The sequence below is a fragment of the Chiloscyllium punctatum genome, chromosome 40 (assembly GCF_047496795.1).
Source record: "Chiloscyllium punctatum isolate Juve2018m chromosome 40, sChiPun1.3, whole genome shotgun sequence".
NCBI lineage: Eukaryota > Metazoa > Chordata > Chondrichthyes > Orectolobiformes > Hemiscylliidae > Chiloscyllium > Chiloscyllium punctatum.
In genome coordinates this window covers 5,691,685-5,835,863 of record NC_092778.1, presented here as the reverse complement: position 1 = coordinate 5,835,863, position 144,179 = coordinate 5,691,685, and the positions used below count along the sequence as shown (strand labels likewise).

General features: G+C 43.6%; 1 protein-coding gene across 2 annotated transcripts; it reads right to left on the bottom strand.

Annotated features, from left to right (window-relative positions):
- Positions 1-46,471: 46,471 nt before the first annotated feature.
- On the bottom strand, positions 46,472-138,358 carry micall2a (mical-like 2a). 2 transcript variants are annotated; one of them, XM_072559253.1, is made up of 15 exons: positions 137,688-138,358; positions 115,328-115,376; positions 99,091-99,232; positions 91,907-92,052; positions 90,650-90,792; positions 86,814-87,781; positions 80,081-80,180; positions 66,464-66,960; positions 62,672-62,769; positions 61,473-61,599; positions 57,787-57,877; positions 55,632-55,705; positions 54,858-54,969; positions 49,535-49,581; positions 46,472-49,057 (listed from the first exon to the last, which is right to left on the bottom strand). In XM_072559253.1, the coding sequence occupies exons 1-15, from the start codon at positions 137,828-137,830 to the stop codon at positions 48,960-48,962; spliced, it is 2,835 nt and encodes a 944-aa protein (XP_072415354.1). In that variant the 5' UTR covers positions 137,831-138,358; the 3' UTR covers positions 46,472-48,959. The 2 variants fall into 2 exon arrangements, with proteins under 2 accessions (XP_072415354.1, XP_072415352.1); XM_072559251.1 differs by having other exon boundaries at positions 54,858-54,972; positions 137,688-138,357.
- Between the last annotated feature and the right edge of the window lie 5,821 nt (positions 138,359-144,179).

Genomic DNA, 144,179 nt, shown 5'->3' with positions numbered 1-144,179 from the left:
GGTGCTGGCAGGTGGGACTAGATTGGGTTGGGATATCTGGTCGGCATGGACAGGTTGGACCGAAGGGTCTGTTTCCATGCTGTACATCTCTATGATTCTATGACTAGAGTTTTGTACAGCTGTAGCATAACCTTATAGTTCCGGAACTCACTCCCTGTATTAATAAAAGCTAAAACACTGTATGCCTTCTTAACAGCCCTGTCAACCTGGGTGGCAACTTTCAAGGATCTGTGTAACTGGACACCGAGATCTCTCTGCTCATCTACACTACTAAGAATCTTACCATTAGCCTAATACTTTGCATTCTGGTTACTCCGACCAAAGGGAATCACCTCACACTTGTCCGCCTTAAACTCCATTTTCCACCACTCAGCCCAGTTCTGCAGCTTACCTATGTCTCTCTGTAACCTACAACATCCTTCATCACTATCCACAGCTCCACCGACCTTAGTGTCATCTGCAAATTTACAAACCCACCCTTCTACACCCTCATCCAGGTCGTTGATAAAAATGACGAACAGCAGTGGACCCAACACCAACCCTTGCGGTACACCACTGGTAACTGGACTCCAGATGAACATCTCAAAGAACTCAATAAGGTTTGTGAGGCAAGATCTACCCTTCACAAAACCGTGCTGACTATCCCTAATCAAATTATTATTTTCTAGATGATTATAAATCCTATCTCTTATAACCTTTTCCAACACTTTACCAACAACTGAAGTGAGGCTCACTGGTCTAGAATTACCAGGATTGTCTCTACTCCCCTTCTTGAACAGGGGAACCACATTTGCTATCCTCCAGTCTTCTGGCACTATTCCTGTAGATAATGACGATTTAAACGATCAATGCCAAAGGCTCGGCAATCTCCTCCCTGGCTTCCCAAAGGATCCTAGGATAAATCCCATCCGGCCCAGGGGACTTATCTATTTTCACACTCTGCAGGATTTCTAATACCTCTTCCTTGTGAACCTCAATCCCACCTAGTCTAGTAGCCTGTATCTCAGTAGTCTCCTCAACAAAATTGTCGTTTCTAGAGTGAATACTGTTGAAAAGTATTCATTTAGTGCTTCCCCCATCTCCTCTGACTCCACACACAACTTCCCACTACGATCCTTGATTGGCGCTAATCTTACTCTTGTCGTTCTTTTATTCCTTAAATACCTATAGAAAGCCTTAGGGTTTACCCTGAGCCTATCCGCCAACAACTTCTCATGTCTCTTCCTGGTTCTTCTGAGCTCTCTCTCTCAAGGTCTTTCCTGGCTACCTAGTAACCCTCAAGCACCCTAACTGAGCCTTCACATCTCCTCCTAACATAAGCCTTCTTCTTCCTCTTGACCAGAGATTCCACTTTCTTCGTAAACCACGGCTCTCACGCTCTACAGCTTCCTCCCTGCCTGACAGGTACATACTTATCTAGGACACACAGTAGCTTTTCCTTGAATAAGCTCCACATTTCTAATGTGCCTATCCCCTGCAGTTTCTTCCCCATCCTATGCTTCCTAAAACTTGCCTAATGGTATCGTAATTGCCTTTCCCCCAGCTGTAACTCTTGCCCAGTGGTAAACACCTATCCCAGTGGTAAACATAACAGAATTGTGATCGCTATCACCAAAGTGCTCACCTACTTCCAAGTCTAACACATGGCCGGGCTCATTACCCAGTACCAAATCCAACTTGGCTTTGCCCCTTGTTGGCCTGTCCACATACTGTGTCAGGAAGCCCTCCTGCACACACTGGACAAAAACTGACCCATCTATAGTACTCGTACTATAGTGTTCCCAGTCAGTATTTGGAAAGTTGAAATCCCCCATGAAACTACCCTGTCTCTCTCACTCCTATCGAGAATCGTTTTTGCTATCCTTTCCTCTACATCTCTGGAACTATTCGGAGGCCAATAGAAAACTCCCAACAGGGTGACCTCTCCTTTCCTGTTTCTAACTTCAGCCCATCTTACCTCAGTTGACGAGTCCCCAAACATCCTTTCCTTGAACAACAATGCCACACCTCCCCCTCTCATACCATCTTCTCTGTTCTTACTGAAATATCTAAATCCTGGAACCTGCAACATGTCTCCGAAATGGTCACAACATCGAAGTCCCAGGTACCAACCCATGCTGCAAGTTCACCCACCTTATTCCGGATGCTCCTGGCGTTGAAGTAGACACACTTCAAACCAACGTCTTGCTTGCTGGTGCCATCTTGCGTTCCTGAAACTTGATTTTGGACCTCCCTACTCTCAACATTTTCTATACTCGAACTACAATTTTGGCTCCCATCCCCTTGCTGGATAAGTTTAAACCCATTCCAATAGACTTAGCGAATTCCCCCCCCCCCCAGGATATTGTTGGTACCCCTCTGGTTCAGGTGAAGACCATCCTGCTTTGTAGAGGTCCCACCTACCCCAGAAAGAGCCCCAATTATCCAAGAATCCAAAACCCTCCCTCCTGCACCATCCCTGTAGCCATGTGTTCAACTCCTCTCTCTCCCTATTCCTCACCTCACTAGCACGTGGCACGGGCAACAAACCAGAGATAACAACTCTGTTCATCCTAGCTCTAAGCTTCCATCCTAGCTCCCTGAATTTCTCCCTTAAATCCCCATCTCTCTTCCTACCTATGTCGTTGGTGCCTATGTGGACCACAACTTGGGGCTGCTCCCCCACCCCCTTAAGGATCTCAAAAACACGATCAGAGACATCACGAACCCTGGAACCTGGGAGGCAACACACCAACTATGAGTCTCTTTCGTCCCCACAGAACCTCCTATCTGTCCCCCTAACTATGGAGTCCCCAATGACCACTACTGCTCTGCTCCTTTTCCCCTTTCCCTTCTGAGCAGCAGAGACAGACTCTGTGCCAGAGCCCTGTTCCCCACTGCTTCCCCCTGGTATAATTACAGCATTTAAAAGGCATTTGGATGGGTGCATTAATGTGGCAGATAAAGTTTAACGTGGATAAGTGTGAGGTCATGCATTTTGGTCAAAAAAATGGGAAGGCAACTATTATCTAAATGGGGTGAGACTTCAGGATGCTCTTACATTTAACAGTCGTTACATTTAACAGTAACTTTTACTGTCATTGAGACATCCTGAGGTTACAAAAGTGGAAGTGAAATCCAAGTCTCAAGACCCCATCATGCCTAAATGCCTAATTCTTTTGTGGTTACAATTCCACCTGTTTTAGACAACTTTCACCCAGGCAGTCCCCTGTATTATACAGCTACAGACACACATTACAGTTCAAGGAGCTGGCATTACACAAATGTCAACCAAGAAACTGGAGGCAGACTACTGTTCCAACATTAAACATTTCAAGAAATGCTTTGCTTATTGGCAGTGCTTGAAGTCCTCACAGAGCAATGATGCAAGGAAGGTCAGAAGATGAATGATGCACATCAGGAGACAGAATGCTGAAGTGAACGAGGGACTGTACTTCTCATTGGAGAGACAGGTATCTGAGAGACCTTTGAACAAAGGTAACCAGGAGGTCAAAGAAAGTGATTTTATGGAGAGACCTGAAAAGAACAGAAAACTAGGGGCTGAAAGGAGGATTGAGCAAGGAGGAAGCCAGTGATCCAGGGCTGGATGGGTGTAACCTATGAATTAATCAGAGGATTCCTGATTGCACAGGGGAAGCATAGGAGCATTGGGGAAAAGGAGTAGGGCCTGGGGGAGCCAGTAGAGCTGAGCTTGGATTGGAGCAGTTCGCACATTAAGGTGGTGTTTGTGGGAGATTTTGTGCCACAAAAGCTTCAGAGCCTGGAGCTGAGATTTACTGAAGCTTGCTACATGGCGGTATCGGCAAGAAGAGATTTGAAGTAATCACCCTGTGGGGCAGTACCTTACAATCACCTGACACCGGGTTTAAAAAGAAGGCCAACTGCTACCATTTGAAGGACAACAAAAACATTAGACTACAAGAAATAGGAAGAGGAGTAGGCCATTCGACTCCTCAATAGGATCCGACATTCCTCATTTCTGCCCTTTCCCCATAACCCTGGATTTCCTGACTGATCCAGAATCTATATTTTTTAATCAGAGATGTTCTCATCCAGAGAACAAAACCTTTAAGACACTATATTTGGAGGGAATTTGAAAATGAAGAGAGGGAACCATGGAATGAAAAAAAGGATGAACAGAAGGAGGAAGAGCAGAGCCAAGTATTTAAGTTTTGGATCAGAGGACATCCCAATCCCCTGAAATTCTTTTGAATTGGAGTTTCTTTGGGAACATCTGAAGATGATTTTTAGGTGATAATTCTAAACAATTTAAACTTGTGGGAAGCTTGTGGTATCAAATGGAATGCTAGTTTTACAACCCATTCAATATTATTCATCCATCTCAGTGGAGTTTAAAAATCAGACAAAGTTACATTGCACCCAAACGTGCCAGTATTTCAACTGGGTTAAATCTGTGCCTACTGGGAAATGTTGAAAATCAGGGTTCAACCTGACCCTGCAGGTTTCCCAACCGGTGAACTGGAATAAAACAACACTATTAACGTCAATCTCAGGATGTCACAGTGAGGCCTGGAATTTGGTTACTGAGGCAGATAACTCCAGTCAGACTTACTGGATCCACCGCAGTAAAAATTACCCTGAACCGTGTGATTTTCACTCTGTCAAGGTGAGAGTATATTTGACTAGAGTTTAGTCCTGCATGCCGACACTGGAAGCAGAGGATATATAGCCATGGAAGCAGCAGTTGTTTTAGAAGTTGTTAGAACATCTCTCCCTTATCCCCTCCACCCTCACCTGCATGGCCCTTTATTCCCAAGGCAATTCATGCCCCACATTTTACCCCATCCAACCCATGACCTCTTATACCCTCCATGCTAATTCATCACTCACCCCCACAACCACTTATACTCTCCATGCAATGTCCATAGCCACTAACTCAGTCTCCATCATAGCCAGGCTTCAGGAGTCATGTGTAGATGAGAAAACAACTTCTAACAATCTGTTACAGCTCCCACTCCTGCACACACTTTAATGAAAAGAGATCCCCTTCATCACATTGATGCAAGGCTAATAATGCTCATGGGATTACTCGTTATAAAACAAACCTCGATTAAGACTCATATCAAAGACAACTTTCCTTTATCTGCCCCTTTTACCTGATTGGAAAAATATATGGTTCTTTTCATGGACTATGTAAAAATATTGGAAGATGTAGAACAGTTTAGATTAGATTCCCTACAGCGTGGAAACAGACCCTTCAGCCCAACAAGTCCACCCTGACCCTCTGAAGAGTAACCCACCCAGAACCATTTCCTCTCTGACTAAAGCACCTAACACTGAGCAATTTAGCATGGCCAATTCACCTGACTTACACAGCTTTGGACTGTGGGAGGAAACCGGAGCACCCGGAGGAAATCCACACAGACACGGTGAGAATGTGCAATCTCCACACAGACAGTCACCTGAGGCTGGAATTGAACCTGGGACCCTGGTGCTATGAGGCAGCAGTGCTAACCACTGAGCCATTGTGCCGCCCATCTGAATTCAAAACATAGTTTTCCATGCAGCTTCTTGGAAATTTTGTCAACAGTTTAATGTGTATGGGGAATGGTTTACCTGCTGATGACAGAAAGTCAAGTGACTTTGGAGAAAAGGCAAACAAAGCTTTTAAGGTTATAAGATATATAACCTTTCGTTGTTGGAAAACCTGACTTTGAAGAGACTGAGGGCCTCTATGTTGATGTAACAACCTAGCAACCCTCTCTGGACTCAGATTTTGGTTTTCTGTTAAATGAATGCTGACCTTTGCTGGGTGTCTTCACTTCCATAATCTGTCAAATTGATCAGAAGTTTTCTGGTGCTGCTTCAAACTAGTTCTCACCTAAGATGGCAGTTGGGATCATAACCACATCGCAGAACTAATGACTTTCATATTAGAGTAGGTCTTAGCATCAGTAATGGGGGAAAAGCTGGAGTCTATTATAAAAGACATGGTAACAGAATACTTGGTAGCATTAATCAGATAGTCAGCATGGGTTTATGAAAAGGAAAACATGCTTAACTAAACAGCTGTATTTTTGAGGGTATAACTAGTGATAAAGGAGAACTGGTGGATGTGGTGTATTTGGATATCAAAGTGACTTTTGATAAGATTTTATATGAGAGGCTAGTGGGCAAAATTAAAGCCCACAGGATTGGGGATTGGATTGATGCTTGGTTGTTAGGCTGGAAACAGAATAAATGGGTCTTTTTCCAGGTCAAAGGCCATGCATACCACAACCAGTGTTCCCTAAAATTTTCTTTCTGGCTGCACTGGCCTCCAAGGTCAGTGTGCGATAGCGATTTCCAGAACTGGAAGTCAACACTAATTGTTGCACACAGATCCTTGGAGTAACCTCTTACAGGTATCACACCCATATCTCACAACCCCATAATATCCCACCTGCTCTGCCATATCCCCCTTTCCTGCTCAGAACAAGTTCAAAGTCAACAGATCTGAAGGATCGCGTTCCAAAAGGAAAGAAAATCAGATTTAAAGCATTTCTGTAAAGTACTGACACCTACCACAACTACATGAAGCAGTGTGGTCTATTCCCAATCTAGGAGAGTGATTAATTCCGTTTGTACGTGTTAACCTAGAAGGGCTGAGAATATATTCTGAACTAATGTTCCCTTCCCCCATCTGTCTCCCTGTCATGTGACCTGTCACCTGGTGAACGATATGACTCAGCCTGCAGCTGCCAGTCCCAAAAATAATGACAAAAACAATTAGCAATCCAAGCAGTAGCCTCTTCTTAATTATCTCCTTAGAGTTTAATTAACTAGCTAAATTATCAGCAGTAATGTAGGCATTAATTATGTCAAATTACAGTGTAAAAATCATGAAGTGTGGAAAATGTCAATTCAGCTGTGTTCACCTGCAGAGTGCAGGTGGTGACGTAACAAATAAAAAAAAACCTAGGAACAAGAAAAGACCATTCTTTTTACTGTAATTAAACATTGTGGAGAAGTGGGGGACAGGGGGAAATCTTGTTACCTGTGGCGAGAGCACTTGCTGACATAGATGAAATGGATAGAGCAAGGGCAGAAAAGTTTTCAGAGACAGGCCAAGCCTGATCTCACCGGGGATGGGATACACGCAGGAACTAAAACAGGCTCCAAAGAAAGGGTGAGATGTGAAAGGTATAAGCATTCCCTCACCAGATGGACTCAGATACTGAATTATTAAATTATGAAGACTAATACAAATCAGACAAGAACGAGGTAATAATTTTGCTGCCCTACAGAAATAATTATCATAATTTTGATAAATTACATGATGGGAGCCTCTCAAAATTGAGGTAGATTTATCTTAATTAATATCTTGGACCTGTTCAAAAGGTAAATTGTTCCACTGGGGCTAGTGCTGGCTTTGTACACTTCTGTCAGAGAAATTCAGACCTTTTTCTGTGTTTTTGTTAGACAGCAACACTCTGAGCAAAGAGTCAGGAGTTTTCAAAATACACAATTAATTCCCCCACCCCCAACCCCCCCAAAACAGCCCGAGCCACCAGACAACGGGAGACTCTTCAACTTCAAACAGGTGGAATCTTACTCAGGTGTATGCTACATTTTGTTCTTCACCCCACCTCCCTGCGCACCCCAAACGTCAAAATATTCCAGGCCAATATCCCTCCCTCAAAATCTGCAGTAAAAACGAAAGACCAGATTAACTTGAATTCAGTTTACCTGCTACTGGGTATAATTTTTCTTGTCTGAAGCTTAGCCACTGCATTTGGCTAACAGTGACCACATGTTTGACCAGTTAATGGTTTTCATCTGATCTATACTCAGCATTTAGAGTTTGTTTAAATTTCAATGCAGATGAACATAACCGCAGTTCACCTTCAACTGAAGCCCCTGACCCCTAGTATGTTGAAGGTACGTAGCACATTCTCAATGAAGCATCTAATTGGAAAACCAGAGAAATAGAACATATTTCAATTTTATAGCAATCATCACAATTTCATCCCAAAGTACTTTATAGCCAATGAAGCACTATAAAGTGTAGGGACTTTTGGAATGAATAAATGCAGCAACCAAATTACAAATGGCATGATTCCACAAAAACAAAATATGCAATAATAACCAGATAATCTAATGTTGCTTGAGGGCTAAATATTGGCAATGGATACTGGCAAGAAGCTTCCCTGCTTCCAGAATCTTTTCTTCCACTTGAAGAGGCCTTGGTTTAATGTATGAACTGAAAGATGATTGAATCACCCTTGAATCAGGAAATATTTGATACAAAGTGTTCCATATTCTCCCACCTCCTAAACCTAGCTTGAATGGAACACTAAATGAGACCAAGTGGATATGTGCCTATTTCTGTGGTTAAAGCAATATATATTATTAACAAACCGCACTGTCAAGAATCTCAAATTTCTTTCAGCCAAGACTTTTCTGTCCCAGTGAGAAGAATCCCAACTCGTCAAGACTGAACTGCTCCTTTTGACTTCCAGTAATGAGCAAAGTTGGCTTGTTAATGATCAACAGCACCCTGATTTGCCAACTTGGCTGTGGTATGAGATTGCCCAGTCTGCCAGAAGGGATTGACTTGGTGCTAATCATCCATCTCCAGGCATGTCACCCTGGAGCAACCTTAGCCCAAGACAGATTCATTGTGGTGTTTGATTGCACATTGATACTAGAATCTAATATCTCACACCTGGATTACAGCTTAATTCCAGTTCATCAGTGAAAGATTCTAAGCAAAACTACAGGGTGGATCAATCGCCAGGTCATTCATGGATAGACCAAGTAAGACAGTACCTGCGCTGTCTCACTGCTATCTGGAATAGTTATCTTTTACCCATTCGAAAGGCAAGAGGAAGCTATCCTGTTCCATATTTTGGAACATTGAGGAATTTAACATGTCTGACTCACAGACTAACTCTGACCTCATCTGTCAGCACAACAGCAACCATTTATCCACTGCCTTTAATGGGATCGGAGCCTGCCTGTTTAATCTCTGGAGCTCTTGCCAAAATAGAAAGCTCCTTGTTGCTGTGTGTAAGCTTCCATCCTTGTTGATTGCGTTTCAAGTGTTTGGTCCCTGAGATGCTAAAATAATTAAATTTGTAAACGTTTTGGGAAGACCACTATTCAATGAAATCACATTCATCTGTGTGCAAACTTCATTCACCTACCTCTAACACCTTTGCCTCACACCTAGCAATCTCAGATTTGGAATTTTCAATGGTCTTCAGCCTCAACAAAGAATCGTAAAATAGTTCAGAACAAAAGAAGGCCATTTGACTTGGGGAGTCTGGAAGAGGAATCATGTTTGTCCTAGTGCCCACCCTTTCCTATATTTCTGTAACCTTTTCACCTTCATACATCCCTTTCAGGCATTCCAAATCTGAATCACTTGTTGCATAAAATAAGCTTTTCTTCATATTTCCTCAAGTGCTTTTGCTAGTCATTTTAAATCTTGGCTCCTGAAACTGTCTGTGTGTTCAGAATGGCTTCCTGCATCTCTCCTGAACTATCAAGCTCCAATTTTACAACAGTCCCCCCCACCTCACCCTAGTTCTAAACTTCCAGCTCAGCACTGTCCCAATGACTTGTCCAGACTTGTCCGACCTGCCTATCTCCTTTTCCATCTATCCACTCCACCCTCTCCTCCCTGACCTATCACCTTCATCCTCTCCCCCACTCACCCATTGTACTCTATGCTACTTTCTCCCCACCCCCACCCTCCTCTAGCTTATCTCTCCACATTTCAGGCTCACTGCCTTTATTCCTGATGAAGGGCTTTTGCCCGAAACATCAATTTCAAAGCTCCTTGGAAGCTGCCTGAACTGCTGTGCTCTTCCAGCACCACTAATCCAGAATCTGGTTTCCAGCATCTGCAGTCATTGTTTTTACCTCGTTGATTTTAACCCTAGTGCGAATCCTCTTGCAAGGATGCCTGCCTTGAAGAAGTTTTCCTCCTCTCTCTACAAGAATCTCAGGGAGTCCCTCTCGCACTGCAACTCCCAGGTCATTTCCTCTGCCCTGAAGCTCTTCAACCATGTCCTGAAACAAACTCGGTACCACAGCCACATTTGCTTCCTCAGTGCCTGCCACCATAACCAACTCATCCCACACGGACTCTGGATCACCTTTAAACCAGCAGAGTTCAGACCCAAACAGGACAAACAGTACAGACTACAGATTCAAAAACACCAGCAACAGTTCTCCTTCAAGATCCTCCGCTCCACGCTTGCAGCAATGCGCCAGCACCTAACCTCTCTACGGTCAGCCCTGCCTCAGCTGAGGGCCACACTCTCTCAGAATTGCAAAGGACCCACTCTGTACTACATCCTCAGGAGAGTTCATACTCTCAACAAACAGTATTTCAATTCCATCTCAAACATCAAAAACAAACTTTTATCTACCCACCTCCATAACCACCGCTCCTCAAACATTCCAGAAGATTCCCCTGGCCTCGGAATCTATTCCACCATTAGCAATGTGGCTGATGCAGCTGCCACCCCCACACTGATTGATGATGTCACTTCCACCCCCATCATGGCCACTCCCACAACCACTTCCACCTCTCACAATTCCTCATGCATCACACGTGATATCACTTCCGCCCCTCACATCATCGCTGATGCCACATGCTCAGTGACTTCTGACACCCCTACTGCTGTGTCTGCCACCACTTCCCCCCCACCAACGCCATTCATCTGCATTCTGCTGACATGCCCCCCACAGACCCCACTGTCACTATCCCCACCCCCCAGAACCCCGAGGGGAACACTACCCCTGCTCATGACTCCACCCCCATGCCCCCCACCATCACACCCACTCCAGTTACAGATTCTGCCCCCACTCCCAGTTCTACATCCACACCAGATCCCAGCTCCCAGCCCTGCTGAGTTTTCACCATCCCCCCAGACCTCCCCCTCACTGAGAATGAATGATCAGTCCTCAGCAAAGGACTCGCCTTCATCCCCCTTCGTCCACGTATCAATGAATTTAATACACGCCGTGACGTCGAAAAATTCTTTCGTCGCCTCCGCCTCTGAGCTCACTTTCACAATCAGGATTCCCGCCCACCTTCCGAGGACCCCTTCACCCACCTCCAACACACTGCATCCACCTGGACACCCCGCGCTGGCCTATTACCTGCCCTCGACCTCTTCATTTCCAACTGCCGCCGGGACATTAACCGCCTCAACCTGTCTACCTCCCTCCCCCACTCCAACCTCTCACCCTCACAACACACAACCCTCCAATCCCTCTGCTCCAATCCCAACCTCACTATCAAGCCAGCAGATAAAGGGGGCACAGTGGTAGTCTAGCGCACTGACCTCTACACCGCTGAAGCCAAACGCCAACTCAAGGACACCTCTTCCGACTGCCCCCTTGACCATGACCCCACCCCCCATCACCAAACCATCATCTCCCAGACCATACAGAACCTCATCACCTCAGGAGATCTCCCACCCACAGCTTCCAACCTCATAGTCCGGGAACCCCGCACTGCCCGGTTCTACTTCCTTCCAAAGATCCACAAGCCTGACCACCCTGGCCGACTCATTGTCTCAGCATGCTCCTGCCCCACTGAACTCATCCCTACCCACCTGGACACTGTCCTATCCCCCCTAGTCCAGGAACTCCCCACATACATTCGAGACACCACCCACGCCCTCCACCTCCTCCAAGACTTCCGTTTCCCCGGTCCCCAACGCTTCATCTTCACCATGGATATCCAATCCCTTTACATCTCCATCCGCCATGACCAGGGCCTCCAAGCCCTCCGTTTTTTCCTCTCCAGACGTCCCCAACAGTACCCTTCCACCAACACTCTCATTCATTTGGCCGAACTGGTCCTCACCCTTAACAATTTCTCCTTTGAATCCTCCCATTTCCTCCAGACCAAAGGGGTAGCCATGGGCACACGTATGGGCCCCAGCTATGCCTGTCTCTTTGTTGGCTACGTAGAGCAGTTGATCTTCCGTAATTACACCGGCACCACTCCCCACCTCTTCCTCCGCTCCATTGATGACTGCATTGGAGCCACCTCGTGCTCCCACGAGGAGGTTGAGCAATTCATCAACTTCACCAACACATTCCACTCTGACTTTAAATTTACCTGGACCATCTCTGACACCTCCCTCCCCTTCCTGGACCTCTCCATCGCTATTAATGACGACCAACTTGACACTGACATTTTTTACAAACCCACCGACTCCCACAGCTACCTGGGTTACACCTCTTCCCACCCTACCTCTTGCAAAAATGCCATCCCATATTCCCAATTCCTCCGCCGGATCTGCTCCCAGGAGGACAAGTTCCACCACAGAACACACCAGATGGCCTCCCTCTTTAGAGACCGCAATTTCCCTTCCCACGTGGTTAAAGATGCCCTCCAACGCATCTCATCCACATCCTGCACCTCTGCCCTCAGAACCCACCCCTCCAACTGTAACAAGGACAGAACGCCCCTGGTGCTCACCTTCCACCCTACCAACCTTCGCATAAACCAAATCATCCACCGACATTTCCGCCACCTCCAAAAAGACCCCACCACCAGGGATATATTTCCCTCCCCACCCCTTTCCGCCTTCCGCAAAGACCGTTCCCTCCGTGACCTGGTCAGGTCCACGCCCCCCTACAACCCACCCTCCCATCCTGGCACCTTTCCCTGCCACCGCAGGAACTGTAAAACCTGCGCCCACACCTCCTCCCTCACCTCTATCCAAGGCCCTAAAGGAGCCTTCCACATCCATCAAAGTTTTACTTGCACATCCACTAATATCATTTATTGTATCCGTTGCTCCCGATGCGGTCTCCTCTACGTTGGGGAGACTGGGCGCCTCCTAGCAGAGCGCTTTAGGGAACATCTCCGGGACACCCTCACCAATCAACCACACCGCCCTGTGGCCCAACATTTCAACTCCCCCTCCCACTCTGTCGAGGACATGGAGGTCCTGGGCCTCCTTCACCGCCGCTCCCTCACCACCAGACGCCTGGAGGAAGAACGCCTCATCTTCCGCCTCGGAACACTTCAACCCCAGGGCATCAATGTGGACTTCAACAGTTTCCTCATTTCTCCTTCCCCACCTCACTCTAGTTCCAAACTTCCAGCTCAGCACTGTCCCCATTACTTGTCCGCACTTGTCCTTCCTGCCTATCTCCTTTTCCACCTATCCACTCCACCCTCTCCTCCCTGACCTATCACCTTCATCCCCTCCCTCATTCATCCATTGTACTCTATGCTACTTTCTCCCCACCCCCACCCTCCTCTAGCTTATCTCTGCACGCTTCAGGCTCACTGCCTTTATTCCTGATGAAGGGCTTTTGCCCAAACGTCGACTTTGAAGCTCCTTGGATGCTGCCTGAACTGCTGTGCTCTTCCAGCACCACTAATCCTGTACTGTAGCCTGTCCACCAGAGGATCTCTGTAGCCACCCTTCCCAGCATCCCCCAATCAAACTAATTTCTCATCTTAAGCACCTCCAATGAAATCACCCCTTAAACCTAAAGAATACAATGTGTGCTGGGAGTTGGACTAAAAGCAGCAAATGCTGGAAGCATACAGCAGACCAGGCTGAATGTGGAAGGAAAAGAGAGGTATCATTTTGAACTCAGTACAACTGTTCTGAAGACAAATGTTCCATAGAGTCATATTCAACAGAAAACAAACTGTTTCACTCTCCTTACAAATGCTGCTGGTTTTGTTCCAGAATCCTCTGTTTTTTAATACCCTTCAATCACCTTGAGGGAAAACAGACTAAAGGAGGTCAGGTCGAAAGGTCTGACAGCTTCTCTGAAGTTTTATTCAGCACAGCGATGCAGTGCTCTGAGACTGCTGGATACTTATGGAGTCGATGGTGAAGGAGATGGTCCTCCTTGGCAGGGATTTTGTGGAGCTGGTCAGAGTGTCAGTCGTAGGTTGGAGAGCCGATGGGGCCCCAATACCGTCACATTTTGGGATAACCCACCAACTGGGTACTTAACATGACTTCCCAGGCATAAGCCTATAAGATCCGACAGTCAGGAAAAGGCTGGCTGCTCTTATAAACTCAGCCATGCCACTGTGGAGTCAGGGTCAGCCACGGGTGTGACCCTTGCTTAAGGCTTTGAATCAAGAAGGGACCCAGGCACTTGCCCCCTCCATCGGCCAGTGAGTGTCTCCCAAACCCCTCCCTTGGGAGGCCACTTGCATTTGCTTGTTGTGCTCCCAGCATGGTGTGTCCCCTGCCCATCACTGGGCTACTATCACAGAGAGGATCTTAAAATGGGCAAGAGTTGTCCAACTGAATTGGTGTGGACATGGGAAGGTTGTGAGGTTGCTGCCTAATGTATCCTGTCACCAACAGGTTTTTGCCACCCGATTATGCCCCTGCCACTCCTCTGCTCAATCGCTACTCCTCACGTGAGTCCTTCTCTCTCCTTTGCTAGTTCGGCACCACATTTACAGGCACGGTTACGTTCATTCGGCTGAACAGTACTGCAGCGGATCATCAGGAAGAAACAGCATTTATCTCTGCCAATCTGAGTTGATCAAACCTAACTCCGAGTCAGGGGCAGAGGGGGGAGGTCAGGGGGAAGAAGAGGAGACAGGTTGCTAACCAAGCATGCCATCCAGGCCCCCAGTCAGTGATGCTGTCTCTTACTCATCTTTGCCTGTGACAATTTAAGTGTTAATTAAAAATAATTTCTCCCTAATGCATAGGCAGCCGGACAACAGACAAGTGGGACGATGTTCTAAATTGGTAACATTGATAGAACGTTACAATTATTTCACTGGTACAGCACTCCAGGGAAATATACTTGGTGCAGAAGGTACAGTACTCACAGTACCTTAACGCCAGCCATTCAGTCAAGTAGAATTTTTAATAATACCGCAATTCTAGACTACCTGAGTCATAAATGTTGTCTCTCCTTGTGGGTAGGAAAATGATAATGATAGCATAGCTTAATTGTAAAGACCGTCAGTTATAATTATTAAACAAACCTTACCCACCCCTGCACTCCCTTTCTGTGCCCCTAATCCCTGACCACAAAAAAGGTAGTCAGGGTTCTCATCCCACTGAGAAACATATTGTTCTAAACAACACAGTAACCCAAAAGCAAGGTACTGGAGTGACAAAGAACAAAAATGATCTCCATTATATTCCAACTCCACTGCAATCTTCTTTCACATCTCTTTTGACAAGAACATTTTCTCAACTAAAAAGGAACTAGTACTTCTACTGCATCTTTCACAACCTCAACACTTTGCAACCATATAAGCATTTTTGAAATGTCAGCGCTGTCATAAAAAAAGTGGTATCCAGTTTGCATAGAGCATTTTCCCCAATGCCGTAATGAGTAGATAATCCGTTTTTAGTGATGTTGGTTGATGAATATTTTTCAGGATACAAGGAAGATCTCCCCTGTTCACTGTTGAAGTAGTGCCGTGCCGTGACAGGCACTGAGAGGACAGATGGCCAGGTCATTGAGGATATTCAAGACTGAGGTAGATAGGTTCTTGAGGATCAAGGGTCATGGAGACAAAGTGGGAGAATGGGGTTGAGAAGCTTAGCAGCCATGCGGAGCAGACTCAATGGGCTGAATGGCTTAATTTCTGCTCTGATGTTTTATGGTCTTATGACGCCTCAGTTTAACATTTTATTAGAAGGACAGTTCATTAAGAGTACAGCATTCCTTCAGAACATCTATTGAGGTTTCAACCTGGATTACTTGCTGAAATTTCTGGCATAGGTCTTTAATTCCTACCCGTCTTTTACTTAGGTTTTAACTGTTGAGTTTAATGATTCCAGACCATAAACATTGCCCCAGTTTTCAGATAGCAGTTATTGGTTTTAACATTTTAAACTCCCCTTCATTGTTTCATTTCTTGTCCCATTGCAACTCTCTTTGGCTGCCATCATTGCCCCTTCTACTAATAAATAACTTCTGCCCTCCACATCTTCACAGAGCTTCCCTTTTGTTCTTTCTTGCCCTATGCCTTTTCCTAGCTTCCATGCTTAAAACCTGTTACATTTCCAATGTTTTCTTTCTATGTTTTGATGAAAGGCCATGGATCAGAAATGTTAGCTGTTTTCTCTCAACAGACGCTGCCTAACCTGTTGTGTAATTTCAGAGTCTTCACTTTATATATCTCATGCACCAAGTGTTGGGTGTGTTGATCTCAATCTCAAAGTTGCACCCAAGAGAACTTTCAACCTTTTCACATCAACTAAAATGGGACCCAAGAGGTCTGTATTAGACAAAACATTGTAGATAAATAAGTTTGATCATGTTAACTCCATTACCAATCATTAATACCTCATCTATTCCATTACCCCAAGGTAGTTTATGGAGTTAATGACTCGGAGTTAATGATATTGACAAATTTTGGCCTAATTACCCTGACAGGGAAAGCAAATACTCAAATGGATAAGTGTTAAATAATATATTATTCCATTCTATTGGTTCAGTTCCAGAGGTGCTCAAAGGAAGAACCACAATCCGTAATACAGGACCGTAAAGGAGAAATGGAGCAGGAGTGAGATAAATCAATCGTCCTTTTATACGACATTAACTAGAAGAAAATTCATGCATTTTGTAGCTGTCTCACAAGTAGTATTTGGAGCTCTAGTCCATAAAACAATACTAAATACTCTTGCTAGCATCTTTTAATGCAAGATTTAAATCCCTAAATTATATTTGAATTAATCTTGTAGAGCTGTTGGCATATAATTGCCTATATTAACTGCCTTCCAAAAGTGAGATTGAAATACATGGTCACCCTACACGAGTATTTGCTCTTGATTCTGCTCTTTTTGGTGATCAAGTATATTAACCAAAAAAAGTGAAATCTCGTGAATGTTCTGGTAAGCACAGTTGGCTGAGGGATGAGGGAAGAGTGAATCAGCTTGGTCAACGGTGAGTCAGACTTTAGCCATTATATGCAAAGACCAGTTTTGAGAAGGGGCAGAGTATAGAATTGTACAACACAGAAGGAAGGCATTTGGTCCATCATACCTGTGTCAATTCTTTGAAAGGGCTATACGATTAGACCTGCTCCCTGTCCTTTTCATAAAGTGCTGCCACTTTCTTCGACTTCAAGTATGATTCCAACTTCCTTTTGAAAGATAAAATTCAATCCTCTTTCACTATCCTTTCAATTGGTGCATTCTAGATTATATTAACTCACTGCACAAAGGAATTGTTTGTCATGTGTCTCTCTAGAATGCAATCCATGCTGAAGATTTTAATGTTTCATACCAACATGAGAACAAATGAATTAGCAACAGGAGTGAACCATTCAGCCTTCAGCTGCTGAACCATTTAATAAGATGATTAATGATCTGATTATGGCCTCACCTCTACAGTCCCATCAATCTCCAATATCTTTAGGGTCCCCTGATAGTCACAATTCTACCCATGTCTGCCTTAAATATATTTAATGACTCTGCCCCACTGTTGTCTGGGAAAAGAATTCCAAAGACATATGACCCTCTAAATGAAGAAAATTTTCCTCACCTATGTATTAAATGGAAGACCTCTTATTTTTAAACTGCCTCCTCTGGTTCTAAGCTCTTCCAAAAGGGGAAAACATCCTTTACATATCCAGGCAAGTCCTCACATGATCTTATGTCTCAGTAAGATCACCTTTTATTTTTCTAAATACTAATATAGGCCCAGCCTGTCTAGCTGTTGAGTGAACTTTCTCTGAATTCTCACCATGCTTCAGATTGGTCTTACCAATGCCCTGAATAACTATAGCAATATATCCGTACTTTCATACTCCATTCCTCTCACAATAAACAACAACATTCCATTTTCCTTCCTAATGACTTGCTTCATCTTCATACTAACCTGCTGTGATTCATTGACTAGGATAGCCAGATCCTTCTGTTCCTCAGAACTGTGCAATCTCTGTCCATTTAAGCGATCTACTGGTTTTCTATTCTTCTTTCGAAACTGGTCAATTCACGTTGTTCTATATCTGCCAAATTGTTGTCCACTCACTTAACTAATCTATATTCCTTTTGACCCTCCAGATGAACTTTTTACAACATAGTTTCCTAGCTTCGTGGTGTCACCTGTAAATTTAGCAACCATTCCTCTGCTCCCCAAATCCAAGTCCTTGCTATAAAATTTACATCTCATGGTGAGTTAGGAAAAAGAGGGGAGAATATGTAATGGGAGGACTGGTACTATGTATGAAGGCAATAAATTTGAGATGTTGGGAAAGATTTCATTCCTTGTACATGAACATTCAGAGAAATGAATTGTTTCAGAATATATCTTAAGGTCAATCTTAAGTTTGTACAAGAAAATCAATGTTAAAGGAAAATTTGGTGTCAGGGATGAGAAAAATGTGGTGGCCTTTGGATGATTATCTCAAAGAATTAAGTAATAATTAAAGACGCTGGGGTAAGGGTATATTAATATTAGATAGACCAATACTGGAATGAATTCAGGTTGTGAAGAGTATCAGCTGATGTCTTAAAAAGAAGTAACAATGCAGGACCATTTCCAATTGGTCCAGGGTCACAGTGTCAAATAACACCAAGGGGATTGACTCCACCAACCGTGGTTTTGGGAAGGTAAGCCAGTTAAACATTACTATTTTTGGAAGAATGATACCAAAAGTGTGGGGATGTGGACTTGGGTTGGGAACTGGGTACATTCTATTTGAATATTGTGAAGCTGAGGGGAGTAGAGAAAAAGAAATTAAAGGATACTTGTTAATGTTAACACCTTGCTAGCCCACAGCTTATAGCACCAAATCCCAACTGTTCTTTTCGGTGTCGAAGAGCCTTAAACTTCCATTGACTTGTGCCAATAATCTAGACTGATGCTCCAAAGCAGTACTGAGGGAGTGCAGCACTGTCATGGGTGTTACAATTCTGATGCCCACAAAATTGCACATTAAAAATAAAGCAAGAGATTTCTCCCCAGTGCTCTGTCCAATGTTATTCCTCAATTAACAGCATACAAAAAATTAAATGACCAAGAATTGTTGTTTTTGTATGCTTGGTGTGAGCATGTTCACTGACGCATTACAATAGTGATCACATTTTGAAAGTATTTCATTAGCTATAAAGTCCTTTGCGATATCCCAAAACCAGGAAACTCAATTGTTATGGTGCATAATTGGACTATTTGGTCCATCATGTGTGCATCAGCTCCTTGACCATTTTGACTTAGGGCTAATGTTTTGGCTTTTCCCCCTCAACCCTGAACATGTTTCTATTTAAATAATCACCCACACACTCTTGAATGCTTTAATTAGACCTGCCTTCACCAAACTTCCAGGCAGTGCATTCCAGATCCTAACTGAGCTGAGAAATATTTTTATTGCCTCACATTTGCGTTTTTTACAACATATTTGAAATTTGTGCTGTCTGGTTTTTGATCCCCATATGAGTGGGATGTTTCTCCCTATCTGGCCTCGTGATCTCAAAAGCTTCCAGAAGTTTTTGATCTCCCCTTAGCTTTCTCTTATTCAAGGAAAATAGTCCCAACTTCTCCAACGTACCCTCATTACTCATGTTTCCATCCTTGGAACCAATCTCACAAACCACTTGTGCACTTTCACCACTGTGCTCATATCCATCTTAAGTTATGGCTCCCAAGTTTTACACAATACTACAGTTGATGTCGAACTAGTGCTCTATATAACTTCAGCATAAACTGCCCACTCATGTACCCTGTGCCCCTATTAGTAAAGTCTGGAATACGTACGTTTAATCAGCTCCGTCTAACTGTCCTGCCATCTTTAATGAGATAATACACACATTCTTCCAGGTCTCTTTGCTCATGCACACCCTTTAGAATTGTACCCTTTGTTTTATACTGTTTCTCCAAGTACTTTGTACTAAGATCTATTGACTCACATTTCGACACATCATCTGCCACCTATTCCACCCACTCCGACTTGTCAATGTCCTTCTGAAGCTGAACATCTCTTCCTCACAGCTTTCAATTTTTGTATCATTCTCAAACTTTGAACTTGTTCCCCAAATACCAAGAGAGATATTATGAGAAAGGTGGTCTCTAAATGCTAATCCATTCTACTGAAACAGATTTTAGATCTCTAGTTAGCGTTTAGCAACAGTAACATAGTGATAATGTTACTGGAGTAGTAATCAGAAGCACAGACTAATCTCTTAGAGAAATGGGGTTCAAATCCTACCAGTGCAACTGATGAAACTTGATCTTTATTGATAATGGAATAAAATAAATAGTCGTAATAATAGGTATTAAAGAAACTACTGGATTGTTGTAAAATATCTTTGAGACATTAATATTCTTCAGTTATGGAAATCAGCCACCTTTATCTGGTTTGGCCAGCATATGAAATCAGACTTGCCAAAACTTTGTTGCCACTGGCATGGTTGAGCAAGTCACTCAGTACATCAAGTCTATGCAGCAATTCAAATCAGAATAAAGTCAGTAGAGCCTGCAACAGCAATCCAGACCACACTTAGTCCATCATAGATAATGCATCCCTACTCTTCCACACTGAAGATCACTCTGAAGAAGCATTGAGGGTGTGCCAGGGCAAAATGTAATCCCGCGTGAGGTAACATCAATGTGTTGGCAGAGAGGACTTACCAAGTTGGCTGAGTACCAGAGAATGTATCTGGTGGACTGGGCCTGCAGCAGGTAGTCAGAGAACAAATTGAGAAATAAACATAGTTAACCTCATTGCCTCCAAACTATCTGCCGCAGATGCATCTGTCCATGATAGTATCAGTTAGAATGATCACTGAATGATCCTTGTAAAGGCAAGGTCCTATCTTCCCATTGAGGATATCCTTCATCCACTCTACTTCATAAATTCAGAACAGAATTAGTAACTCAAAACTGGATATCCATGAGTACTATAGGTTAGCACTAGCGAAATTGCATTCAACCAGAATTTGGAACCTCATGATCTATTATATTCCCACTCTGCCATTATCACCAAGGTAGGAGATTAATCCTGGTTCAAAGAGAAGTGCATAAGGGCACCAATCATAACTAAAAATGATGGGTTAACCTGTTGAAGCTTCAGCATAGGACAACTTGAGTGCCAAACAGCGGAAGCAACATATAGTTGTCAAGCTAAGCAATCCCACAACCAACAGATCAGATCTCAGCTTTGCAGTCCTGCCACACCAGACATGAAAGGTTATGGACAATTGAGCAACTTACTGGAGGAGGAGATTCTACAAATATCCCCATCTTCAATGGTGGAGGACACTAGCACAGCAATGCAATGGATAAGGTTAGAATACTTGCCAGTATCTTCAGCCAGAAGTGCTGAATGAATGATTTGCCTCATTCACCCCTTCAGGACCCCAGCATCACAGGTGCCAGATTTCAGCCAATTCGTATCACTCCAAGCGATATCAAGAAATAACTCACAGCACTGGATCCTGAAAGGCTATGGGCTCTTGACAACAGTTTGGTAGTGTTATTGAATACTTTGCTCCAGCTGTAGCAATACCAGAACTAGACATACTGTTCTACTATAACATAATCTACCTGACAATGTAGAAAATTACCTAGCTATGTCCTGTCTACCAAAAGCAGGACAAATCCAACCCGCCCCATCAGTCAGCTCTTGATCATGAGTAATATGATAGAAAACATCAACAAGACAATGAGTGACATCTACTCAACAACAACCTGCCTATCAATGCACAGTTTTGGTTCTGTAATGGCTACTCAAGTCAATACCTTGTAACAGCCTTAATCTAGTCATGGACTGAAGAGCTAAATTTCAGGGTGAGGTGAGAGTGACTGTTGTTGATTAAAAGTAAGGATGTTATGCTTCAGTTATACAGGGCTTGATGAGATCACATCTCAAGTATTATGTGCATTTTTGGTCTGCCTTTTTTAAGGAATAATACAAAAGCTTTGGCATTCCAGGGAAGTTTACTAAATTGATACCTGGAATCAATAGGTTGTCTAATAAGGAAAGATTAGACAGGCTTGTTTCACTGGAATTTAGAAGGGAAAGGGGTGAATTCATTGAAGTGAATAAGATCCTTAATTGTCTTGACAAGGTAGATGTGGAAAGGTTGTTATTCTTATGGGTGAGTCCAGAGCTGGAATATTGTCTTTAAATTAGAAGTTACCCTTTCAGGACAGGGATGAAGAGTTTTTTTTTCTTGGATGGTTGTAAGACATTGGAATTCTCTGCCTTAGAATGTAGTGGAGGTGCAGGTCATTTAAACAGTTATGTTAAAACTTACCCTTTCAAAAGTTTAGATCGTTCTCAGATTAAAGTAATTGTCCAAAGCTTAAAAAATATTTTCAAAAGTATTTGTACCTTCTTTACATTTTGGTGATTTATAACATCATCGCTGTAGGCCCTATTGAATACTTGTTCAGCTTCCAATTTACCTTCTAATTTTGAAGCAAATCTATATCTTAAGAATTGTTTTACCCAAGATGTCCAATTCTGTGTTCTGTTTGGTCCATTTCTGACATTATATCAACAAGGCAGTATTATTTCTCCTGCCATATCATTTTTTTCTGTGATTTTTATTCTTCTCCCTCCAAAAAAATCCATAGTGTGTCAACGCTGTTTGTAATCTGATTGATTTGATGCAAGATCGAAGCTTAAAAACAACCTTGCCGTGTGTCTGCGCCCACAGAATTTGATAATTCGACACTTTAGCAATGCTAATCCTTACTTTACATGCTTCCAAACTCTATTATAATAATACGATTTATTCCTGTTTATGTATTATAGCAATGCTGAAGTAATCTACCTCTTTTAATATTTTAAGTTCTGTTGAATAGCAAAACTGTTATACTCCTTGATATGGGTTTCCCAACTTAAGTTCAAAATGATAGTTTCCTAGTTCCTAGGAGAGAAAAGTAGAGATTCTTCCATACAGTCAAGGTGGAGGTGTCCAATATCTTTACAAGCAAACTAGAAGCTTTTTCACCTTCATAACATAATATACAATGCAAATCTTTTTCCCTGATAATCAAATTTAATTCTGTGACTGTGGCTTGATTAAATATTCCCACTAAATCCGCAATTTAATTTATGTGCCTCCTAGTTTTATTACAGTCTTAAAATTCTTCCTTCTTCTTCTGTCAAACTCTATCTTCTAAATCTTTTAAATTCCCCTTTTATTGCCTTATGTCTGTTCCAAGACACACCTGATGCTTCAATCTCAGTATTAGTTAATTCAACAGCTCTTGATTTCACAAATGAAGCCATACCTCATGGCAACTTCTCACAATGGTGGTGAGACCCATTCTCCTTCTTCACTTCCCAGCATGGTACTTCCTGCTATTCACTTAACTCTTTTTCCTCTTTGCCTATCAGGAACTTTTATATTTACTCTCAGAGCTCTGAATGGGTTACTTCCCAGACAAACCTTGAATCAGTAATGTCCTTACAGATCCTTCTGCACTGAAAACTTTGTAAATGCCAAACATGACTAGTTCTTTTTAACTCTTTTACCAGCCTGCATGGTTTCTCCTGCACTTATTAGCCCTGAGGTGATGGTTTCACCTGGAATACCGCCATGATCCTGCAATTCCCTCTCAGGTTTTGTTGGCTGCTAGTTTGTTTTAGCACTTGCAGCTACTGACTGACAGACTGAGTATTTTCAAAATACCAGTGTCTTTAAATAGGTGAACAAATTTGTGATCTGAAACCTTTATCTCCTGGAACAATTGGATGTTTACTACAATTTAACTTTTGGTATTTAAGTAACTTTCTGACCGCTGATCACCCTGTTGTATGAGCTGCAGAACCAAACACTACCAGGTACTGGTTGGTGGTAGACTGCAGCCACCAATCCTAATTTCCATACTGGGTAATGTTTGGTTAACAGTGGTAGAGAATGAACCACTTGTGTTAACAATAAAATGTAGTTTATTGGATGATAACAATAGACACAAATTATATCGCCATGTCAAACATAATTATTAAGCCTGTCAAGGTGACACATATATTCCCATCAAGATCTCAAACTAGATTGCTCATTCTCCACCCAAGGCGATATGACATCATCAGATTGGATGGAGCTTAATGCAGCTTCCAACATTTGTGACAATGATCTTGAGATCAAAGCAGTATTGACCAGGAGCCCAAGTAAAGTTAAAGTCAATGGTGATCAAGGGTAAAACTCTCCATTGGTTGGAGAGTTCCAGCACAAAGAAAAATTGTGGTTGTTTCTTTTTTTATTGGCATGTTGTGGGCAACATTGGCTATTGCCCATCCCTAGTTGCCCTTGAGGAGGTTGTGGTGAGGTGCCACTTGAACTGCTGCAGTCTATGTGCAGTGGGTAACCCATAATGCCCTTAGGGAGAGAATTCCAGAATATGGATCCAGCAACACTGAAGGAACAGCACTTTGTTTCCATGTCAGAATGGTAAGTGACTTAGGGGAGAACCTGCAACTGGTAATGTTCCTATGGATCTGCTGCCCTTGTCCTTCTTGATGCTAATGGTTTTGAAGATGCTATCTAAGGATATTTGATGAATTTCTGGAATTCATCTTGTAGATAGTACATACTACTACTACTGAGTGTCAGTAGTGGAGGGAGTGGATATTTGTGGATCTGGTGCCAATCAAGCGGCTGCTTTGTCCTGGATGGTGTCAAGCATCTTTAGCATTGTTGGAACTGCACTCATCCAGGCAAGAAGGGAATATTCCATCACACTCCTGACTTGTGCCTTGTAGATGGGGGACAGGCATTGGGGAGTTAAGAGGTGAGTTACTTGCCAAAGTATTCCTAATCTCTGAAATAAACTTAGAAATTGTTGGAAAAACTCAGCAGGTCTGGCAGCATCCGTGGAGAGAAATCTGAGTTAACATTTTGAGCCTACTGACCCTTCCTCGGAACAGTTCACTGAACCTGAAACATTAACTCTGATTTCTCTCCACAGATATTGCCAGACCTGCTGAAATTTTCCACACTTTCTGCTTTTGTTTCTGATTTCCAGCATCCACAGTTCTTTTAGTTTGTTCCAAGTCTCCTAGTCCAGTTGATTTTCTGGTCAATGGTAACACCCAAGATGTTGATAGTGGGGGATTCAATGATGGTAACACAAGTGAATGTCAAAGGGCCGTGGTTAGGCTGTTTCATATTGCAGATGGTTATTTCCTGTTATTTGTATGGTGTGAATGTTAAGTGCCACATCCCTACCACCAACCGGATTCATTCCTCCCATTGACCAACCAGGTCATGCCCTCTACATGTCTTCACCACTCCCCACTTCATCACTCTTCCCCCACCACTCCATTTAGCTGTAGCTACCCCCACACCCACACCCAGTTCAGAAGAAGGGTTACACTCAAAATGTTGATTTCTCCACTTCCTGATGCTGCCTGGCTTGCTGTGTTCTTCCAGCCTCCTGCTTGTCCTACTTTGGATTCCAACATCTGCAGTTTTTTTTGTTTCTAATCAAGGGGAAGGTGAGGACTGCAATGTGTGGTGTTGGAAAAGCACAGTCAGTCAGACAGCGTCCTGCTCCTGCTCCTCGGATGCTGCCTGACCGGCTGTGCTTTTCCAGCACCACACTTTTTGACTTGTTAGCCCAATCCTGGGTATTATTTAGATCTTGTTGCATTTGAACATGGACTACTTCAGTATCTGAGGAGTGGTGAATGGTGTTGCGCATTATACAATAATAGGTGAACACCCCACTTTCTGACCTTATGAAGGAGGGAAGGTCATTGATGAAGCAGCTGAAGATGGTAGGACCTGAGACATTACCCTGAAGAACTCCTGCAGAGATGTTCTGGAGCTGAGATGACTGACGTTCAACAACCATAACCATCTTCCTATGTGCCAGGTGTGACTCCAACCAGCAGAGACTTTGCCTCTAATACCCAATGCTCCCAGTTTTGCCAAGGCTCCTTGATGCCACACTTGGTTGACTCAGCCTTGATGTCAAGGACTGACACTCTCACATTCCCTCTGCAGTTCAGCTTTTTTGTCTGTCTTTGAACCAAGACTGTAATGAGGTCAGGAGCTGAGTGGCCCTGGTGGAACCCAAACTGGGCATCACTGAGCCAGTTATTAACAGCACTGTTGATGACACCTTCCATGACTTTACTTTGATCGAGAGTAGATTGATGGGGCAGTAATTGGCCGAGTTGGATTTGTCCTGCTTTTTGTGTACAGGACATACCTGGACATTTTTCCACGTTGGGTAGATGCCAGTGTTGTAGCTGTACTGGAAGAGCTTAGCTAGGGGAACATGTCGTCAATACTATTGTCGGAATGTGTCAAGGCCCATAGCCTTTGCAGTATGCTAGCTTTACCTCTGGGTTAACCAAGAAACACAGGTAGTCTGATGCCTGCCTAAGGAGGTCACCTGCAACTCCAGGAATTGTTCACAAGCAATGTGTCTTCAGACGTATCCTGTGTGTCCTCAGTTTGCAGAGCAGAGCTCCAGGAAATTGATTAACATAAAACACGGTGGACGCTTGAAATCTGAAACAAGCACAGAATGTTGGAGCAACTCAGCAGGCCTGGCAGCATCAATGGAGGGAAATAGTTAACATTTCGAATCCGATATGTCTCTTTCTGATAAGAAGACTAGACTGAAAAATTAACTCTATTTCTGATGCTGCCAGACCTGCTGAGTTTCTCCAGCATCCTCTGTGTTTGTTCCAGAAAATTGATTATCTGTTGTCCCAGCATTCCAACCTAATTCTGAGCATAACAAGGGTCAATTTCTATTACTTTATATGAAACTCTGATACATAGCAGTGTCAAGCAAACAGGTCAGCCAGTGAACAGCAGTTGACTCTAATACCTTTACTGTTCAAATCCAGTCAACGTAATGGAATAATTAAGAGCTGCAAATTGGTTTTCAGTAATCCATAATGAAATACTATTATCTCAAATGTCATTCATTGGGAAGCGATCTACTTTAAAAAAAACTTCTGATTTCAGAAGATTAACAATGTCTTTAAATAGCCAACAGCTATTTTTTAATGCATCTGGTGACAGCATCAAGTGCTGACAGGTCAGGAATAGAATTAGGAAGAGGGCGAGAAATGGGGTAGCAGGGAAAGGGGTTATGGAGAAGATCCTACAGTTAGAACAGTTAGAAAATTTTCCTTGCTCCAAATGTGCATGTACTAATCAGTTTCTGCCCCACTGCACACAAAAATGATTAAAGTTCAATATTCTACTGTAGTCGGACAAATTTGGAGCTGTAAAAAATACCTATTTGCGCTCAGGTCTGAAGATTACAGCAATGTGTATAAATGCAATAATTGTATACTCCTTAGCAGATGATGCCTGAGAGGAGCCGATGGTGCTGTCACAAACTGGGCTTTAGTTTTGTTATGTTCAGCATTCTGAAAGCCCTAATAAAACCAAGATTTCCGATTCCCAATGGTATTCGTGGTTAGGAGGCTGCAAACATTGTAATGTTCAATGAGCTATGATTGTATTAAATGGCACAGCAGGTGTGATGAGCCTGAATGGACAACTCCTGGTCCTACACTCCTAAACATTATGCAATAGGGTTAGAGTTATGCTAGATAACTCTAGATTTTGCCTGATGAGGGTGAATGGGTTGGTTTGGATTAATTAAGGTACGGAAGAATGGGATCATTCACAGGGATCATAACTGAGAATGAAAAGACAGGGTTTTAAACAGGAGTGTTATATTTCAGTCTATGTATGCCTGTATAAGGTGTTATAACTCAATTCCTTGTGTGCATTCTTGCATACAGTGTTGCACCTCAGCCATGTGTATGTTTGCCTGTGATATACCTCAGCTGTTAAAATCCGAGCTCTGTATTTTTGAGCTCTGTACACTACAAAACTCTGCATCCATCACAGAACAGTTTGCAGGGTGGTGTTTACAGCTCAACTATTAGAAGCAGCACACAGAGGGAGCTGTGCATCAGACTCCCATGGACTGCTCCTTTCAGCAGGCATTTCCAAATTGAAATATTTAATCTTCATTTTTTTTTGCTGTGCCTTTTTTTAAATATTGTTTTCTTTCCCTGGCAGACTCCTGTTGACACCAATTTCATTCACCCCCACCACCATCCCCCCTCCCCCTCCCCCACCACCACTATGTGCACAACATGATGCTGTAGATTGTTGGAGTACTGCATCTTATGCCTGGCTAGTCAATAATTAAAACCAGGCAGCTTGTTTACCAGACAGGTGTTAATGAGCATACAGAATTACTACTGGGATCATAATTACAGTAAGTGACTGTCACAGTTGTTCGACATTCGGACTGGAAACTGAGGTCATTCCTGCCCATTTACCTCACGGCCCAGAATAAAACCGTTGACATCAAAATAAGCATTAAAGAAGGAAAATCAGAAAGGTGAAATAAAGGCTAGTTGTCTTACAGCCCAGGTTAGAGCTTCACACATTGTGTGGCATTGGGAGAACAAACTGCAGCATATTCAGTAGACAGACACTTCTGCTTTTTATCCTCTGCATCCCATTCAACAGGAGATATGTAATTCCTCTTGCCCCACCTTCCCAATATTATTTGCTTCATGTATTTCCCTATATTTTAAAAGGGAACCTCAATCAGACTGTTTTTACAAATCTGCTCAATTTAAAACAAACTTGATAAACGCGCCTTATCTTGCACATAACCCTGTCTCTGAGCTTATTCTTCTCCCTAAACTGCCTCGTGCAGTTTCAAGACATTGGCTCCCTCTAGTGCTGACAAATCAATGCTTCACATTGAAGAGATGCCAGTGAAACAGCAAGAAAGAAAGTGCCCAAGATGCATATAAAGCCTAACCAGTGAATGCACCACAGTCTTTTGTTATAACCAACCCGTCAAAATCAAGGGCTTCCCAATAATCATTCCTGAGTAAAAACTGAAAGAGCTGCGGATGCTGGAAATCAGAATCAAAAACAGAAATTGCTGCAAAAGTTCAGCAGGTCTGGCAGCATCTGTGGAGAGAAATCAGATTTGACATTTCAGGTCGGTGACTGAAGGGGATAATCATTCCTGAGTATTAATCATAAAAGATAGAGTTATACAGTACAGAAGAGGGCCTTTGACCCATCAAATCTGCTCTGACAAAAACTACTCAAAATCTACACCAGTCCCACTTACCAGTACAGGGGAATGACACGGGCGGGGAGTATTTTGTTCAGATAATCGAATGTTTGGTTAATCGAATGCTGGATAACACAGTTCAGCCAGGCATCAGGACCTTGAGATCTTGTTTGGATAATCGAAAATTCGGATAATCGAATGCCGGATAATCAAGGTTCCTCTGTACTTGGTCCACAGCCTTGAATATAATGAGTATTGAAGTGCTCATCCAAGTACTTTTTAAACGTTGAGATAGGGATCTTGGGAACCAAAGTCAAGGTAGCTCCGGTGTCCCTACTCCTGGGTCTGCTGAATCTGCCTTCTTTAGATGAGCACAGGAAGAAACTGTTTAATATTCTTAAATATTGTGTGAGGCAGAACATTCTGATGAACTGGAACTCAGAACGTTCTCCAGACCTGTCAGAATGGCACAGTTTAGTTATGGAACATGTCCCCCTTACAAGTATGGTGCACCAGAAAATGGAACTTTTTTATAAGATGTGGCAGCCCTTTTTGAACTTTATTGTTGGCTATATTGATTAGGGCCTTTGTTTAGCCACGAGGACTGAGTCTGGTGGGCCAGGGGAGCCCGAGAAGCAGAATCTCAAATCAATACAGGTATGTCAACTGATGCTCCTGATGATGGGCATCTTTGATGGAGTTGCGCTGAGAGGTGTAATTTAATTTAATTTAACCTAATTTAATTTAACTTATTTTGTTTAATTATTTATTGAATTGTAGTATGGGTACTCCCCGCCCGTGTCCTTTTTTGGGGTTTTTTTTAAATCTGTTTTGTTAAGTAGAGTAGTGGTTCGTTTATTGTTATTGTTGTTATACGATAAGATTGTTATACTATTTTGTTGTAATTTTATAATTTTAAAAAAATTTAAAATCTTTTTCAATTAAAAATAAGGTTCAGATAGGAATTCAGCAAATAAATTCCATGCTGACTAACTGATGGAGTTGCAATACAAACAGAGTCATGAAGTTGAAAAGCAGGACACTGCGAATGCTGAAAATCTGAAACACAAACAGAAAATTCTGGAAATTCTCGGCAGGTCAGGCAGCATTTCTGGAGAGAAGAAACGCAGTTATTGACCAGATCTTCCGGTCTCTGGAGGACAAACACACAACCCAAGATGTCACCTAGCTCTCTGCCTGACCTGTTAACCTCTCCTGACGTCACCAAGTTACCCACCTCACCCATCTGCCACCTCTATGGGCACTGACTTACCAATCTGTCTACCTACCCTCCGAGCCACTTACAGCACCCACCTTCCACCATCCTAAGTGACTACCAGTAGACAATGTGTTTTGCATGTAAGGAGGAGTCAGGCTCAGAGGATCCAATCAGAAATGTACAGCACTGTCCAGGCAGAGAAACATCAGGAGTAGAGCAGAAATCCAAAGCTGATGTCGCTCCATATAAGATTCAGGCTAATGTCTTCAGCTAATAAACTGGGAAAAGTTAGAGAAGGATCAGAGGATTTGAGCAAGGAGTCAATGAAACAAAGAGAGGCCTGTGATAGGGTGGATGAATTGAATGACACAAGAAGAGAATGATGTTTGCAAACAACACATGTGGCTAGAACAGGTCACTACTGTCTGGAAGTGAAAACCAAAACATGTCAAGACAAGGGAAACAAAATGTGGGCACCAGAAATTGACGGTCTGAAATTGATTCACTCAATGTTGAGTCCGGAAGACTGTAAAATGCCAAATCGATTAAAAGGGCTGTTCTTCAAGCTTCATTAGAACAGTACAGCAGGCCAAGTACAGAGATGTCAGTGTGAGGGTTAAAATGCTAGGCCACTGGAAGGTCAGGCTCATGTTTGTGGACAGGGGTGAGCAGAAAATGGTCACCCAACCAGTGGCTTGATCTACCCAGTGAAAAGGGCAACTATACTGAGAGCAGTGAATCCGTGAGAAACTTATGTAATTTGTTGCTTCACTTGAAAAGCGTGTTTGGGGCCATAGGCAGTAAGTAGGGAAGAGGCAAATGGATAATCATTACATCTTGTGTATGTCAACAGAAAGGTGTCAGGGGAAAGGGGCAGGGTATTGGGTCTGATTGAGGAGTGAACCAGCACAAAATGGACGTATTGGTCCTTTCAGAAGATGTGTTTGACAGTGGCATCATGCTAGAGGTGACAGAAATAGTGGAAATTGATTGAATATGGAGACTGGTGGGGTGAAACAGTGAGGATATGGCTCACCAGCAGAGGGCGGTTGCTAACAGAAAACTGGATAATCACCAATCAAGGATGAAGCGGTAAGCCCTCAGATCTGTTCCGGATGGGGATGGAGGTGTGAAGGGATTAAGCACCCCCCGCTCACCTCCGCCCCCCCACCTGTCCCCACCCCAGAGAAGAAGAGACAGTCAGGGCCAGGAATTTGGAACTTCTAAAGTGACAGAGCATGTCAGAAGACAAGAAACTGGACAAAGGAAGAAAATATTGGAGTAAAGGAGGGAAGCAACCCTTTTCAATGGGTTAGGAGCAGTCTGAAATAATTAGACTACCTGGGCAATCTGGCTTACAGATCTTGAGAAGGAGGTGGAAACAAGCTGTATGGGGATTGAGAACTTATGAGCCGCATTTCTCAAACTTCTGCTTTCACCCCTTCCCTCCTCAGGTTACTATCAGAGATGAACTGATCAAGAAATGATAGCTTTATGTTTGATACTGGAGTCATGGTGAAGAGGAAGGGTCAAAGAGTGACGATGAAGTTCCTTGGTGGGACTTCATTTCTCTTTGCAACCTCCCTTAGTCCTACATCCCACCAAGAACTCTGCACTCTTCAATTCTGACGCCATGCTCCAACAATATTTTTCATTCCACAATCAGTGGATGCACTGATTCTAGAATTTGACCACTGACTTCAGCTACTGAGACACTAACCTCTGAAATCCCTCCCCTCCCCTTTCTTGCACTCTCGTTCTTCCTGATATGTGTTCCTTAAACCTAGACCTTTGCACCAACTTTTTGGCCATGTGGAATAATATGTTTATCTGGCCTGTAATTCTATTGTGACTGCTAATTACTCCTGTGAAGCATTTAGGGAAGTTTTCGTGCATTAAAGGTGTAACTTGAAATGGTGAATAAAGGGGAATCAATGGATGTACTGTACTTGGACTTCCAGATGGCATTTAAGAAGGTACCACATCAGACATTGTTGTCGACATAAAAGCTCATGATTGAGGGTAGCAATTATAATTGGGTCGTCTTTGGTTTAGCAAATGTAAAATATGGAATGCCACAGGGAATGCTAGGACCTTAATTGTTTTCAAATTATATGAATGAGTTAGATGTAGAGACAGAAGATATAGTTACTGAATTTGTTGACAGCACAAAGATAGAAGAGTAAGAGACAACTTGATTGAAACACATAAGTTGTGAAAAGGATGCAAGGAGGTTACAAAACACATAGGTAAGACACATGGGGCAGCACAATGGCTCAGTGGTTAGCACTGCTGCCTCACAGCACCAGGATCCCAGATTCGATTGCAGCCTCAGGAGACTATCTGTGTGGAGTTTTTACATTCTCCCTGTGTCTGCGTAGGTTTCCTCCAGCTTCTCCAGTTTCCTCCCACAGTCCAAGGATTTGCAGGTTAGGGGAATTGGCTGTGCTAAATTGCCCATAGTGTCCAGGGTATGTAGGTTAGGTGGGTTAGCCATGGGAAATGCAGGGTTATAGGGTAATGGGGTGGGTCTCATGGGGAATGCTCTTCGATACACTGACTAGGCGAATAGTAAAATACAGGAATGGTGAAATTGTCAATTTTGGTAAGAAGAATTTAAAAATAGCATATTATTTAAATAATGACTAATAAAGAGCTCTAAGATGCAAAGAGATCTGGTAGTTCTTGTACATAAATCGCAAAAAGGTTAGTATGCAGGGAGAGCAAATATTCAGTAAAGCGAACAGAATTTTATTATTTATTGTGAGGGGAACTGAATACAAAATTAGGGAGGTAGTGCTTCAATTATACTGGGCACTGATGAGACTGCATCGATGGTACTATGTGGCCACTTTATTTAAGAAGTGATATAAAAACTGATATAAAAGCAGTTCAGAGAAGACGTACTAGACTAATACCTAAAATGGGAGGGTTGTTTATGAGGAAAGGTCAGACAAGAGTCAGACACATCTGCTGGTGTGTAGAAGAGTAAGAGACAACTTGATTGAAGCAGATAAAACCCTGAGAAACCTTGAAAGGGTTGATGTGAAGAGAATGTTTCCCCTTATGGGAGAACTTGTGGTGGATGTGCGTACAGTTACAATGTTTAAAAGACATTTAGATAAGTTCATGAATAAGAAAAGTTCAGAGTGATATGGCCCAAGTGGAGGCAGGTGGGACTTGTTTGGTTGGGATTATGGTCGGCATGGACTGGTTGGACCAAAGGGTCTGTTTCCGTAGCTGTATGACTCTGTGAGTCTATAATTTAGATCTAAGAGGGTCACTGTTTAAATATCAGGTGTAACTTATTTAAAACCAAGATTAGGCCAAATATTTTCTCCTGATAGCCTCTGAGATATCCTATTCTTGTGCTACAACACTAAACTGTTTCATTCCAAAATCTACCAGCAATTTGGTGCTCTGTAATCTCAGGGTTTAATTTGGCCTATAGCTGTGTCTATACACACATTGTTGATGTAACCACTCCAATTCATATTTCTGAAGATTAGGCCAGTGACTGCTCCTGTCCCTGTTCTCCTGGTGCATTTGGTCCTGGGCATCTTCCTCAGGGCAAGATTCCATCCTCCTTCCATTCTCACACCAGCTTTTCACAAACGTGATATTGTCTTGTTGCAGCAGTTATTTGGCGAGTTGTGTGACCATGTTTTAAATTCATTTGCATCTTTACAGTACAGTTCATATCACTTGTTTGATCCGACACACCGACTTCCAGAATAAGGTAAGTAAACATGCATTTTTGAGGTGAAACAAAGAGGCCAGCTACTGCTGTGAGTATAGTGTAGCATTTTGTAATTCTAAAGGGGTGTCAAATATATCACAAAGTATATTAAGAAACATGATCCCAAAAAATAGAATAATCATATAAGCACATTCAATTCTCCCAGTGTCTGCGTGGGTTTCCTCCGGATTCCTCCTACAGTCCAAAAATGTGCAGGTTAGGTGAATTGACCATGCTAAATTGCCTGTAGTGTTAGGTGAAGGGGTAAATGTAGGGGTATGGGTGGGTTGCGCTTCGGCGGGTCGATGTGGACTTGTTGGGCCAAAGGGCCTGTTTCCACATTGTAAGTAATTTAATAAGGGGCACTGGTTAGCACTTCTGCCTCACAGCGCCAGAGACCCGGGTTCAATTCCCATCTCAGGCAACCGTCTGTGTGGAGTTTGCACATTCTCCCCGTGTCTGCGCAGGTTTCCTCCGGGTGCTCCGGTTTCCTCCCACAATGGAAAGATGTGTAGGTCAGGTGAATTGCCCGTAGTGTTAGGTGAAGGGGTAAATGTAGGGGTATGGGTGGGTTGCTCTTCGGAGGATCGGTGTGGACTTGTTGGGCCGAAGGGCCTGTTTCCACACTGTATCTAATCTAATCTAAACTTGTACATTATGATCTATAGGAAGGATCATTATGATCCTTCTTCCATGTTCTAGAATTCTATAATAAGGTTTGCCTCTTTGTTTTGAAGGTAAGTAACATCCCTTTAAGTGAATTAGTGAACATGAGTGGGATTTGAATAATTAGTTATCAATCGATCTTTCTTACCATTAGAAGAGAAACTGGAACATGATTTTAATCTGTGTCTGCAGCTCAAATATTACTCCATTGTCCCTTTTGTTATTAATTTGCACAGAGAGAATCAGGGATGTGTAATGTTGGCAGGCAGATGGGGGAGGGCAATTAGTGACCATGGGAGGGTTAACATCGCAAATTTAATTTCAGTGTTAATTAGCTGCTGCAGATAGTTAGCTTAAAGGGATGGGGGGGGAGTCTGCTTTCACTGCCTCCAGCTGGGCTAACTCTTTAATTTTTATGAGTCACTGCAATGTCCCTTTAACAGGATGATAATCTGTCAGAGTTACACAGTAATGTACTTGCTGTTAAAAGTAATGGAGGCCTGGGAAAGGTAGGAAATTGGACATAGGGTTAGGGGTTGTTGGAAGGCAGTTAAGAATAAAGGGGAAGGAAAGGGTCTCCATACCAATTGTCAATTTGATACACAGCGCCCAGGGCTCAACAAAAGTGACAAAAATTGGTGCTTGTTCTGTGTATGACTTGCCTGAGGTACATGAATTAAATCAGCAAGTTCTGCACTCCTTTCCATGATCCCAGCCAAAACTGCAACTTGTGCCATCATCATTGGTCTCAGTTCTCCAAGTAATGAGAAAGAAAAGGTCCTTGGGAAATAAATCAGGTATATCATCGTCGTCTACCCATCCCATAACCATTACTACTGCTGCTTCATTCTCTCACTGACAACTGGCCCAGGCAAGGGAAGGAAGATGCTTGGTTGTGATGCAGCCATAAAGGCAGGAGGCATGGAGCCTGCAAATGCCTATAGAACATTTCCCCGCGTAAAGAGGCTGCTTTTTGAAGCGAGGTAGTGAGAGCGGGAGAGTTGGGGTTAAGGAGTTAGGAGGTAATTTGAGGAGAATCTCCTATGGTATTGTTTGGGAACTCCTTCCTCCATCTCCAAAGAGATTGCTGAGAATCAGCTGAGCTTCATAAAGATATAATGAGATATGGAGCCAAAAGGGATAAATACAGTTGAGGTACAGACCAGCTTTCATATAAGAGCAGCACAGCCAGTTTGACAGGCTGAATGGTCTACTTCTTTTCCTCTATTGTCATAATTGGAAAGTCAGAAATCAATTTTCAATATTTAATTATTTTAGCAATGTTTTATAGCAGGTGCCTGCTCCAATCTGTATGTTTTACAGTGGCAAATACAAGTATCTTAATTCACAAGGGCTGTGATTTTTTTTCCCTTAATATTGACAATTAATTTCTAACCTATTTAAAACCTTTGAGAACTGAGAAATTAATTAGTGCTTTAATTTAGAATGGAACAACAAACTGTCCGGATCTCTAAACAAAACCTTTTTTATAAATAGTGACTTTAGACTGCAATTGTTTTGAAGTAACCACAGTAGGCTTACACTGACGGACAATCAGAGCAGCCAATTAAGCTGTTTAAAAGCAACGTCGGAGGGAGTGAAATGGTTGCCATAATGATGCAGGTGTCCTGCTCATCACCCGGGGTCTGATGAGCCCGCTGCAAACTCCTCACTTTTAACCAAACCATTCCTGCTACATCCGCCAATCAAAATTCAAGCACACCCCTGTTTGTATTAGTATTTAAGTGCAAACAAACACTTGCATTATTAGCCATTGTCTGCAAAATAGCATTGCTCTTTCTCTCTTTCCTCCTACCACAGTGCTCTCTATTCAAAACCCACTCCACTTCCCATTGCTTCACCCCCACACTCCTCATATTCCTTACTGGACAATAGGTTCACAGGCATGAAGCTGGAGCAGAATATTCATTATCGTTGGTCCTCAATGACAAACAGCCACAAGTCAACCAACCATGGGGGGTCATTATAGAGATGATACTCTCCCTGTCTAGCTAATGGCAGGAATACCTTCTGGTAGGAGGAACAGAGCATGGGCTCCACAGAAAGATTTGGAGAGGAGTGAATTCTTCCCTTCCCTAAACCAGAACAGTTCAGGCAGATTCCATTACCAGTGCTGGAGCTTTGGCACGGGACAGCTCATAGCCTCCCTCTCTCCAATCCTGCTAGTTCAAACTTAATTGTACCTTTGATGCATCAAAATTTCTTTTAAGTCTGGTCTTGCTGAATAAACAGGAAGTCCTGACAGTTACCAACACAGATGTGAGGAGAACTTCTAACACTAAATAAACAGGAACTAGGTATCATTACTCTAATAACTAATGTGACAAGTGATTATCCTTTCTCCAGCTGAACAAACATTAACATCCCTACAGTTAACCAGCAGCATGTACCAAGATTAGGAACAGGACTGATGAGGGTTAGCGAGTATTACCAGACTGGCATATTTTCTGTTTGTCACTTCCCACTTTTCGACATTCAATAGCAATACTGAATAATCTCAGATTTGTTGCAACGCTAATCAGAAGTGACATGTGCTCTGCTCCATCAATACCAGGCCTGACCATCACAGATCAGCTCCCTTTGCTCTTATATGGTCCAGTGGGGCACATTCTTTCCCTAAACCAGAGGTTCAAGTCCCACTCCTGATAATATATCATTATCTATGCTGACAGCAGTGTAGCACTGAGGGAGTGCTGGAGAAGGTGCGTTTTGAATGAGATGGTACATCAAAGCTATGCCTGCCTTCTCAGGACATTTTTAAAAAAGTGAATGTGTCTTCACAGGAGACCCACAGTGATTTATCTCTCTTCCCACCAACACCCATTGAAGCCAAGTGATCAACCAATGTTCACTGCCTTGGCATAAACGTAAAGATTACTTTTCGGGCAAGGCATTTTAGGGGCAACCTCTCACATGCCCTTTCTCAAGGGTGATTAATGATGAACAACAAATGATGGTCTTGTCAGCAACGCTCTCACTTGTTAGAAGGATTAGTAAAAAAGAAGCTGCTGACAGTGGAGGGAAAAAGAAGGATTTTTGGCGAAGCAGTCTACACAGTGAAAACCCTCTTCACATAGCATAAAATTTAAGATAATGTTGCATATTTTAAACGCAATTCAAACTTTCTCTCCTCTCTGTTAGTACACACCTCAATTTTTGAAATATCTTTCATGGGATGTGGCTAGGCCAATGTTTATTGCCCATCCCTATTTGCCCTTAGTTTCTTGAACTGCTACAGTATATTAGAAGTAGGTATATCGACCATGCTAGGTTAGGAAAGAATTCCAGGATTTGAACCCCAGTGACTGAACAGTGACGTGTTTCCAAGGCAAGATTAGATTAGATTAGATTAGATTACTTACAGTGTGGAAACAGGCCCTTCGGCCCAACAAGTCCACACCGCCCCGCCGAAGCGTAACCCACCCATACCCCTACATCTACTTCTACATCTACCCCTTACCTAACACTACGGGCAATTTAGCATGGCCAATTCACCTGACCTGCACATCTTTGGACTGTGGGAGGAAACCGGAGCACCCGGAGGAAACCCACGCAGACACGGGGAGAACGTGCAAACTCCACACAGTCAGTCGCCTGAGGCGGGATGGTGAGTGGCTTGGAGGGTAGTAATCAAGTGGCAGTGTTCCCATGCCCCTGCTACCCTTGCCCTTCTAGATGGTAGAGGTTGTGTATTTGGAAGGTGCTATTAAAGAGGCATTGGTAAGCTCCTGCAGGGCACCCGTCAGTGCTCATCTGTGCATTGGTGGTGAACAGGACGAATGTTGAGGGTGGATGGAGTGCCAATCAAAGGGACTGCATTTTTCTGGATTTGTGTCAAGGTTCTTGAGTGTTGTTGGAGGACTGCATTCCAGGCAAGTGCACAATGTTCTATTACACTCCTGACTTTTGCCTTGTAACTGGTGGACAGGCTTTGAAGTATTAGGATGTGAGTTACTCACTGCAGACTCTCTAGCTTCTGACCTGCTCTTGCAGCCACAGCAGCTATATGGCTGATCCAGTTCAGTTTCTGGTCACTTGTAACCCTCTGATGTTTAATAGTGAAGATTCAATGATGGTAATGCCATTGAATGACAAGCCAAAATGCTAGATTTTCTCTTGTTAGAGTTAGCCAATGACCGGCTCTTGTGTGACATGAATGTAACTTGCCACTTCTCAGCCCAAGCTTGGATGTTGTCCAGGTCTTGTTGCAGTATTTGAGAAGAAGATTGTGAAACTTGAAAGGGCTCAGAAAAGATTTACAAGGACGTTGCCATTATTGGAGGATTTCAGCTACAGGGAGAGGCTGAATAGACTGGGGCTGATTTCCCTGGAGCATTGGAGGCTGAGGGGTGACCTTATAGAGGTTCATAAAATCATGAGGGGCATGGATAGGATAAATAGACAAAGCCTTTTCCCTGGGGTGGGGGAGTCCAGAACTGGAGGGTATAGGTGTAGGGTGAGAGGGGCAAGATTTAAAAGGGAACTAAGGGGCAAATTTTACATGCAGAGTATGGTGCGTACATGGAATAAGCTGCCGGGGAAGTGGTGGAGGCTGGTAAATTACAACATTTAAAAGGCATCTGGATGGGTATATGATTAGGAAGGCTTTGGAGGGAGATGGGCCAAGTGCTGGCAAATGGGACTAGATTAGGTTAGGATATCTGGTCGGCATGGGCGAGTTGGACTTGAAGGGTCTGGTTCTGTGGTGTATGACTCTATGACTCCATAAGTTGTTAATTTTATGCAATCATCCACAAACATCCCTTCCTCTGATGTTATGACTGACATAAGGGGCCGAGAATACAGCCCCGAGGATTTCTGCAGTAACTTCCTGGAATGGTTGACCTTCAACAATCACAAGCGATTTGGTTTGTGACAGTGGGGAGCTCTTCGTTGATTCCCATTGACTCCAGGGTTTGTCCAGATTAGGTTTGTCCAGGGTTTGTCCACACTCGATCACATACTGCCATGATGCCAAGGGCAGTTCCTCTCACATAGTCTCTGGTATTCAGCTTGTTTCTCCATGTTTGATCCAAGACTGTCATGACATCAGGAGCTGATTCGTCATGGCAGAACTGAAAATGAGTGTCAGTGCGCAGCTCGATCGAAGAGGAGGAGGTGAAGTAGGCTTCTTCCTCTTTTGGGTTCCCTCACCACCTGCCACATGCCCAGTCCAGCAGCTGTGTCCTTTTTGACTCTACCAACTCATCCAGTAGTGGTCATGCGCATGATGACAGATATCAAAGTACTCATCCAGAGTACATTCTGTGGCCTTAACGCCATAGTGCCTGTTGCAAGTGTTCAACAAAACAGAACTGATTCTTCACCTCAGGATAGTGGTAGGAGGTTTTTGTACCCTCTGATCTTCTATCATGAGACTTCAAGTGTCCAAACTCAATGTGAAGGGGTCCCAGAATAGCTCCCTCTTGACTGTGTACCATGGTGCTGCCACCTCAGTGAGCACATCCATTATTACACCCAGTGGTATCTGGGACATTCTTTTATTCATTCATTCATTCATAGGATGGAGGCATCATGGGCTAAGCCAGACTTTATTACCCAACCTTAAGTTGCAGTTAAAAGTCAACAACATAGTCATGGCTCTGGAGTCACATGTAGGGCAGACCAAATAAGGACAACAGTTTCTTTCTCTAAAGGACATGAGTGAACCAGATGGGATTTTCTGACATTCGACAATGGTTTCATGGTTATCATTAGACTCTTAATTCCAGATTAGTTATTGTATATAAATTTCACATCTTGACTGTGGGGGGTGTTGAGGAGTAGGACCTAAGACCCCAGAACATCGTCAGAATCTCCGGATTAATAGTCTACCAATAATACCACTAGTCCATTGCCTCCCCCAACTATTCATTGTCTATGAGGGATGATTACAGGAGGATGACTAGGTTAGGCTGTTATTTGACTCATCTGTAGGACAGCCCTTCACCCCTGTTAGCCTGAGCTCCCAGATGTTAGTACGGAAAACTTTGCAGGGTCAGCAGGGAAGGGCTGGGTTTTATTGTCGTTTTCAGTGCCTTGATCGAAGCTCGGTGGTTCATCTGATTCATTCCTTTTAGACTTTTATAATTGTTTGATACAACTGACCAGCTTCCTAGGTTATTTCAGAGTCAACCACAGTATTGTGAGGCTGGACTCACAGGACCAGGCCACAACAAAATGCTCTTTCTCTGCAGGATATTAATGAACAAGGTTGGCTATCACCAATGTCCATTACTGAGGGCAGGGTTGTGTTTCAGGTTTATCAACTGAATTTAAATTCTGCCATGGTGAAATTTGAATCAATGTCGGCCAAGCCTGGGTCTTCGGATTCCTGATGAAGGGCCCCTCGGATGCTGCCTGGCCTGCTGTGCTTTTCCAGCGCTACACTCTCGACTCTAGACCACTGACATTACCACTACGTCAGCATTCCCTGTACCAGTCCTTCATCACCTTATTTCATGCAGATGAAGTAAATAATGGAACCTTCAAAAAAGTGAAGATTTTAGGACTGAGAAAAGTTGAATGGACAAAAGTTGCATATCATCCCTGTGGGTTTTGTAAGCCTTGTGCACCATCCAGGATCTTGTCCACAAGGGGGCAGGAAGCATCCTACAGCACGATATTCACCATCCACAGCAATCACTGTCCCAGCCACGTGACCTGGAAACTCAGCCGACAAAGTACATCTCCCTTCTCCCATTCAGCATCAAAAATATTCATTAAATTTTCATCTGGCAAGCCCCAATTCAATAGGGATGGCAGATGTAGGCACTGTCTCCATCTGCTGGTGGTGCTTTGCTTTGATAGAGGCTAAGGTTTTAAGAAATGAAAGCAGATGTGGGCTATTGAAATGTTGCTATCGTACCCTTCAGTTCCCTCCGTCCCTGAGGACTTCATCAATCCCAACAGATCCTTCAGCTCATTGACTAAAGAAATCAATGCCTCCTTTGGATGCCCACAGGGGCCTCTTACCTCCTTTCCAATTCTATAAGCCCAGCTGTCTCATAGGTTGTTAATATTGGTTTTCCCTTTTAGCCTCTCAACAGGGGTGTTCCTAACTTACACTGTTGCCATATCATCAGTGTCACGGCAACCACAATGACGATCTCCAGGCCATAAGAGTTGTAGATCAAAGTGTACTATACTCTCAACAAGAATTTTTTTGTTTGCTTTTGGGGGGGCAGCATGGTGGCTCAGTGGTTAGCACAGCTGCCTCACAGCACTAGGGTCCCAGGTTCAATTCCAGCCTTGGGCAACTGTCTGTGTGGAGTTTGCACGTTCTTCCTGTGTCTGTGTGGGTTTCCTCTGGGTGCTCTGGTTTCCTCCCACAGTCCAAAGGCGTGCAAGTCAGGTCAATTGGCCATGCTGAATTGCCCATTGTGTTATGGAAATGGGTCTGGGTGGATTGCTCATCGGAAGGTCGGTGTGGACTTGTTGGGCTGAAGGGCCTGTTTCCACACTGTAGGGAATCTAGTGTAATCTAAAACAAATCTAATCTTTAATGTGCAAAATAAATAAATTCATTCATCACAGAGTCAGCCTGGAAAATTCCACAGTGCTAAATCCTGTGGTCAGAAAGTGTTTGACCACAACTTGGGTTGACTTTACCAGGGGAGTGGGAGAGAAGGAAAAAAGAGAGGAGGAGAGAGAAAGGGGAGAGGAGGGAGGTGGGGGAAAGGGGAGAGAGAGAGAGAGAGAGAGAGATTAGGGATGGCAGAAGACAAGGGGAGAAAGAGTAGGGGTGGCAGGAGGAGAGGAAGAGAGAGGGTAGAGCAGGAGGAGGGGGAAGAGAGAGGTTAGGGGTGGCAGGAGGAGGGGAGGAGAGGGGAAGAGAGAGGGTAAGGGTGGTGGGAAGAGAAAGGGTAGGGGTGGCAGGCGAGGTGGATGTTTGGGTTGAATGGAAGGAAGAGGGGTGAAAGAGATGAGGGTGAAAGAGAATGAGAAGGGACAGTTGGAGGGAGGATCAATTGAGAACAATCACCCAACTCAATCTCAGGTAAGCTATAGTATTGAATCAAACTGTGAGAGGGAGATAGAGACAGATGGTCTCTCATACCTGACAGAAGTCAAACAATTGTGCAGTTTGGCCAGTCCTCATGTAACTTAGAGATTTTTTTTATTCTTTCATAGATGTGGGTGTCACCTGATAGGCCATCCCTAATTACCCAGAGGGCAGTTAGGAGTCAACCACATTGCAGTGGGTCTGGAATCACATGTAGGCCAGACCAGGTGAGGATGACAGTTTCCTTCCTGAAAGGACATTAGTGAACCAGCTGTGGTTTTCCCGACAATCAACAATGGATTCATGGTCATCATTAAACTGTTCATTCTGGATTATTATTTAATTCTAATTCCACCACCTGCCATGGCAGGATTTGAACCCAGGTCCCCAGAACATTACCTGAGTCTCTGGGTTAATAGCCTGATGATAATACCACTCAACCATCACTTAGTTGCAAGTCCTAGATTTCTGAAGGATTGATATCAGAGCTTTAGCAGTATTTGCTGTATACACTCTTGGCTCTGAATCAGAAAGAGAGGGGACGTCCTCCTGATATTATCATCAGACTATTAACCCAGCGACCTAGGGACTCAGGTTTGAATCCTGCCATGACAGATGGTGGAATTTGAATTCAATGTGAGTCTCATAATAACTATGAAACCGTTGCCATTTCTTGTGGGGAGTGGGGGAACACCCATCTGGTTCACTAATCTCCTATCTTTGCCTGGTCTCGTCCACGTGACTCCAGTCACACAGCAACACGGTTCTCTTAACTGCATTCTGGGCAATAAATGCTGGCCTCATCAAGCCAGTGACTCAAAAATGTGAATGACTCAAAAAAAAAAGCTTGTGGGTTTCATCCAGATGCTTAATCCAGGTTGTTACTCTGGTACACTACTGAAGGAGTGCTGCACAGTCACAGTTTCTGTCTTTTGGATATGGTCTAAAGCAAAGCCCCATCTTCTCTCTGCACTGGTTGTCAGAGTTTCTATAATACTAACTTGAAGATGTTCACCTAGTTTCCTGGTCAATATATAATCCTCAACCAACACCATGAAACAGATTATCTGATTATTATCACCTTTTTTGGGGATCTTGCTTACATCAGACCAATGACTAAACTTCAAGAATGGCTGTAAACCACTCTGAAGTCATGAAAGATGCTACATAAATTCAAATTCTTCCTTTCAACAAAAATAGTTTATATATATTCAATATAATAAAATTGTGCTCTGGAGCTAAATTAAATACCGAGTCACAAAAGAAAATGTTATAGCAGGTGGCCAAAATGTTGACCAAAAAAAGTAGATTTTGAGGATTGTCTTAAAGAGAGAAAGGGAGCGGCTTAGAGCTTTCATGAGAGAATTGCAGAGTCAAGACCAATGTAACAGCGACCAAAGGTAAAGTGATTAAAGCTGAGGACACTCAAGACAGCAGAATTGGATGAGCGCAGGTTTCTCATAGGGTAATGGCCCTGGAGATGACTACATGGGTAAAAGAGGGCAAAATTATGGAAAGATTTATAAACAAGGATAAAAGTTTCAAAATCTGGGCATGCTCAACAGTCAGACTAATGTGAGTCAGCAAACACAGGAACGATAGGTGAACAGGACTGAGTGTACTTAAGGACACAGGCAGTGGCGTTCAGGAATGACCTCCAGTTCATGGAGGGTGGAATGTGGGAAACTGGCCAGCAATGGAATGAAGATTTGAGCAGCATATCAGCTCAGACAGCGGCAAAGAAATGGAGGTGAAAATCAGTGGTCATAGTGACAGCACAAATATGTTGGAATCACATCCCAGAGTCAAATATAACACTAAGCCTGCAAACAGACTGGTTTAGACTCCTATGCAACAGATGAAGTCATTAGCTAGCAATCAAGACTTTCAACAAGGGGTTAAAAACCATTGGCTTCTGTCTTCCTGATATTTAATAAGGAGGAAATTTCTGCAAATCCAGTACTGGATGTCAGAAAATCCACCTGAATGTGTAGTGTTAATGAAGGAGTGGAGAAAGTGTAATAGTGTGCAACTGGGTATTATCAGTCTACACGTGAAAATTAACGCTGTGCTTTCAGGTGATGTTGCAAGGGGTAATGGTAAAGGTTAGGTACCTGGATACACGTTGACCATAGGATATAAGATATAGGAGCTCAATTAGGCCATTCAGCCTATCCAATCTGCTCTGACATTCAATCATGGTTGACCATAACCTTTGATCCCCTTACTAATCACGAATCTATCTATCTCTGTCTTGAAGGTACTCAATGACTTGTTCTCAACACCCCTCTGTGGCAATGAGCTTCACAGATTCACCACCTTCTGGCTGAAGAAATTCCTCCTGGCTGAAGAAATTCCTCATCTCAGTTCTAAAGGGTTGTCCCTTCACTCTGAGGCTGTGCCTTCATGTCCTAGTCTCTTTTAAAAGTGGAAACATCTTCTCCATGTCCACTCTGTCTAGGCCTCTTAGTATTCTTTAAGTTTCAATTAGATTGCCCCCCCTCATCCTTCTAAACTCCATCAAGTACAGACCTAGAGTCCTCAACTAATGGTGAGAGAACAGGAAGAGAAAACCATGCAAGTGACTCTATTAGATCAATATGAATAGAATTAGGTGAGAGCAGTCTGACTCAGCTGGAGAGTGGACTAGCATTGTCAACTATGTCAAAAGTTGCAGACAAGGTGAGTAACATGAAGGATCAAAGTTTACTTTTGTCAGACTTAATTATAACTTTAAGAGCACAAGTTTTGAGAAGATTTGTAGCTCAGGGTGAGGTTCTGGATGTAAGTTTGCTCACTGAGCTGGTAGGTTCATTTTCAGACGTTTTGTCACCATACAGGTAACATCATCATTGGCCCTCCGGTGAAGCTTCACCAGACACTCACTGATGATGTTACCTAGTATGGTGACGAAACGTCTGAAAATGATCCTTCCAGCTCAACGAGCAAACTTACATCCAGAACTTTAAGAACAGTTTCGATAGCAAGGGCAGAATCTCAGTCGAAGTGGCTTAAGCATGGAGTTCTGGGTAAGTTGGTGCCAGATTTGAAAGATAGCAAAACATTCAGGCACTTGAGAGCCAAGTTAGATCAGAATGGGGCCAGAGTTTGCAAGGACAGAGGAAATGAGGGTTGATTTTTTTTAAGTAAACAGTGATGATTGTAGATTTGAAAAGGGAGCAGGTTAACAATATCAGCTAAAACAGGAAACAGAAAGGAAGATTGGGTGGTAAGCAGTTTTGTAAGAAAAGAAAATGGGAGGCAGTCTTCCTGGACATTAAGTGGTGACTTTACAACAGAGTTTAGCTCGCCCTTACACAAATTCTTGCTGCTGACACTATAATTGAGCAATTTGACCTTTTAAACCAAAAGCTGCTTCTTGTTTACTGATTCCTATAAGCACTATTTAGTCTCTTGATTCGACATGATTTGTGTTATAGGGTGTCTAATGTTTTTCTGAAATAATGTTTCAATAATCTCATCCAAATCTCACAATGTGCCTGAAATATAACCCGAGAGAATTTGTTTTGAAACTGGATATAATGCAAAGCAGACTGATTGAAGCCTAATTCCCAAACAGATTCATTTTATGCAACTCCAAGTTGGCTAAAAGGCAAATAAACAAAAGTTGCTATTAGCATTGGTTGAGAGAAATTCAGTTAGAATGACTGAGAGGAGAAATGATAGTGTTTGTAAGCATGGATCTGGATTCCTTGGAAATGTCACATTGTTATGAATATATGGAGATCAGAATCTGGACTGAATTCAAGTGTAAACATAAATTCAACAGAAACTAACGATAGCAAGACGATTACTGTGAAAAATGACAACTATACAATTTAGACCAACATCTTTTACATTTTTTCAGTTGTTTGAAATACCAATATTTATTCCAATGAAAATTATGTCACAGATTTGAAATTATTTTTATTTCCAGCAGTGTATATTTATGAAACACATGCTTTATTTCCCCCCACCCTGATACTGAAGTCTTTCATATTTAATATGCCACAATTTCTTAGTAATTTGACATTAGTACCTAGTCTGTGATGGGTAAGAATCAGCTACGATAACACTGGTCAAATATCAAAGGTAGTACCATTGGAACTTGATTAAACCATATCATCGATCATATTTGTACTGCTCTATTAGGAAAATTCATATCTCAGTTACAAACACCAATGCTCTCTTGAGGTAGCCTTCTATTGGTCCTAGTTACTCGACTTCACAACTCCATTCTCCCGCTTCCATTCTACCCAGTGACCCACTTCCTATACCGAATGTCTTCAGTTCTGGACCACAGCAGGGGGTAAGTAACTGCAAGTTTTGGAAAGTCCTTCCAAGGCCTTGCCCCTCCTCATCTCTGTAATTCTTCTCAGCCTTACACTTGTTTTTCAGTGTTCCTTCATCTGAAACCACTTTCTTTGTCCATCATTGCAGTTTGTGTCTTTTGCCATCTAAGCTGGGAAGTCCCTCCTGAAGCCCTTCTGCCTCTCTTTTCTCCTTTCAGAATGTTGCTCAAAACCTGTCTTTCTGGCAAAACTTGTGGCTGCCTGTCCTCTTATCTCCTTTAGCTTGGTGCCAACATTTTGTCCAATAATAGAGGCTAACGGAGGTGTAGCCTTTCAGATGAGATATTAAACAAAAGCCCTCTTTGTCCTTTGATATCAAAGATCTCATGGCACTATTCCAAAACTGCAGCAGTGTGGCTCTGTCCAATCCTTGTCCCTTAACCAACATCACTAAAACAGATTGTCTGTTATTTATTTAATTGGTGTTCATGGAAATTTGCTGAATTTCCCACACTAAAAAAGATGAGTAAACCTCAAAACATTCTTCAATGTTTGTAAAACCCTTTGGGACTTCCAGAGATTGTGAAAGACAGTGTGCAAATCCAAGTCTTTCTTTCTCAACAGAACTTTCCTTACAGAACAGTACAACATGATGAAATGGTATAGAAAACAATGCAACATAAAGAAAGCTGAAAAGTATTAATGAAATTCCACAAAATGAAGGACACAATTCACCCCAAATATTTTACCAATTGAATCCAAAATCTTCTCCCTTTTTTCTCCCAAATATGCACCCAACTGGTGTAAAATTGCAAAGATTGAAGTCTGAGGAGATCACAACCCATTACCACAAGCAGTGTTTTTGAAGATGAATTTTGCAACTAGTCCCGACTGTGATGCAGAGCTGTTAGCTCAGTGCTTTGATCGTCCAATGAACCTCCCCATCCCTCACAACAAACAGACACTGCCCACTTCCCCTAACCAGCTTTCCCATGAACAGAAGAACAGGGCAAAGGCTGCTCTGAGCACAATCTAATCAATGGTAACACTCAGAACAGAAATTAAATTGATCCAAAAGGGTGGAGAGAGAGAGGACTGTACAGGTACTGGGGGACAATGAACGATATAATGAATGAACATCAATACCTATCTGGCAATTATAGATTAACATTGATAGAAGTCATGGAGTACATCTCAAGACTGCCCATTTGACTGATGAGAGTACATACTACAGATGCTTTGGAGTAGAGTAAGTTAGCATAAAATATTGCAAGAAAGACTTTAACCAAGGAAGCATAGATCCCAATCATTTAGGTAGATTACTGAGCATCATATCCATTCATTCTTACAAACTTAATGCTCTTGGGCTTTCCCCGTCAATTCTTTGGACTGAGACAGGATATTGAGGTGAGTGAACATTAACACGGCCCTCCTCCAACTCAACATGGTCGTGACTGCCACTGTCTAGACTCTAAACTCTGGAATTCACTTTCTAAATCTCCCCACCTCTGGCTCATCCTCAAAACCTATTATTTTGACCAACATTTCTGGTCACCTGCCATGGCTTTTCCTTACTTGGCTCTGTGTCAACTTTTGCCTGGCAATGTTCCTGTAAAGCAGTGTCAGAAAGCTCTGCTGTGCGGCAGATGCTATTTAATTGAAAATCTTTGTTGTTGTAGACACCATCCAATGACATGGCTGTATCTCCCTTTATAAAGTAAAGGTTATGTCCAAACCTTTGGAGCTGAGAGGAGGACGACACCCACCCAACGCTGGTTCACTCCTCATCTTTCCAAGCACATTAGCAAAAGTAGGGGATTTTGTTACTGCTGGTTGTTTTTTTGCCACAGAGTTCCATAGTAACAGGAAACATCCTGCTGCATAAGCCCAGCACAAAGAGCTTCCTTTATTCAGTGAACAAGGTTAATGCCACATAAGCATTTGAGAGAGTTGCCTTTGATTACAAGTTTGCGACAGTAGCAGCTCAGTCAAAAGCAGCTTGGCACTGAGAAAAGTCACGAGTATGTGGTCATTTCTGAAGACACCAGCACACGGTTATTTTCCCTTTGGTTTGGCTGCGAGTCCCTTCAGAAACTTAAGTGGATTGAATTTGTTCCTCTTCTTCAAGTCTTGTTCTGTGTCCTTGTTCATGTCTGTCAGTGAGAAAAGAAGCAGACAGAGTGAGAAGTGGAGGGACAGGGAGGGAGAAGATGAAATGGAGAGAAGGGGGAATGGGGCAAAGAGAAAAGAGGATGAGAAAACCAAAGGGACATGGTTTCCAGAGGGGTAAAAAGGGTAGGAAGGAGAGAAGGAGTGAAAGGGAGAGAGGGTAGGAATAAGAAGGAAAGAGGTTTGGAAAGTGGGAAAGAGGAGATTGTTTTTAATTCATTCACAGGATGAGGGTGCTGTTAACCAGGTCAGCATTTATTGCCCACTTCTTATTGCCCAAAGGGAAGTTAAGTGACAACCACATTGCTGCAGGTCTACAGTGACATGTAGATCACACCAGGTAAGGATGGCAGTTTCCTTCCTGAAAGGACCTTAGTGAAAATATGGAAAGCAGAAGAGTATTGAAATACAGTACTTCTTTAGTTTTATTTAAAAATTGATTAGAAAGTTTTTATTCCTACCCATCCTTTTAATCATGGCTTCCATCATCTGGTCTTCTTCCATTTCTCTGTAATGAGAGAATATATCATAGAGTTAGTCTGGCTTATCAACAAAACCTATTACTTTGACCAACATTTCTGGTTGCCTGCCATGGCTTCTCCCTACTTGGCTCTGTGTCAATGTTTAGGCAGCATCTGAGGAGCAGAAGGGTTGATATTTCAGGCATAAGCCCTTCATGTGATGCCCAAAGCATCGATTCTCTTGCTCCTTGGATGCTGCCTGATTTGCTGTGCTTTTCCAGTGCCAACACTTTTCGACTCTGATCTCCAGCATCTGCAGTCCTCACTTTCTTCTATGTCAATGTTTACCTGACAATGTTCCTCTAACATTCCTCTTTCTGCCTCTTCTGTTTTGTCGATCATTCTCAGATCCTTGGGTGTACCTTCACACTCAGGTGACATGTAGCACCATTTATGGGTCTTCTTCCAAGTGGCAGGCAATGATTAGTGTGGCACCACAAGATGGGTGCCTGGGTACATATGTAAACAAATTACCTGGCTGACGGAACCAAATGTAACTATTCCTAGTTTGCTGTTGACACAAAACTCGGCAGGATTCTGAGTTGTGTGGATGATCCAAGGAGGCATCAAGGTGGTTTCGACAAGGTGAGTGAATGGGGAAACACACGGGAGGTGCAGGACAGTGTGGCTCAATGTGAAAACAGAAAGACAGGGTATAATTTAAAACTGATAAATAGGGAAATGTGGATATGCAAAGGGATCTCAGTAACCTTGTAAACCAGTAGCAGTTAAGAAAGTTAATGGTATTCTGGCCTCCACTGGGGATTGGAGTTCAGAAGTAACGTTATCTCTCTGCAGTTATACAGGGCTTTGGTGAGACCATACCTGGAGCGCTGAGTGCAGCTTTGGTCCCCCTGCCTCAGAAAGAATATCCTTCCATAGAGGGAGGTTCACCATGCTGATATAGGGCACTATCCTATGAGGAGAGATTGATTCAACTGGCCTGTGTTAATTACAGTTTGTAGGGATGAGAGGCGATCTCACTGAAACATAAAATTCCAACAGGGCTTGACAGACTAGCTGCAGAGTAGACCATTTAGGACTGAGATGAGGAAAGGTTTCTTCCCAGATAGGGTAGTGAACCTATGGTATTCTCTTCCCCAGAAGGCTGTGGAGGGCAAGTCACTACATATATTCAAGAATGAGCTGGATACATTTCAAGATTCTAAGGGCATCAAGGGCTATGGGTAGAAAGAGATAAAATTGCGTTGAGATGGAGCATTGGCCATGATTTTGTTCAATGGCAGAACAGGTTAGAAGGACTGAATGGCCTACTCTTCCTCCTAGCCTCTGTGTTTCCATATAGTTTTGCGACTATCTTCAATCCTATTCAATTTTATTGCAAACCCAGGATAATGATTAGATAACTTTTTTTTTGCATTCCATTTTGCTGCTAGATTTAACCAACACCACCACCTTTTCATAGACTCTCACAGTAGAGGAAGAAGGCATGAATGAATTATCCAATTCAAGCCACTTCCTCTTTCATTCCCCAAAGCCTCATAACCTTGTTCCCTGCATATACGTATACACACACACACACTAAATTTTAAAAGTTATTAAATCTGCCTCCACCATCCTTTTAGACAGTCTTTTCCAGATCACAACAACAAATTAGGTAAAGAAAATAAAATCCTTATGTCACCTCGGTTCTATTGCCAGCTAATTTACATTGGTGTCCTTTAACAGATCTCATCTTATGTTTTAAATGACAAACAAACTTATTGAATCTGAACAAGCAAATAGATTACAGTCGTGTATTATAATTGCAGGTGCCAATATTCAATACAGATTACTTAAAAAGTAAATAACAATTTGTCACAATTTCTACATCAATTTGACAGTAATCTATTTAATAGTTCACTTTTTAGTCAAATCAATTGCAGCAGTCAATCAACGTGAGCTGGTCTCTCCAAAAGCTCCAGACTGATTTGATAGCTAGATAATAAGCAGCTCCCAAAATAATTTTACAGTGGCTTGTAAAACTAGCAACTACATTCAAGATTCTTGCACCTTAAACTAATTGATCAGCATATCTATATTTAAATTGTGTGGCTTAGTTCATCCCACAAGTCAGCAGTGAAATATTAATGGTGCAGCTTTTGAATGAAGTTAGACTGTAAAACTGTTTCCCAGTGCAGTGGGTTTTTAACTCCTCAGCGATGAAGACTAAATCTCGCTCCTCACGGACTGTTGCTGACTATTGAGTTGAAGAGAATGCAAACTTCTTCATTTCATCACATTTGAAAGCAGAAGTTCACAGTCTAGAAAACACTGGGCACAAACCAAGCTCACAATCCTCGTGGTGTGGTGCACTGCAGCATTCCTGAGAGTGAACCTCAACCACCATACTGCTGAAAGGGCAGCCATGAACCTCCAAGCCCCTGACTGTGATCAATAAGGTTTGAAAGTAATTTCTCCTCTCTTTCTTCCAGGTACCTTCCATAGCCACCAGGAGTAACCACTAGTAACAAACAGAGATAACTTTTATTTTATTCACTCATGGATGGTCAACTAAATTATTCAAATTAAAAGGAGGTGACCTGCGATAACATTGAGAGTTGCCTGTAGTGAACTGAAAGGGAAATGGTTTGTTGCCCACAGATTTTATTTTTCCAACTTTGGACGATCTATAAACTTTATCACATTCCTAACTCTCGTGCCTATGTTGTAACACACCTCATGTCCTGTTCATCATCACTCCTGTACTCAATGACCTACAAAAGACCTCCAGACTGACAACACTACTTTAAAATTCTCATTTGGGTGTTCGAGTTGACTTTGCATGGTCTGGCCCCTCTCTATTTCTGTAACTCCCTACTGCCTTCAGAAATCTCTGCATTCAGCCAATTATTCACATCATGCATCTCCCTTTTACAATCAATTCACCACTACTGTTGTGCTTCCAGATGTGCAGGCCCTAAACTCTGGAGTTTCCTCCCTGAACTTCTCTGCCTCTTTCTTCCTTCTTTAAAGCCTATGTGTTTGACTGACCCCCTGGTTACCCCTTTTGATAGCTCCTTGATGTCAATTTCTGCCTGAACACATTCCTGGGAAGTACATGTTATGATGTTAAAGCTGCCTGATAAAACAAGTTGTTAGGGAAGCAGCCACTTAATTTTCCTGGCACCATGTCTTCCAGACAACGCACAGAGTCTTCAATGTTGCTCCTCGGTGATGTTAGCAAGAAATCGATGAGAGCAGGAACCAGATACAGGGCAGATGGGCACCATGGACAATACAATGAAGCTTCCACAGAATTAAAAAGGGGGCATTCACTGAGTTTATTTCACATGGGAATTTCTCTTTAGATCAGCTGTGCACTTGCAGGCAGCAGTGAGTGGCAGTACGACAGATTGCCAGGATGGCAATCATCCACATGGCAGACACTGGGTGACAGATGGCACACACTTAACTATTCCTCTGTTTGCTGTGATTGGACAGCAGAGTTCAGTGCAAAATACTACGCCATGAACAGTTTAGCTAAAATTCAAACTGTTGGGCAAAACCAAATCTTCTATTAAAGTAGTTCGTTCATTGATGACTAAACCCTCTCGTCTCTGAGCTGACAGTTTGAAGTTTTGAAATTCTCCTCTAACAATTTCTCGGAGGATCCCCAGTTGTTTTCCCTGGTCAACATTCATATGAACACATGAATTAAGAGGAGTTTAAATGTGCTCAGTATTGGCACTAAGCAGTCAAGTCTCAACATGAGGAGGGACAAAGATCTGGAGGGCATTATTCCCTGTAATCCAGTTCATCTTTTGGAAACCTGGCCTTGGTATTGACACACAGACCTTTGAGATGTTTCAAGATGTATTAAATCTTTGTGGGGAGGGAGGAGTAGGAAAGAAAGACTTTAAGGTCAGCTGAAATCATAGAGACATTACAATGAGAGTGGAGGCCATTCATACCACTTGAGGTATACTTGCTCTTCAGTTGTACCAGTGAGATTTCCACCTGATCCTTGTGTAAGTTTTGCTGATTATGAGATGAGGTTGAATCCAAATTGCTCATTATTGGAAATTAGGGTCCCTTAAAAACTGAATATTCATAGTATCTATGTGGGATGGGATTTCATGTAACAGCTATTACAGCAGCAATTAACTTTCCAAACTTCCAGCATAGGAAAACAAAATGGGAGAATTAAGAAGAAACACAGAGGTTACAACGTGCATTGAACTAGCAACAACACTTTACCTGGTGGCAAATGTACTCTTGTATCACGGTTTTGTTTTGGAAAATTAGGAGGTTTCAGCTTTAGAATGAAAACTAAACTTCAAATGGAGATGGGAAAAGGGACAGTGGTTAGCTGACATAACGAGTAATGGTTCCATGGCCATAGGCCAAAAACCTTCAGACAATTGATTGACACAACATAAACTTCCTGGCCCTAGAAATATGATCTAACAATGAGGATTGGGGCAGAAAGGCAGTCTCTTCAGGGAGCTCTCATTGAGCTGTCCTCTCCAGATGGAAGATGGACCAGAAGAAATCGAGAAAGACCAAGGGAAGAATTCTCTGACACTTTGGCTAGAGAGCAGGATGCTGCCCCCACTACTTTAACAATACCAAATCATTCCACACTTGACAACCTGTTTATCCTCTCGGATCAGTGGACCATCCCCAATTGTCACAGTTGTCGCTTCCCTAATCTCATTAATTAATGCATCATCTCTAAATTGCTGCTTCTTAACAAACTCAGTAAACTATCAGGAAATTGCTACAGTTTTACTGCTCCTCGGATGCTGCCTGAACTGCTGTGCTCTTCCAGCACCAGTAATCCTGAATCTAGTTTCCAGCATCTGCAGTCATTGTTTTTACCTACAAATCATCAATTGCCTATATTAGGTAACCATGATCATGAATCCCCTAAAATCAACATCATAGCGAAGGGTCAAAACACAAAATCTAGAAGACAAAATGAGGGAGTTGGAAATTTTTCGACTGCAAAGGTAATAAGAGCTATGTGATATATAACAGAAAAGGTTGTTGGATTAAATAGTTTAGGTCAAGATCAAGATACTATCAGAGACCATTCTGGAGCTCGAATAGATTGGGGATGTAGTGGCATTGTTATCAATTACAAAGTGGAAGATTCACCATAGCAACAGATCTTATTCTTGATGCTAATATTTCTGCTCTTTCCAATTATGGCACAAAGGGAAAAGTTGGACACTCCCCAACACCCACCCCTCACTAAACAATCTCTCCACAGAAAATCAGACCCCCACGTCGTAAAACTGGATTACACATCTCATACCTCACTCTGTCTTCATCCAATCCATCAATGATTTCATTCCTGCCCTCCACTGTTCTTAGTAACTCTTCCAACAGCTCCTTTTCACGAAGTCGATCTCGCTCGGTTTTACTATCTTCTGAAATGGCAACACATGGGAGCACAGAAAACTTTTGGTCAGCTGTCCTCATAATTCCATACATGGCTTGGGATCAATTTTACTTCAGTCATACTCCTGTGAAAGGCCTTGGGACATTTTATTCCATTAAAAGGTCTTGTGTATGTAGGTCGCTCTGCTATAACATGCATTCCGTTAACCCAAATTTGCTGTAACATGATTGATAAATTGGGGACACTGTTTCTAAAGCATTTATTTTTAAAATGTGTGTTGGCTATAAAGTGAATACATCGCCAACATTTTAAGCGTTGTTTCTAAAGCGCGATTTTTCTATAATGTTGCACAAGAACGCAACTATCGCGTTACAGAAGGAATGCCTATACAAAGGAACCTCGATTATCCGAACAAGATGGGCGGGCACTATTTTGTTCAGATAATTGATTATTCGGTTCATTGATTTTCTTTGGGGCTCGGAGTTTTTTATGAAGTCTGCTCCTCATTAAGGAGAAGTGCGCGAGCGTCCACACCCCCCTATCCGCCCCCGACCCCCGTGCACCCCAACACCCACTTGCCCCCACCCCACCCCCAATCCCAAGTAGAAGATCAACGACAGTGTGGTCTTTACAGGTATTCTGAACCTGCTTTGATTTAGACATTGCAATCTTGGGTTCTACTCTGACCTGCTTTTTCCATCAACACTCGTAACTCCTCCAGGATCTGACCCTGATGGTCCTCCAGATTCTGTTGCTTTGATCTGTCAATTAAAACAAAGGTATAGTGTTTGTGCCAATCAATACCTGGATTCACAGTGAAAGTTGTAAGAAAGTTCAAAGACAACAGGCATATTCCCAACAGAGGCGAGTCTTGGGAGATGGATCCAGGCAGCTGTTCACATAGGGAGGAACTGGAATGCAGCTACAGGAAACGTAGATAAATATAGGAGGGGGAAAGGATAAGAAGGGTAGGATGACTAGATTAGACAAGTTATGTTGAAAGCAAGCTCATGTGCAGTCAAAGAGTCAGACAGCACAGAAACAGACCCTTGTGTCCTACTCGTCCATGTTGACCAGATATCCTGAATTAATCTAGTCCTATTTGCTAGCATTTGGCCTATATCCCTCTAAACCCTTCCTATTCATATACCCATTCAGATGCCTTTTAAATGTTATAATTGTACCAGCCTCCACCATTTTCCCTGGCAGCTCATTCCATACATGTACCACCCTCTGCGTGAACAAGTTGCTCCTCAGCTCCCTTTTCCCCTCTCACCTTGAAACTATGCCCTCTAGCTCTGAACTCCCCCACCCCAGGGAAAAGACCTTGGCTGTTCACCCTATCCATGCCCCTCATGAGTTTACAAACCTCTGTAAGGTCACGCGTCAGCTTCCATAAACACCAGCGTAGACTAGCTGGTCTTTTGGCTGTAACAAATATTTATGAATAAGCAAGAGATCTTCCATTTGCTATTTCACACAAAGAGTAATACAGAGACTAGCTGAACTGAGCAATATTATGTGGATGGCCAAAAAGCAAACAAGTAATTTACATGCAGGAGAAAAAGCATTGAAGGGCATGCTTTGGGAATTATACAGAACTGAAACATGGAAACAGGACATTCAGCCCATACAGTCCATGGAGCATTTATCTTCCATTTGTCCAGTATCCGAACCCAAATGTCTCTGCTCAGTGTGTACCCTTTCCTTCAACCACCAATCAAGCCTGCTTTAAATAATGGTTTGGTCCTCACTCTAAAAACTTAACTGTACACTTGATAGCCTCACAATCCTTCATGCAAAAAGCTTTCTCCTGTTCTCCATCCCTGCCTCTTCTTTCATCTTCTATACACCCCGGTTCCATTAACCACTGCAATGTCAGTTTCAATCCACTCTATTCCATCCTATCACATGTTCAAATGCCTTGCTCTTATAATTTGTTTAGTTGCAAAACTGCGACCTGATTTTTCCAAGTGTCAAAAGGAATAGAGGATTGGAAAGTCATGAAGGCAGGATTGAGGCGGCTTGAGAAGACCATAAAACCACAAAACATAGGAGCAGAAATTCGGCCATTTAGCCCATCGAGTTTGCTCCACCATTCAATCATGGCTGATTGGTTTCTCAACCCAATTCTCCTACTTTCTCCCTGTAACACTTGATCCTCTTTACAATCAGGAACCTGTCTATCTCAGCCTCAAATGTATTCAATGACCTGGCCTCCACAGCATTCTATAGCAGTGAATTACATCGATTCCCCACTCTCTGGCTGAAGAAGTTTCTCCTTCTCTCCATTCTAAAAGGTCTTCCCTTTATTCTAAGGCTGTGCCTTAGGTCCTAGTCTCTCCTACTAATGGAAACATCTTCCCAACATCCACTCTGTTCAAGCCACTCAGTATTCTGTAAGTCTCAATTAGATCCCCCCTCATCCTTCTAAACTTCATCGAATATAGACCCAGAGTCCTCAAACATTCCTCAGATGTTAAGCTGTTCATTCCTGTGGCCATTCTCGTGAGTCTTGTCTGAACGCACTCCAGGGCCAGTACATCCTTCCTGAGATATGGGGCCCAAAACTGCGCACAATGCTCCAAATGTAGCCCGACCAGAGCCTCAGAAGTACATCCCTGCTTTTATATTCAAGTCCTCGAGAAATATCATTGATTTTGCCTTCCTAACTACTGACTCAACCTGAAAGTTTACCTTGAGAGAATCCTGGAAGTGAGGAAAAAGAGAGTTTTGCCAGGGACAGAGAGAGGGTTAGGAAAGCAGTGTGCCAGTTACAATGTGTAGCATTGAAATTGCCTTGGTCCAGTCTCCCCCTTGCCCCTGTCCACTTACTACTCACATGTAAACGAGCTCCGATTCCCGTCTCATCAGTAACTGTTTCTCATGGATTAGTTTGAACCACTCCACCATCAACTCATCCTCGTTTTCATCTGTTTGTGATCAATATAAGAAAAAAAAATGCAGAGTTTCTAGAATCAGGTGAACTGACAATCAACAGAAATCCTCAAGCACACTGTTGTCAAATCACACACAGCTTTGTTTGTTCACTGCTCCACATCAGGCTGACCACTAGGAGTCTGCACATAGCATGACACAGGACATCAGCTCACATTGGTCAGGGGGACCAGCAGGCCTGGTCCACCTTCAAGGTGCCATAGTGAAGAAATGTATATAAGAGAAGTAGCAATGTGACATTTGGACTCAGTACCTCTAATCAGCACCATTCAATTAAATCAATTCCACTTTTCCACTCAATCTTAATATTCTGAGATTTCTTAAATGCCCAAAGATCTACTGATCTCTGTCTTGAATATATATATATATTTGTCAACTAAGCATCTGTAGAACTCATGGGGAGCAAATTCCAAAGATTCACATCTGTCAGAGGGAAGAAAGTTCTCCTCATCTCTGTCCTTAATAGCTAACCCCACATCTGATACTGTGATCCCCTCACTCTTGATCCAGGGGGAACCATCTAAACCCTGCTTGCCTGGTGACCAGCAGGGGGCAAGACTGGGAATTTGGGTGGCAAGAGGACCCACGCAACACAAATCCCGAGTCAAGTGGCAACTGGTAGAAAGTGGTAATCAAGACAGGGATGAGGAAGACTCGGGCGTCAAGGGAGGCTCTGGGTTTGTGGTGAGACACAAAGAAAACCCATCTAACCCACAAAAAAAAGTAAAACGTTCAAGCCTAAGGCCCTTGTTGGCCCATGATCCCCTCCCAGCACATCCGGCCTCATGAAAGAGGAAGCCATTTGTGGTTCCCCCTAACTCTCCTCTCCAACAACTCCACCTCCCCCCGCCAATCCTGTAACTAATCTCTGTACTTAAGAACAACTCCAGCTGTTTTCCTGTCGGTGTCTCACTAACCTGCTTAAAATAACAGCACAATATCAGAGAGGCTGGGTGACAAGGAGGATGTATGACTGACTTGAGTTTGATTTGTATAGGCTTCAAAGCAGGGCCTGAGAGGCTAGGACTGGGACCAAGCAGTCTCACTTTTTATCACTGGTATTTTTTGATGTGGTGACCTTCAACTTTCCCACAATTTATTTTCAGATTCCCAATCGTCATAGTTTGGACTCAATGATACCTCACTTCCACTAGCTTGCTCTTTCATTTTCTATATTTAGTTTGGATAGGAACAAATGTAGGCCATTCAGCTTTGCATGCCAGTTCCACCATTCAACATATTCATGGTTAACCTCCAACGCAACCTGACCACTATCCAATCCCCATATCCCAGAATTCCCTCAGTATTCAAAGTGATAGTCACAGTGACCCTTCCTATTAGACTCTCCAGCTTGGGGAAACATTCTTTCAGCACCCATCCCCTCAAGCACTTTGAGAATGTTCTACATTTCATGAAACAATAGCCTGATCTAATCAATCTCTCTTTATAGGACAATCCCCTCATCTCAGGAATCATCCTCGTGGACCTTCAAGTTTGCTTTATCCTTCCTTATGAGATCCGAACTGCTCTCAGGAATCTACATGACACCGCTCTACATAACTATGTTCAAACTTCCTTACTCTGACACCCCAAATCATTTGCGACAAAGGCAGACATTCGTTTTGCTTTCCCAATTGTCAGCCGCAGCAACATGTTCAATTTCAGAGATTTTGATAGGAGCTTCAGTTTAATGCCTGCCTTAATACTTTCCCCAATGTGACAGGGTGGGAGGTGCTCTTCACAAATGGTGGTGAATCAGACCCTTCCTGCGATAGGAGTAGGCCAAGGTAGCCTGGATGGAGATCCCAGGGAAGGTTGGCAACCATTGGGTCCACCAAAGGTGCTACATCTGGTCCTGTAAAACCATCAATGACTTCCTTCAATTCATCCAGGGGAATGGGGGCGATGGGGCGATGAGTATCAAGACTGTACAACACTTCAGGCCAAAGAATGAATGGATAGATAGAACCAAACACACTGATGCTGTTGAATGAATGATGGGGATGCATGTAGACAAAGTTCTCAGCTGGCATTTGTCAAATCACTAAACCGCCACTTTCTCCTACATCTGACATAACCTGAAGGAACGGTTGACAATAGGTAGAGGGATTCCCAATGTCAAAGTCTTCACATCAGCTGAATAAGATCCCTCCAGACAGCTGGGGAACAGTCAGGTAAAGCTGGAGTGATAAGGCAGCTACAATGAGTGGTGCCACTACTATGGCACTCAGGACCACAGAAGGAATGGCGTTGTACTCATAGATTCTGTGGAGTGTCAACATGTTTCTTTTAGTTCCCTTTTACAGGTGCCTGCAAACCTGACCCCAGAGGATGTACCACACCCTGTCTCTTCCTCACCCTCCACCAGCTCAGCTGTCCCCACCCAGACGGTGGTGGGGGCTTGCATTAAGAAAGATGGCTATGTTCTGTGAGTACAGCATAACCACATCACAGCAGCTGAGGGAACCTGTGAATGCTGAGGTTCCTGATATTAAGTATTTTTGGGCATCAGCTCATGATTGAACGCTGTCTGCTGGGCAGGTGACAAAATAGAAGAATACATGGCAGATCTACCTGGATATGAGCAGCTTTGCACAGACTATGGAGGAGTGCATACATGCCTTAAGTTCTGCCATGTTTCAGACACATAAGCACATGGTTTCCTCTGTGGAGAGGTTGGCAACTACCGAGGAGGAGCAGGTCGAGCTGTAGGCCCAGAGGCTTTCTGACCTGTATTCCATCACTCGAATTGTTCGCTCCATGCAGCAATCACTAGGAAAGAGACTGAGAGCTGAGGCAACTATTGCTTAGATGAAATACCTGAGGCCCTGCTTGATGGACAGCTATAGCTTTCTGATTAAATCAATTTCACAACATTTATTTACACAAGCAAGAGGTATTGAGTGCTTACATTTACAGCTATTGATAGTTTCAATGATCAGGGAATTCTTCACAGTTTATTATCTTCAGTGAAAAATAGTTTATTTTTTAAACATTGTGGTGAGTTATCAATGAATCAATGTTTAAAGCTTTTAGTAAGCATCCTCCTGTCACTGCAGCAATCACCGCTTCTGTACAGTGCTGCCCAACTTCCGACTTAACCCCAGACCACAGACCCTAGTTTTATCTGTCCTTCTCTCTGTCTCTCTATCTTACTGAGTAATGGAATTGCACATGTTACTTTCAAATTGATGGGCATTGTTCTACAATCTAGGGAAGCTCAAAGGCAATGCATCCAATATCCCTCCAGCTACCTTTCTTAAAATTTTAGGAGTTGGCTAATCAAGTGCAGAACATTTGATGGCATTAATACCCATTCATTACTCCAGCACTATTTCTTGATTAATGATAATATCCCCTGCTTCTCAGTTGCACTTGACTTGCAGTTCTCCACCATTCCCAGAATAATTTTCGTACAAAGTATTCATTTAATGCCTCACACGACTCTACTATTATTGATCTGGATCTAAACTCTTAATACTCTCACACAAAAAAAATTGAATCAACCTCCGTTTCCAACTTTGGGCAGGGGTGACACAGCCCAGTTTCTGCTCTGCCTCAGACACCCACCTCCCTCACAGCTCCGAAGCTGAGGCTCCAGCTCCACCCCCTTCTGTTCCAGTGCGTCCAGCTTCTTCCCGATATCCTGCAGTTCATTCCGAATGTCCTCTTCCGATATCCGCTGACTGGAGGTGCTCTGCAACATGAAGTGCAGAGTTCAGACAAAATGCAAACAGGAAAAACAATAAGTGGACAAATTTGTTCCCACAGTCAGCTTGATCTCTTTGCAAATAAAGACTCAGCGGCATCTTCTCAAATGAACTAACATTGGCCTTCTCAGGGAGGAATTAATAAAACCCATTCCCAGGGAAACATTTCTCTTCCCATTCCTGCTGCTTCCACCCTGGTCAGTTGCCTGTGAATCAGACTTGGCTGCTTGATCACCTGTGTTGACCCCCGTGGCTAATGTCTTGCTTTATTGTGAATAAGACCAAGGACAGTAAAAGGAACATACTGTAGCAAGCAATCTGTCATCAGGATAAAGTGAAAGTCCTCAGACAGTCTCCCTGACACAACCTAAATGGGAAGGGAAGGTGATGAGCACACTGCAGGGCACCAGTCAACCAATGAACGCACACTGTGTACAATGACTGTGGATAGGATTGAGTGAACATTGAGATCACATGAAAAGGACTGTTAATGGGACAACAAGATTAAATACAGTGACCGTGCACACATGTACTAACACAAACACGCTTCACCCACCACAAATCCCTCCTTTTCCCTTCCATTCTCATCCACACCCATATGTGACTAGCCTTTTACTTTGTTCTACTGATAATTTTCTTCTTTATGGGGATGCAGTGCTGTAGTGGTAAGCAAATCAGACTCAGTAATATAGAACTCCAGGCCAATGTTCTGAGGACATGGGTTTGAATCCCACCATGACAGACAATAACATTTATATTCAATAAAAATCTCAAATTAAAGCTATGTGACCACGTAACATTATCAATCGTAAAAACTCATCTGGTTCAGTAATGCCGTTCAGAGGAGAAATTTTGCTGTCCTTATCTGGTCTGGCTTATATGTGACTCCAGACCCACAGTAATGTGGTGGATTCTTAAATGCCCTCCAAAATGGCAATTAGGGATGGGCAATAAATCCTAGCCCAGCCAGCGATGCCCATATCCCATGACCTAATTTTTAAAACATTATTCATATTATTATGGAGTGAATTTCCTTCCTTCTCATTCGCTCATTCTCACCTTCTCAGGGGTAGTGGGAGAGTCACCATGACCTTGGCTTTTCTTGGGATCTTCTGGAATGCAGTTGCTTTCAAAGAATTTTGCTCTTGCTGACTTTCCTGTAAAATTAAACCAGTGTCTCTTCAGAACTCTTGTAGTCAGACATTATCCCATCAAATAACTAACACAGAAGAAACACAAAGTGGTGAGTCATATAAACTTCTGATAACACCCCGTCTGGACAATGGCTTTGAGTTGGGATACAGCACCTCAAGGGAGGATATATCTACCTGGGAGTGGGGTGCAACCCAGATATGCCAGTGATACTGAGATTAAAGAGTTAAATTATGAAGTCAGGTGGGAGGACGAGTCTCGTATTCCCTCACGTACAGGTGATTGCTCAGAACTTCAAAATTAGAGCTGGACAATTCCAGATACTGCCAGGAATCATTTATTCTGTCTAAGGACATAGGAAAACTGCAACTCTCTTCTCATTGCAAAACCTAGGGCTTGGGTCAATTGAACATTCCAAATGTGGTATTTATTTTTCAATGTGTTTTTGGTATGTCGGCAGCAGGGGCAAGGCTAGCATTTACTGTGAATCCCTCATTACCCTCAAGGGGTGGTGCTCAGCCACCTTAACAAACTGCTGCAATTCATGAAACAGAGGTATGTCTGTGGTAGTGTAAGGAAGGGAATCCCAGGATTCTGACCCAGCGACAGTAAAGGACCAGTGATACAAAACAGGATGCTACGTGGCTTGACACGGTAATTGCAGGTGGTGGTGTTCCCTCGCTTTTATTGCCTTATCGTTCTGGGTAGTAGAGGTTACAGGGTTGAAAAGTACAGCTGAAAGAATGCGTCTGTAGGTGGTAAGCTGCTACAGCTGTGAGTGAGTGGTGGAGGGAGTAAGTGTTGAATGTGATGGCTTGGTATGTAGATCAAACAGGTCTCTTTGTCCTGGATGATGTCAAACTTCTTTGAGTGTTGTTGAAAGTATGTGCATCCAAGCAAGTGCAGAGTACTTTGTGGCTTTGAGGAGTAAGTAGGTGAATTACTCACCACAGAAATAAAAGTATTGACCTGCTATGTAGCCAGTGTTTATATAGCTGGTCCAGTTAAGTTTCAGATCAATGGTAATCCATAATGGTATAATGATGGCAGGGAGAAATCAATGATGTTAATGCCATTGAATGTCAAAGGCCTTTGGTTGAAGTCTCTCTAGCTGGAGATGTATGGTACTCATGTTATTTATCACTCATCAGCCCAAGCCTGGATATCAACCAGGAGAAAGTGAGGACTGCAGATACTGGAGATCAGAGCTGAAAAATGTGTTGCTAGAAAAGCGCAGCAGGTCAGGCAGCATCCAAGGAGCAGGAGAATCGACATTTCGGGCATGAGCCCTTCTTCAGGAATGAGGAGGGTGTGCCAAGCAGGCTAAGATAAAAGGTAGGGAGGAGGGACTTGGGGGAGGGGCGTTGGGAATGCAATAGTTGGAAGGAGGTTAAGGTGAGGGTGATAGGCCGGAGAGGGGGTGGGGGCAGAGAGGTCGGGAAGAAGATTGCAGGTCAAGAAGGCGGTGCTGAGTCTGAGGGCTGGGACTGAGATAAGGTGGGGGGAGGGGAAATGAGGAAGCTGGAGAAATCTGCATTCATCCCTTGTGGTTGGAGGGTTCCTAGACGGAAGATGAGGCGTTCTTCCTCCAGGCGTCATGTTGCCATGGTCTGGCAATGGAGGAGGCCAGGGACCTGGAGTGGCAACAACCAACCCAACCGCCCCGTGGCTGAACACTTTAACTCCCCCTCCCACTCCGCCAAGGACATGCAGGTCCTTGGCCTCCTCCATCGCCAGACCATGGCAACACGACACCTGAAGGAAAAACACCTCATCTTCCGCCTAGGAACCCTCCAACCACAAGGGATGAATGCAGATTTCTCCAGCTTCCTCATTTCCCCTCCCCCCACCTTATCTCAGTCCCAACCCTCGGACTCAGCACCACCTTCTTGACCTGCAATCTTCTTCCCGACTTCTCCGCCCCCAACCCCTCTCCGGCCTATCACCCTCACCTTAACCTCTTTCCACCTATCGCATTCCCAAGGCCCCTCCCCCAAGTCCCTCCTCCCTACCTTTTGTCTTGGCCTGCTTGGCACACCCTCCTCATTCCTGAAGAAGGGCTTATGCCCGAAATGTCGATTCTCCTGCTCCTTGGATGCTGCCTGACCTGCTGCGCTTTTCCAGCAACACATTTTTCAGCTGGATATCAACTAGATCTTGTTGCATTTGGACATGGGCTGCTTCAGTCTCTCAGGTGTCGGGAATTGTGCAGTGAACATCTCTGCTTCAGATCTTACAACGGAGGAAAGGTCATTGACGAAGCAGCTGAAGATGGTTGGGCCCAGGGTTTCAGTCTCCTGATAAATTTCTGCAGAGATGTCCTGGCGCTGAGATGGCTCATGAACAAAACTCTTTTGCACAGCAGGTGGTTAAGATCTGGAGTGCCCTGTCTGACAGTGTGGTGGCAGCAGTATCAAGGAGGTTTTGAAAACAGAATTGACTATTATCTGAAGAGAAAAACATTGCAGGGCTGTTACAAAATGGCAGGGGAGCAGGACAGACTGTGATGCACTTGCAGAGGGCCAGCATGATCAAATTGGGCTGAATGACCTCCATAACCATTGCATTGGTTTTCAACATGACAATCATCTTCCTCTGTGCTCAACGTGACTTCAACTAGTCGAGAGTTTTCTCATGACTCCCATCAAGTTCAGTTTATTAAGAGTCCCTTAAAGTAATACTTGGTTACATGCTGCTTTGAGGCCGAGGACAATCATCCTCAACTCAGCCGGTTTTTAGGAATAAAGGACCCAAGGTATAGTGAAGAAATTAAAATACACAGCAACCATTATCTCACTGAACAGCAGAAGACCAAGCTGCAGGATCACCTCTTCCTATTCCAGTAAATCCTGCCAGAATGGAATGGGAAAGGTCAACAAAGCTTTATAATTTTCCTCTTTTCTCTAGGTCTTGCCCTCCACTCCCCTTAGCTCTGTAATCTCTTCCAAATGTACAGTGTTCCCAAGGTCTCTCCATTCCTCCAATTCTATCATCTTGTATCTCCTTAACTTTAATCACACCACCATTGGTGTTCATGCCTTAATCTTCCTTGGCCTAACTTTTCACCTTAAATCACCGCGATGCTTTTCTCCTTCAAGACACTCCTTAGATGCTTCCTCCTTTGTTGCAGTACCTCTTGTGGCTTGGTGTCAAATTTTGTTTGAGAATCGCTCCTCAGGAGGTTCTCCTATGTTAAAGTACTCTACAAATGCAATGTCGTTGTTGAGCTTTTTAACTGGTACTGAGGTTTCCTTAGTAACCAACCTGATCTTCATTCAACAAGAGTAATAACACAAAAGCAATCAGGCTCTCTAATTTTCCCTTTAATCCTGTGACATAGCATTGCTTTGAGTAAAATGTGTAGCATAATTATCACTGCTTAATTATAAAATAAACGCCAGGCATACCCTATAAAAGCTGAACTGCACTCATTGAAAGAGAGAGATTTAAGTATGAAAATGAGATTTGTTAATAAATAGCTTCCCCAATGATTCTCTTGTTGAAGATCAAAGGTGTCGGCATTGTGCTTTAAGAAATATTACCAAAATATGCCAATTTTCATGTGCAGATTAGCTCCATCATCAAATTGACTTTCTGTTATAATCTGTACTCCTGGTATAATGAAAGGTAATGAATGCAGAGCAGTATTAGCTGAGGTGCAGCTTTTGGCAGTAGAATTTTGTGCAGGGACATACTGACCTGTCTCAGTGGCTGATTTGCCTTGGACCCAGCTCTGTCTCCCTGGTGATTCCTCCGTGACCTGGTCTAATGCAGGTTGATGGCTACTCCCAAAACCCTGTGGCCTCCTTATGTCCTGCTCAAAGGGGGACACTGCGACAGGGCTCTTGTCTATTGGAGACTGGATGCCATCCTTTACTCCTGCCAACAGTTCTGCGGCTGGTTTGAGCACCCTCTTCTGCTGTGTGGAGTGGAACGTTTTGGCTTCTGTCCCAGATACCCCTTTGGCGGGGGAAACAGGAGAGGTGGAGACTGTTGTGTTGCTGGGATTATGGAGAGAGAATGTAACCGCTATCTGTTTCCCACCGCCTGTGCTGGGTGAACTTGGAGTCCAATTGCTGCCTGCAGCTGTCTTGGGTGTAGAGGGAGTGTTTCCTGTGTTGCCAAATGCACTCGGCTTTTTAATATCCACGTTAATGGATGAACTGTGCATTTGTTTGATGTCTGTGGATCCAAAGCTAAAAACAAAAATATCAAATTTAAATTGGTTATGTAAATTCTAATAACGCACATATCACGTGTCAAATCACACTGTACACATCACACCTCGCCATAGGAATCTACAGGCAGGAAAAAACCACTCAGCCTGAAATCTGTTTCACCATTCCATCTCGACATCAATGCCACGTATCCCCTTTGGTTGCAGAACCCTGAAACCGCAAGCCTCACAAAATCTTGTCTGTCTCTGTTTGGAATATGTCCAACGATCCCTGGAGCTCAGCAGCTTTTTTGGGGAACAGTTCCAGATTTCCACTACCTCACTACCTGCACAATCCGAACCGAGATAGAAAAGAAAAGTAGGGCCGGATTTTCCGAGGAATGGTAACCAGAGGCTCTGCATTTCTGAGAGGAGGTTCCGGTCAGGACCGTGTCAGAAACGCAGAGTCGGACGTGCGTTCTGATAGTTGTGCAGAACTGGAGAAAGCTAACCATGCTCCCTTCCCACAGCAATCAGCTGCTGCTTCCTGAAACGTAAAGCTCTAGGATCACAGACGGGCACTTTGTTAACTGTCATCAAAGGTTAAGTACATAAGCCAAGTGTGAGGCTAAGGTGCCAGATACGTAGGGAGGCACTTGAAAGAGGTACCAGAGTTCCAATGAAATAGAATACCAATTAAGTAGGGTGTCAGGTGGGCAAGGAATATTTTCTTTCTTTATTCATGCATCACAGGCTGGGCCATCCCTGGTTGCCCTTGAGAAGGTGCTGGTGAGTTTCTTTCTCGATCTACAATGCCGTTACAAAGGGTATTCCACGCTGGGTGCAGTGGAAGGGATGGAGGGCAGAGGAAGGGTAAAATGGATGCAGCGGAATGGAAGGTGTGGTCAGCGCTTCCTGGGTCGTGGGGGGGGAAGGATAGAGTCAGGTCCAGTGGCAGAGATGAGGGGAAGAAAACAAGAGATGGAAGTGTCAACCCAGACTGCTGAGAGGTAGGGTCAGTGTGGAGTGAGGGGAGTATCAGGTCAAGAGTTAGACTACATGTTTAATACTCCAACTTTTCCTGAGTAACTATTTACTTAATTTCATCTGAGCCCATCAAAGTCTCCAATTTAAATGGAGACTTCTGGAGGATTCTAGGCATAGAGGAACTGCCCATGGATTCTTAAATTTCCCGGCCAATTCCTTCAGAATCTGCTAAAATGAGGATTCCCCAGGGTCCCCATGAGTAACTTCCAGACACATTGGAACGATGGAAAATCTCAACTGTCAGAATTTAAAGCTCAGTTCCTCTGACGAGGAGCCAGCAACTTACAAATAGCTACAATTAACCTCTAAATGCCCTCAGAGAGATTTACAATGTGCCTGGAATTGAGAGTTCCAACAGTCACTCACAGAAAGAAGAACAGTGACCTTAATAATCACGGCGCCATTCATCATGTTCCATGTCTCAGAATGTGCCTAACTCCCTTAGGAAAGAATCTCCAGTTCTGCTTAGTGTCACTTGACCCTCTGTTACATGGCCTTAGGCTTTGTCACATGACGTTCTGCCTGGAACCACCCCACCCACACGTCTAGTATTGGTTGATCCTGGAGGTCAACCTGGAAGGATTGACAAGCCTATGGGCTGAAGTTCTTTAACAAATCCTATATATATTTAATTGGTATGCTGAGAAGGCAATGAATCAATCTGTCCTTTTCTATATAACTGACCAGGAATGTGAGCCAAGCTTTGGATTAGGAATTCAAGCAGTATTCACTGCTCAAATGGAAGCCGTCAGTACATTACACAGTAGTACTCCATTTCAATAACACCAAGTTACAGATCAGCGTTAAAGGAATAGTTAGAAGCTAAACTCCTGAAGAAGGGCTCATGCCCGAAACATCAATTCTCCTGCTCCTTGGATGCTGCCTGACCTGCTGCGCTTTTCCAGCAACACATTTTTAGCTCTAGCAAATGCTATTCAACTATCCCTTTAGTTTTAGGAATCATCTAGTTACAGTGAACTCTTGGGTCCTGTTCAAATTAATGAAAACACGAAACATTAAGACATGGCTCACTCTCAGTGGAATGTTAATGCTCTTCTCCAGAGAGCTGAGCACAAAATCTAGATCAGGATTGTCAGTGACAGCACAGGCCCAATTGAATTAAGCACTAACAGTGAAACAACTTTTATTCCTCATTTTTAACATGTTCATTTAAGTGTTAATAAGTGCAGTTATCAGAGTCTTACAGTGCAATGTGACGTTTGTCTTCTATAGACTGAGAGAAAGAGAAAGAAACATTCCTGCAGAGCTGTGAGGTTCTCCTTCATTCTGTCAATTATAGATGAATTGAATGAGTCAGAGTGACTTGCAACAATGCATCAGTTATGTAGTTTACATGGTCTGGTGGCCATAAAAAACATTTCTTGAGTACACCTTCCAGCTGGTCTTTCTCCGTCGCTCCATTTGTATATTTGTTTTAATGATTTATGATCTGGAAATCACTGCCTGATTCAGCAGTAATTTCTAAAAGGAATCTGAAGGGAAATTAATACGCAGAGATGCAGGGAAAGATCATGGGAGTGTGAGCATTTGAATCATCCTTTCAAAACTCTATCACAGACATAATGGGCTGAAGGACCTCCCTATGTGTGATTCTTTGATTCCATATTCAAATTTCTGGAAATAAAATAACTCTGGATTTTTCCAGATCTGAAGCCAAGAATTGTAACTGAGCAATCAAACTTGTACAATTGCTGGCATAATCTGACTGCTGACAGGAGAATAGTGAGGCATCACCCTTTTATAAGGACATGACTCAGTGGCTTAGTATTAAAGTAAAGGGATGATTAAAGGACTTGTACTACAAATGCAAGAGATAAAGCTAGTACACAGCTGTCAGATTATTTTGCTAGTATCTTAACATAAAATTAATCTACCTACAGATTAAGATGATAGCCTTTCAGCTCATTCCCTGAATGTTGGATTCACATTGCACTTTTTGGGAAATGTAGCTCTCATTTCTTTAAATAAGTATTTAAGAAGGATTGCCTCAGGGTTGTCAGTGAAACCTGTCCTCTCCACATCACCCTCCCCCTAACAATGCCCGCTCCACCTTCCACTTTTCATTTAAAAGGAAGCACAACGATGCGATTCAAATAAAGGGTACAATTTCAACAAGAATAAATTATAATATATTATAATTATATAATTATTATAATTGTTTTGTAATATGACAACTTAGCTCTCTGGTACATTCAACTCTTTGTGAGGCCTACCTTATTGCTACAGTGACATGCAAGCACTCTATGCTTCCTCTCTGAAGCCACCAGGGTAAAAGCCAGAGGCTACAAACATCGGTTCCATAATGGTGTAAAAGAAGTATTTCATAGGGGTGAGGAGAAACAATGGTCAGCGTGTCAAGAGAGGGTCAACCAAATTCGACAAGAACAAAAAACTGTGACCAAGGATGTGCTACTATTCATTAGAACGCTGTGGCAGGATGGCCAGACCAAAGATCCAGTGAATTGGTCAACAACACAAGATGAAGAAAGTCAGGATTGCAGATGCTGGAGAGTCAGAGTCAAGAGTGTGGTGCTGGAAAAGCACAGCAGGTCAGGCAGTATCCGAGGAGCAGGAAAATCAACATTTCAGGCATTAGCCCTTATGCCTAAAACGTTGACTCTCCTGCTCCTTAGATGCTGCCTGATGTGCTGTGCTTTTCCAGCACTACACTCTTGACAACAACACTAGATGTATTTCAAAAGAATACACCAGAGACACTTAGATATTCTCAGGAGTACAACCAGGACTCAGTCAACAATGTCATAGCCAGAGGTCTCAAAGAGAGATGGAAAATCTCATAACTTCTTGTGAAATCTGCTATCTTACAGGATTGTCCAATCAGGAATACACTCTTGTCAACACTAAATGCAGACTAGAAGACAACACTCAGCAAAAAGAAGCAAATACTGTGAACAAGAATGAGCAGGACAAGCCATTTGAGCCCATTCAGGATATTGATAGCAGCAGAACAATCTGGTGAACAAATGTAAATAAGGTAGAACAGTTAATGTCAATGACAAAGCTACTGCTTCCATTGGAGGATGTGAAATAATATTTACCAGTCAAATAATCACAGAAGGCAACTGATATTATACAACCTAATCAATAAACCAAAATGAAATGTCTATACATTTCAACCTAGATACATTAGCAGGTTGAGACGAAAGACGCTTCAACAAAATGGAGAGTAGCGACTCAGTAAAAACCAATCCAACATCCACAGATTCAGGACACAGTCACAGGTAACATGGCTTGCTTTAAGCATCTAATACACAGCAAAAAAAAAGTATCTCTTCTAATTAAAAAAAAACACATTGCCTGGTCCAGAAATCCAGGCTGCTACAAAGGGGAAAGTGTTGTTTCAACAGAGCAGCATTCTTCCATGATGGAGATTACTAAGGTTAAAGATTCTCCAGAGGGCATCATGAAATTAGCAGGGAAGAAATCCTCTGCAAAGGTATTTCAGGAGAATAAGATTCCTCCAAGTGAGGTAGTTGATCCACGACTAGGTCTACAAGGAAGAACTTTCTCAGTGAAGGATATTCAAGAAAAATGATCCAAACGTCAGATTGGAGCTCAATCATTGTGGAGCATTCAACCAACCTTCTTCCATGTCTGAAAGCGTGCATTCTGGGAAAAATGTGAAGCATTCAGACCACTTGCTTTTGCCAAGTCACAGTCATGGTGGGGGCAGATGGGAATGTGGAGATTATAATACTGTAGATACTCAATAGTTAAGGGCAGACAAAAGGACAGACATATAGGTAAATCTCAGAGAAATGCAGAAATAATGGGATAATAAAAGTCGTGTAATCATCATCCCAATCTTAATTGTGATAGACAAAATGTGAAAGGCTTACAGGGGGCAGAATTCCTAAACTGTCTCCAGGACTGCTTTTTAAGCCAGCACATAGAAAGAGTGGGGGTAGTACTGGACTTAATTTCATGTGGCAGTGGGGGAGCATTGTAGTGACAGTGACCATAATTCAGTAGGATTTAAGGTAAGTCTGGAGAGGAATAGAGATGGACTGGAAGTAAAGGTTGTGAATTGAGGGAAGGACAATGTTAATAAGACAAAATTTGGCCAAAGTGGACCAGGAGCAACTACTTCCATTAAAATCCACATTAGATGTGAAGGAGGCATTGCAAAGCTAACAGTGAGATTGTAGGGCCAATGTGTTCCTGTAAAGGTAGTGGGTGGGACCAACAGATCAAGAGAATCCTGGATGTCAGTGAATGTACGGAATTCATTCAGAGGTTATAAAAAAAAACTTCTGGTAGATGCCAAAGCCTCAAAACAGCAGAAGTCCTAGAGGCATAGAGAAAATGCAGGGGATTTCTTAACAAATATTAGGAGGTTGAAGAAGGTACCTGAAAAGACATTGACAGGTAACTTTACATTAAATTCAAAGAGTTTTTTGAAGTATTTAAAGATAAAAGACTAATCAGGGAAAGAAACATTAGGGACCAAAGTAACAATCTGTGTATGCAACCAGAAGACATAACCATGGTTTTAAAAGAGTACTTTGCATCTGCAATCACGGACAGAGAAGGAGAATGCAGGCATAGAGTTCAGGGAGGACGCTATGATATACTTGAACAACTTAGCATTGAGAAGGAGGAGGTAGTATTGTTCTACCAGGCTTGCTAGTGGATAAATCCACAGGCCTAGATGAGATGTATCCCAGGCTGCCTTGGGAGGCGATTGCAAGGGCTCTGATACTAATTTTCAAATCTTCTCTGAACACAGGAGAAATGTCAGAGGATGATACGACAGCAATGTAGAACCATTAGTCAAGAAGAGTGCTAGGGGTAAACCAGGATAGGCCAGTGAGCTTAACATTAGCAATAGAAAATCTGGAAAAAGTTCTCAGGAATGGAATTAATCTCCACTTGGAGAGGCAAGGATTAATCAATTATAGTCGACATAGCTTTGTCAGAGGGGCATCTTGTCAAACACATCTGATTGAACCTTTCCAGGAAGTGACTGGGTATATAAATGAGGGTAATGCAGTTGATGTAGTCTACATGGATCTCATTGAGATGTTTGACAATGTCTCAGAAGGCAGATTGTTAAAGAAGCTAAGAGCCCAGGGGATCCAGGACAATTTGGCAAGTTGGATCTAACAATGACAAAAAAAAAGTGGCAAGAAGCAGAGGATGATAGTCAAAGGGTATTGTTGTAACTGGAAGCCTTTCTCCAGCAGCTTACTGTTTGAGTGTACAGCAATGATCTAGTCATGAACATAGGAGGTATGGTCAATGCATTTTGAGATGACATGAAAATTGTTGAGTGATAACAAGTGACGAGGAAAGCCTTAGCTGACAGGATGATATAGATGGGCTGGTCAGATGGGCTGAACCATTGCAAATGGAACTAATCCTGAAAAAAGTAATTTGATACATTTAGGAGGGAATAATGAGGCAAGGAAAATGGTAGGACCCTATAAAATACAGAGGAACTGAGGGATGTTGGCATGAATTTCCACAGATCATTGAAGTCATCAGGAGATGCACAGAAGGTGGTTAAGAAAACATATGGGAGTCTTGCCTTTATTGATCAGGTATTGATCACAAGAGCAAGGATGTTACAATAGAGCTGTGTATAATATTAGTTAGGCCAAAGATGGAGTAGTATGTGTAGTTCTTGTGACTACACTACAGGAAAGACGCGATTGTGCTGGAGAGGAGATGTTGCCAGGTTGGAACAATTCAGCTATGAAGAGAGATTAGATAGGCTGGAGCTGTTTTCCTTAAAGCAGACAGGGGGCCTGATTAAGATGTACAAAATTATAAAGGGCATAGGGTCGATAGGAAGAAACATTTCCTATCAATACAGTAGTCAATAACCAGAGAGAATTGTTTTAAGGAGCAAGTGTTTTGAAGAGCATTTGATGAAAACTTTTTTTCTCTCCCAGAGGATATGGATATCTGGAACTCACTGTCTAGAGACGGCAACCCGCAGGACATTTAAGGATTATTGGTCACTTGAAACTCCATAGCATACAAGGCTACAGACTAAGTGCTGGAAAATGGGATGAGAACAGATGAATGTTTGATGACAGGCATGGACCTGGTGACTAAAAGGCTTCTTTCTATTGTAAAAACACAATGACTCTCTGACCTATGCTCCAGTACTCACTGAGGGACGTTTACACGTTTGTGGTCGTTTGCCATGTCATCCACAAATTGGTTCCCATTTGGCACCTCCCTTCCCTCCAGGCCTTCAAAGGGACAACTCAGGAAGAGGAAGGGAGGTAGCCATGGGTGGGATGTCAGTGAACAACTATACAGATTCCAGTTCCAGGAAACTTCAATGCCATTTCACTGTAGCTTCACAATTCCTGACCATCCCATCCTTTTTCTCTGCACCAACCCGTGGGCGGCACGGTGGCACAGTGGTTAGCACTGCTGCCTCGCAGCGCCGGAGACCCGGGTTCAATTCCCGCCTCAGGCGACTGACTGTGTGGAGTTTGCACGTTCTCCCCGTGTCTGCGTGGGTTTCCTCCGGGTGCTCCGGTTTCCTCCCACAGTCCAAAGATGTGCAGGTCAGGTGAATTGGCCATGCTAAATTGCCCGTAGTGTTAGGTAAGGGGTAGATCTAGATGTAGATGTAGGGATATGGGTGGGTTACGCTTCGGCGGGGCGGTGTGGACTTGTTGGGCCGGAGGGCCTGTTTCCACACTGTAAGTAATCTAATCTAAGTAATCTAATCTAATCTAAAACCCCTTGGTCACCTGTCACGTTATGGGGCATGCCTCGAGAGCTTTCTAGTCTCCTGTGGAGGCAAAGGCCTGGACTTCAAAGGCCCCTTCAGACCGAACTATCCATTGAAGGAACTGGGGGAAGGATCAATTTGAGCGCACCAACTCCAGAAGACACATGTTCAGCAGGCCATTTAGAAGGACCCATCCTAGTTCACTGGCAATCATTCCAGTTGTTTGAGAAGCTGCATCCCTGTTGGACATGTGGCCAAGCAGCAGTACATTTCACAACAGGCTGCACCCTCTCATCAAGTAGATAAGCAAGTTGCATAAAGTTTAGAACCAGGCACTGGGTAATTCCATATCACAAATCCCTAACCGGATCATGGACCTAATTGAATTCTTCCTCCCAGAGTGAACCCCTTGTGCAGCCCATTGGCTGGCACAGACTAAACATCCAAACACTCAGCAAGCCTAATTCTGTTCTGGGATCAGGCATCTTTATTTTTATTACATTTATTCAATGTAAAGCACATTTACAACATCATTTGTGCCACATAATTATGTTGTTACCAGTTTTTAGCTACAGGAATTAAAGCAGTCATTAAAGACATTAATAGCATTGTTATTATTCAGTTATGCAGTAGTCACTGTTAATTTCTGCAGCTAATAAATGGTGAAGGGTTGACTGTACAATATAACAGAATGATAACAATGTTGTTAATGTCTTTAATAATGACTTTAATTTCTGAAACTAATAAATGGTAAAGTTCAAATAGTCGCCCATGATAGATATGAATCTACTGCATTTCAAAACTGGTCATAAAATGCCATCCTTAAATTTATTTCTGAGTAGCAAATCCACAAAGTCTGATAATACTCTGTGCACATCAGCAGTGGTGCCTGCTTCAAAGTGGTTCTCAAAGCTCAGGGCTAAATAGTCTTCTGGTTTGCAGCCACTTCTATATTAACGTCAAAGTCAAGGCCACTTTCCTTGAAACAACACAAGTGCTGGGGGCAAGAGTCTAAATAGAGTGAGAAAAGCAGTACAAAATCATTCAAAATAATGAGACTTCAAAGGAAAATGGCCAAACTCTAGCTGCTCAGCACAATCCTCCACATCTTCTTTTTTCTCCAATTTAAAGATTTTAAGAAAGGGCGATGTTCTGATCACTGTAGACGGGGTAACAAAAGCGATTCAGACTGCAGCAATCTGAGGTTTCAGGCCTGCAGAGATTTCCTTCAGAATTAAATCAGATACAAGCTCCTCATTAGCTGAATAAAATGGGAATCCTACCTGCAACGCATGTGTAAAAAGGAGAGAAGATCTTTTGCAAAATATACAAACTAAACAATTCTAATGATCATGATTGTTAACAGCATTGGACTGAAGACCAGGTCAGTCAGTCCTGATGAGATTGGGTGGGGTTAAGTTGGATCTGATTATTTGAATGTTATTAGGGAACATCCATCTGAGCCACAATTCAGTAAGCCTTGAGTTAATATCTCATCCAAAAGGTGGGAGTTCCAACAGTACACCATTCTCTCAGTACTGCACTGAAATGCCAGCCTAAGGATGTGCTGGCAAAGGGTTAGGGTTAGGGTCAGGGTTGACCTACATGGTGCTAAGTCCATGTAAACTGGATGTAAACCGACAAAGAAAATATCTGCAGAGTTATATGGAAAGATCAAGGGAGCAGAACTCATAAGGCATCTCTTTCAAAAATCTAGAATAGGCATGATGGATTGAATGGCCTCCTCCATGCTACATCATTTTATGACTCTAAGATTTAAAAAATGCAATTAAGAGCAAGACAAGGCTACAGTGAGTGGGGAACACAGATAAAATATTTAATACAGGTTTAAATTATTGGTTTTGAAGGTTCTGAGTGATTCCAACTCTTTCTCAGAGCGAAGAGGTTAGAGACCTTGCTGATTTATTGGAACACTGAAGCAGGCCTGGGATGGAGAGGTTAGCATGGGATGGTCCCTGTGTAATGCTGCAATGGAGGGGAAGGGTAGAATTTGTTTGGTAGCAGTTTCCTGCTGGAGATAGTGCAAATGGGAAGGAATGCTCACCTCCAGTACGATATGACCACCAAACATATCTTTCCCTCCCTCTCTTGTCAGCATTCTGCAGGGACCTTTCCTTCTGCCACACCCTGGTCCACTCTTCCACCACTCTTAATGCTTCCTCACCCTCCAATGGCACTTTCCCATATAATCGGAGGAACAGTACTGCCTCATCATTCACTTCCACTCTTCTCACTGTCTCACCCCCAAACACACCTTTCAGGTGAAGCAGAGTTTTATTGGTACATCTTTCGGTCACATCTACTGCATTTGCTGCTCACAACCTTTCCACTGGTGACACCAAACATAGACTAGGTTTAACAAACGTTTTGCAGAAACACCTCGACTCTGTCCATTGGTATGTCCTGGATCTCCCGGCTATCTGCCATTTCAACAAACCACCTTGCTGTCTTGCTAACGTTTCTATCTTGGGCCAGTGGCAATATTCCAATGAAGCACAACACAAGTTGCAGGAAGATCACCTTATTTCCCATTTGGGCACCTTACAGCCTATAGCACTTAATATTGAGTTCCACAACTTCAGAACATGACCTTTGTACTCCATTTTCCTTACACCTCCACCACTCCTCCCCCCAGCACTTGCATGCCTGCATGCCTTGTTAATTTTGTTGTGGACAGAGTGGACCCATTTCCTCCTTTCCACATCTTCCTTTACACCTTTTTTTAGATTGTTTAATGTAATTATCCTTGACACCATTTGTACTCCCCTTGTTATGGGCACCCTCACAGTCTGTTTTATTTGCACCTCCTCCCCCTCTGCCAGTAGCATAAAAAACTGCACTTCCCAGCCCCCCGAAAAAGAGTTGCATTGGACACAAAATGTTAACTCCTACTCTCTCCATGGATACTGCCAGACCTGCTGAGTTTCTCCAGCATTTTCTGTATCTGTTTTCCTGAGGACAAAGGGGCTTTTGAAAATTTCAAATAATTTTGGTCAACTCAACATTGTCCAAATGTTGAGCTAGAACTTCTCAAGAATGTTGTTGATGAAACAAATCACATGAGTGTCATACAATCCTAGTCTGACCACTCCAGTGACCTGACCCCCAAGAAACAGATGCTACATATGACTGGATGTGGAGATGCCGGAGTCGGACTGGGTTGTACAGGATCAAAAATGAAATGACACCAGGTTATTGCAATTTCAAATAAACCTGTTAACTATAACCTGGTGTTGTTGGGTTTTTGACCTGACATATGAATGCAGCACACATTTACACATCTTGTTGAATAACCCATTCTACTCTCACAATACAGGAACATCAGAAAGATCATATCCCTCTCCAGGGTTCCTTCACTGAGTCAACAGGCTGGAGATTCACTAGCACCCATTGTATATCCTCCCACAAAGTACAGATTTACCCCCAGAATCAACACAAGAAATCCAGAAAAGTCAATATTCATGATGTTGACATTCAGGTTTGTCAACAGCCAGCATTGCAACACATGGACTATTTGCAAGTAAACAGACTGTCGTTGTGGCAGATGAAAGCTGGTTGCAGTCAGCTGCACAGACAATAACAAGGAGAACTTGCTTGTTAGCACCTTTAATATACCAAGCTGTTCCAAGGTGGTTTATGGGAACATTGTAAAACAACTTTTGAGCCACATAAGGTAATATATTATGAAAAGTGATCAAACACTGAGTATAAAAAGGCAGGTTTTACAGAACATCTGAAAGAAGGAAAGGTGCTAAAATGTTTAGTTTAGGACCTAGAGAGCTGATGGTACAGACATTACAGGGCTTGGAGATGCCGATGTTGGACTGGGGTGTACAAAGTTAAAAATCACATAACACCAGGTTATAGTCCAACAGGTTTAATTGGAAGCACTAGCTTTCGGAGTGCTGCTCCTTCATCAAAAGCTAGTGTGCTTCCAGTTAAACCTGTTGGACTATAACCTAGTGTTGTGTGATTTTTAACATTACAAGGCAAGTGATTAAAATGGGGATTGCTCATGAGGCCAAAATTGGAGAAATACAGCGATCATATGGAGCTGAAGGGCTGGTGGTGGGTGTGGATATGAAGAGGAATTAAACCATCGAAGTGTCTGTGAAAAAGGTTCAGAATTTTAAAAATAAAGACATTATTGGACCGTATGCACTTTAAACTCATGACTCATTCTACTTAAGGCCAAAGGGAGGCAGCAAGAACTTGGCAAGGAACAATGATAAAGTGGAGCGAATGTGTGTTTTTATATTGAATTTTGCTGTTTTCATTGTCTTCCCTCCTTGTCAAGGCCAACTCATACTAAGTGCTTTAACATGGCAGATGGTGGCCATCTAATGGGCAACCTACCCCCCAAGTAGTCAATCTTTATGTACAAGTCTAGATGGCACACCATTCCATTGCAACAGTAGTAATTTATAAACTAATCCTATCAGAATAACTCTCTATTACTTTCTGCCTCATGTGCTATTTAGCTTTCCCTTAAATGCACCTGTTATTCATCTTAACTGCTCCACATGGTAATAAGTTGCACATTCTACCAGTTTTCTGTGTATAGAAATTTCTCCCAAACACATATTTAATTTATGAAGGGTGCATTATGTCTTCTGAACTTCCTTACAAATGGAAACATTTCCACATCAACCTCAAACTCCTTCATAGTGTTAAAACAGCTCTCTCTCAACCTTCTCTTTCTAGAGAAAGGCATCCCTACAATATCTTTCGCTGATCAAGCAACTTCAAATCACAGTAAAAAAATCACATAAGTTTAGTCATGCAAGTTTTTAAAATGAACCTTATTCTGAAAAGGAAGCTTTCCTCTTGATTCTACAATAATGTTGAATAAAATATGTAAGCTTGCTTCAATTGCCCATTGAAGAGCCAATGAGTTTAATTTGGCTCTCAAGTGCCTGCAGAACTGAATATAATGGATGGGCACAAACTAACACAATGCTGAATCCAAATTTGTATAGTGGCCTCAAAAATGAATGAGGCTTCCTATTCATAAATGCAAAGAGCTTACCAATGTGTGTGTCAGGCACACATTCTGAATATCTATGAGGAAGCCTTTAACAATATGGCAGGCAGCTCACTTTCAGTGTACAATGAGCAAGGTACAGAATGCCACCTGCCATACTGGAGGTTTCAGTGCCTGTAAAACAAGCACAATCTACATTCTACAACTTGAGACAAATAATATGAGAATCAAATCTAATTTCCAAAATGAACATTTCTCCTCACAGCACTGAAGCTTCAGACAGGGCATGGATCATAGACCAAATCCAGAACACCTCACTGTCATTCTTCAAAGGCTCAGCTGCCATTCATACCTGTTATGGAAACTCACCTGTGATGCTTTTGGACTGGCTTCAATTTTAACCTCCAGTCAGAGGGAGAGTCTTCTGCCTCTTGCCGAGTAATGATTTGTGGACTGTACGAAAAATTCCCTGAAGAAGAAACAATAAGTGGCTTGGGTTAACCAACAATCCACAAGTATGACCATTATCTATTCTGTTGTGGAGTCACTACATCCAAAAGAATGCAATCACGAACATTTCCCCAAACACTGCCTGCTATTCCTGCCATCCCAAAATATATTCCCAAATTCTACAGATTGTTCATCAGAGCTGTTCTCTTCCCCATTTGTTTTGGCTCACATTTTCTTACCCATTTCTCAGGTGCTATAATGCAGGTATCTTTATTTTCTCTTTACAACGAAGCAGAATTCAGGAGTTGAATCTATCCATTTGACTTAACCTTCTATTGCAATTCACGATTTCTCATTACAGCTTCAGAAGGATCACTCCTCCTACTAATCATTCAAAGAAATATATTTTGATAACAACCTTAAATTAACCTGTAAGTAGTCACTATACTTTCCTCTTATTCAGTGTTGTGACACAGACATCCACAGCATTTAATTGTCCATCCCTAGTTGCCCCTTGTTTGATTTAGGTTTAAAACCTTACATGTAATGATGAATTGTGCTTATGTATAATCGCTCTCGAGTTGCTATGAAGTCGATAAATAAAGGCACAATGAAACAGAAGAGTTCACAAACAACAGTTAAAACATAAAAAAAACACCCAAAAACGTTATCCAGTCACAATTCATAGGACTAACAGTGTGATTCTACACAACATGCAGTCATTGGTTTAATTATAGAATCTTATTTATGAGTTGCTTTGGTCACTTTGGCAGGAACTAAAATAGCTTCACTCATCCATCAGCTGATGGTGAATATTCTACTTGAACTTCTGCCTCCTGTGTGATCACTGTGTTCCTAACATTGCTGTTAGGGAAGAAAGTTCAGAAGTTTGACCCAATGACTTGAAAGGAGTGGCTGACTTCAGGATAGTGGGACTACACTGAAGGGAGTGGGATGTTGATGAATGCTATCATATTGTTCTCTCTTTGGACTACATTTATTATATAATTTGCAATAATGTTTGAATATTTTTTTCCATTCCGTTTAGTGACTTAAATAACTATAAAAAGTCCAGAGAGTTTTTCCATCACTTTGCCAGACAGTAAAGTCGAATCTTATCATCTCGGTGTTCCTAAACGTGTGGCCAACTCATCACACTGCTCTGTAGCCAAAACTTGGTGACCAGAACTCACCACAGTTTTCAAAGTCCTCCCTAGCCAGATCTGCTGTCGCGGGATCATGATTTTACTTCAAGATTGCATCTTCAGCCTCTGTGCAATCACTGTCTCAATACCAGGATTGTCAGAACAGAATCCAAAGTCAGATATTGGATCATAATCACTCACTCAGAAACTAGTCTGTACCAGTAGCTCTCTGTTCCTGCACTGACATGCTTCAGACATAGACTGCCACAATCTTGCACCATCTAAATTTTCATTAATCTTCAGTATGATCTTTAACAAATAGCTCCTGTTGCTTATTGCCAGAATATATCATGGCAATGCCTTGCATTGTTGAAATGAAGCAAATAGGTGCATTCAGGATTGTAACTGATGATCATGGAGCCTTTTGGTCATCCATAGGTATCAATCTCAAAACTAACATTTATGCTTCGTTTTAACCTCCTTAATGTTATTTCAATGGCCCATCCAATTTTCTTCCTTTCTGTTTTAGGGACAGGAGCAGGCCATTCAGCCCCAATTCCCTTCTGTCTTCAATAATGTTATGACTTCAAACCTGCACTTTAACTTTATCCACCTTCCTGGACTCGCTATTCGTTTGTACCCTTGCCTAACAACAATCTGTCAATCTCAGATTTAAAGTTATTATTTGAACACGTACTGCTTTTTGTGGATGAGAATTCCACACTTCTACCACCGTTTACATGGAAAATGGTACTTTGTAACTTCTCTCCCAAGTAGTTTGGCTCCAATTTTAATGTTTAATCCCTTATTCCAGACTGTTCCACCAGCAGATTTTTTTCCCCAATCTAGTCTATCTAGTTCTTTCAAAATCCTAAACTAATTCAAACAAATCACCTGTAAATTTCTAAATTCTAGAAAATACAGATTTAGATAAGATCTCCTTATAGTGGGTTCCCTAGAACTTAGTGATGAATCTGCACCCCTTTCAAAACCAATATGGTCCTTTCAAAAATATGGTGCCCAGAACAGTATATAATACTCCTGATATGATCTAACCAGGGCTTTGTATATCTGTGACAAAACCTTCACCTTTCAAATTCCAGTCCTTTAACTATAAATACAAACATCCCTTTAGCTGTTTGATTGTTTCCTTTTGTATGTGACGAGTATATTTTAGTGATCTGCCTCCCTAAAGAACCCAAGTCTGTTTGGACTTGCCCATTTCTAGCTTTTTCAGTTGAATAAGATTTATCTGTATTTGGTCTAACCATCAGGTTGCAGTGAGAAAGGATCCAGTTCCTCTGCAGAGGGAGTGAAGCAGCAAGATCTGCCCTCCCGAGAACTCAGCATCTCACCCAAATTCCCATTATTCCCAAGTGATCTTACACTGTAAGGGTCAGAAAACTGGTTAATGACTGGAGCTCATTGCAGAGCTTCTTTCCCATTTGTTCTTCATCCACTTTTCTCAAAAGCATCATTGGATCGAGATGAGGAATGGGAACCCCACTTATTATCTCTCTCTCTCTCTAGCATAGAGACACCAAAGAAATCTGTTGTCCAACATCCTTTAAGTTCTACAACTGTCATTCTAAGGGCAGTATTCAGAGGCAACAGAAATCTAGACTGTCAACTAGACAACCATAAGAACTCCATCTGTTTTTTTGCTGAGGTCACAACCCTAAGGCAAATCAGGCATTTAATTAGACAGAGGGGGTCCTTTGCCTGGATGGAAACAGAATGTGAAAGCTCCACCCACTGGGTGCTGCCAGCCAATCAAAGGCCTGCAGCTCTTCCTTGATCAGCAGCCCCAACTGAGGAGATTGTGGCTGCTAAGAGTACTGCAACTAAGACCCAGAATTATCTGTGAATCAGGCAAGTATAACAGATGGCTGGAAGGTGATGTTTGAGATGGGAATGGTAGGGTAGAAGACAAGGGGACTGGCATAGTTCTCAGCAGCACTAAATCCTCCTCACTCAACTCTCTCTCTTCCTATATATTAATTGGGAAGAGTTTTTGAACAAGGAGGTACCCTCAACCACCAGAGGGCAGTGGTTGGTGTTTGGGCTTCCCCCTATTCCAAGTACCCTGGCTAGCTCTGGATGAATAACTGCAGCAATGGGATGAGGCCCTTGAGAGCCTCAATTGTTGGATGGGTAGGAAAGCAGTTCACAAGCCTTTTCATGACAGAATTAATCAGTGTAATGATGAAAAGCTGGCAGGGGCCCAACATTATCCTCCCACAATCAATGCCCCCCCCACCCCCTCCCCCACAGAATAGGGCAGTTACATTTGAGCATAAGTGTCAGTTCTGGCTCATGTGATAGCTCTCTGAGTTAGAAGGTTGTAGGTTCAAATCTTAGTCCAGGGACACAAGTAAACTCCAGGCAGCAATCAATTGTTGCAGAGATATTTCCTCTCTCAGTTAAATGCTCAAGGTCCAACAACCATGTATTCAAAGAAGTGGGCAGTCCAACTGTCAATATTTATTCTTCAATTGATGTTGTTTTATATCTCATAAAACAAAATGCCCTCCTGTTTGTGGGAGCTTGCGTTGTGCAGATTTGCTGCCAGATTTCCTGTATTACAGTAGTGACAACGCTTCAGAAGTACTTCTCTGGCTGTAGAGTGATTTTAATTGTCCTGAGGTCATGGAGGGCATTGTTGAAGTGCAAGTCTTTCTTGGTTCTCTACTTTACAGCCACTTTTAAAGTTGAACAGTGTATGGAGTTATTTGGGACACAAAGATCATGAGTGCATGCAGGACCACACACAGTAGCAGTGACCATCAGTGCAGATAAACATCACAGGTCAGCTGCTTAACAGTTAGACACAGAGGTATCACAAAAGTATAAAACCTGACTGGATCACAAAATAGTACTTAAAAGACCAGATGACTAGCCAAGTCATTTACAGAGCAGCTAAATGTCATAAAATAAGATAAAGAACAGACATTCCATGGGATTATAGACTGAATCAGTGCCAAATCACTGAACATTTAACAGGTTAATCATTTTGACTGTCCTTCCCACACTTCAAGAATTGGTTACTCAACATACCAATCCTTAGAGTGTTATATCCTCCCAGGCCAATTTAAAAGCAAATAGATTCCTCAGCTGCAATTGAAAAATCCTTGACTGTGAATAAAACATCTCCCCCATCTTCAATATATTTAAAACCAATAACCCAAGTGTTCAAAGATACATTTTAGAAGGATTCTTTTTAATGCCCATATGTTTGATAGGATTGCCTCACAGCAGGTCTGGAAAATTCAATTATTAATTCCTAGAAACTACAAAAAAATCTCGGAGGACTGAGAATCTTTTCCTGTTCATGGCATCCTTACATTCTTGCAGGAGTGGGGGATTTTTTTTTCCTTAAGATTGTACATTCTTACCAAAAACATCATCAAAAGCAATTCACAATAATTTAGATAAGGATTTTAAAAAAATTGAACCTCCTTTTGAAAAGGAGGCAAGTGGTTGTTTCGGTTCAACAAGTTTTCTACCTCTTTAGGGAAAGGGTTGGCACATGAGAAGCATGTGCCAGTGAAGAGTTAACTCGTGACAGTGGAACGTTTACCAAGTACCAAGTCATACTACTTCCACAGAAATGATCTGACTGGGCTCCTATCCAAAGGCAGTTTGAATCAGCCAAACCTGCAGAGGAGCCATTGCACAGCCAAGCCAGAGCATAGCCTAACATGATTTGGAACAGCCAGCAGGGAAAGACACGGCCTTGTCCATCTATTGCCTAATTCCTGGACTAGTTCATTATAAACCCAATGCCCAGAAAAGATTTACCAGAATATTGCAGGGAATGGAGGGTTTGGGTAATAAACATCGGCTGGACAGGCTGGGACTGTTTTCACTGCAGTGTAGGTGGTTGAGGGGTGTCCTTAGAGATTTATAAAATCATGAGGGTCACAGGTAAGGTGAATGACAAGGGTCTTTTCCCTAGGCTGGGGGAGGTCAAAACTAGGGGCTATATTTTTAAGTGAGTGGAGAAAGCATTAAAAAGCACATGAGCGTCAACCTTTTTTTTTACATAGAGAGTGGTTTGAATGTGGAATGAACTGCCAAAGGAAGTGGTAGATGCAGGTCCAGTTATAACATCTAAAAGACATTTTGATAAGCACATGAATAGGAAAGGTTTGGAGGGATATGGGCCAAATGCAGGCAAGTGGGACTAGTTTAGGTTGGGGACATGGTCAGTGTGGACTGGTTGGTCCGAAGGGTCTGTTTCCATGCTGTTTGACTCTGTAACACTATAACACCTCTCCACCAGCCCAAATACTGCCCCATGCCCCAGGGGGCCAACAATCCCTGCCAAATATTTCCTCTATTCTTGGAATCTAACACCCAACCCCTAACCTGGACCCCAACCTATTATTTCTTGTTCCAGATCTATGCCCTCTCCGCACGGCTCTGGTTTTAATCCCTCCCACATTAGATCGGACAACTCTATCCCGCTGTAAGAACTGGCAGCACCATTCCCCCTCCTTTCAGCACCTTAACCCCTCCCCACCCCACCAACAGCCCCAGGGCCAAAAGCTTCTCCCTCCCCGCAAGTACCAGTACTGCCACCCACTGGCCTATCCTAAACTCTGCACTTATCTAGCCCCCCTCGCCATCTTGCATTCTGGAATGTCCGGCATCCTACCTACCTGACACTATAAGCTTACCCACCAGGCATCCTACAATGCCCACCCACCTGGCACTGAATGGCAGTCTGTCAGCAGCTGTCAGCGTGGCTGTCTGGGATTTTGGACCTTTATGTTTCAGAATACAGCAGCTGATTGCTGTGAGAAAGTCGGAGGGGGGCACAATTTACCTTCCTGCCAAGTGGAATGGAAGTACAGCCCTGCGATTCTGAAGGAGCTCTGATCAAATCTCCTGTCAGATATGTGGAGTTCTTTCATTGTATAAAACACCATGCAGTGGCAGCGTGTGAGAGATCACTGGTCCTTGGAAAATTCAAGCCCAACACGACTAAACCTCCCACTGACTTGCTCGACTTCATTGAGGAGAATGCAAGCTTTCGTTAATCACACCACTTAAATCAAATTAGATTCGATTAAATACTTTCCAATAACTCAGTTATGTAGGATAAAATGGCAGCTAACTGTTCCCAGTCAATGCCACAAACAACAATAACAGATATGATTGATTAAGACATGTGGTTTGAGAGATGGACATTGTCCATGACAAGGGAAGTGTATTCCTCTGCTCTTCAAATAGCTCCCAGGGATATGGATATTTCATTACATTACACTACATAAATGCAAAGTTGTTATACATTAACCTGAACATGCAGGTCTCAGCATTACACCTCATGGAAAGAGGGCAGGCTGACTTTGTGACACCACCTCAGCGCCCTGTCTGACTGCGAGATTAGGTGCTGTGTCCATGTTAAGGATAGCAGAGCTGACTGTCAGCCAGTGGGTGGTGGCATGTGAAGCTGCAGCTACCTCAGAGAGTGAACATGCCGGTGTAGCCAGAGAACTAACCTTTACTGGTTGTCTGCTGGGTCAAAGTTGATCCGCGACCCGTTGCTTCATTCATGCTGGCAGCTCGGTTTAATGTGCCTCGTGAGGAACTTCCTGTTGAAGGACTGAGCACAGCCTCAGGGCTGGCAACACCTTTTGTGAGAACAGGACGGGATGGTAGTTCCAAAGCAGATGTCGGTCTCCATTTGGAGGCTTTGTCCTGTGGATTGCTGGGCTCGCCCCTTTGCTCTGGTGACGTAGATTGCCTGGTTCCTGCCTGGACATTTTTCTGGTCACTTACGTTCAGAGTTATAGTCTTGGTGGTCTGGTGATTCATGGGCTGTGTTCCTGAAGGCTTGTCCATGTGAAACCGGGAAGACGAGGTGACACCTTGGTTTAGGTTGTTATTCTTGTCAAAGGGCAAATTCTTCTGCAGGACCAAGCGTGCCTTGTCTTTGTCCATGTCCGAACTGGACCTGGTGGTTGCAGTCGGACTCTTCAACACGTTGGTGCCCTGCTGGTTTCCAGGCGACCGAGGCCTCTGTGTTATCGTTTCTGCACCACCATACTGCCCTCGCACAGAATCGGGGGTACGCAGTGCGCTTGCTGGAGATCCCAAATCAGACAAAGGCGGCTTTTCCGGTGTCCCCGAACTCATAAACTTTTGCCTTGCAGCCTGCATTCTCTCCGCGTGAGTGCCCCCTGGTTTGAAAGCTGTTGACGAGACCTCCGCCTGCCTGGGGGTGTTTGTCACTGCAGTGGGGCTGGTCACGTGGCCCACCACCGGCTTGTGGACTGTTGGCACTGACTCATCCGCCTTGGGGCTGGGCTTTTGTAACTTGGAGCTAACAAAGCTGCTGCTGCTGCTGCTGCTGCTGTTGTTGTTGTTCCCACCAACATTGGCTTGGTGGTTGGTGCAGATGAAAGTCCCGGGTATCGGCCCAGTCTTGTATGCACCAGCCATGAGGGTATTGGAGCACTGCTTGCACCTGTGGCAGGTGAGAAGGATAAAGAAAAATGCAGAAAAATGAACCCTTGAACAAAGAGCATGACTGGTAGTTTTAAAGCTTGATTAACACATTAACAGTACATAATGAGGCTAGATGGAGAGCCCAGACGTCTATTCAAGTACTGAAATAGCTGTTTGGCTGCCCTGGGTCTTTGGTTTAATCTGTCAATTGCACAAAGTATGTTTATACAAGATAAAGAGATTTTGGTGTTTACAGTGTCTGTGACTGATACTTTAAAGGGTATGGACAACTGGAACTTTTATTGGTCTGTAGTCAATTAAGATTTTTTTTTGTTTAAGAAAATGGAATGTTCTGAATGAATTAGAAAGTTTTTTTTGAAAACACATTCTACTGTCAGTATCTGGGTTCCTGATTCAACACAGAATAATTGTGAATTGGAATAAAGACATCACAGCTTGGCACAGAGTGTATGAGAATCCATGGAGAAGCAGGTGAGAGCATGAGGTTTCATGGATGGGAAAGGTGTAGTGTTTCGGGTGAGAGAGTACCAGAGATGAGGGCCAAACGGGCCTTACTGCTTGGACGTGGTCCCACATATGCAAGGTGGACCTTTAGAGAGGATGCCTTCCATACCCCAACCCTGTAGCAGGTACTGAACTCTTGCTCACATCTGCACCACACCCGAAACAAAAATCTGTCTGAGCAGGCACTTTCTCCTGAGGCAAACACGCAAGCAAGCCAGGAAATTGCCCAACTTCCTTTACCCTGCTGCTAACATGAGAAAACATGATAATGACAGTACTCCAAATAACTGGCTGTAAAGCACTTTGAGCTGCCTCAAGGATGTCAAAGGTCCGATTGTATCATTACAATTTTAGACCTGCGTAGAATTCCTGTCAACTTTCCAACATTGTAAATCCTTTTGACCACATCTATAGTTGAAATGTGCCACACTGTAGTTAAAGCTTCTCAACAGAGTAGGAATTGTCGAGTCATTGGGAAAATCACCTTTTACAGAGGTAGATCCTATTCCAAGTATGAACAATGTGATCTATCTCGGAAAACATTAATAACATTATAACTTTAAAATGCCAACTACGTTATTGGGAACCTGAACTTTTGCAAAGGCAGAATAGGGTCTCTTGTGCAACCAAGTGGCACTGGAGCCCTGACTCTAGATGTTCTGCTCTGAACATGCCTTCATTGTTGGGTGGATAATGGGCATGGGTTGTAATTTGCTCATGGTTTATGAAAGTAGCTATATATGTAAAAGTGCCTTCAAACAGAACAAATGTTCAATACTGGGTTACTTCAAACATGACTAGTGGGCTTTACCCTTTTCAGAAGAAAGTCTAAATATACCGCAGGAGACGTAAGGTAGGTTGAGGGTACTTCTAGGAGATGTCAAGTTCCCTTTGAACTTGTTAAAAGTAGACATGGGTGTGCTTAAAATGCAAATACACTCATTAGATGATCAAGCATCAAGGCTTTAAAATCTCATTTTAAAACTGAACATATAATACTTTTCAATTTAAAAAAAAATCAATGCTTGTTACTTAACTCTGGCCATTGACATTAGCCTGAGGGCTAGAATTATATGATTTATCATTATCACAGTGGGATACCTGTCAGTTTGCAGTTTGATTGGCAACTCTAAATGTTGTCACATCTTTGATATGGAGCTGCACAATTACTTACTTATAAAAGTGTTTATTTAGTTTGAAGAAATGCAAATATAGTAATTGGATTTTTATGCACGAGTTTTGTTTCATGAAATTCTGTACCAGTCAGTTAAAACTTCATAGCAATTCCACGTGGGCACCAAGGTGTGCCCATGGAGGGGAATATGGTGTAAATTGGCACCAGGTTGGACATCAAAAGGCTGTTGCTTGGCAGACACAGTTTGGTATGAGTTGGCAGAGTTGATATGAGGGCTACTACGGGTTTTGGAGCGGTGTACAGGGGAATGGGTTGGCTTGGATGGGACATGGGGAGTGTATGGAGGGAGAAAGGCTGGGAGGGCTGTTTTTTGTGTGTTTCTTTTTACAACTGGAACTATGTCCTGTATCCCCATGGTCTTTGCAACAGCCCACCATGGCACTCAGCGGCCCTTGTGGCTGCCTCTGAACTCTTCCCATAAGTGCCCAGCCAAGGTCCAGTTAAGGTCCGCATTCCGCCCAAGAATCAAAACAGGAAAGTCAGAGGTACCTTCTCCTGAGTGCTATTTGCTCAGCCTGGATTTTTCTGGATCCATGCCTTCCACTAACAGAAGTCTGACCTAGGTCTCCTTTTATGTTGTAAGACTTCTATGATTTTGTAATTCTGTTGCCACATATACCACCTTGCAGGCAGTGATTTTTGATTACTTATTGTGTACACAATCTCTTCCTCACAGTCCTCACCTCTTGTCCTAAACCCTAACTTTGTACCCCCTGGACCTTGTGTATTGAGCTAATGGGATCCCAAGCGAGTCATAATCTTGTATATTTCTATCAAATCTTCCCTCAACCATCTTTGCTATGACCCCAGCCTTTCCACCCCAACAATTAAAAAGATGCACCTTTGGAGATATTCTGGTAAATGCCCTCTACACCCTGTCACGGGCATTCACATCCTTCCTGAAGTTTAATGACCACAACTGGATTATCCTTTATACTTCTTCTCAGTCTTACTCTTCTCCCCTTAGCCACGACATTAACTGGCAATATTTAAGACCCAGCAACATAAGGAGACACTAGGACAGATTTGGTCACAGAGGTAGATTTTAAGATGTGTCTTAAATTAGGATGGCAAGATCAAGAAGTGGAGGGATTTAGGGGGAGACTAGAAGGGCTTGGGACCTCAGCAGCTGAAGGCAAAGGCAACACATTCACTCTTATATCTCACCTGAAACAGTTCCTGTGATAGAGTTTCCCATCTACTAAGTACCGCTGAACCAACAGAACGTTTTTTTTGCAGATGGCACAGCTACTGGACAATGTCCCTGATTTATTGGATCTGGCACCAGCATCAGCAGCAGGAACTTTGTTCTAGAAGAAGGGAAAAGTGTACAATTATTTTGCTCTCATTTCTCCATCTAACCAAGAATGGTTCACAAGAGTCCTCCACCAATTCTAATGCCAACTTGCTACAGTGACCAGATGCAATAATCATTCCTCAGATGGCGCTCCACAGAGATGGACAGCTGGTGAATCTTGAATGGAGCAGCCCAGTGTGTGATTTGTAACTCTCCCACAAAGGGTGGCACGGTGGCTAAGTGGTTAGCACTGCCGCCTCACAGCACCATGGACCTATTCAATTCCAGCCTCAGGAGACTGTACGGAGTTTGCATATTCTCCCCATGTCTGCATGGGTTTTTTCTGAGTGCTCTGGTTTCCTCCCACAATCCAAAGATGTGCCTTTTAAGTAAGTTGGCCACACTAAATTGCCCATAGTGTTCAGGGAAGTGTAGGTTAGGTACATTAGTCAGGGGAAAAGTGTTGGGGAGGGGAATGGGTCTGGGTGGGTTACCCTTTGGAGGGTCAGTGTGGACTTGTTGGGCTGAAGGGCCTGTTTCCACACCATAGGGATTCTATGAAATATAAGAAAATAGTGTAGAAGGGAATAGAGCCGGGCAGAATGATTAATACTCGCTGGCAAAAACAAATGATAATGGGATAAATGAAAAAGATGGGTCTAGAGGAAGTGTAATGGGGATGGTTACAGGGAAGCCAGTTAGTTCAGTTGGCTGGATGGCTCACTTGTCAATCAGATTGCACCAATAGCATCGGGTTTGGTTTCCCCAGTTTGACTTATTCACTCAACTCAGTCATAATAATGGCCATGCATCAGCAAATAATCACCAACGATCTGCCTTTGGCAAGGAAGCAGAAAGGGAATAATAGAAATTTCACCACTTTCTGTTCCCTGACAGACACAGGTCTTCCCTTTCACACCACCCTCCCATCCCCACTTTGTGTCTCCCCGTATTTGCTTCACATTTCTCACATCTCTACACTTTCCCAGTTCTAAAGAAAGGCATTGACCTGTAATGTTAACTTTCACACTCTAAAAATGCTGCTGAGGGTTTCCATTTTTTTTAAACAATGAGTGAAAGAAAATGTACTCTACCAGTTTAATCACATCACAGAGATGACATCTTACCGTTGGTGCAACCTGAGAGGCTGGCACAGCAGTGGGAGTCACTGCGTTCTTGGGCACTTTACGTTGGGTCTCAGGAGTTGACTTCTTCCGCACAGGTTCCTCAGCTGAATCAGAAGCAGGTCTCTTGATGTGAGCCATACCACCAACTGCGAAACAGAAAAATGGTGTTAAGTTAGCATGATGGCATATTTGCCTGGATGAGTGCAGCTCCAACAACACTCAAGAGCTTGACACCATCCAAGACAAAGCAGCTCGCTTGATTGGCACCACATCCACAAGCATCCACTCCCTCCACCACTGATACTTAACAGCAGCAGCATGTACTATCTACAAGATGCATTGCAGAAATTCACCAAAGATCTTCAGACAGCACCTTCCAAACCCACAACCACCTCTATCTCGGACAAGGGCAGCAGATACATGGGAAGACCATCCCTGCAAGTTCTCCACCAGGCCAGTCACCATCCTGACTTGTAAATATATCACCATTCCTTCACTATCGCTGTGTCAAGATCCTGGAATTCCCTCCCTCATGGCCTGTGGACTGAAGCGGTTCAAAAAGGTAACTCACCACCATCTTCTCAAGGGCAACTACAGACAGGCAAAAAATGCTGGCCCAGCCCCACATCCCTCAAATGAATACTAAAAAAAAGAATTTAAAACAGAAGACCCACAGTCCTCTTCACAGGCAGTGTGGAACATTACACCTGGTGTGCTGCAGATGACTCGGTGCTTTCCATGATTCACAAGGCACATTGCTGCTTGACCCTTTCAATTGTCAAAGTCAATTAACCCTTCCCTCCCATGAACGCGGCGCGAAACACTCCAACCAAATCTCACTCCATTAACACATGGTGCACCTGGGCAGCTAGAGTGATCACAAGAAAAGCTAATGCAAAATACTTCTGAAATCTCAGTACCTCAGTGGCTGGGCAGATAGTTTTTTTAGATTAGATTACTTACAGTGTGGAAACAGGCCCTTCAGCCCAACAAGTCCACACCGCCCCGCCGAAGCGCAACCCACCCATACCCCTACCCCTACCCCTTACCTACACTAAAGACAATTTAGGATGGCCAATTCACCTCACCTGCACATTTTTTTGGACTGTGGGAGGAAACCGGAGCACCCGGAGGAAACCCACGCAGACACGGGGAGAATGTGCAAACTCCACACAGTCAGTCGCCTGAGGCGGGAATTGAACCCGGGTCTCTGGCGCTGTGAGGCAGCAGTGCTAACCACTGTGCCACCGTGCTGCCCACAAGCCTTTTTGAACCGCTTCAGTCCACAGGCCATGAGGGAGGGAATTCCAGGATTTTGTTGGGTTGTGGCACTGGACTCATAAACACAGTGTGAGAGTTCAGATCAAGATGTCAAGTTAAGACATTTAATCCAACAAATCATCAAGGATCAGCATCAGAAAATAGGATGTTAAAATCCAACTGATTTATTCACATCCTTCAGGATGCGAAATAAATATTACCATCCATCATGTGTGTCAACTATGGCTCAGTGCTCACTTCAGCAGAAGTTAGGTCTCAGATTACAGTTGATCATATTATCTAAGTTCCTAGCACAAGCTCAATGGGCAGAATGGCTATCTTCCTGTACTATTCGTCAAAACTCTAGTGTCTTGCCGAGTGAAGGTGCTATTGAAGATGCTAACTTTTGAAAGAAATGTTAATTTGCAGTCCCATTTATATTTTAAAAAGCATTTTTTCCCTTAAGTAAGGAAACCAAAACAGTTACGTGATATTCCAGATGTGACCTCACTACCAACCTATACAATGGTAGTAAAACATTCCTACTTTTGTATTCCATTCCCTTTGCAATAAGCGATAACATTCTATTTGCTTTCCACATCACCTGCTCTACCTGCATACTGAAAGGAGCAAGAGAAAGGAATATGGGAAATTTGTAATATGTTCCTGCAAATATTACTCCTTAACCACCATCACTAAAAGATGAAATAATTATTGCTCTCTGGGCGCATGGTGATGCACAAATTGTCCATGGCATTGATCTGACATGACAGTAGTGATTACACTGGTCAGAAGACAAACTGGGACATGGAAATACACTTTAAAAATCTAGATCTTTCTTTCTCCAAGCCAGACAGTTGTAAAGACAATCAGAAGAAATTCCACCTTCTTAGAGTAACCAGAGATAAGCAATAAATACAGCCTTGTCAGAATCACCCACATCCTTTTAGTGATTAAAAAACACCTTTTTCTTTCTGCACAAGCAAGGGAGGTAATTAAAGAGGTTTGGGAGGTGACTCATGTGAAGCACAAACACCAGCCTGTTCCTCGGCTGTAGACTCGATGCAATGCTATGGCAGAGGGTAGTAAACACAGATGTGTTTGAAACCACCAGCAGAAACGAATGGCAGCAGCCCATCTACCCTGCTACTCCTGTGGGATGATATCACTGTTGCATCCCAATTCTTATTCATACTAGTCATCAAACTGGTTTCCACATGCCACAAAGCTCAAACGCTGGGGCAACGTGTCCTTACAAGCTCGGGAAACACGTTCAATGTGGTGTAGCACGCTCACTGGATAGGGCCTTAAAGTGAAAGAGCAACATTCTGAAGAAGGGTCACTGAAACATTAACTCTGATTTCTCTCCACAAGTGCTGCCAGATCTGCTGAGTTTTTCCAGCAATTTCTGTTTTTGTTTTTTTGTTTCTGATTTACAGCATCTGTACTGCTGTTTGATTTTTTTGAGCAAAGATCAGGCTACTTTTAATCAAGTCATTTGCCAATGGTTACTGATTGAAATGTTATATGATGTGAACTTGGTGATGATGCTTCATTATCGCATTAGCTGTTGATACTGAACATCTGGGATTTTCGATGATTATTAACTGTTTTGCAACATCAGTCCTTCATTGTCACAGAGTCAGAATCTTAGAGCTTCCTAATGACACTGTGGGAGGACGTTCACCACAGAGACTGCAATGATTCATGAAGATGGCTCGCTAACATCTCTCAAGGGCAGCTATGATTGCCCTCCCCTTGGTCGCTATGCCCACATCCCAAATGTGAATTGAACAGCCACTTGAGCAAGGCAAGTGCCAAAACCTATTGTGCCGCTCTTGACCCCTTTGAAGATGGATTTTCCAGATAAGGAAAACTACTGATACCTATCCAAGCCCACATACTCTTACCTCTACTGCCTTCCTATAATAGAACACAGACAGGAAAACCATTAGGGTGGCCAAATCTGTTTGGGGTTCCTCTGGATGTTTTGGACCAACTGCCACAAAACAATGATTAATCCCCCCCCCCCCCCCCCCCCCACTTCCCTCCATCCCATTCCAGCCATTATCCACTCCTCATTGGAAAGCAAACAAATTATTTTTCAATTGAAATAGTCTTGGACTGTCTCTCAACCCAATGTCTTTTTAAACCAGGCTTTCAAAGAATATATACAAATTAATTAATTTTCTCCCTGATTTCACTGACAGTTCTCTCCTGGAGATCAGTCTCCAATTCTGGGACGAATGACAGTCAATGTTGCCCCTAAACCATGTGGATGTGCAGCTATGAAGCCCAAAGGCCAAATAAGCCACACAGTAGAAGTGATCGCTTTGAGATGTAAATGAGTGGCCATGCTGCAATCACAAAAGGACCACTCAGGGCATCAAGCTGGACTCCAAATGGGAAGGGTATTAAAGAGATTATTGTTGGAAACCCGAAAAACAATGCAATTTTAAACTCTCCAAACTCTGCAAACACTGTCGACATCACACACAGCAGCCCAGCAAAAACCATGTACACAGTTGAAAACAAACAGCTCCCTTTGACATCGAAATTGATGGGACATTGAGCCAGACAAGTCCCAACATGCAATACTCATATGCCAATGAGGTCACTTGTTGCCATAGTTTCAGAGCAAGGAGACCCCCACCCCATCACCCCCCACCACCCCCCAACCTCCACCTTTCACTCACCTCAGACAACAGGCCATAACTTTGTGCTGGATTTAGAAAGTCTTTATGTTTGATTTAGTTCTAACAGAAAAACAAAATTGAAAGCCACAGCAGATGAAATATGACCTCGGAGAGAAATACTGCTGGATTCTACAGGTGCCTTTACAACAGGTTGGTATTAAGAAAATGACCGTGCAAGGATGAACAGAAGGCCAGTGATCACTCTGAAACAAGCCCTTCCCTCCTGGTACAGTGGATGAAACAGAACCTGACCACATAAATTATCTGAAGATGAGCAGGGGAGCTCTCCTTGGTTTCTTGCAAAATACTTCTCCCTCAAATGAAACCAGACTGTCTGGTCATTATCACCTTGTTAATGATGGCAACTGGCTGGGAGCACATTCCAATGTAGAAGACAATGGCAACCCATTAACACTACATTTGAAACTTCATTGGCTGTCAAGTACTTTCAGACAGCCTGACGATTTGAAAGGTGCTGTAAAAATACAATTCCTCTCACTTGATGTGTTTTTGAGGCGGCCATTATCTTCCCGAGAATGCAAATTGGACTTGAGTGCAAAAATGGCGATAGGAAGCTTTGACAAGGTATTTACCAATCATTGTGCTGTGTGAAGAATTGTTGGGGAATGGGGTGGAGAGTGTGTTTTAAGAGGAGGCAGGAAGGCTGTGAAGAGTGGATGGAAGAGCAGAAATTACAGCCAGAAGAGATGCTGGCCAAAGGGGACACAGCGATTCACTCTTGAAACTTCTCATTACTGAGGAGTTGAAATAAAACAAAACAACGGAGTCAGATCAGCTTGAACAGCTACAGGCGCAGTTCAGTTATAAGGCCCCCTCAAAACAATGGACGGTTGATAATGAAGCATTGATTGCAGAATTGGCAGATGTTAATGACTGGGCTCAATTTCAACAACACAAGCCACTTGCTCTGGAAAACAGTAGCTAGCCGGTTTTGTGACAGGGTCAGATGGATTCCAGGAAAGGCCAACGTTGGTTAAGCCCCCATCACTGAGAATGCCCCCCCCAACCCCAAGGCAAACTGAGGAGATGGAGGGGGTAAAGGGAAGGATGACAGGTTACAGGAGGCCTGGGGAGCAAATCTGCCAGGGAAGAACACTCAAAAGCAGCACCCTGCTAGTCCAGAGGAGCATTGTCCTCATTGTGGCAAGGTGTTTATTTAGAGAGTTTCACTAGCTTCTCGATGGATGTTTCACTCAGGAATAGGTCAAATGCCATTGAGATGCCTCATATGTTCCTACCAGCCTCCATCATCTCCTCCGGCAGCCCACTCCACACACGTATTACCCTCTACGTGAAAGTGTTGCCCCTGAGGTACCTGTCATATATTTCCTCTCTCACCCTAAACCTATGCCCTCTCGTTCTAGACTTCCCCACCCCAGGGAAACAGCCCTGTTCATTTGCCCTACTCAAGCCCCTCATGATTTTATAAACCTCTATAAGGTCACCCTCAGCCTCCAACACTCCAGGGAAAACAGCCCCAGCCTATTCAACCCCTCCCCTACAGCTCAACCCTCCAGCTCCAGCAACATTCCTGCAAGACTCCTCTGTAACCCCTCCAGACCCACAATGTCTCTCCAATAGGAAGGAGACCAGAACTGCACGCACTACTCCAAAAGTATTACTAACCAACGTCCTGTACAGCCCCAGAATGACCTCCCAACTCCTACACTCAATGCTCCACCAATAAAGGAGAGCATATCAAACGCCTTCTTCACTATCTTATCTATCTGTGACTCTATTTTCAAGGAACTATGAACCTGCACTCCAAGATCTCTGTTTAGCAACACTGCCCAAGACCTGACCATTAAATAGTCCTGTTCTGATTTGCTTTTCCAAAATGCAGCACCTTGCATTTATCTAAATTAAACTCCATCTGCCACTCCTCAGCCCATTGGCCCAGAGGTCAAGCTCTTGGAGAGTTATCAGGGATGGAGCAGAAAAGGAGGAACAAAACCATAGAGAAAGTTAAAAAAAACAAATTAAGGATTTTAAAATCAAGCTGTTGCTGTAACAGGGAGTTAATGAATGCCAGTGAACACAAGAAATAGGAAACTGAGGATTGAAACCATTTTGCCAATTGTTTCTTGCTTGGCCGAAGACAGAGTTAAAAAGGAACACCCCTAATTCCCATCAAAGCAGCTGGCTTCCTGTGAACAAAATGGGAGATGACCTCAAGCTGGCTGACTTAGAGCCATAGAGATGTACAGCATGGAAACAGACCCTTAGGTCCAACCCGTCCATGCCAACCAGATCCCAACCCAATCTAGTCCCACCTGCCAGCACCCGGCTCATATCCCTCCAAACCATTCCTATTCATATACCAGTCCAGATGCCTCTTAAATATTGCAATTGTACTAGCCTCCATCACTTCCTCTGGCAGCTCATTCCATATACGTACCACCCTCTGCATGAAAAAGTTGCCCCTTAGGTCTCTTTAATATCTTTCCCCTCTCAGCCCAAATCTATGCCCTCTAGTTCTGGACTCCCTGACCCCAGGGAAAAGACTTTGTCTATTTATCCTATCCACGCCCTTCATGATTTAAAAAACCCTTATAAGGTCATCCCTCAGCCTCCGATGCTCAAGGTAAAACAGCCCTAGCCTATTCAACCTTTCCAACCCTGGCAACATCCTTGTAAATCTTTTCTGAACCCTTTCAAATTTCACAACATCTTTCCAATAGGAAGGAGACTAGAGCTGCACGCAATAATCTAACTGTGGCCTAACCAAAGTCCTGTACAGCCGCAACATGACCTCCCAACTCCTGTACTCAATACTCTGACCAATAAACAATAGCATACCAAATGCCTTCTTCACTATCCTATCTACCTGCGATTCCACTTTCAAGGAAGTATGAATCTGCACTCCAAGGTCTCTTTGTTCAGTAACACTCCCTAGGACCTTACCATTAAGTGTATAAGTCCTGCTAAGATTTGTTTTCTCAAAATGCAGCACCTCACATTTATCTAAATTAAACTCCATCTGCCACTTCTCAGCCCACTGGCCCACCTGATCAAGATCCTGCTATAATCTGAGGTAACCTTCTTCGCTGTCCACCGCACCTCTAATTTTGGTGTCATCTGCAAACTTACTAACTGGCTTGGACTGGAGGGACTCGCACCCCCATCCTCTTGCCCCACAGCCCCTGTACAATTTAAACAGCTTCAATCCATCACGTCGGATATGTTATCACACAGGAGGTTACTCACTTGGTGATCGGCCTGTGAAATAGTTGTAATACTGCGAGACATAGGTCAGGATGCTCAGTCGGTCTGGGACTCTCAGTGCCACCATGTCCTCTGCATCCAGCAGCGCTGGGATTCCCAGCTGCTCCTCTGCCACCTGGAATGCCTGAAACCGAGAGCGAGAGTTCAGGAGACAGTTTTCACCAAGTCTGCCTCCGAATCGGTGAGAGCTGCAGCAAGTAGCGTGATCTTTCAGAACTGTTTCGTTTTGAAACCTTAGCAGCAATGCAGTTGCCGAAAGAAAAAATAAATAAAGCTGCCCAGCAAACACCTTAAATCCAGAGTACACTCAAGCAGGTTGAGGTGGGAGAAAGAGATTCTTATGAAATGAGAAGGAAGTGCTGATTTAGATTACTTACAGTTGGAACAGGCCCTTCGGCCCAACAAGTTCACACCAACCCTCCGAAGAGCAACCCACACCCCTACGTTTACCCCTTCACCTAACACTACGGGCAATTTAGTATGGCCAATTCACCTAACCTGCACATTTTTGGACTGTGGGAGGAAACCAGAGTACCCAGAGGAAACCCACGCAGACACAGGGAGAATGCACAAACTCCACGCAGACAGTTGCCTGAGGCAGGAATTGAACCTGGGTCTCTGGCGCTGTGAGGCAGCGATGCTAACCACTGAGGTAAAAACAATGACTGCAGATGCTGGAAAGCAAATACTGGATTAGTGGTGCTGGAAGAGCACAGCACTTCAGGCAGCATCCAACGAGCAGCGAAATCGACGTTTCGGGCAAAAGCCCTTCATCAGGAGGGCTTTTGCCCGAAACGTCGATTTCGCTGCTCGTTGGATGCTGCCTGAACTGCTGTGCTCTTCCAGCACCACTAATCCAGTAAATGCTAACCACTGTGCCATTGTGCCACCCGTGCTCTTCTAAAAAAAAATCAGCTGTCAGCTGTGACACAGTGCATTCTCCTGTCAGGGTCAGAAACAACAGGATTGAATTTTCCCAGCCTCATGAAGGTAAGGGAGCTGAGGGAGCAGTGCTAAGAAACACAGGGATGTTGAAAATGTGAGCAGAAGGCCATTCGACCCCTCGAGACCACTCTTCCATTTATTCTGATCATGGCCAGACATCTAGCTCAATACCCCAATCCTGCTCTCCCTACATACCCCACGAACCTTCTGGGTGCATTGCCCTGCCCAGGAAGTCTCTCAGAGACAGGCAAGGTGTGGACCTTCTGCCCCATGATGGAGATGGACCATGGACCACAAATGAGGGCTCCCAGTTACAGGCACTTTTATTCACTGGCAGAGCAGGTCTTACTCAAATCTGAGGGAGCCATCACTAGTAAGAGGCTTCGTTCCAGTAGTTAACACTAACCCTATCGCAGGCAATGCTGACACCGGGGATGGGGTATAGCAGGAGCCAGGGTGGGGTGGGGGGGTTTGCCTCCACTGAAAGTCTCATCTCTAAACTTGAATTGTAATCCTGTCCTCAAGGTTTCCTACCTTCCTCGGCAGCACTCTTCGCTCTGGTGGAGCTGCCCAGAGTCTTCAGCTGCCAGTCCTCTGGGTGGACTACAAGAATCGTGTGCCAGTCACCATCCTTAACCGAACAGTAAATGCGAAAGTGGCGATTAGGAGACAGTCTCCAGGAAAATAACTTCCCGAATCTGGCTCCCAGCAAGGACAGCTTCGGGCCATCCTTTGGTGAGAACCCAAAGCCTCTGGGCAATTCCTGCCTTCAAGCAGCAGAAATCAAGACTTGACATTCCACAAGGGAGGTGCTGCACTGTCAGAGGTACTGATTTTGAGGTTAGATGGTAGTTTTGTTTTATGAAACCAAGTACCTCTCACAAAAGGCAGTGATCCTGTTATCCAGGCTAACATTTATCCCTCAACCAAATGCAGATAAAAAGATAATCTCCTTATTATCGCATTCAGATTGTTGGGAGTTTTCTGTGTTCAAATTGATTGTCAGATCTCCTACATTACAACAGCTCAGAGAAAGTGAGGCCTGCGATGCTGGAGAGTCAAGAGTTGAAAGGTGTGGCGCTGGAAAAGCACAACAGGTCAGGCAGCATCTGAGGAACGGGAAAGTCAATGTTTCAGGCATAAGCCCTTCATCAAGAATGTGGAAGAGGAAGGGGACTGGGAAATAAATAACCCCCTTCCCCCTCCTCATTCCTGATGAAGGGCTTATGCCCAAAACGTCAACTTTTCTGTTCCTCTGATGCTACCTGACCTGCTATGCTTTTCCAGCGCCACACCTTTCAACTTTACATCACAACAGGAACTAACTAAGTTTCAAAAATACACTATGAGCTGAAAAGTGTTTTGATATAATTTAAAGTCCTGTTGTAAAAGGAAGGAAACACCATAAATTAAAATGAAATGTTCTTCCATTACACAAAAAAGGCACCAGCTTCCACTTAAAGAGGTTAACAAAATGTTCAAGAAGACATGAAGCTGAAGGCATCCAGTGGTAAAGTATCAGACACATTATTGCCATTGATCTCCAATCACTAACATAGCTGCTGCAGTCAGTTACGGGAAATAAATATTGAAAATGCACAACAAATCAGTCAACAGCTGGGGAGGAACAAGAGGAGAATGCATCACACTAGTTCTCCAATCAGAAATGGGTCAGCTTTCTTCCATTACCACCTCCCAGATCCCTCTGCAAAACTCATTTGAGGAGTAGAGGTGAGAGAACTCTGCTGTGGGAGTTTGAAGGGCAGAGGTTCACTATCAATGACAGACACAGCTACACTGCTGGGTGAGTGGGGCACCATGTGGGTGAGTGGATATAAATGGCCACTCGGCTCTTGCTGAGGACCGTAATGGAAATAACAGCCTGGGAATACTAGATACTGCAAGACCTTGATTGACACTCCAGCGTTCCTCCACCAGAACACCCTGGAATAAAATACTTCACCCAGCAACCGCCCTCCCCAACCCTTGAACCACCTCCTTCCCAGCATCCCTTTGCAGACTACCACCTTCCCAGCAACCCCCAGTGAAGTACACCTGTCCCCAGCACACCTCATGAACTACCCACTCACCAAGTGGAATACCCAATCCCCAGCATCCGCAGTGAAACAACCCCTCCCCAGTGAAATGCCCCTCCCTTGGCACAGTGGTGAAGAGCTCTGAGAGTTCACACACCCTCCCCTCAGTATCCCAAAGTGCACCCTCCATCCCAGTTGATGGCCAATTAACGAACTGACCTTGGATCAGGGACCTGACTTCCTGCTTCGTAGCGTTCCTGGCAGGCAGCATATTCTTCACCTGAGTCACTGAACCATCACAGTCGAAGGTTCATTGGCCAAAATCAAGTGATGTTTAAGCATACCAATTTATGTTCCCTATTATATTTTAACTAACGACTAAGGCAAAGAGGCCACTAACAATTACAGAGTAAAATTTCATTTCTAAATCCAAGCGAGTTATTTAAAGGTAGGAAAAAAAAAGAAAGTAATTGATTTACAAAGCTCAATTCAGAACTCTGCCAGAAGTGTTCCCTTCACACTGACAGACAGTATACACATTGAAATGTCTCCTGACTCCACAGTGACGAACTCAAGAGTAATTGTCACCTCTAGTATAGTAAAAAATTAATAACAAAATTGTACTTACTTTAATATGCAGTATAATTAATATTGTGATTATCCAGGGCGCTTTTATAATGATGTTAGAATTCTTCATTTGCCAATCACGTTGCTTAGACTTAACAAATATTTATGGAACTATAATACTCATCACTTACCAAATTTCATATATTCCCAGCATGTATTCCAGTCTAATAAATGAAAAGTTCTAATTTTTCTTCAGAAAATTTGTTTTCAAATGCTAAAAAGCTGTAATTTTGTAATCTAGAAGGACCTATATTCGTTTTTGTAGCATTAAAAACTGTATTATGAGCTGAATATGTATCAGACTATAAAATGGTAACAGTAGGAGGAGGCTATTTAATCCATTTGTCCATGCCAACTCTCTGCAAGAGTTCTTCAAATAGCCCAACTTGCCTTTTCTCTGCAATCCACAAATTTTCTTTTTGGATAGTTATTAAAATCCCTTTTGATATGTATGACACTGACTCTGCCCCCACCACAATCTGATGCAATGCATTTCCAAATATAAACTCTCACTGTGTCTTAAAGGTTTTGTTCATGTCACTTATAGTACTTTTGCCAAAACACCTTCAAATAATATCCTCTGATTTGTGATCTTCCAAACAGTTGTTCTCTCTGTCCAGACCCATCATAACTTTCAGCATCTCTCCTCAGTCTCCTTTCCGTTCTCAAAACAGACCAGCCCCAGCTTCACCATCCACCCAAGTCTCTCACTCTTGGAAGCCTTTTCTCCACTCTCTCCAATACCCCCACTCGTTTCCTAAAGTGCAGTACCCAACACAAGGGCACAATACTGCAGCTGAATCCAAACCAGTGTTTCGTAAAGGTTCCCCATAACTTCCTTGCTTTTGTCCCCTGTAACACGCGAGCTTCTCTTCTTTGTTTTTGAAGTGAATGAGGTGGTGCATTTTTCTGGAGAAGGGAATGAAGACAAAACAGTGCATTTGAGAAGACCCACACATGTGGTTTCCAGAAAGCAAAGGGATTGATGGATAGTTGAAGAAGATACATTGATTACGACACAGGCTTGTTTACATTTCTGAAAAAAAAACTTTACATTGCAGTCGTTCAAAAAATTGAATGCAGCATATCAGCGTAGGATTGGCCTGGGCGGAAGTCAGTGTTTAAGAAGTAGTCCTGACAATGATTCATTGACCCAGAGATTGTAGTCCCTGTTTAGCCAGCTCAATGAGGATCTGTACTCAGAAACTGGACAAGAGAGGGGCAAAGCTAAATGATAAAAATATGATTGGGCCAGCCTGGAGCAAGGGGAATAAGCTGCTCACTGTCAGGAATTATGAAGACAGTTATTGTAATTCAGACCAGTGAAACACAGGTCACCATATTCTCAACTTGTAGTGCTTGGAGGCAAGCCCTTGATGTTCACAAGACAAACTCCTCATGACTTTACACAGCAAGTGTCACATGGAAAAAAGACCACCTTCGATTCCTGAGGATCCCGTTACTTTGGGGTCTAGGTTCCACCCACACATCCAGGTGATGATCTTCTCAAAAATACGTGACCTTTAGGCCAAGTCTGTGCAGTCTCAGTTAAATCACTCACTTACTCAGAATGCCCTAGCGATGTGATGAAATTATAACAGTGGTCATGCCCAGGTTGTAACATGTTAATTCCAGATTGAAGACAAGTTAGTTCCTTTCAGGTAAGTCAAAAGTAATCTACCTTATGAACTGAGGGGCAAGGATAGATGGCCTGCCCTGAGACTTCACTCTCCATTGTGGAGACTTGATCAAAGTCTTGCAGAACTATGCTGGAATTGGAGTAACATTTTTCCTCTAGATTCGATAAAACAGGACTCCAGCTAAAAGCCACGGAAGTCAGAAGGCCAGGGGAAAGTAAAGCAACATTTTTCCAAAGGGATAGCATTCCCCAAGTGTCAAATTTCCAAACCGGTGCTTATTTCACCCTTGGTTGTTTGCAAGCTGTAACTATCAGAGTTTCCACATCCTATCTCCATATCCGACAATTCAAGAAGGAACATGGTGTCATGGGCAAGGCCAACATTTGTTGCCATCCCTAAAGAATCCCTTGAAACTGAGTGGCTTGCTCGGCCATTTCAGAAAGCAGTTAAGATTGTGACTTTGGAGTCACATGTGACCCAGAATAGCTAGGGATGGGAGATCTTCTTCTTTAAAGGTTGTTAAGTGCGTTAGGTGGTTTCTTCAACAATCACCGACAGTTGTTACAGTCACCATCACTGAGATGAGCCAATAATTCTAAATATTAATTCAGTGTAATTAGAAAATTGGGGGAATCCACGTCCCAAAGCATTAGTCTGGGCTTCTGGATCATTAGTATAATGATGCTATCACTTGCCACCATTTCCCTATCCAAAGGGTTTGTGATTGGACTCATTCCTGACCCTAAAATCTCTCCCAATCTTCCCCTGTATTAGAAAATTAAACCTCAAAATTCTGGACATGCCTGAATTAAGTGCCCTTCTTGCAGTTTATTCTGTTCCTTTCCCAATGCTCTCAATTAACCTTAACCATTCAAATAGCAGAGGTGGATAAGGACAAGGGCCTAGGAGCAGAGAATTGTGCTGATAGGGTTAAGGAGGGTGGGAGGGATTCATCTGTAGCATTGCTCCCCTGTGTGAAATAGTTGGCAAAATGGCCTTTTTCTATGCCGTATAATATATGTAATTTAGGATGTAGGTTTGCTCACTGAGCTGTAGATTTGACATCCAGACATTTCATTACCTGGCTAGGTAACATCATCAGTGGTGACCTCCAAGTGAAGCGAAGCTGTTGTCTCCTGCTTTCTATTTATAAGTTTGTCCTGGATGGGGTTTGTAGTGATGTCAATCCTGTTCGTTTTCCTGAGGGGTTGATAGATGGTATTTAGTTTTTGTGTTTGTTTATGGCGTTGTGGTTGGAATGCCAGGCATCTAGGAATTCTCTGGCATGTCTTTGCTTAGCCTGTCCCAGGATAGATGTGTTATCCCAGTCGAAATGGTGTTTTTTTTCATCGGTGTGTAGTGCTACGAGGGAGAGAGGGTCGTGTCTTTTTGTGGCTAGCTGGTGTTCATGTTTCCTGGTGGCTAACTTTCTTCCTGTATGTCCTACGTAGCGTTTGTGGCAGTCCTTGCATGGAACTTTGTAGATGACGTTTGTTTTGCCTTTATATGTAATTCTAGATGACCACAATTCATTATCAGTATTCTCCATAACTGTGACGATGGAATGTTATCATTAAAAACCCTCCTGCAGCCTTTGACAAAGTTGACCACACCTTCTTCCTCCAAATCTTGTTCCCTGGGTTGTTTTGGGCATGCGGAGAAGTGAATGAGAAATGGCATTGGCTTTTGAGTTCAAGCGCTCAACTTGTACAATTTCCCTCACGTTGTGCAACAGCAGTGACCTTGTACTGGCATCTGACAAGATCAGAAGTTAAAACTTGCTGTTCAAAGGCGGTTACGAAGTTTACTTTCAGTTTCAAGAAAGCTCTGCACTTTCCATTTGCAGGCTCTGTACGTGGCTGAATTCATCTACTTCAATCTATCAGCTCAAGATCATTGTTCACTAATCTGGTACAAATAAAGGAATTAGAAAAGTGGAGAATGAACCAGGTATCTGAAGTTTTCTTGATGAGCACTGGAATTATCAAAAGCGTTTGATATGTGGTGTTCATTAATGCAAAATGCAGCACTTTCTGTTTCAGGTGTTCAGTGTCAGCAAACACTCCTGAGTCAATGCTGATTGTAATCAGTCATAAGGTGGAATGCAAATGGATTAACATGCCTAGGAATCATGTTATAAAACACACAATTTCTTTCCTTAAGTCAACTTCCTTATATAATTCTTCATGTAATTAACCATTCACTTTACTAGTTCACATTCAGAATAGAGGGAACTGCCCCTTTTATTAGGTGCCTCAAAGTTAAGAGGATTGTAGGATGTGTGATTCACAACAGGAGAGATTGTGAAACCCCACAGTGCTGTGCAAAGCTGAAACACCCATAAACAGTGGAGAATAAATATTCTGCAGAAGTGCCTATTGGCATTTTGTTTGGGGCACTGATGACACTTCACATTGCAGTTTGTGGGATCTTGCTGTGTTCTTGTAGAGTTTCCTACATTGCTGTCGTGACTCTACTTCAAAAAACCTTCATAAATGCCTTAAACATTCACCCCCTCCACCACCAACATAGAGTGGCAGCAATGTGTACCATCTACAAAATGAACTCTGGTCACTTGGAAACTCCTTTGGCAGCAGCTTCCAAACCTTTAATCTCCACCTCAAAGGATAAGGCAGCAGATCTATGTACAACCACCCTCTGCGAGTTTCCCTCCAGGTCACACAACCTCTGAACTTGAAACTCTATTGCTGTTCCTTCACTGATGCCCGGTTAAAATCCTGGGACTCCCTTCCTAACAGCATGGTGCACACACTGCACAGACTACAACGGTTCAAGGCAGCAACTCGCTGCTAATTTCAAAAGCTGTTAGGGTTAGGCAATAACTGCAATGCTCAAATTACATGAGCAAAGAAAAATATCTGGTTACAAAGCCTTATGAAAGGCACTATAACACACAGTACATTTTCTCTGTTAAAACGGGTGGCTTTCACTGAATTAGCATCACCAATGTTCATGTTGAATGGGGTCAGACTCAACAGGCTGAACAGCCTACTCATGTTCCTATGTCCCTAAAGCCCAGCATCGTAACGGCTGGACTGCATCCACTAACCCTGGTCAGAAGATCAAGCGAGAAGAAAAGAATTTCAAAAAGTTAGGACCAACAGGCTTACACTGAAATGCTGACTGCCTGCGAAAAAAATGTCTCAAAATTAGAACGAGGCTATTAAGGGACAGTGTATTAGGAAACACTTCCTCACATAAAAGATGTTAAAATCTAAAACTTTCTTCACTAAAAGAAAGCCACAACCTTTAAGGAATATGCAACCAAGACTGGTAGATAGATATTATCTGATTAACTGCCAAAACCAATTCAAGGAGCTGAGACTTGAAGCTAAGTTTCATTATACACGATCCAGAATATGAAAGGTACATTTGAGAGTTACTTTGTTCTCTGTGGGCTTTGTGGGCAGCACGGTGGCACAGTGGTTAGCACTGCTGCCTCACAGCACCTGAGACCTGGGTTCAATTCCCACCTCAGGCGACTGACTGTGTGGAGTTTGCACGTTCTCCCCGTGTCTGCGTGGGTTTCCTCCGGGTGCTCCGGTTTCCTCCCACCGTCCAAAGATGTGCAGGTTAGGGTGAATTGGCCATGCTAAATTGCCCGTAGTGTTAGGTAAGGGGTAAATGTAGGGGTATGGGTGGGTTGCGCTTCGGCGGGTCGGTGTGGACTTGTTGGGCCGAAGGGCCTGTTTCCACACTGTAACGTAATCTAATCTAATCTACACAGTTACTGAGGGTCTACAGTTACTGCCTTGCAATAAACGAGCAAAGCTTCTGTTTTGTGTGTTGGTTGAAGGATCAGCGTGAGGCAGGGCACCAGGGAGAACTCCTTTGCTTATCTTCAACATAGTGCTTCGGGATCTTTGACATCTACCTGAGAGGTCTTGGCCATAAGACAGCACATCCAGTGCTGCAGCATTCCCCAGTCTGCAAGAGCTAACTTGGAATTGTGCTCAATTCTCCAGAGGGTAACTTGAACTCACTACTTTCTGACTATGAGGTGAGAGGGTTAACCACAGAGCCACAGAATTAGGTCACTATTGCAACAATGCCCAGAGCACAAAGTGTAATGATCTGGCACTGTCCCGAGCCGATATGTGTGACTAAGAACACAGAAGGAGACATTTGAGAGGATGGATTTTGCACACTAGGTTTTGTTTTGTTACCAAGGCAGGTAGATCTAATCAGGAAATTTCACACCTTCGCAGATTCGCTTTGATCTAAAAGACCTGATTGGACCCAATGTTTATTCCAGGGAAGTGCGGGCACGATACAGTCAAGCCTGCTGACTCTAGAAGCAGATCCTGTATGGACCACGGGGGATGGGCAAGTGCCAAGGTGGACTATTTTGAAGGCCTGCATCAGTTTTCTGGGTCTTCATCCTGGTTATTTTAAACCTTGGCAATGCCTCTCCCCCTCACCCCCTTCAACTCTTCACCCGGACCTTATGTGCCTCATATCTCCCCCATGTGCTCGTTGTCTATACGACTTTAGCAAGACCATAGACAAGGTTCCACATGGTAGACTGGTTAGTAAAACTAAAACATGGGAGTCAGGCAGAGCTTGCCAACTGGATACAAAATTGGCTTGATGGTAGGAAACAGAGCACGGTGCTGGACGGTGGTTTTTCAGACTGGAGGCCTGTGACCAGCGGTGTTCCGCAGGGATCAGGGATGGATCCACTTTTGTTTGTCATTTACATAAATAATTTGGATGAGATTGTCGGACGCATGGTTAGTAAATTTGCGGACAATACCAAAACTGGTGGTACAGTACACAGTGAAGAAGGTTATCTAAGACTCCAGAGGGATGTTCATCAATTGGGCCAATAGGCTGAGGAGTGACAGACGGAGTTTAATTTAGATAAATGTGAGATAATGCACTTTGGTAAAAGAAGCCAGGGCAAGACTTAGACAATTAATGGTAAGGCTCTGGATAGTTTTGTCAAACAGAGAGATCCAGGGGTTCAGGTATATAATTCTGCAAAATTTGCATCACAGGTAGATTAGATTACTTACAGTGCAGAAACAGGCCCTTCAGCCCAACATGTCCACACCGATCCTCTGAAGAGCAACCCACCCAGACCCATTCCCCTACATTTACCCCTTCACCTAACACTACAGGCAATTTAGCATGGCCAATTCACCTAACCTGCACATTTTTGGACTGTGGAAGGAAACCGGAGCACCTGGAGGAAACCCACGCAAACACGGGGAGAATGTGCAAACTCCACACAGACAGTTGCCTGAGGCGGGAATTGAACCTAGGTCTCTGGCACTGTGAAGCAGATGGCATTAGCACATTTGGCTTCATTCCTCAAACTTAGAGTATTGAAGTTCAGACGTCATGTCACAGGACATTGGTGAGACCACTTTTGGAATACTGTGTGCAAATCTGGTTGCCCTGCTATAACAAGGCTATTAATAAATTGGAGAGGATTCAGAAAAGATTTACCAGGACATTGCCAGGACTGAGGGTCATGGATAAGGGGAATAACAAAGATCTTTTCCCTGAAGTAGGAGAGTTCAAAACTAGAGGACATAATTTTAAGGTGAAAGGAGAAAGATTTAAAAGGGACCTGAGGGGTAACTTTTTCACACAGAAGGTGGTTTATAAGTTGGAATGAACTGCCGGAGGAAGTGGTAGATGCCGAAACAGTTACAATATTTAAACGACATTTGGATAGGTACATGAATAGTAAAAGTTTAGATGGATGTAGGCCAAGCACAGGCAAGTGGGACTAGTTTAGTTTGGCAAACCAGGTTGGACCGAAGGGTCTGTTTCCATGCTTTATGACTCTTTATGACACTATAACATTTCCAACCATACATCTTCACAAAAAGGCAGAGTTGTTGGGAAAGAGCAGGGCTAGCTCTTTCAAAACTGAGCTGAAATCCCTACTTCTCTGCTGCAAGATGTTTGATTTTAAAATCTTCTTGGACCTATTTGCTTCCAAGACCACCCTTGACTTGTCCCATGAGGTAAATGGGCCTCAGACTCCCCTGGTGTGTTTTTGCACGCTCCACTTGTGAGCAGCAACTCCTACCAAACAAATCCCGTACGGGAGCAAACCAATGAGCTGTTTATACCCTAATTCACTTTACAGAGCTGAATTAAACCAAAATAGAGCATTATGTATTTTTTTTTCAAAACAGGAATTCATTTTTCTTTATTTTAGCTCAAATTCCTGGTGCTTAAAATCATCTTCAAAGCTGGAGCCAAGGGCAGTGATATCCTTCCTGTGCTGAGGTGACTGGAAAAGCACACTGTAGTCCAAATAGGATCAGGAAAGCTATCAGACAGCTGCTTTTCATTTACTTACTGAGCAGTCACATCAATAAAACTGTAAAAGGGATTGAAAACAAAAGTTCAACCCACAGTTGTGCAATAAAGCAATCAGGAAAAGTATCTGTCAAACAGGTTGTCATGCATTTTCACAAAGATATGGATTCTGCTTGAATAGAGCATTAACTCCCAGCACACAAAGAGCATCGCCTGAAACTTTCCAAAATATATCTGCCACACGGGTGGAGTGAACATACAAACAGGCAGATTCAGAACAAAAGCAGGCATGCTAATCAGATGGGTTGAACGGTAGAAAATAGAATTTACCCCTGAAAAGTGTAAAGTGATGCGTTTTGGGAGGACTAGCATGGCAAGGGAGTGCACAATGAACAGGAGGACCATAGGAAGTACAGAGGATCACAGAGACCTTGGTGTGAATGTCCACAAATCATTGATGGTGAGTGAGGTGGTGAAGAAGGTATATGGGATACTTGCCTTTATTAATCAATGCATTGAATACAAAAGCCATGAGACTAATGCTGGAGCTGTATATAAAATTAGTTAGACCACAACTGGAGAATTGTGTGCAGTTCTGGTCAGCACACTACAGGAAGAACATGATTACACGAGGGACGGTGCAGAGGAGATTCATCGGGATGATTCTGGGGAATCTGACTGTGGTGTTCAAAATTATAAGGGGCAGAGACAGAATAGATAGGAAGATACATTCGCCTGTAGGAGTGGGATCAATATTTAGGATGCATAGTTTTAAGGCAAAGGACAGGTACTTTGGAGGAGCTTTAAGAAAGAATCCTTTCACCAAAGAGTGGTGGATGTTTGGAACACAGGGCCTAAAGGATAGTAGAGGTGGGACTATCATAATATTTAATAAGCATTTAGATGATCATTTGAAGTGCCATAACATACAAGGCTGGAGAAAAGCCGATAGATGTTAGACGATTGATGTGGATATGATGGGCTGAAGGGTCTCTTTCCATGCTATAGGATTGTATGATTCTATGCCTCCAAGTAGGCCATTTGTACCTCAAGTCGGCTTCACCAATCAATAAGACCATGGCAGATCGGTTTCAGCTCCAAATTCCACATTCCCTTCTTTTCATGATAACCTCTGCCTAACAAGAGCCCATCCAACTCTACTTTCAAAGTATTCAATAACCCCACCTCCAGTGTTTTCTGGGACAGATTGTTACAAGTCACACATTCCTCTTCTCTGTCCTAAAAGGCAACATCAAATGTTTAAACTGCCTTTCCTAGTTCATGCACAAAAATAAAAATCCTTTCCACATTCACCATGTCAAGGCCATTGTGAATCACATAAGCTTAAATCTAAACACCCCTCAGTCTTCTGAACTCTAGTGAAAAGCCTGTACAATCTTTCCTGACAAGACAACGTGGTCAAGTCTGGCATCAACCTAATAAACATCTTCTGAACCACCACCACCAGCATCAAAGCATTTACATCATTCCTTAAATAAAGAGACCACAACTGTACAAAATATTCAAGACATAGTTATACAAGGCACTGGTGAGACCAAAACGTAACGTTCCTTATGTTTATCTTTTTTCTCTCATAATAAAGGCTAGTACATAGAACCTACAACACAGGAATGTGCTCTCCAGCCCACCATGTCTGTGCCAACCATGATGCCATTCTAAATTACTTCACCTTCCCACACATGGTTCATATCCCTCTCCCTGTCTCTCCATGCGTCTGTCCTAAACACTTCTACCACCTCCCCGGCAGCACATTCCAGTGATTCCTAATGACAGGCTTTTGCCTGAAACGTCAATTCTCCTGCTTCTCAGATGCTGCCCGACCTGCTGTGCTTTTCCTGCACCACACTCCCGGCTCTAATCTCTAGTATCTGCAGTCCTCACTTTCTCCGAGCGCATCCCTCTGAGTAAAAAACTTGCCTCACACATCTCCTTTAAATTTTTCTCCTCTCACCTTAAACCAATGCACCTTGGGGAAAAGACTTCAACCATTCACCCTATCAATGCCTTTCATTATTTTATATACCTCAGTCAGTTTGCCCCTCAGCCTCCAAAGCTCTTGTGAAAACAATCCAGTTTCTCCGTACAGCTAATACTAGGTGGGCAAAAGTGAAAGATCTTGTAAGGTGGCAGTTTGATGGTGGTATAATGGTGAGCATGGCTGTCTTCCAAGCAGTTGGTATAGGTTCAGTTCTCAGCCATCGCACAGTGGCACCTTTTAAGCGATTTTCAATGGAAAAGCCCGAGATGAAGTCAATGAGATCCATCTATCAGAGGTTTTCCAAATGCTTTAAGTTAGCACTGCTGCCTCACAGCGTCGGGGACCCAGGTTTGATTCCCACTTCAGGCAACTGTCCGTGTGGAGTTTGCACATTCTCCCCGTATCTGTATGGGTTTCCTCCGGGTGCTCCGGTTTCCTCCCACATTCCAAAAGATGTGCAGGTTAGGTGAATTGGCCATGCTAAGTTGCCTATAGGGTTAGATGCATTAGTCAGGGGACATGCAGGGAAATGAGCCCAGGTGGGTTACTTTTCGGACAGTTGTTGTGGACTTGTTGGGCCAAAGGGCCTGTTTCCACATGGTAGGGAATCTAATCTAATCTGCATTTGAGGTGAAGACAGGAAGGTGAAGTGCATCCTTTGGCAAGTACCTTGTGTGTATTGGGGTACCCATAAGATGATGTCCCACCTTGATGTCTCCCCACCTGGTCTCCAAAATCTGCCCCTTCCCTAATCCAGGATGCCTGAACTTGCCCAACCTAAAAGTCCCAGGCTCACTCGAATCCAGGATGTATTACTCTCTGTACTGTGGGACTGAAGGGCAGGAGCCCCACTCTCTGCTCATTCAGACATTGGCAGTGAGTCGCTGGTTAGTTCACAACCGACTTCCTAAGAGGGGCATTTGGGATTGAGAGAGGGGAATCAAGAAATCCATGTTCCTGTCTTGTGAAATCCAGGCCTCAATTTATAAACCTCATTCATAACTTATTTAATCACAAACAGCTCAAAGTTCTTCACAAAAGAAAATTACTGCTTTTGAAAATGCAATATTTTACAAATTAAATCTTTGTTAAAAATCCTATCTATTCCCCCTGCATATCTTCAAAGATCCATCACCATGCCTATTGATTGAAAATACTATCTCCTAAAATCTAACTTACATGTTCCACCTTAATGAATTAACATGTTAGAAATACATTTAACATCAGCTGTTATAACATCTACATTTGAGTCATTCAAAACATAATGGGTACAATTACAACATTTAAAAGACATTAGGATAGGTACATGGATGGGAAAGATTTAGATGGATGTGGGCCAACCGCAGGCAAGTAGGACTAGTTCAGTTTGGGAAATCTGATCAGCATGGATGAGTTGGACCGAAGGGCCTGTTTCCATGCTGGGCGGAAGTGGGTACTGCAGATGTTGGAGAATAGAGTCAAGATTAGAGTAGTGCTGGAAAAGCACAGCAGGTCAGGCAGCATCCAAGGAGCAGGAAAATTGACGTTTCAGGCAAAAGCCCTTCATCAGGAATGATGCTTCATCAGGACTAATGCATCAGATTCCTGATTAAAGGCTTTTGCCCGAAACGTTGATTTTCCTGCTCCTCGGATGCTGCCTAACCTGCTGTGCTTTTCCAGCACTACTCTAATCTTGACTGTTTCCATGCTGTTGGACTCTATGACTCTGTGATGAAGGCAGTAACATAGTGTCCCACAAGATTGTTACTTCTCTGAAAAACTGCCTAGCAGTGTGAAGTTAATAATATTCAAATAATTAATCACTCATTGTTGATTAGTTTGGGTTAGTTTATTTAAGAAAGTGAGACACATTTTGTACATTATGAAGCTGGCATTACAGCTGGCTTCTTTCTGTACAGCTTGCAAACTTGAAGGCAGAGTCACAACATTGTACACACACTTTAGAATACACCCAGCTGTTCTGCCTGCTATTGTTTTTGCTCTTTCTCTGCTTTCACAGGGCTGTAATGCCTAACTTTTAACTTTATCTCTCTATTTTTCTGATTTATGCCAAAGATTTTTGTATCTAGACACCTTTGTACCCAAGATGGTGCCAGAAATAGCAACTGATTACACTTTTCGCTGTACTCATGTCTTCCTGTAATTGAGTACAAGCGAAAATAAAACCTAATTCTAATTCTAAAGGCAAGTTCTCTCAAAGGCAAGGATCACAGTCAACAAACAGCAGCTTCTGTCTGTAACCAAACCAAGGAATCAGAAGACAGTGAGTGCGTTAATACAGCTCTGCAAATGTCAGCAGCAGAAAAGTTGCAAATTTTCAAGGCTCTCCCATGAGATCGCGGGATTATAAGTGAGGATAATTTGCTATGTCCGGGATCCCACAAGTAGCAGTGCTCTAAATGCCCAGTATATCTATCTTTGGTGCTTGAGGGCAGAATGGTAGCCAGGGGTATCAGGATAACTCACTGCTCTTCTGCTAATACTATCACAGATTTTCTACATTCAACAGAACCAGCAAAGGGTTGGATTAGCATTGCATTGGAAATGTGTAAAGCCATTCTGTAAATGTTTCATTGCCATAAATTTACCCACCCAGCATCCAACATAAAACTAACCATGAAAGGGAATTTTACAAGAAGGGTTTTTATGTCTGTCAGAGTTCTACTTACCAATTTATTATTCTCATAGACATTTTCTTTCTTAAGAGAATCAAAATCTCTGCAATTTAAACAGAAAAAGAACAAACAGTTATGTTTACATATAGCCACTGACACAAGTTTAAAATATCGCCAAGTCACTTTACAGTAGTCAAATTTAAATTGCTACAAGTACAAAAGCAGTTATGTTATTGGACTAAAAACCTGGAGACACAACCTCAAAATCCCAAAATGACAGTTGAGGAATTTAAAACTTAATTAATTGAACAAAACCTGGAGTAACAATTTAATAACAGTAATAAAAAATAGCCACATTTCAGGGAAATTCAGCCCCAAGTGTCGATTTCAGGGAGTTTGTGGCATGAAGAATTTTAATACAAGTAATCGATCATGCCCCATGTTTAACTATTCTGTGTGTTCACCCACTTAGGTGCCAGCAAAAATGCGCAAGTAGAACTGGTTTAAATACATAAAAAGGAATTGTTAATGTCCAAGCTGTGGAAAGCATGAAAGACAACCTGATGCAATACCTCCGACAGGCTCAAATTAGCAGGAAATCTGTAGGCACATGTGCAAATAGAAGGTAATGCTAATAAAAGCATTCTAAGCAGGCCTGAGAGAGAAGTAGGCAAAGAGAAAGAAACAGAGAAAAGCAGAGGAAGAAACTGAGAGAGACAGACAGACAGAAACAGAGGGAGGGACAGACAGAATGAGAGAGAAACAGAGAGAAGTAACATTGATAAGGAAGGGAAAGACAGCAGCATCCAGGATAAAGATTGATTACTCTCTGACTGGGTGAAGGAGATATTACAGCTACCCAAAAACTGGAATGGACACTTCCGTTCTTTTTTTGTATGAAGGAAGATTAGAATTTGGATAATGAGACGATTATAGTATAAAGGTGCTCAACTTTTCTGAAATGGTTAAGAATTTCACCTTTTATCTAAGGCAAATCTCTCCCTTTGCCACTTGAATAAAACAATTGCAAAGCCCGTAGTCAGTCTCCAGCAATCTGTTAAGTCATGAAGATAACAGAACCCATCCACCACATTAAATGTTCACTGGCTGCTCCACCAGAAGAATGAGAACTGTGGAGCACCTACAAGATTCACTGCAGCAACTCACTAAGGCTCCTTCAACAGCACTTGCAAAACCATGGCATCTACCACCGAGAAGGACAACACCACCAGCTGTAAGCACTCACCATTCAGATTTGGAACTACACTGCTATTCCTTCATTGTCACTCCTGAGCTTCCTCTCTGACAGCACTGTGGCTGGCTCTACTCCACATTGAGTACAGTGGTTCAAAGCAGCAACTCACCACACCATCTCAAGGGCAATTAAGGCTGGAACCTTGCCAGAAGTATCCACATTCTAATTGCAAATATAAAAATGAATTTTTAAAATAAAATGAGAATAGAACAAGAGGCAAAAAGGTAAGTCTTACAAAGGAAAAGGTGGAAAAGTTTAGGGAAGGAATTTCAGGGGTTAGGACCAATCTGGCTGGAGGCAGGGTCTTCTATAACAGAATAACAAAAACCAGGGCCACGCAACAGAACCAGAAATGAGGAATGTGAAAATCTTAAAGGTTTGTACAGTTTCAGAAGATAAGAGAGGTCAGGAGGGGCAGGCCTTGAAGGGATTTGAATGCATAGTTAAGAATTCTAAATTTGTGCCATTGCTGGACTGGGATCCAATCTGAGAGAGTAGTCAGAGGAATGATAGTTAAACAGAACAGGAGGAGCAATGCAGCTTTAGAATTAAAAGTTAATACCCAGCCTCAATAAGTAATATATCAATCGCTCTTGGGTGTCTGAGCAGATAATTTTTTGAATTAACCCACATTATACAATTAGAACCATGACACACGTAAGTCAATACTGAAGTAAAACAGATTATCCTATTAAAGTGTGAAGCAGAGCATAGCAAAAATGCATCACCACCAGGCATTTTCCAGCTCCACTACATTCAACATACAGTTGACCTTCACAGAGTGTTGGTTATCCCAAATCCTCTGTGCCATTGTTTCTCCTGCTTTCCACAGATATCAGAATTACTCTGTGGAGCAAGGGGCACATGAACCAAACAGGGAGGGCACGCCCACTAAAGGACAGCATTCCAAGTTGGATACTGGAGTCAACTGCAGCTCAAAGGGTGAGTGATGACATTGCAGAAGGTAATTAACTTGTTGTTAGGTACTTTGGGACATTTTGAGGTCCTGACTGATTCTATACAAGTAGAAGATCCGTGAGAATAAACACACTTTGGCAAATGCTGGGAGATCCTTAATTCACCACCTAAAGATGTCCCCCATCACCATTAATACATTTCTCTTGATGACACTGCCTCCATCCACAACCATATATGGAAGGTCAGAATGACTAAGTGAATTAATAGTAATTGAGTTTTTACTGGGACCCTATTATTAGAAATTTCACACAGCTATCATTACACTTTACTGAAATCCGGGAGATGGAAGGGAGCCAGGGAAAGGTTGAAGGTGAAGAATCATTGATCCATGCCAGGCTCATGTACTTTTTCCTACTGCCAAGCAACAGCATGGGACACGGCATTGGTCAAAGATCAACTGGCTGCCTTCAAATGCAGAAAGGATTGCCGCATCAGATAAAGACCACAAACTGTATCCACATTCACATGCACATCCATATTTAGCACAACAGAGCAACAAAATTATCAATGAGTGACTCCCAAAGCAGTAGAACAAAGACCACAGCAGGAACTGGCCAGTGAAGGCATTCAATAGCAGGAAACATCACCTCCATCCATGACATATCGCAGGTATCCATTTACAGTAAGTTCATTGTTTTTAGCTACAATACAGCCAAAGATTGCATCATGATTGACAATTATAGCTGCACATAATCATGGTTCACCATTTCCCCTCTCAGTTTAACAAGAGGGACACAAAGGGTCTACTTACAGGAACATTTCACCATGTGTTGTTCCAGCTTAAGGATATTCTATAATTATTTTGCTAAGGGAGCAGTAAGCTTTATTTACTTACCTGCGATTTACAATTTAGAAGGGGCCAGATAGCAAGGTTATTCCAGAAGCCAAGCCTGATTATCTTCTCACGTGATGACCTTCCAACAGATAGGCACTGACTCGTGATCAGGATCAGGAAGTACCTACATTTCCACTAGTCACCTCAGTTGCTAGTGGTCAAAACCTAGTGAGAAGCCAGAGGTTTGCACTAACTTGGCTTGACCTTTCAGAGAGCAGTGAATTCAAACCCCAGGCGTGAGGTTATATTCTGGACTGAGAGGACAGTGCAGTCCTGAGGGATTGCATTAATGTCAAGAGATGTCAACTTGGATTGTGAACTTTCTAGAATTTCTTTAACGTTTCCAAGAATTAAAGACTAATCTTCAGGCTTCCACTGTAAGAAACACTTTAGCAGAGAAGACCCATTTTCTCCTTTTCACAACTATTGTTACACTTATTTTACATTTCTATCACTCCTTTACCACCATACACACTCCCTATGTCTTTTGCTGTGGGCATGCTCATAATGTGTTTCAAACTTGCTTCCCTCCTCCTCCGTCATTAGTACAAAAACCATAATTTTCCAGCTTCTTTCAGTTCTGATGATGAGTCAGACTGGACTCATATACCTATGTTCTGCCCACAAAAACGACCCTGAGCTTCCAGTTGCCTGCCACTTTAACACTCTACCCTGTTCCCTGGTCAAAATCTCTGTCTCAGGCTTGCTGCAGTGCCCCAGCGAAGCTCAGCGCTAGCTGGAAGAACAGCACCTCACTTTTTACTTGGGGACCCTCCAGACTCAACATCGAGTTCAATAATTTTAGGGCCTGAACACTCGCATGTCCTAGTGCCCTATCCCACACACCAGGCCTTGTAATCACATAGTCTGCCTATCGGAAGGATGTTGTGAAACTTGAAAGGATTCAGGAAAGATTTACAAGGATGTTGCCAGGGTTGGAGGATTTGAGCTTTCGGGAGAGGCTGAATAGGCTGGGGCTGTTTTCCCTGGAGCGTCGGAGGCTGAGGGGTGACCTTATAGAGGTTTATAAAATCATGAGGGGCATGGATAGGATAAATAGACAAGATCTTTTCCCCTGGGGTGGGGGATTCCAGAACTAGGGGGCATAGATTTAGAGTGAGAGGGGAAAGATATAAAAGGGAGTTAAGGGGCAACTTTTTCACACAGAGGGTGGTGCATGTATGGGATTAGCTGCCAGAGAAAGTGGTGGAGGAGTACAATTACAGCATTTAAAAGGTATGTGGATGGGTACATGAGTAGGAAGGGTTTAGAAGGATATGGGCCAAGTACTGGCATATGGAACTGGATTAGGTTAGGATATCTGTTCAGCATGGACGGGTTGAACTGAAGGGTCTGTTTCCATGCTGTACGTCTCTATGACTCTATGACACACAGTCCATTGTTAGCCACTAACAGTCTCTGTGAAGAGCTGTTCACCCTCCCAGTCACTCCTTTGTCTGTCTAACTGTTCTTCTCTCTCTTTGAGCTTTATCCCCACCTATCATTTACTCCTTACACCCTTGCCCCAACCTATCTTCTGCTGATAAACCGACATCTTCCTAGCTACCATCAGTTCTGAGGAAGGGTCACTGGACCTGAAATGTTAACTCTGATTTCACTTCACAGATGCTGCCAGACCTCCTGAGATTCCTGGGTTTTTTTTTTCAGCTTTCCAGCAACGTGGAATGCCAGCAACCTCAATACTTTTCTTTTATTATAGTTAGATCTTCCACTGATTTCCTCTTGATGAACTAATCAAACACAGTTTGTGTCTGGAAGTGTTTTGTCAACTGTTTGTTTCTCGACCAATTATTCTCTTGGAGCTAGTGAGACTCCTTTTGACGTCTTAAGGAAATTAACGTCTAATCGTGCATTTTAGCTAAAACTTGTCTGCAAACACCTTAAATATTTTCACCTCTCTGTGGCTTCTTATTTTACAGTGTAACCTGCAGTAAGCCTGGGTACTTGAAAGTCATTCTACCACATTTTCATTCTTTATGGGATGTGAGTATTGCTGGCTGGCCAACATATATTGCCTGTCTCTAGTTGCCCCCTTGAGAAGGTGGTAGTGAGCTGCCTTCTTGAACCGTTGCTGTCCACCTGCTGAGGATTGAACCCAATGCCAGTTCAAAAGGAATTCCAGGATTTTGACCCAGCAACAGCGAAGGAACGGCAATATATTTCCAGGTCAGGATGGTGAGTGGCTTGGACATGCATTTAAAGGTGTTGGTGTTCCCATGTATCTGCTGCCCCTTGTCCTTCTAGATGGAAGTGGTCATGGGTTTGAAATATGCTGTCTAAGGACCTTTGGTGAATTTCTGAAGTGCATTTTGTAGATAGATGCTACTGAGCATCAGGTGTAGGGAGTGGATGTTTGTGGAAGTGGTGCCAGTCAAGCGGGTTGCTTTGTCCTGGATGGTGTCAAGCTTCTTGAGCGCTGTTGTAGCTGCCCCCATCCAGGTTAGTGGAGAGTATTCCATCACATTCCTGACTTGTGCCTTATAGATGGTGGATAGACTTTGGGGTGTCAGGAGGTGAGTTACTTATCGCAGTATTCATAGCCTCTGACTTGCTGTTGTAGCCATTGTGTTTATGTGGTCCAGTTGAGTTTTTGGTCAATGGAAACCCCCAGAATTTTGAAAGCAGGGATTCAGTGGTGATAACCACCTCAAGAGGAGGTGGTTTGATTGTCTCTTTTTGATGATGGTCATTGCCTGGCACTTGTGTGGCGTGAATGTTACTTGCCACTTGTCAGCCCAAGCTTGGATACTGTCCTGATCTTGTTGCAATTGGACACAGACTGCTTCAGTATCTGTGGAGTTGTGAATGGCGCTGAACATTGTGCAGTCATCAGCGATCGTACCCACTCACGACCTTATGATGGGAGGGAAGGCCATTGATGAAGCAGCTGAAGATGGGAGGGCCTAGGACACTACCGTGGTGAACTCTTGCAGAGATATCCTGGAGGTGAGATGACTGGTCTCCAACAACCACAACCATCTTCTTAGGTGCCAGGTGTGACTCCAACAAGCAGAGAGTTTGCACCCGGATATCCATTGATTCCAGTTTTGCTCGGGCTCCTTGATGCCCTATTCAGTCAAATGCAACCTTGATGTCAAGGGCTGTCACCCTCACTTCACCTTTAGGATTCAGCTCTGTGTCCATGTTTGAACCAAGGCTGTAAGGAAGTCAGGAGCTGAAGGGCCCTGACAGAGCCCAAACTGGGCATCACTGAGCAGGTGCTACTTTATAGCACTGTTGATGACCTCCTCCATCACTTTTATGATGATCGAGAGTAGACTGATCGGCCGGGTTGAATTTGTCCTGCTTTTTATGTACCGGACATGCCCGGGCAATTTTCCACATTGTTGGGTAGATGCCAGTGTGATAACTGTACTGGACATCGGCAAGGGGAGCAGCAAGTTCTGGAGCACAAGTCTTCAGTACTACTGCTGGAATGTTGTCAGGGTCCAAAGCGTTTGCAGTATCCAATGTCTTGAAGTGTTGCTTGATATCACATGGAGTGAAACGAATTGGCTGAAGACTGATATCTGTAATGCTGGGGACCATTAGAGGAGACCAAGACAAGTAACCTCATTTCTTCAGGTCTAAAATACTAAATACTTTCTTCCACACAATTTTTAAAGTAAAGGTCAGTGGCCAAAGTGTCCGTAAATCACCTTACCAAAACTGCAGCTTAATTCCGGAGTACTAATTCTTTTAATTTTTCCCGACTTTCCTTCTTCTGCAAACATTTTCACTAGATTTCTTTAAACTGGATCATTTTCAGCTCAAAGTTTCATCTCTTGAGGCCTTCACTATTCGGTAGGCTGATTCAAAGTTTCTTTCCTGCACCTTTCATCCATACAGTTCAAAGCCAATGGTGGTGATGCTCATTAGGAGAGATGAGAAATCTCCTTTACACTCCTTTGCCTTCCCTTTCTGGTCTTTGTGCCATCCAGTTCTTCCCTTTTCCTTTATGGATCTCTTAACTTTATCTCCTGGATCCTTTACTTGCTCCTTTGCCGAGCCTTTTTCACAGAAGTCTCTGTATTTTCTACTCATGGCTGCCTCCTCTCTCGCTTTCTAGCCATACTCTTTTTCTAGCACTTCTTACCAGCTTATGCCTTTGATGGGCTCAGCTTGCCTCGTTGATGTTTCTACAGCTGTTGGAGTTTCTCACTGCAGCTTTACTTTTAAAAGGGTAAGCTCACTTTTTTTCTTTTTGTTTTTTTTTCTTCTGGGCCTTCTGGATTTTTTCTCCTCATAGTGTAGATCTTCACCCTTGCAACCATGAGGCATTTTAGAAGATGACTACCCCTGGTGCCCTTGTGGTATTTGATATTTGCTACCTCTGCTAGTATGTGGTACTGGATAAGCAAAGGTTGTTTGAGTTAGTTCACTGACATCAATCCTCTTTTGTCTTGAGCTACCTAGTAAATAGTAGCAGAGGAAACACCGCTGTAGAGTAGATACACAGCAAGAGCTGTTCTATAATAATATGGTCTGTTAATATCAATAAGTACAATTACATTTAGTAAGGCATAATTACTGAATCCTTAAAGAGCTGGAGCACATGCATTGTTCTCTCCAAAAGCAAGAGTTGAACTCTGTACCTCTGCCCAGACTGTGTATAATCTTAGCATAATGGGTGAAACCAATGTAATATGAACATTAACCCCTTCAAAACTCTTGCCTTTTACAACAGGGAGGAGGGACTGAATAGGAATTTATACTGACAATTAACAATCATCCAATGGGCTAACACTATACCTGGTTGCTTTCTATTTACTGGGAGATGGGAGTTGGCCATGATCATGGCTATGGTGAGTGACCAATGGCAAAATAATCAAAGGACAGGAAAGTTAGAAACAGAATATCCTTTTGATAAAATCTCTAGGAATACTCTGAACAGAGTAGGCAATTCCTCAGTCAACGTTCAGTGATCTGAGGAACACATACAGCCATTCAACGTGCAGGTCAAAAATCGGTCTCATGAACAACTTTTCTCCCTTAACGACAGAGTAACTCATCTCAATTTGTTGTGGGATCTTCCTGTATTACACATGGTAGCTATGCTTGGCCAAACAAGTCATGGCATTTCTGAAGTCACTCATCTGAGATGATCAATTTCTTGTCCACGCCACATCTAAAAGCATAGTGTGTACCTTGCATGTTTGAGGTTGAAAAGCAAATACCCAAGATGGGAAAAGGAAAATGTGCTACTGTTTAAATTTTTAGACTGAATCAGTTAATGTTTCCATTAATCATTAGCCAATCCTGTAAGGAACCTATGCAAATATTAGGTATCAAAGTGTTTCAACTGACTCTTATTTGAAAAAGGATGCGTGAGCACACATTTAGGTGTGGCTCTACTGAATTTACACCCACCAGCTGAATTTCGTAGAAAGCACATGTGGAAACAGTGGTTACTACACAATGAATTAAAGCAAAAACCTCGTGCATTGTGACTGCACAACAGGGCACAACAGTCAGACAACTGCGGCCAGAGTTGCTGTGGGCAAAATAACCATAGCAACCCAAAACTGAAAAGAATGATGCAGGAAGTGTGCAATAAACACATTTGTGATGATCTTTGTAATTCAACAGTGCCTTTCAAAGAACAGCATAGACATTTTCTCAGACTTTACATCCAATATTTGTCTCTTAACCTAAATTACCAAAATATAACATTACAGTTTGTTGGATTCTGCCCTGCATCAATTGACTGTTGCATTTCTTGCACTGTAAGTAACTTCAACAAAGTACTTCACTAACTGTGAAGCATTGGGACATCAAGGAGGGGTGAATGGGGTGAATAAATGTAAGTTGTTTCCTTCTAAGTTGTCTGTGTTTTACAGAAAATCTTTCAGGTTGCGGTTAACTAAACTCTAATAGGACTCCTTGTAAACATCAATACTGAGAAATCTCTTTGATTTCACAAAAGGACATTCCCCACAGAACAAAACTATGCAAGTCCAGAGAATGTGGGGAATGAGGAATTTTAATTACTGCCCACAGATGTACACAGGATGAATGCTAGCTCAGTGCAATCCATCTCCATCTGTTAGTTTCAAAACTAGGGGCGAATTAAATGGATGCAATGTTCCTTTTAACGAGCTTCTGTCTTCTCAAAGAATCATATTACTGCTTACAGTGAGCAGTTTTAATGGTCACACTTGAAAGTAAGTCTAAAACAGCATTGAACTAGCTTTCACAGCCTGCCGCTGAAGTGGGAACATAGGAACAGGAAGAGGCAGCCAGCCTCTCGAGTTTATTCGCTGTATAATTAGACCATAGCTGATTTATGTCTTAACTCCATCCTTGTCACCTTTGGTTGCGCAAACCTTAATACTCTGTCTAACAAAAATATCTGTTTTAACATTTTTAATTGAGCAGTTTATTTTCAAAGGATTAGTTTTAAGGGTTAGATTTCCAGTACCCCTTAGAGACAGGGGGAGCAGAAGTCAAAGAGCAAGCCACACATTTTGGGGCTGGATTAACCACTCACCAATGATGTTTCAAGATAAGAGAATGATGCCGGATTGTGGAGGGGAGGAGACTGTCACACACCTCCTTCTGGAATGTGCCTACACAAAGGAAGTCTGGAGAGGAATGCAGTGGTGTTTGTCGAGGTTCGGCCCGAGCAGCGCCGTGACGCGGGACTCCATGCTCTACAGTCTGTTCCCCGGGACGCACACCGAGACGAACATCAACTGTGCCTGGAGGATTATCAACTCGGTCAAAAACGCTCTTTGGTTTGTCCGAAACCTGTTGATCTTCCAGCTGAAGGAGTTGACCCCAACTGAGTGTTGCAGACTGGCACATTCCAAGGTCCAGGAGTATGTGCTGAGGGACGCGCTGAAGCTTGGGGCAATTGCCGACAAGGCGCGATGGGGAAAGACTACCGTGTAAGGTCTGCCTGCCTAAGAAGAACAGGGGGCCCACTCAGAAATTGAGCCCCACTGATGCCTCAGCTAAATATCTGGATGTTCAGTGTCCAGACTTGTATATACGAATGATTAATTCCAAGCTCTGTATGTAAAGAAATGCAATGTGTGCATAAAAATGGCATGACCAATTGTATAGATATCAAAATAATTTTATGAAGAAAGTATATTTTTGAAATTAAAAAAATGGTGCCGGAATATGAATGGGTTATGGAGGTGATTGAAGGAGGAACAGGAGGAGAAGCACTTAGTTATCCAGTGAGCTCCCTTGTCCCCACTAGCTAGATGCATCATGGCTTGGTGTGGCGACTGCTCTACCCGGGACTGTAACAAACTCCAGAAAGCTGTGAACACAGCCCAGACCATCTTGCAAGCCAAACCTTCCATCCATTGACTCCATCTACATTTCTCGATGCCTCAGAAAGGTAGCCAATATCATCATAGACTCCTCCCATCTTGGTTATTATCTCTTCCAACCTCTTCCATCAGGCAGAAGATACACAAGCTTAAACACATGTCCCATCAGGTTCTAGAACAGCTTCTTCCCCGCTGTTATTAGACTTCTGAAATGGACCTCTCAAATTTCAAATCTAATGTTAATCTTGTTTTTTGAACACCTTTTTTGCAGCTCTAACTTTGTACAGGAACTTCGATGATCCGAATGGGATGGGTGGGTACTATTTCGTTCGGATAATCGATTAATCAGTTAATCAATTAAATGCCTTTCCTCTGGGGCTCAGAGTTTTTTGTTAGTCTGCTCCCCATTCAGGAGACGAGGCAGCAGCACACAATGCGTAAGCCCCTGCCTCCCAACCCCAGTGCGTGCTCCCCCCCTCCCCACCCCCGCCAAGTCCAAGACCGGCCTCCACACAACACTGCCGCCCCACCCCCGTCCAATACCGTCTGTCCGTGCCCCCTCGCCCCAGTCCACCCCTGCCCCCTCTCTGGGGCAGCCAGACGGGACACCAACAACAAGGCTGCTATTGCTGCCTTTTGAAGGATGAGTCTCCAAACAGCGCGCGCGTGCGCACACACACACACACACACACACACACACACACACACACACACACACACACACACACACACACCTCTTTGACCGTTTCCACCTTTGTCCTGTACAGAGCAATGTTGGAGAGATTATCTGGGAAAGGAGGGTTTAGGGTACACCCCTCTGTAGAACTTCAGGGAAAGTGTAGGGGGAGAGAGGGTCGGAGGTCAGTCATTTGGAGACGGTGCCTATTTAACCACTGTAAGCAAAAGACACAATCACTGTTGGAAACAGGTCTTTGACGTAATGTTTCCATCGGGACCTCGCTATCTCCTTTGGATAATCTGATATTTGGATAATTGATATTCAGATAATCGAGGTTCCTCTGTATTCCTCACTCTGTTCAATCACCCTATGATCTTTGTGTTTTTGTATGTTATGATCTGCTGTTCTGCATGCAAAACAAAACTTTTCACTGTACTTTGGTACATGTGACAATAATTAATAAATCAAATCAAATCAAATCTCTCTGACTCTATAAATCTCTTCCACCAAGTCACACAGTTTAGCAGAGGGCACAATTGGGATTGGCCTTTTTGGCCAAATAGCCTTTTCAAATCTGGAGTGCAAGTTTTACTGCTAAGCCACTGTGTCGAGCTCCCGGCCACATATTCAGGGCAGTCTGGGAGGGACAATCTCAAAGATAGAACATCTGGAATGTCTCCGAGTGACTGGTGGGGCCTATTACAAAAATAAATTAAGATCCTATTCATGGAAATTATCCCAACACTTCCATCTCAGAGGGATATAGAATCCCTACAGTGTGGAAACAGGCCCTTCAGTCTAATATGACCCTCCAAAGAGTGTCCTACTCAAACCCATTCCATTACCTTACATTTACCCCTAACTGATGCACCTAACCTACACATCCCTGAACACTAAGGGCAATTTAACATGGCCAATTCACCTAACCTGCACATCTTTGGACTGTAGGAGGAAACCAGAGTACACCCACACAGAGATTGTGCAAACTCCACACAGTCACCCAAGACTGGCATCGAACCCAGATTCCCCAGCACTGTGAAGTAGCAGTGCTAACCATTGAGCCACTGTGCATCTATGGGCATTGCCTGTTCCTTCTGCTGTCTAAGACTTGGAGAATTATCAGATTGTGAGTACCTGGGAACTGGCAGCCTCCTGCAAAGATTGGCCTGCAATGACATGATGGTATTGAGAACTAAAGCAATGTCAAAGGGACATAGCTATCTATAAACGATAGTTGTAGAGGTGTGGGAGGTTCTGGGAGGTTGCGAGGAGAAGTTAAAGTCCAGAACTCCTGCACTGAGTACCGATTCTCAACAGGGGTTTCTAATCATTCGGAAATGCCCTGCATTATCCAATGAACAAAGATTAATTTCCTGGATACTGTTTTCATTAAACCTGGAGGGGACATTAATCTTATCTGGGAAATAAATAATCATATGCATTTCTTTTCTTCACTTACCTTTTAACATTTTTGCTTATCAGTTTAAAAACTATTGCAGTTGAGAGAAAAGGCTGTCTGACTGCGAGTGACATTGGAACTGGGAGGGCACGTGATTAAAAACTCCAGGAGTATGACCAAATAGAGTTGGCACCCAGAGTGCCCAAGCTATTTCAGTTTCTCAGCTGCTGAACCAGTAGAGAAAGTCTGCAATAAAATGAGAAAATGCTGGAGAAATGTGATAGGTCTGGTTCTCTCTCCACAGACACTGCCAAACCTGCTGAGTTTCTCCAAGCATTCTCTCATTTTATAGCAGATTTCCAGCATCCACAATGTTGGTTTTTATAAGAATGCCTATATGTCAGTATGATTCCAACCTTTATGGTGAATTGGACTGTATGGCCACTCAGATAATCTCCATGTCTGCATGAATCCAGCCTGACAGTCATTGCTGCAGATGCTTGTCATAGAATAAAATGCATCTTACAACAGGAATTGACATCTTCCAGAAGGACTAGAACCAATGAGCTGCAAAATTTATTCCAACGTTATGGGAAACTCAGACATTCCTGATTCCAAGCAGAAACATTGTTTATTCGCATTTCGCATTCCATGCCTACGAGTTCATGAACTGTGTATCACACCACCTACCAGCTGGTGGTAATACTGGTTTGTTTCAGTGCTAACCATCAACCCTTTCCTGAACCCCATCTCCTCCCTTTCACCATCCAACTCCTAGACACCCATTTCCTCTTTCCTACTGTCCTTCTCTTGCACCCACATCTCCTCTCTCCCACCCTCCCTCTCCTGAATACCTGTATCCTCTCACCATGCCTCTCCTGCACCCCCCATCTCCTTCCTCTCACGTTCTCTCCTGCACCTCGAGCTTCTCCTCTTCCCTCTCCTTCCCCTGAATCCCCATCTCCTCCCCGTCATCCTCCCTCTCGTGAATCCCTATCTCCTCCCTTTCACTCTCTCTCTCCCCTAGACACCCATCTCCTCCCCTTCACCCTCCCTCTGCTGAATCCCCATCTCCTCCCCCTCATCCTCCCTCTCCTGAATCCCCATCCCCTTCCTCTCACCCTCTCTCTCCTGAACTTCCATCTCCTTCCTCTCACTCTCCCTCTTCTAGCCACCCATCTCCTGCCCCTCACCATCCCTCTCCCATACACCCATCTCTTGCCCTTACTGTTTCTCTCCTGCATCCCCATCTCCTCCCTCTCACTACCCCTCTCCCGTGCTGACAGCAGAGGTTAGACACTGAGGAAACTGTCCTATGCATAATCCCATCATACACTCTTGAGATTCAACATGGATTAGATACAGAGTAAATCAGCACACTGTCCATTTAAAATGTCCAAATAATGGCAAATCTCCCATCAAATCAGAACTACAGTTGAGATTTTGATCTACTGTTACATCTTGAGACAGGGATCAGAGGACCTCTCTTAAACCCAGGCAATAATCACCTTCCACAAAGTCTGCTTAAACATTACTATTTCTGTGTTAAACAGGTAACTTTCTTTAAAGGGGATGTGGCATTGTCTGCAGTGTTGTCTGCAAAGAGTGTCTCTCTGGCTGACATTGGTCTTTGATGCAGATTGCTGTCTGAGACATCACTGACACCGAGCTAGGAATTCACTCTTTACAGTTGCAGTATCAACTAACTCACCATCAATCAAACAATGAACATCACTGAAATGAAAATGGGAGTGTGGTGAAATGGGAAATGGGAGCTAAGACCAATGGCACTGGTCACTGAATCCTAAAACAAGCCAGCAATCCAACTCCACTTCCGGTGTGCAGGATGCAGATCAGGATTTATGACCACCAGTGTCACTGCTTTAGGCCCCAGAGTGAACATGACATGGAATGAATGAGCGATTGAGTCAGGAATTGTGCTTTCCATTTAACACACTGACCAGCTGTCTAGTTTAGACACTGTCAATGGCATTGGAGCTACTCACTGAATATGCCATGTTTGATTACAAAGAGAGGGAGCGAGACTGAAAGATACATCTGTAGAGGAGAGACAGAGAAAAAAAAGTGTGAGAAAGGGACAGAGTTGGAGTGCATTCAAAGGGAGAGAAAATGTCTTGTGGAAGAACAAAGGGCTGGGGGACAGAAAGGGCTGAGGGAGAAACACAAAGAACAGAGACAAAGAGACCGAGGAGGAGGCACAGAGAGAGAGAGAGAGAGAGAGATAAAGGGGGGAGGAAGGCAAAAAGATGGAAGGAGCAGAGGAAGCAATGGGGAGAGAGGCAGAGAGTCAGAAAGGGGAAGAGAGGCAGAGAGAGAGAGAGCGAGGGAGGGAAGACATGTGAATGAGGCAGAGAAAGTGAGGAGGTGGAATGGGGCAGAGAGAGGTGGAAAGGGAGCCAGAGAAAAAGGAGGGTGAGAGACGGACAGGATGAGGGTGAAACAGAGGTAAACGTGGAGGTAAAGACAGAGAAAAGCAGAAACTGAAGGGAATCAAACAGACAGGGACAGAGGCAGAGAAATTAGTTTTAGTCTCTTTAGGTTGATTGATTATCAATTTTGTTTTTGTTTAAAGGGTTGACTGACAATTGGGCAAGTGGACTATGTACGTTAACAGGCAGTGGGTGATGAGTGAAGGGGTCTTCGTGTGAGCTAGGTTACTGCCATTAGAGGGAAGTACTGTTGCAAATATTTACTCTCTATGTTTCGTGTTCTGTGGCCCAGCTGTTACGTTTAGTGTGTGGGATATGTTGTGAATCAAGGAGCTGCTGTATTAGACACGCAACATCATGTCTTTGGCACTCTCCACATTGCCATCTGTACTGACTGGCTGTTCTAAAATATAATTTGGTTTGTTTTCTCTCAGTAGGTTAGTCATGAGTGTGTTTCCCCTTCAAGTCCAGCAACTGGACTTCTAAACTTGTCTGAGACCAATTACAGCCATGGGATCTGTTCCCTGTCATGCTCAATTTTCTGTCATTCCACTCAGAGACCTATTGCAGCACCTCCATTCACGAAAGACCATTAGACTGTTCCAGATTACAGTTCATTGGTCAGGATTCGATTGGTGATGGAAGAGGCGCAAGGGGCTGAATAAGCTCCTTTTCTTAATAAACTAATATAGTAGCATTGATAGATGATTGGTTAATAAACACAAAGCAAACAGTAGGAACATTCTGAAATTGGTTTTAGCTTGTGGAAGGTCACAGGAGTCAGTGCCTCGGTTACCTGTAACCAATATTAATGCTTGCTGCAGGTACAAAACTGGATGAGAATGTTAACTGTGAAGGAGCTAAAGAGGGGCTGCAGAGACAATTTAAGGCAGTGGGCAACAAGATGGCATGTGGAGTATAACGTGGAGAAATGTGAGGGTATTCACTTTGACCATTAGAAAAGAAAAGCAGAAAAGACATGAAACTACTGAATGTTGATGTCAATTCAAGGAACTCAGTAAATAAACAGGCGGGTCCAGTAAACAACCCAGAGGACAAATGTTCTACTGGGCTTTATTGCAAGGAGATTGGAATACAAGATTAAGAGATAGGGCTTTGGTGACACCATACCTGGAATATTTTAGTCTCCATATTTAAGGAAGAGAAGACTTGCAATGGAGGTTCACTAAATGGGAGAAGGATTCACATTTTCGGATCATTAGAATCTCTTCTGGGATAGAAGTGACTTGTACAAGAATGATGGATTGCACCTGAATTGGAAGGGGACAAATATACTGGCAGGGAGATTTGCTAGAGCTGCTCGGGAGGATTTAAACTATTAAGCTGGGGGGAGTGGGGGGGACATGTGTGGGGGTGTGGGGTTGGGGGGGGCGCGGTCGGCGGGCAGTGGGACCTAAGGAGATAGTGAGGAAGGAGATCAACCTGAGACTGGTACAGTTGAGAAAACTAGCGAGTCAAACAGTCAGGGCAGGCAGGGACGAAGCAGAGAACAAGGCAGGACTAATAAATTAAACTGCATTTATTTCAATGCAAGGGGCCTAACAGGGAAGGCAGATGAACTCAGGGCATGGTTAGGAACATGGGACTGGGATATCATAGCAATTACGGAAACATGGCTCAGGGATGGGCAGGACTGGCAGCTTAATGTTCCAGGATAGAAATGCTACAGGAAGGACAGAAAGGGAGGCAAGAGAGGAGGGGGAGTGGTGTTTTTGATAAGGGATAACATTACAGCTGTGCTGAGGGAGCATATTCCCGGAAATATTCCCGGGTTGAACTGAGAAATAAGAAAGGGATCATCACCTAATTGGGATTCTATTATAGACCCCCTAATAGTCAGCGGGAAACTGAGAAACAAATTTGTAAGGAGATCTCACTTATCTGTAAGAATAATAGGGAGGTTATGGTAGGGGATTTTAACTTTCCAAATATAGACTGGGACTGACATAGTGTTAAGGGTTTAGATGGAGAGAAATTTGTTAAGTGTGTACAGGAAAATGTTTTGATTCAATATATGGATGCACCTACTAGAGAAGATGCAAAACTTGACCTACTCTTGGGAAATAAGGCAGGACAGGTGACTGAGGTGTCAGTGGGGGAGCACTTTGGGACCAGTGATCATGATTCTATTAGTTTTAAAATAGTGATGGAAAAGGATTGACCAGATCTAAAAGCTGAGGTTCTAAATTGGAAGAAGGCTAATTTTGACGGTATTAGGCAAGAATTTTCAAAAGCTGATTGGGGGCATAGTTGGCAGGTAAAGGGACGGCTGGAAAATGGGAAACCTTCAGAAATGAGATAACGAGAGTCCAGAGACAGTATATTCCTGTCAGGGTGAAAGGGAAGGCTGGTAGGTGTAGGGAATGCTGGATGACTAAAGAAATTGAGGGTTTGGTTAAGAAAATGAAGGAAGTATATGTCAGTATAGACAAGATAAATCGAATGAATCCTTAGAAGAGTATAAAGGCAGTAGGAGTATATATAACCAGGATGGCAAAAAAGGGACATGAGATAGCTTTGGCAAATAGAGTTAAGGAGAATCCAAAGGGTTTTCACAAATACATTAGGGACAAAAGGGTAACGATGGAGACAATAGGGCCCCTCAAAATTCAGCAAGGCAGTCTTTGTGTGGAACCGCAGGAGATGGGGGAGATACTAAATAAGTATTTTGCATCAGTGTTTACTGTGGAAAAGGACACGAAAGGTATAGAATGTAGGGAAACAGATGGTGATATCTTGAAAAATGTCCATACTACAGAGCAGGAAGTGCTGGATGTCTTAAAATACATAAAAGTGGATAAAGCCCCAGGACCTGATCAGGTGTACCCTAACTCTGTGGGAAGCTAGAGAAGTGATTGCTGGGCCTCTTGCTGAGATATTTGTATCTTGATAGTCACAGGTGAGGTGCAGGAAGACTGGAGGTTGGCTAATGTGATGCCACTGTTTAAGAAAGGTGGTAAGGACAAGCCAGGGAACTATAGACCGGTGAGCCTGACGTCGGTAGTGGGCAAGTTGTTGGAGGGAATCCTGAAGGACAGGATGTACATGTATTTGGAAAGGCAAGGACTGATTAGGGATAGTCAACATGGCTTTATATATGTCTCACAAACGTGATTGAGTTTTTAAGGAAGTAACAAAGAGGATTGATGAGGGCAGAGTGGTAGACGTGATCCATATGGACTTCAGTAAGGCGTTCAACAAGGTTCCCCATGGGAGACTGATTAGCAAGGTTAAATCGCATGGAATACAGGGAGAACTAGCCATTTGGATACAGAACTAGCTCAAAGGTAGAAGACAAAGGGTGGTGGTGGAGGGTTGTTTTTCAGACTGGAGGCCTGTGACCAGTGGAGTGTCACAAGGATTGGTGCTATACGTTATTTAGATAAATGATTTGGATGAGAGCAAAAGAGGTATAGTTAGTAAGTTTGCAGATGCAAATTGGAGGTGTAGTGGACAGTGAAGTAGGTTACCTCAGATTACAGCAGGATCTTGATCAGATGGGCCAATGGGCTGAGGAGTGGCAGATGGAGTTTAATTTAGATAAATGCGAAGTGCTGTATTTTGGGAAAGCAAATCTTAGCAGGACTTATACACTTAATGGTAAGGTCCTAGGGAGTGTTGCTGAACAAAGACACCTTGGAGTGCAGGTTCCTATTTCCTTGAAAGTGGAGTTGCAGGTAGATAGGATAGTGAAGAAGGTGTTTGGTATGCTTCCCTTTATTGGTCAGAGTATTGAGTACAGGAGTTGGGAGGTCATGCTGCTGTACAGGACATTGGTTAGGCTACTTTTGGAATATTGCATGCAATTCTGGTCTCCTTCCTATTGGAAGGATGTTGTGAAACTGGAAAGGGTTCAGAAAAGATTTACAAGGATGTTGCCAGAGTTGGAAGATCTGAGCTACAGGGAGAGGTTGAATAGGCTGGGGCTGTTTTCCCTGCAGCATAGGAGGCTGAGGAGTGATCTCATAGAGTTTTATAAAATCATGAGGGACATGGATAGGATAAATAGACAAAGTCTCTTCCCTGGGATGGGGGAAATCCAGAACTAGAGGGCATAGATTTAGGGTGAGAAGAGAAAGATATAAAAGAGACCTGAGGGGCAACCTTTTCACGCAGAGGGTGGTACGTGCATGGAATGAGCTGCCAGAGGAAGTGGTGGAGGCTGGTACAATTGCAACATTTAAAAGGCATGTGGATGGGTATATGAATAGGAAGGGTTTGGAGGGATATGGGCCGGGTGCTGGCAGGTGGGACTAGATTGGGTTGGGATGTCTGGTCGGCATGGGCGGGTTGGACTGAAGGGTCTCTTTCTGTGCTGTACATCTCTATGACTCTAAATTATTACCTGAGCTGAGAGGGATGTCCTGCAATGACATGAGGAGTCTATGAACTGTGTCTGTATTCTCTGATGTGGAGGGGCCGGCGTTGGACCGGGTGGACAAAGTCAAAAACTCATACGGCACTGGGTTACAGTCCAACAGGTTTATTTAAAACTGCAAGCTTTCACAGACCCTGCTCTTTGGTGTTTTTTGACTATATTCTCAGAATTTAGGAGAACGAGAGATGATATCATTGAAATGTATAACATTCTGAAGAGGGTTGACAGGATAGGCATAAAATTTGTTCCTGCTGGCTGAGAAACGTGGAACACACTGACACATTCCTGGAAGAAGACATCGACTGTTTCGAAATGAGATGAGGAGAAACCTCCGAAAGGATTGAGAATTTTAAAAATTCTTTACTTTAGCGGGTTGTAGACACTGCATTGCTGGAAATAGTTACGGCTAGGATAGGCAAAAACTTGGTCTCTTAGGAATGCACAGGATTTGAAAAGCATGTGAGCAAGGGGGACTGAAGCCCAAACTCAGCCAAAATCGTTCTGAATGGGGGAGCAGGCTCAATGGGCTGAACGGCCTGCTTTTGCTCCATCTATTGAGTTCTTGTGATTCATTGGTAGCTCTTAATACTCAAGTCTAAAAGCTTGATCAGGCTTACTGTCCATGGAAAATAGGGTCACAAACACAGCCAGTGTTCAAGTGAAAAATTGTAGCCAATCCCAAAACTTGACACTGGACACCATTTTGCAACTGTCAATTAGAGATTAATTCCCGGTCCAACAATTCCTGATGCTGCACAAATCTCTTATGGCACTGGTTTGTTTTTGAAAAGCCCACCCCATTCTTGGTCAGTATGGTGATGCTCAGCCACAATAGCAGAAACATAAGCTACAGTTACAATGTCCCAGGGAGACATAACTGACCAATCATAATTTCTTTCAGTGCACCATGGCACTGACAAATAATAGGCTCAAGGTCCCACTAGGAAAACAACACCCTGGAGTGGACCATTAGTCCTGCTGCCGATGAGCAGTGGGACCTCCAGGGAAGCAAAAATGGATATAAGCCCTGAACACATCCCAGTCAAACCTTTGTGAACAATCACTGAACACACTGGTGTGCAATTGCATTATCAGTTATTTCAGTCAGAAGTATTATTTCATTTAGAAGTAACAATCATTACTAGCTTTTGTTTTGTGAAATTGTCAAACAGATAAAGCTTGTGTCCACTAAGATTGGTACAACATCACTTTACAAGTGAGGAAGAAATCCTAGTTCCAGGAAACAGGTGGGTATTGGGTGCAAGATTAAAGTGTGAAAATCTGTCTTCTGACTCAATCCATTAATTTTAGGTTTTAACGGAAGTGGATTGAGGCCAGACAATGAATCAGTCCAAATCACAGCCTCATCTCGATCCTTTATTTCAAATATAAATCTGGCTGGACCTCAGTTGCTAGAGAAAAGGGTATTGCCGCAGGAGCAGGGGACATCAGAGAGTTCCCACTGACCCTGCTGGATCTGACATTGCTGCCTGGTCAAACACAGTGTGCAGACACCCTGATCTCCCTCTCCCTCCTTAAAGCTTCTCATCACACAGCCTGAGCCTCCAATCCCTCCCTCCTGTTACAGGGATGATGTATCCATTGACAGCCAACCTCCTAATCACCCAGTTGTGGCTGAGAAAACAAGGGAAACAATTGCTAATAAAGCCCAGCCATTACACTTGATCAGGCTGGAGAGAAACCTGTCCATCTGAGATTCTTGATCACATTCTCCCGATCACAAGAAGGTGAGTCACCGTTTCCTTCTCCAGAGCAATTAGCGATGGGCAATAAATGCTGGTCTAGTCAGCAACGCCCACATTGCAGAAACAAATTAAAACATTTATCCCCACCTACTCCTCGAGTAAACATCCAGCCTCAATGAACTGAAAACTTCTGCAGGTTCTCAAGGACCTGTTCAAACACCTCCACCTCCCACATATTGTCCCAAAGAACAATGACCCCATTTCCATTTATTGATCTGCACCCATAACCCATGCCCAAATCACTCACCCCCATTGCAGCATGTCAACTCAAACCTATTCCCTTAACACCACAATCCACCTCCATCCCAAAGCACAAACCCATTCCCCCAGACCCTTCACAAACTCACTTGCCCATCTCCAGCACCTACACCATTCCAATCTCCAGCAATCATACCTTAGGCCCTATAAGAACTGCTCGCCCACTGTCTCCACAAACTCCAATTGGCTCCCTGTCCTTTGTGGGATCTTGCTATGTTAAAAATAACTGCCACATCTGTCCAGATGCTGACGGACATTCATTCCAGTTCAGGAACCCAATTCATGGCTGGACAGATAGTTGCTTTCCTGATCAAAGAATGCAATGTTGTTAAAAGCTTTTTTTTTCCCACAGACATTACTGAAATTGTCCATTGTCAAAAACTCTCAGCTACCAGATGCTGGCCGGAAATCCTTCCTCCAGCTGCTTACCATTAGCAAGACTACTGGATGCTAACACCATCCTTTCAAAAGAAACTCTATATCCATCAGAAACATCTGCAGCCCATGAATCAGAAGCTAACTCTGGAACAGTAAGAGTATTCCTACTGAGACAAACACATACATCTGCCCGATCTGATCAATTCGGTGTCACTATCACAAGCCGTGCCACAAACTACACAGAAAGTTGAGAATTTCTCCTCGTTTTTTTCCCTTAGCTTCATCCCTTCAAAATGTAGATTGTGCATCCTATACTTTGCAAAGTGCTGGTACCGAGAGAAAAGCTTCAGTAGCGTCCCTACCTCTAGGCTAGATGAGACCCAGGTTCAAGCCCTATCTGCTCCAAGAGCTGTTTAATAAAACTTCGGAGCAGTTTAATTAGAAAGTACCTGGGACGCTTATTTTTTTAAAAAAAAAAGCAGCGCCGAAATCATGGCAACAACGATAGGTTACCGAAAAGCGAGGTGTGTCTGTTTGCAGACCTGCAACACAGGGGACTTGATGGGTCCACACAAGGCTCAAGTCTGGGTCAGATCTGGGCTGCAGTGTTCCCACTCTGACTGAACTAGGGTCCTGCCTGCTCTGTCTCGAACACACACAGTCACACACATACCAGTCGCTCGTCCCCTGCTTGTTAATTTGTGGCTTACATGAGATCGGGTCTGAAGTGGTGCAGGATCGCACAGAAGGCAAGCCCATCCCGCCACGAGGTCGTCATGTTGGTAATCTCCACGTTTCGATAGCCCTCACAATGCTTCTTGCACCATTGCTGCAAGGCTTTGATCGCGGCCATAGCGAGTCCGGAGAGAGAGACACACACACACACACAGGCAACGTAGAAAACAACCAGGAAATCCGGGAGAAAGAGATGAGAAGGGAAAAGCAAGATTAAAAGGGGAGGGAGAGAAATGAAGAAAAGGAGAGAGAGGAGAGAAAACGAAAGGGAGGAGAAAAGGGGGAGGTGTGGGTTAAGAACAGAGTATAAAAGGTTATCGAGTCATTTAAAAAAATGGGAGACGGAGGAAACAAGAACTGGAACAGTTTTAGAGAAGTAGGAGGTGAAGCCTATATACAGTTTGAAAACAACTTGAGGAGAGATGCAAAGGGAGAGAGAGCGGGCCCGGGACAGCTGAACCAGACTCTCCCGGAGTTCAGCCACACTGACTCAGAGTGAGCAAGCAGCAAGGGATGTGCCCGGACCAAGAGCCACGGAGAATCTGAACAGCAACCCCAGGCTACACTGACAGCACAGGACAAACACCGGGACTTTCCACCTTCAAATCCCCACTGCCAGGAAAATACAAATCCGCACTTTCGCATGGCCCTCAGAATAAAGGACAACCACACCTGGGAATAAACCCCACCCTCACCTGGGAATAAACCCCACCCACACCTGGGAATAAACCCCACCCATCCCTGGGATAAACCTCCCCAAAATCTGGAATAAACCACACCCACACCTGGGAATAAACCCTACCTATTCACAGAATAAACCCCACCCATACCTAAGAATAAACTTCTCCCACACCTTCCTTATATCTGAAAATAAAATCTTCCCACTCCGAAAAGTAAACCCCGCCCACATCTAAGAATAATCCCCGCCCACACCTGGAAATAAACCCCTCCCACACCTGAGAATAATACCCACCCATACCTGGGAATAATACCCACTCACCTGGGAATAATCCCCACCCACACCGAAGAATACTCCCCGCCCACACCTGGGAATAATCCCCACCCACACCTGGGAATAATCCCCACTCACACCTGAGAATATTCCCCGCCCTCACCTGCAAATACTCCTCGCCTACATCTGAGAATAAACCCAACCCACACCTGAGAATATTCCCTGCCCACACCTGAGAAAAATCCCCACCCACACCTGAGAATAATCCCAACCCACACCTGAGAATAATCCCCACCCTCACCTGAGAATAATCCCCACCCACACCTGAGAATACTCCCCAGCCGCACCTGAGAATAATCCCCGCTCACACCTGAGAATAATCCCCACACACACATGAGAATATTCCCCGCCCTCACCTGTGAATACTCCTCGCCCACATCTGAGAATAAACCCAACCCACACCTGAGAATAATCCCTGCCCACACCTGAGATTAATCCCCACCCACACCTGAGAAAAATCCCCACCCACACCTGAGAATAATCCCCACCCACACCTGAGCATAAACCCCGCCCACAACTGAGAATAATCCACACCCACACCTGAGAATAATCCCCATCCACACCTGAGAATACTCCCCGGCCACACCTGAGAATAATCCCCGCTCACACCAGAGAATAATCCCCATTCACACCTGAGATTAATCCACGCCCACACCTGAGAAAAATCCCCACCCAAACATGAGTATAATCCCCACCCACACCTGAGAATAATCCCCTCCAACACCTGAGAACAATCCTTGCTCACACCTGAGAATAATCCCCACCCATACCTGAGCATAAACCCCAGCCACACCTGAGAATAATCCCCAACCACACCTGACAATAATCCCCACCCACACCTGAGAATACTCCCTGGCCACACCTGAGAAAAATCCCCACCCACACCTGAGAATAAACCCTGCCCACACCTGAGAATAATCCCCACCCACACCTGAGAATAATGCCCACCCACACCTGAGCATAAACCCCACCCACACCTGAGAATAATGCACACCCACATCTGAGAATAATCCCCATCCACACGTGAGAATAATCCCCACCCACACCTGAGAACAAACCCCGCCCACACCTGAGAATAATCCCCACCCACACCTGAGAATAATCCCCACACATTTTTGTGAATAATCCCCACACACATCTGAGAATAATCCACATCCACACCTGAGAATACTCCCAGGCCACACCTGAGAGTAAGCCCCACTCACACCAGAGAATAATCCCCACTCACACCTGAGATTAATCCCCGCCCACACCTGAGAATAATCCCCACTCACACCTGAGAATAATCCCCGCTCACACCTGAGACTAATCCCCACCCATACCTGAGAAAAGTCCCCTCTCACACCTGAGAATAATCCCCGCACACACCTGAGAATAATCCCCGTTCACACCTGGAAAGAAACTCCTACCACACCTGAGAATAATCCCCGCCCACACCTGAGAATACTCCGTGCCCACACCTGGGAGTAATCCCTGCCCACACCTGAGAATACTCCCCGCCCACACCTGGGAGTAATCCCCGCCCACACCGGAGAATAAACCCAGCCCACACCTGGGAGTAATCCCCGCCCACACCTGAGAATAATCCCTGCCCACACCTGGGAATAATCCCCAACCACACCTGAGAATAATCCCCACCCACACCTGGGAATAATCCCCGCCCACACCTGGAAATAATCCCCGTCCACACCTGAGAATAATCGCAGCACACACCTGGGAATAGACCATGTCTACACCTGAGAATAAACTCCTCCCTCACCAAACAATAATCCCCGCCCACACCTGAGAATAATCCTCGCTCACACCTGAGAATAATCCCTGCTCACACCTGAGAATAATCCCTGCTCACACCTGAGAATAATCCCCACTCACACTTGGGAACACACCCCGTCCACACCTGAGAATAATCCCCGCTCACACCTGAGAATAATCCCCGTCCACACCTGAGACTAATCCCCACCCACACCTGAGAAAAGTCCCGGCTCACACCTGAGAATAATCCCCGCACACACCTGAGAATAATCCCCATTGACACCTGGAAAGAAACTCCTACCACACCTGAGCATAATCCTCGCTCACACCTGAGAATAATCCCTGCCCACAACTGAGAATAATCCCCACTCACACTTGGGAACACACCCCGTCCACACCTGAGAATAATCCCCGCTCACACCTGAGAATAATCCTAGCCCACACCTGGGAGTAATCCCTGCCCACACCTGAGAATACTCCCCGCCCACACCTGGGAGTAATCCCCGCCCACACCGGAGAATAAACCCAGCCCACACCTGGGAGTAATCCCCGCCCACACCTGAGAATAATCCCTGCCCACACCTGGGAATAATCCCCAACCACACCTGAGAATAATCCCTGCCCACACCTGGGAATACTCCCCGCCCACACCTGGGACTAATCCCCGACCACATCTGCGAATACTCACCGCCCACATCTGGGAGTAATCCCCACCCACACCTGAGAGTACTCCCTGCCCACACCCTGGAGTAATCCCCGTCCACACCTGAGAATAATCCCTGCCCATACCTGGGAATAATTCACGCCCACACCTGAGAATAATCCCCGCCCACACCTGAGAATAATCCCTGCCCACACCTGGGAATTATCCCCACCCACACCTGAGAATAATCCCTGCCCACACCTGGGAATACTCCCCGCCCACACCTGGGACTAATCCCCGACCACATCTGCGAATACTCCCCGCCCACATCTGGGAGTGATCCCCGCCCACACCTGAGAGTACTCCCTGCCCACACCCAGGAGTAATCCCCGCCCACACCTGAGAATAATCCCTGCCCATACCTGGGAATAATTCACGCCCACACCTGAGAATAATCTCCGCCCACACCTGAGAATAATCCCTGCCCACACCTGGGAATAATCCCCACCCACACCTGAGAATAATCCCTGCCCACACCTGGGAATACGCCCGCCCACAAATGGGAGTAATCCCCGCCCACACCTGAGAGTACTCCCTGCCCATACCTGGGAATACTCCCTGCCCTCACCTGGGACTAATCCCCGACCACATCTGCGAATACTCCCCGCCCACATCTGGGAATAATTCACGCCCACACCTGAGAATAATCCCCGTCCACACCTGAGAATAATCCCCACTCACACCTGGGAATAATCCCCACCCCCACCTGAGAATAATCCTCACACACACCTGAGAATAATACCTGCTCACACCTGAGAAATATCTCCCTCCAAACCTGAGAATACTCCACACTCACACCTACGAATATTCCCCGCTCACATCTGAGAATAATCCCTGCTCACGCCTGAGAATAATCCCCACCCACACCTGAGAATACCCCCGCCCACACCTGGGAATAATCCCCACCCACACCTGAGAAAAATCCCCACCCACACCTGAGAATAATCCCAACCCACACCTGAGAATAATCCCCACCCTCACCTGAGAATAATCCCCACCCACACCTGAGAATACTCCCCAGCCGCACCTGAGAATAATCCCCGCTCACACCTGAGAATAATCCCCACACACACATGAGAATATTCCCCGCCCTCACCTGTGAATACTCCTCGCCCACATCTGAGAATAAACCCAGCCCACACCTGAGAATAATCCCTGCCCACACCTGAGATTAATCCCCACCCACACCTGAGAAAAATCCCCACCCACACCTGAGAATAATCCCCACCCACACCTGAGCATAAACCCCGCCCACAACTGAGAATAATCCACACCCACACCTGAGAATAATCCCCGGCCACACCTGAGAATACGCCCCGGCCACACCTGAGAATAATCCCCGCTCACACCAGAGAATAATCCCCATTCACACCTGAGATTAATCCACGCCCACACCTGAGAAAAATCCCCACCCAAACATGAGTATAATCCCCACCCACACCTGAGAATAATCCCCTCCAACACCTGAGAACAATCCTTGCTCACACCTGAGAATAATCCCCACCCATACCTGAGCATAAACCCCAGCCACACCTGAGAATAATCCCCAACCACACCTGACAATAATCCCCACCCACACCTGAGAATACTCCCTGGCCACACCTGAGAAAAATCCCCACCCACACCTGAGAATAAACCCTGCCCACACCTGAGAATAATCCCCACCCACACCTGAGAATAATGCCCACCCACACCTGATCATAAACCCCACCCACACATGAGAATAATGCACACCCACATCTGAGAATAATCCCCATCCACACGTGAGAATAATCCCCACCCACACCTGAGAACAAACCCCGCCCACACTGAGAATAATACCCACCCACACCTGAGAATAATCCCCACCCACACCTGAGTATAATCCCCACCCACACCTGAGAATAATCCCCACACATTTTTGTGAATAATCCCCACACACACCTGAGAATAATCCACATCCACACCTGAGAATAATCCCCGTCCACACCTGAGAATACTCCCAGGCCACACCTGAGAGTAAGCCCCACTCACACCAGAGAATAATCCCCACTCACACCTGAGATTAATCCCCGCCCACACCTGAGAATAATCCCCACTCACACCTGAGAATAATCCCCGCTCACACCTGAGACTAATCCCCACCCATACCTGAGAAAAGTCCCCTCTCACACCTGAGAATAATCCCCGCACACACCTGAGAATAATCCCCGTTCACACCTGGAAAGAAACTCCTACAACACCTGAGAATAATCCCCGCCCACACCTGAGAATACTCCGTGCCCACACCTGGGAATAATCCCCGCCCACACCTGAGAATAATCCCCACTTGTACTTGAGAATAATCCCCACCCACACCTGGGAATAATCCCCGTCCACACCTGAGAATAATCGCAGCACACACCTTGGAATACGCCCCGCCCACACCTGGGACTAATCCCCGACCACATCTGCGAATACTCCCCGCCCACATCTGGGAGTAATCCCCGCCCACACCTGAGAGTACTCCCTCCCCATACCTGGGAATACTCCCTGCCCACACCTGGGACTAATCCCCGACCACCTCTGCGAATACTCCCCGCCCACATCTGGGAATAATTCACGCCCACACCTGAGAATAATCCCCGTCCACACCTGAGAATAATCCCCACTCACAACTGGGAATAATCCCCACCCCCACCTGAGAATAATCCTCACTCACACCTGAGAATAATACCTGCTCACACCTGAGAAATATCTCCCTCCACACCTGAGAATACTCCACACTCACACCTACGAATATTCCCCGCTCACATCTGAGAATAATCCCTGCTCACGCCTGAGAATAATCCCGACCCACACCTGAGAATACCCCCGCCCCCACCTGGGAATAATCCCCACCCACACCTGAGAATAATCCCCACCCACACCTGAGAATAATCCCCGTCCACACCTGAGAATACTCCCCGGCCACACCTGAGAATAATCCCCGCTCACACCAGAGAATAATCCCCATTCACACCTGAGATTAATCCACGCCCA

Bases quoted from the DNA above. Each gene is read 5' to 3' on its own strand.
- micall2a (XM_072559251.1), bottom strand. From the start codon at position 137,830: ATGGCCGCGATCAAAGCCTTGCAGCAATGGTGCAAGAAGCATTGTGAG. The intron at 115,377-137,687 runs GTAAGCCACAAA...TTTAAATTGCAG, and splicing joins CACTTCAGACCCGATCTCAT to AGATTTTGATTCTCTTAAGA. The intron at 55,706-57,786 runs GTGAGTAGTAAG...TTTAATTGACAG, and splicing joins GAATCGGAGCTCGTTTACAT to ATCAAAGCAACAGAATCTGG.